Here is a 140,541-nt window from a genome sequence, read left to right on the forward strand (position 1 = left end):
TAAATAGGCCTTAGTACATTTTTTTCATTCATAGTCTCTACCCAAACCCACTACTACTTTTTAATTTTTTTCATTCATAGTCTCTATCTAAACCCGCTATTACTTTTTTAATTATTTATTTTCTTACATAAATTTCTATATTCCAACTACCCCATTTACCTTTTATTTTATTTAATTCAATCCAATTATCTAAAACTATGTGACGGTCAAAGTGTAATACTTACAAAAATACAGAGATAGTAGCATTGTCAGTGATGACAGTGAAGTTTGCTTATTGAGTAATGACTCAATATCTATAACATAGTAATAAAGGCAAAACTAAGGGCTTGTTTAGTTTACCTAATTTTTGCTTATATAATCTAGTTGAATATGGACTGATACAATTTAATTTGATTGTCTTATTTAATTCCTATTGTTGGTTTCAATTACAACTACTGATAGACCATTGTAAATTGCAAGCAATTTTTCCCAAGTTTATTTAATAAAGTTTTACTTGTTTTTCTCTTTAAATTTGTGTTACATTAATGAATTTGTTAATAGTGCAATAAAAAGGTTCATTGATCAAGCAAAGAACTAAGATTAAGAGTTGAATTATAGAAATTAAAATCTAATATTTTTAAAAGGGGAAATTGGAGAAAAAATCAAGACTATGAGAGAATTTAAATTTGGGATTTAAGTAGATGAAGATAATGGTGGATCAATAATTGAAAGAAGAGATTACGAAAATGGTTGAGGTTTTAGAGGACTAATTGTAGGAGTTTATAGGTACAAATGCGGAAAACATTAATAATATTCATATAGCACCTAATCCTAAGATCATGCATAACACATAAAGAAATAGAATTAATACCTTTGAAGCATGATTCCACGTGTGATCGAACAAGAACAAGGGAGACAAAGAACCTCAAACGTGATTCCTCTACTTGGTCCACAGGCACGGATTAAGACCTCCACAAATGCTAGTTAGTTGCAATTGAACCCTTTAATTGACCTTCTAAGGAAAAGAACGAGCAATGAACCAATCATGAAACCACCACGAACCACCACACGCGCCACTAAGGGTGGTTGGCCGTGAGTCCAATGGGGGAGGAGAGAGAGCCGTGGGATAGAGAGAGAGAGTGTGTGTGTGTGTGTGAGAGAGAGGTTTTTGGGATTTCTGGTTGCTTAATGCACAATCAACTGTTAATTGTGTTGTCTCATACAACCCTAGGCATGGATCTTATACATAGATCTCATATCCAAATAAGAGTCCATGACAAAGCCCAAAACCTAACTCTAATCTAACTATTTCATGATTAGTTACTTGTTCATGAGACCCATAAATGACCCTCTAACTTGCTTAACCCAATACCTTTGTGTGTGACCTCATAGGATCCATTCCAGTGGGCTTTGGACTATTTAACTAGCCCAAAGATCATTGATATAGTGTAGCAACAGATAATGCTGACCCAAAAGAACGAACTTATTATCTCCATAATAGTGATCCTTGATATATCTAGTTATTGCACTTATCGAAGACAAAACTCCTTCACTAATGTTCACATAAGTTGGGAAATTTGTAAAAGAATTTGAAGTGGGATTGCATGTTTCGAAATGAAAGCAAGAGAGCTACACATGTACACCATATATTGTAGAGGAAGAAGGGATAAGGGCATGATTATCTACACAAATTAATACAAACAAGTAATATAATATATGACATCGACCAATTAGAAATGTTATAACGGACTTAGTAAAGAACAAATACTAAATGTAAAATCAACAAGAAAAGCAACACAAATCTATGTGGTCCACAAACAAAGTGTTAGCTACGTTTATAAGCAGGCGAAAGCAATAGTTTTATTGATCTTGAGAAAACATAATACAAATCAAAACAGACCAGTCATAGAAAACAAATTGATTGTCTCTTAGATTTCAAATGTTATGTCTCTCGGAACTCACAAATGAGAAATGCATACAAAACTCTCATATTTCTGAAATAATTAGTTAGGACTATTATAAGGGGTATTTATAATAACCACAGACTAAGAAATATAGGCCTTAACTAAGTAAATAAAGTCTACGAACAAAGTAACCAAAATCAAGAAAAAATGTTGTGCAACACTACAAAATTCGAAATATGTTGAGGCATGTACTTGCCAGGTTTGGGCAGGACCGTGCCTCGTCGAATATTATTATTAAAGCCTCATTGAGGCACGAACGTGCCTTGCTGTTCTTCATCACTCCTTTGTCGCGGCACACCCATGCCTCCTCTAAGCATGAACGTGTATTGCTCCACTTCTTCATAGTTTCCCAACTCCTAGTTTTCGACGCAAGACACATTGCTTACATTACAAGAAGGCATAGTGAATGGTACACATATTTGAGCAAACAAATTTGAGCCCCACCACCCTAATTATCTCTTATTATCCCATAACTCTAAATACTTTTTATATTTTTCATACCTTTTATCTTTCATTCTTATTCCTCTAAACTATCAAGTTGTGAGGTAGCCTAATCTATTTCTTGATCAAAACTATAGACCACTGTGATGCATTTAGTTTCACAAATTTCGCAAATCGTTTATAAATAATAATAAAAAACAGTTATACCAAATTTCAAAACCACGCCACAATTTCAAATACAAGCCCTCCAATTTATTTTTTTCCCTTTCATTTACAATTTTAACCGTATTCAAAAGAACCTCAATCTTTTTAAAATTAATCCTTTTCTCTTAAGAAGCAATCTTAATTACGAAGTAAATTAAACACTACTCATTACTCCATAGTACGCCGTAATTAACATCTAACACCTCATAGAATTCTGTAGCAAAACCTTGTAACATTTTTCAATCTAATAATATTATACGTCTAAAAAAAAGGCTCCTTCTCTCTCTAAAAAGAGAGCCTCTCTCTCTAGAGTACTAGAGCCTTATCCCCAAAATCCCATCTTCTTCCACCGTCTTCCACCGTTTTCCACCTTTTCCCAGTCATCCATGGCACCACAAATCTCTAATTCTAATCACAAAAGCTAAGATTAGTTTATAGTTCACAATAACCACTTTAATTTTTCAATTCCTTGTTACTGTCGGTGATCCCACATCACTTTAAATTCCCCTTTTTGTATTCCCCTGTTTCGTAGAAGATGACAATCATGAAATTCGCACATATGAATCGGCAACGCTCACCCTCAAGCGGTAATCCTTGTTTCCTTAATCATCTTGTACTGGGCAAGTTCATAGATTACAAAAGTTTTTCCCAGACCCGAATCCAAAAGTGGGTTTCCAACGACTGGATTACATTTGGAGAAATTAAGGTCCAGAAATTCGATAGTGTTTTCTTGTTTCTTTGTGAGGACGTTCGTGATCGAGAAGCTATGCTACAACAAGGCTCCGCGGCGTACCAAGCGGCTCTCTTGGTCTTTACTCCTTAGACTCAGGGTAAGTCAATCATATATGTGATTTTTGACGAGGCTACTATTTGGGTTCATCTTGATGAGTTACCTTTGAACCTATGTGACATTAATGTCGTTAATCCAGTGCTTACTATGGTTGGAAAAATTATGTGTTGTGAATAACCTGTTCCAGGATCCATTAATTGCGTGGTTAGAGTAAAACTTCACATTCGTGTTTTGGAACCCTTATTATCAGGCTTTTACTTGGACCTTGGACAATCTGAGTTTAAATGGATTAATTTCAGATATGAGAATATGTTTGTTTTGTGCTAGAACTGCAATAGATTTGGACATAAGAAGAATGCTTGCCCTTTGAATCTCTATAGCTCTGCTCCTTTTGCTGTTGATAAGAATGGGTTGTGTAAGCCTGCTAGTTTACTTTACCGTAATCTATCAAATTTAAATATTGGTCTGAAACGAATTGAAAAATACAGAACGACCATCGTGAATCTCAAGAAATTTTCCAAAAACATTGTCCCACCCCAACCCCGGAGCAGTCACCCCCTCAAAAGACCCCGTGAGTTTACTACTACATCTTTCTCTCCCGTAAAAAAAAGGAGATCACAATCAGAGACAACACACATTAACCTTACTCCAAATAAATCAGGCCAAACACCGAACCAACCTACCCATTCAACCCACAAGCATCCCTTACACGATAAAAAAAAAATCACCTTGGTCGAGAGTCCTATCAACTATCATTCACCAATACTACTACCCAATCAGCTCATTCCCCTCGACCCTCGAGGTTCAAAACGAGATTATGCTCGCTTAAACGGCCAAATCTATTTAGTTCTTTGTCAGTTTCAATGAAAAAGCCAGCTCGATGCTCTTCGCTGTCATAAAGGGTTATATCAGTCTGTTTTAAGAAGACATCGGCTTCGAGGTCTGCTATGAATTTTCTATTCTATTATGAGAAAATAGGTTCGGAGATTGAGGGTACTAGTGGTTTTATCTTGGCTCCCGTTTAAGAAACGTAAAGGAATTGGTATTTCTTTTCCAGATCGGATGTCTTTTTCTGGTTCTTTTCCTGAGGGCTTGGTGGCCTCCCATTCAAGGCCACAAGGTGATAGATGAAGATTATGGCGTGGAACTGTAGGGGTTTGGGTCAGGCGGACTCCCCTAAAGTTCCTTACATCGCGTCCTTAGTCCGCTCTTGTGGTGTTGATATTATTTTTTGGCTGAAACTATGGTGTTTGTAGATTCTGTAATGCATAAGTTATCTTCTTTGTCATGTTCAGGTTTTGCTGGTGTGGATTCAGCGGGTCTCAGTGGTGGGCTTTGTGTGCTGTGGTTTGCCCCAATTCTGATTGACCCTCTCTTGGTTTCTTCGCATATAATATTGTGTCGAGTTGTGGAAAATTTGGTTATAAAACATGTTTTATTTCTGTATGGGGCGCCTCAGGTTTCTGATCGTATGATTGTGTGGTCGGAAATTGCTGATATTTTAGCTTCTTATCCGAATGTTGTGTTAGTTGGCGATTTTAACCAGGTTGAATATTTATCGGATAAGGTCGGAGGTAATCTTGATATTCCAGGTCGTCATGATTTTATACAGTGGAAATTGGACAATGGGTTACTTGATATTCCGTTTTCTGGACCTTCTTTCACCTGGACTAACGGGAGAACAGTTATGGACCCTACTTTTGAGAGATTAGATAAGGCATATGCTACTTCCCATTGGCTTCAGGATTGGCCGACTACTTCAGTTCATCACCAGCCCATTTTGTTTTCTGATCATGCGGCTATTATTTTATGTGACTCTTTGCCTTCCGGTAGATTCAAACGTCCTTATAGAATTGAAAATTGGTGCCTACACTCTATGGACGTCGCTGCTATGGTTCGAAATACTTTTGCTGAACATATTCCTGGGTCTCTTATGTTTTCTCTGTCTTCCTGGGTCTCTTATGTTTTCTCTGTCTAAGAGACTATGTGTTCTTCGTCATCATCTACTAGCTTGGTGTGTTTCTCATAAAAAGGTGTGAGGCATTGATTGGAAAACTTTGGTTGCGGATGTCACTAATGCTTCTGTTACTCTTGATTCACGGAGTAGTCGTTGTCTGTTTAGCACTTTTAGAATGGAAAAAGAAAGGAGGCTGAAGCGGCTTTTCTTTTTTGGAGACAACGAGCAAAAGTGAAGTGGGATGCTTTTGGTGATGAGCATTCTAGGTTGCTGTTTTTTGCAGTTCAGGCCCGACGTCGGAAGAACACTATTCTAGGGCTTAAGGACAATGAAGGTACCCGGCTTTCGGATGCAGGGGATATTCGTTCTTTGGTTCTTAATTTTTACAGATCCTTATACAGTAAGAATTTGGATCGACCTCCTGTTTCTCAATTCCCTTGGAATTCCCTTGACCTCCCTTCTTTGTCTGATAGACATCGTCAGCCCCTACTACTTCCCTTTTCGGCTGATGATATTAGGCAGGCGATGTTTAGTATTGATGATGATAAATCTCCAGGACCCGATGGTTTTACTTCAGCTTTTTTTTAAGACCTATTGGAGTGAGGTGGGGGATCAGGTGGTGAATGTTGTCCAGTTCTTTTTTGCTCATGGCTATTTACTTAAGGACTGGAATCGGACTTTCTTAGTTTTGCTTCCTAAATTTGATCATCCTGAACTTGTTTCTCAATTTAGACCGATAGGCCTCTGTAATGTTCTATATAAATGCATAGCTAAGTGTCTTGCTCGCCGTCTACGTTGGATACTACCTGACATTGTGTCGGATTTTCAGACTACCTTTGTTCCTGGTAGGTTGATGTCTGACAATTGCCTAATGGTGCATGAGATTCTTTCATTTATGAATGCTTCCAAAGCTAGGAAACGTTTTTATGCGGCACTGAAGCTAGACATGAATAAAGCATATGACAGAGTTGAGTGGGACTTTTTGTGTCGGGTTCTTCAGGTTTTTGGGTTTCCTCCTTATTGGATTCATCTGATTATGCAGTGTGTATCTACGGTTTCTTACCAGGTGTTGGTTAATGGGTCACCTACACAAGGTTTTCGTCCTCAACGTGGTCTACGTCAAGGAGATCCGCTATCTCCATATCTGTTTGTGTTATGCATGGAGGTTCTTTCGGCTATGCTGCGTAAGGCAGAATCAATAGGCCTTTTTCAGGGTATTAAAATTGCTAGGGGGGCTACTTCCATTTCACACTTGTTCTTTGCCGATGACTCCTTGCTATTTTTCCAAGTTTCTCCTCAGGCTTGTGAACAGGTGTTGCAGGTGCTCTCTAACTTTTGTGATATTTCAGGTCAAATGCTTAATTTGCAAAAGTCGTTTGTCAAGTTTAGTCCTAACACTCCTGAGGATTACCGAGCTTATCTGTCTGGTTGTTTGAAAATGCGCTCTGAAGTTAGATTGGGATCTTATTTAGGCCTTCCTGTTGATTTAGGTCGTAGTAAATGCTCTGAGTTTGGTTTTCTCTTGGACAAGGTGGCCAAACGTCTACAGGCCTTTGCAGCTCTTCGGCTTTCGCCGGCAGCTAAGCTTGTTATTATTAACTCAGTGCTCATTGCCTCTTTTAATCAAATCCTGTATGTTTTCAAAATTCCTGATTCTATATGTTCCAGAATGGATAATTTGCTAGCCAGGTTCTGGTGGAAATCTTCTTCTTCTAATCGAGGGTTAGCTCTTCGGTCTTCGTCGTTGCTCCATCTTCCGAAGGGTTTAGGAGGATTGGGAATTCGTAGTATTTCCCCTTTTAATTCTTCACTGTTGGCGAAGCAGAGTTGGCGAATTATTCAGTGCCCTCAGCTGTTGGTTTCTCGGCTTCTGTCGGCGAAGTATCCGGCTCTTCGTTCTACTGATTTGTTTTCGGCTTCTCGTCCCTCTTGGGGTTGTAGGGGTCTTATTTCAGGGATGTCCTTGCTGTCGAAGGGTTTGTGTTGGAAGGTTGGTTCGGGTTCTCGATTTCGTATTTTGGAGGATTCTTGGGTTCTGGGGGGACCAATTCATTTTAAGGATCTTTCGTCCGACTCTTGTGTCTTCTTTACTTGATCCGCGTTCTTGCGCGTGGGATGCTACTATTATACATGGGTTGTTTGATTCTAGATCTGCTGCTAGAATTCTGTCGTTGGATCGACCTGTGCGTTTAATGGATGATTTTGTTTACTGGAAGTTTGCCAGGGATGGTGTTTTTACAACGAAGTCTGCGTATGCCCTTCTTTGTGAGCCTGGGGTCAGGTTAGGTAATCCATCTCAAATCTCTCAAGCATGGTGAAGGAAGTTTTGGGCTTTACCAATTCTTCCTAGGTGGAAAATATTTGGATGGAAATTGTTATACGATGCGCTTCCTTTGGCGTCTATTCTCAATTCTCGAGGTCTCCCTGTTTATCCGATTTGTGCTTTTTGTCATATGGATGTGGAATCTGTGTCTCATACATTCAGAGATTGCCCTGCTATCTGTACTATTTGGCTGTCTGGAGCGTTGGACATCCAATGGGATCTTATGCAGTTTCCTCCATTTAGTATTTGGTTCTCGAGAACAATTTTTCTCTTTTTGTCTTCGAGAAATTGGAAGGGTATTGCTTCGTTTTTTGCTCTCCTTTGGGCGATTTGGATTTCTCGGAATCATTTGAGATTTAGGAAAGCCGTTTGGTCGCCTGGGTCAATTGTTGGCCTGGCGTCAGATTGGGTTCTTCGTAATATGCAGGCTCTAGATTGGAAGCGGCTTGTGAGGTCCTCTCGTTCGATTAGTTTGGAGGCCAAGCAGGATGTTAAGTGGTTGTGTTTGCGGGGGTTACCTTATATTTCTCCAACGACATGCTTGATCGTAGACGGGGCCTGGGATTGTTCTACTAACAGGGCGGGTGCAGGCTGGGTAGTCCGTGATCTTGATTCTTCTGAGGTCTTAGGAGGGGGTTGTCGGGCTTTTATGGCTAGTTCAGCGTTGCAATCTGAGCTTCAGGCTTGTATATGGGGTTTGGAGTTTGCGATTCGTAAAGGTTTTTTGAAAATCCGGATTTATACAGATTGTGCTGCCCTCCTTGCTCTTCTTCCTCCTTCTGGTTCAATGGAAATCTCTGCTTGGTGGCTCAATCAGGAGTTGCGGGCTTTGGTTCAGTCTTTTTTAGTTTGCCAGGTTCAAAAGGTTCTTCGTTTGTGGGTCAATCCTGCTCATTGGTTGGCTGGTTGTGCCCGATGTCGTCAGTTGTTGTAACTTCTGTTTTAGTTTTTTTGGTTTGACAGTTGTTTTTTGGTTGTTGTTCCTTTTATTTGATAGCTCTTTTGTCAAAAAAAAAAAAAAAAAACCATTTTTCAATCCATCTATAGAATTTTTATATTTTTTTAAAATAAAAACCTCCTTTATTATTAGGTTATTTATTTATTCATTCATCCACCCATAGAAAAACAAATTGAATTCACTCCACAATCGAGGAGTTTGATATCACATCACAACTCAATAAATACACCGCCTCATCTCCAAAAATCCCCCTCTTTCTCTCTCTAACCTGTTCCGGGATTACCCAAATCCCTACCTCCCCTTTCGTGAACCCATTTTCTCTCTCCTCTCCTCTAGGGTTTCTTCCTCCCTTCCTCAAACCCTAGCTACCATGATGCAGCAACCATCTTCCGGCGTCGTACCACCGTCGATGCAACAACCACCGGTCGATCCCAACCAGCAGCAACCGCCGGCTCAGTACGGTCAGCCGCAGCAACCGTGGATGATGATGGCGCCGCCTCCTCCTCAGCCGCAACAACCACCGTATGCGCCGCAGATGTGGCCTCCTCAGACTCCGCAACAGCCTGGTTTGGCTCCTCCTCAGCCTCAAGCTCAGCCTTATCCTTTGGCTGCTGCTGCTGCTGCTGCTGCTGCTCCTGCTCCTGCTCCGACGAGTCCTGATGAGATTCGATCGCTTTGGATCGGTGATTTGCAGTATTGGATGGATGAGAATTATATCTTCTCTTGTTTCGCTGCTTCTGGAGAGGTATACCTAAAATTTTCCCTATTTTTTTTTTCGTTTTTTCTGTGGTTTATGTTGATGTTAGTGATTTATGTTCTTGAAATTGTGTTCAAATAAGTTTTTCTTTGCAGTTTTCTTGATTATATGGAAATATGATTGTGATTTAGGGTTTTGTTTTGCAAATATGATTTCGGATTCTTTGTGGATTTGTGGCAAATTATGTCTGATGAATGAGTTGTACAATTATTATTTGAATAAATGTTAGGAGATTACAAGTTGATGTTAGGGTGAGTGATGTGATTTTAGTGGCTGGATATGTTGTGAAAGATTATCGGTTTTTGAGAAGTATAAGCTGTTTCAAGTATGGCAGTTTGATGACAAGTTTATGGTGGTGCTTTGTCCTTTTCAATAGTGTTTGTATAGTTTTTTGGGTAGTATTAGCAATGCTTTATTAAGCATGTTCTAACGTGGATTTAAATACATTCTAATTCTATATGCAACCGTTGAAAAGTTTGAAAGCCTAGCGACATTTTTTTTTAATCAATGACTCACCTTTGAGTAATTAATGGATCAAAGTTGATTGATGCTTTGGGTTAGATACAAACCTTTGTGTCTTAATAGATTACACGTTGCTGACTGATGTTGCAATGCTAAACGTAGGTTGATTGGGATAATCTGTCACAAGCTCACTCCGGTTTTTTGAGTGACAAACTTGTAGGCAATCATGATGCTATATGGTTGATGGTCTTCAGGCAATGCTTTTCTGTAGATAGGAGTGCCTTCTAAATGATTTAAGGCTTAATTGTTATAGTTTAATATACAATGGTAATATGTTGTGGTTTAATATACAATGGTAATATGTTATGGTTTAATATACAATGGTAATATGTTATGGTTTAATATACAGTGGTAATATGTTGTTTCTATATAGAAGCCATGATGAACCAGGGAAAAAGTTTTGGACTTTTGGATGTGGGCTACTGCTTAATGATGCTTGTGTATGAGTTATATGGAGTAAGATTTGTTTGATGTAACTGTGCTTAGATTGTTTAGAACCGAGTGAAGGTTTCTTCTTCCTGCCTGAGCTGATGAGAGATGCCTACTATTCTTAGTTGTGCTTCTATCTTGTTTGAACGTGGTTTATTTCCTCATTAAAGAGGTGTTTTACCTTTTGTTTTCAATTTCTTTGTTCTGCAGGTTGTATCTGTGAAGGTAATTCGCAATAAGCAAACCAATCTCTCAGAAGGTTATGGGTTTGTAGAATTTGTTAACCGTGCTGCAGCTGAAAGGACATTAGCTACATACAATGGGACAGTAATGCCACAAACTGAACAAGCTTTTAGACTGAATTGGGCCAGTCTTGGTGCTGGTCAGAGGAAGCAAGATGACTCAGCTGACTATACAGTTTTTGTTGGAGATCTAGCAGCCGAAGTTTCAGATGTTATGCTTCAGGATGCATTTCGTGTTCATTATTCTTCTGTTAAGGGAGCAAAGGTTATCACTGATCATATTACTGGGCGTTCTAAAGGGTACGGGTTTGTGAGGTTTGCGGATGAAGGTGAACAACAGCGTGCCATGACTGAAATGAATGGAGTTGTTCTATCAACTAGGCCCATGAGAACTGGACCAGCTGCCAATAAAAAACCAGCTGGTGTTCAGCAGAAAGGTATGCTTGTTATTGGGCTTGTGTAATGTTGCCTTGCTCTTGTTTAGATGTTGGAATTGCTTGAAGTTGTAATGATTAGTTAATGTTGATGCTTTTCTGCTATGTTCTACCCTGTTGTAAAGTTAATTTGTTAGCTTGTAGATGGATTCTTTTATGAACCCTTCGATACTTTTACGAGTCCTTTCATTCTAGTTTACCTATATAACTTGGGCAAGATAATTCTATGAAAAACCTGCGGAAAACGCTTATAAAAACTCATGTTGTCTCAAAGCAGGACACCAAGAGGCTCTCGTATTAGGGGCCTGGAACTGACTTCAGCTGAAATGATTCCACTTTAGTGCGTGGCCTCATTTTAGGTCAGTCATTTTTAATGCCAGAAATTCAATATTTTTCTTTCAGTTGTGGCATTTGTTATGCTACATTCGCAAGTTAGTTTTTCAGTTACTTTTTCTTAAAGCACATTTACTCTTTTAGTGAGGTTCAAAAGTTCTTGTTTCTTACAATCCCTTTGTTTAGTTCTTGTAGATTTAGAAGAATACTTGGTCCTTATACTAGTCTCGTCTTAAGCTTTCCATTTTTCTCTTCACTTATGGTTGCTTTTTTTATATTTTATTTGTTTTTTTTAAATACCTCTCTCTTTATTTGTTGGGGATGAATTGTTTATTTCCGAAGAGTTGCTTTCCTTTTAATCTCAGTTTTTTCGCTTTTGTTATCTTTTCTCTGTCAAAATTGAATTCTTTGGCAGTTGAGGTCCTTTGAGGCAAGTTGCTACTTACCTTTCAGGATATCCAAAGGACTTGTTCTTGGACCTATTATATATACTTTTTTTTTTAATGGAATTTACACTGCTTTACCCATTGAAGAAGGAAAATACATTGGATGAATATAGATGCATTGGTTATGTTATCTTGTCATCGAATTTTTATCACAGTATTGTTTAATTGGAATAAGTTTTTAATCCTTGTATTTGACTAAATTGAAAGGGGTTGGGTTGGAACCATCAGTACATCAAGAACCTGTCCCCAATTACTTCCTTTTTAAGTTTGTTTACTACCTGTTGTAGTGTTTGTGTATTCTTAATGTATATTGGTCAATGCTTTGAGTTATGTAGTTTTTGGCTTGATATATTTATGTTCCTTTCTGCTGAATTTGTCATGTCCCAACAGTGTGCATTGTGCAATGGCCCCCCTCCCCCCCTCTCTCTGTTGTGGGTGGGTGTTTGGGGGGGTGGGGTGGGGTTAGTTGGTGTTGGGAAGGATAGGGCGCTCTTAGCTATGTCAGTGTTGGATTTTTTTAGTCATGAAAAGCCTATACATGTTATCAGAGTTGGTTGCAAATTGCTGGAGTAGGCCATGATGTTTTCTCATTATCTCTGCCATATTTGCATGATGTGTTTTCTCTTTTCACTTATGTTATTAATATGTTATTATGTGAAAAAATATAGTTAATTTTAACTGATTAGAACCTAGATTGAATTTCAGTTTATGTTTTGTTACATTTTTTTTTTCTGTTTGCCGCTTGCAGCTTCTTATCAGACTACTCAGGGAAATCCAGGCGAAAATGATCCAAATAACACAACTGTGGGTAGTCTGTTGTTTAATGCGGTTGTAGTTATTCTCCATTGCATTCTAATCTGCTTCCCTGTTGCCTGCAGATATTTGTTGGCGGTCTGGATCCCAATGTTACAGATGACCAGCTTAGACAAGTGTTTAGCCCTTATGGGGAGTTGGTTCATGTGAAAATTCCCGTGGGCAAGGGCTGTGGTTTTGTGCAGTTTGGTAGCAGGTGAGCAATGTGCTTTTGTTTATCTTTTGCATTATATTGTGATTTTACTGCTCATAGGCTGATCATTTTTTTTTACTTCATTTATTATAGAGCTGCTGCTGAGCAAGCATTGGCAGCATTGAATGGAGCTCAGATTGGATCTCAGAGTGTTAGACTTTCATGGGGTCGTAGTCCATCAGCCAAACAGGTCTGCTTGTTTTTTCTGTTGTTGAAACAATCTAAAGCAATTTGTGTTGCATGTTTGATTTGACTTATTCACTAGCTTATCTTGAGTGCTGATTCTTCCAGGTACAACCTGGTCAGGCTCAGTGGAATGGAGCATATGGATATGGATATCCTCAAGGGGGCTATGATGCTTATGGATATGCTGCAGCAGCTCCTCAGGACCCTAACATGTATTATGCAAATTATGCAGGATATGGAAATTACCAGCAAACACAGCAGGTGAAATTTCCTTCTCTCTGTCTCACTCTAAGTAATGATCTGATGTCTCTTGCTGAATCTTGATGAAGTTCTGCGAGCTTTGCTATTTGTTTGTGGCTCTGTTAATCTGAAATAACAACCTTTTATGTCCATATTTTGCTGTGTTAAAATCTTGGGTTGTATAGCTTTTAATGGTTTGGTTAGTAATTAAATGGTTTATCTTGATTAATGGATATAGTTTTTTCCTTCCATATAATTTAATCATTTAATCATGTTATTGAAATAAGTCACCACTCCTCCTATTTGAATTTATTCTTGTATTGTGAATGTGAAGGACATCATGCTAAGACTTGTTCTGCATTCCATGTCCATCACCAATTTCTCTTGTCAGCGACTCAGTGTTATCATTGTTATTGTGATTAATTTATCTATATTTGCTTTGAACTATGTCATCATAATGTCGTGCCTATGCTTTGCAGTGATTTATTGATATGCTGGCTGTGAAGTCCTGGGAGATGGTGATTACGTTCTACTTCACTGAGAGATTTGGTAGATGAATTTTCCTGGGATCACATATGTATTTTATTAGCCCTCTTTCCTTTCCTAGGAGTCTCCCTCCCCCTCCCTTCCCCCTCTTTTTTTTTTCTTTTTTCTTGGTACTCTGAGAACAAACCTTCCTCCATGTTGGTGGATGTGAATTTCCAACTCTAGTGTTCTTCTGGATCGGTAAGGGTTAGTTACAACCCCCATCCTGTGACCCCCATCTTCTGGATATTTAAACTATTTTGCTTAATCTGAATGGCTGATGCATGCACAACATGATGCTTTTAAACTATATTCATCGAACACCAGCAATTGAATCTGCTAACTCTAATCCTGGACGAATAAAATTTTGCAGTATAGAGAAGGATTTTGTTTGACATCAAGTCAAGCCGTTAAGGGAATGCAAATGATATTTAACAGCTCTAACTATTTTCTTAGGATTTCAATTGATTCTGATGTTGTTTGTTTATTATTTTTTGGAAACATGACTAATAACTAATAAGGAACCAAAGTTCATACAAATATAACAAATATCGTTACTTGAACTTAATTTTATATTTTCTAGAATTAAATGAGGCATCCTAAAGATTTGCTGAATGCAATTGTTAAGAGTTTTAGCCCTGCTTAGGAGCTCATTCGCTGGTTGTTACTTGTTAGAGCTTCAGACATCTATATCCAAGCCACAAGATTTGTTGTGAATTTCGAGTTATGTTTATTCACCACCAATGTACTAGGCAACTATGTGTTAAGTCGTGAGCCTAGAAGTATATCATTAACAATAATATATGCCGTATGTTTTGGGAAGCTTAGATTGAATTTCTTGTTATAAGGAAGCAGAAAATAGCTTGGTATGGCAGCAATAGAACAACCGATAAGCTCTAGGGCTGTCAAAATTAGGTTCGTGAGTATCACCTATACACAGTATTCTGTCTCTCTGATTATCTAATACGGAGTACTAATTATGGAGCTTTCCCTTAATTATTTCTTCAGTAGTTATTTTCCTGTAAATTTCCTTACTTGTAATTGCTAGAATACAGAAGTTGGAAGGAAATCCAACTTTAAGCTTAGGCTTGTTAAACATCATTTTTTATTTTTAGTTTTCTATTTTTTTAAAAAACCAAAAACCGAAGACAAGAAACAAGAAAAAGGTGTTTCCACTTTTTTGTTGTCAGTTTTTAAAATTATCACGATTTTAATAAATTTAAATAATTTTTTATTCATTATGGGACATATATCATATACTTTTAAAAAACAAAAACCCACGAAAATGCCAAACGAGCCCTTACTTTCTGAAATTTATTTTGAGCTGAACTTGTTGCGTACCCTTAAAAGGATTGAGTCAGGTTGAAAGAGGGATGAAAAACGGTCACCTTTATGAGGCCTTTTTATTCTAATATCCTCTATCTCTCATAATCTCATTCCGAGTTTTGTAACTCTTTTTCTCCACTCAAATTATAAACCCTAAAAGAAATTTCGCCTCTAATTATATGTTAGTAAAATTATATAAAAAAAGATTGTTATAATAGTATACATTATAAAGACTCCAACAAAAAAATAACGTTTTCAACGAGCCCAATTTCTATTTTTAAGTTTGTTTTTTCAACCCATGATTCGAGCCCATTTTCTCTTTCCTCTCTTTCTCTCTCTTTTTGTGCTGTAGATCGTATATGAGTTTTTTTTTGGTAGGAACGTAGGGTCAATCACACTGTGCGGTGAGCTAACACATACCAAAACACCATCCGAGTAATCATTGACCGATTCAGTAAGCCCAGCCACACCGTGTGATCATATAAAAATTTGAGTTAATGTGACATTTTCAATTACTCAGCTTGGAAGGGGTTTTTTTTTTTACAAGCAAAGAATGGCCTTAGTGATGTAAGGCTGTCATAGTTTCTCATAATGCCTCCCTTCTTCAGCATTCAAGAGCTAATCCTTGCATTTTTTTCCTTATATCAAAGTAATCAAACCATGTCCTCTGTGTCATTCTGCTCTTTAAGTTTTGAGACTTATGACAGGAAACATGAACCCCGAGGACTTCTCTGAGTGACATTAAGCTCATGGAATTACAGTATCCCTTTGAGAAGTAGTTGCACCCTCATGGACTCATGGTTGTATGTTATATCAATAATAAGAACACTCCGAGTACTTCTTAGATGGATTAATTCATCAATCCTTTGGATATTGTGAAGCTCACCAGGCCAAACTGGTATTTCCATCAGATTTGAAGCATGTAAATCATCGGATTGCGCCCAAATGCAATACAAACATATCGAGTCTCCAATGTGTTGCTTCAGCACTTTCACACAACAATTATCAGCCCATAATTAAATTACTCCAATAAAAATGGTTCCACTACATTTTGCTCGTGAGTTTCCAATGTACATTGCAGGTGTATCTCCCAAAGAATGTCATGAATCGCTTTAGCCTCGGGATGTGAGAATGCTCCTGCAGCGAAACCATGAATGCAATTGTTTAGCTCAATAGAGCTTTCACCTGGCAACTTCTTTACACCAGAGCTTTTCATTGTTTTCCTCACCAACCTAGCTTCATTCCAATTTCCAACTGATGCATATGTATTGGAAAGAAGAGCATAGTTTCCACTATTATCAGGTTCCAAAGTTGCAAGGTGCTGCAAAGCTTTTGCAGCAAGGGACGAATCTCTATGCATCTTAGCAGCAGCTAGAAGCGATCCCCATATAGCAGCATTAGCATTGAAGGGCATCCTCCTGACTAGATCCTCTGCCTCCTCGAGACATCCAGCTCGGCCTAACAAATCCACCATACAGCCATAGTGTTGAATCTTGGGTGTGATCCCATACTTGGAGCTCATAGATTTGAAGTACGAGTTCCCCAATTCAACGAAACCAACGTGTGTACAAGCAGACAGGACTCCAATGAAAGTGACCTCATTCGGCCTACATCCCCCTCTTTCCATGCGAGAAAACATCTCCAATGCTTTCCTTCCATGGCCATGAAAGGCTAACCCCACTATCATTGTAGTCCAAGACACCACACTCTTGTGCTGCATACTCTCAAAAATTTGCAAAGCCTTATTTATATTTCCTGATTTCACATACATATCAACAAGAGCATTATATAGAGGGACCGTTCTACGCAATCCACGCTTCTCAAGGAAGTCATGTATCCACTCCCCTAACTCAAGTGCCCCTGAATCAGCACAAGCTGAAAGAGCAGCCAGTAGAGCAACCTCGTCAAGCTCCACACCCTCAACTCGCATCCTCCGAAAGATCTCAATCGCCTCTTCAGGTTGGTTCACATGAACATAACCCGCCATCAACGTAGTCCAAGAGATCACATTCCTCTCAGTCATACACTCAAACAATGCCCGCCCACTACACATATCACCAACACCAGCATATCCAGCAGACATCGCATTCCACAATGCAACATCATTTGAGCTAGACATTTTATCAAACACCTTACGTGCATCCTCCAAAGACCCACAAGATGAATACATCTGAACAATGGCAATCACAACATGAATATTCAGCTCAAACCCAGATTTTATACTCTGCCCATGAATCATTTTCCCAGCATTGCCATCACAAACCCGGCTCGCCGCCTTAAGAACAAACGGGAAAGAGTACGAATCGGGGAAAAGACCGAAAACCCGAATTCTGTTAAAGAGAAAGATGGCTTCTGAAGCAGAAGAATGGTGCAAAGACAAAGATTTGATCATGGTATTGTAAAGATAAATACAAGGTTGAGAATTTTGGTTGAAAACAGAGTACCCATAATCTGAAAGATTGAATCTTGAACAGGATTCAATAAATTTGGAAAGGAGGAAGTAGTCATGGTGAAGTCCTGTAGAAAGAAGGAATCCATGAATTTGGTGAATGTGTTTTGGTGAAGAGCACAGTTTGAGCTTGGAGATTAGGCTCCAAATTGCAAGCATTTAATTTGCATGTAATAAGAAAATATTCTATATCGTACTCTAGCATCATATATTTATGGGTACCTCCTTTGCACCAAAAAAAAAAAATCATAATGGTACTTTGATCAAAATTTTGCCTTTTCTTTTTCAGTTCAGTCTTGCAGAAAGTTTAATTTGTTACATCATTCTAATAAATTACTACACCTATCAACCTATTATAAACTAAACAAGTTATACGAGTATGAAATTACGTCCCCTTTAGCTAATGAACACCCTATTTTACTGTGACAATACTTGAAACAAACACAGGGTAGTTCTTGCAAATTGCAACAACCATCAAATTCTCATTCATTAATGTAAGTAAAATTGTAAAATTTAAATTCAAACTTCAGGAGTAAGATACAATATAACTGTTACAAAGGCGAGCAAAATTGCATGTACACTATAATCTACCAAAAATCTCATAGAAGAACTAATCAAATCAGGAACCCTTCAAAACTGTTGGAATTTCTTCAACTTCAAGTAATACACTATCCAAGCTTTCATATCTGTTTGAGCTAGGGTGTCAAGAAGTGCAGTGAGCAGTTGAGGAATATATGAGATGAATGAAGACCCCGTAGACATCCTTTGGGGGATTTTGGGTGCTTTGAAACGAATGTGTGACGTACATGTATAATTTTAGGAGTTCATTGAACCAAGCAACTTGAGAGCCAGATCCTCTTGCTCTGCCAAAGATATTTTATTAGTGTTGATATCCACCATTTTCTTGTCTTCTGTGTCCATGTCACTATCACTGTCAAAATATATTTTAGACTTTTTGTTGGGTCGTCCTGCAGTGGCTTCCTCTTCTGACTCAGAACCATCTTCTTCTTCATCTTCAGCCCTATCCCTCTTCAACTTCATCTTCTGCTTCAATCTTTTCTCTTTGCGAAGCTGACGAGCGTGGACCTTGTCCACTTTATCCTCTTGCTTTAACACTTCCCTCATCTTCTGATACCTTTCTTGCACTGCAATGTAAGTCGACAAAAGTATTAATAAATGTTGCAAGGATATTAATACACCCATTAACTAAAAAATGTTGCAATTATATGAATACACCAGTAGCTAAAACAGGTACAAAATCTATTCAAGTACACGGTGAAAAAAAGGGCACGAGACTGTAAAGGCTTCAAACAGATAAAACATAGTATGATAAAATTATCTAAACATTTTTAAACATATATTAGATACGTGTACACATTAGTAACATATAAAGGTATTTTGAATGCATTATAAACAATTTCAAAAGCAAATGAAAAGGGATAAAAATGCAACAGTATTATTGCCTTTATCAGTCATTAACCTACAAGGTAAAGCAAATTTACTCCGTATTTTTCACACTAAGTCACTGACAATCTAGTAGTGTGTCTCACATACCTTTATCAACATCAATTGCAGATGAATCATTTGTCCTATCTGCTAAAGTTGCAAGGGGTGGAAGAGTGTTCCCCTCTTCATCAAAGACAACCCTTGTGCCGACAGGTCTGTGGACATTAATTTTCAGCTTTTTTTTCTTCAAAACCCTGGTAGCCGGCCTACAAGAACAAAGAACTAAAAAAATGAGTGATTGCCCCTAGAATAAGAAAAAACGTTTCGGCAGAAGTGTACATCTTAAAAAAGAACTTGTATAACAAGTAAATGAACCATACACAACAGATTCAATTTCAGTTATTGCTGGCTTCACTTCAGATGAAATCTCGCTCCCTAAAAGATCATTATCTGATTCATCTTCATCAGATTCACTACTCTCTGCCTTGGCAGTTTCCAACAAATTTTCTGCAGCAGACTTGTCTATTTCCACAGTTTGACTTAATTTTGAAGAATTTTTGCCCGTGATTTTCTGGTTAAGGAAACGGATTTTTGGCGTCAATGGTAAACCTATTGATGCTGAGAAATCATCAATCCCAAGTTTCATCACATCAAAAACTTCTTTATCCTTTTCTTTACAAACAGCCTTAAGATATGTGATGAATGCTCTTCGAGCCAATTGCTGCATATCAGGATACTTCACTAATAAAGATGCTAGCAACGGAGAAACAGGCTGCAATTTCTCTTTGTTTATCTGCAAGTTGAGAGCATAAAATTGGTCACATTAGCTACTTAACTGGTGACAAGTCTCAAAAGAAAGCATCTGAGCCAACAGTATCCAAGTATGTCTACAAAGAGACTTGAACAAGAACTCTAGAGAAGATTACCGTTTTTGCAATTATTGGAATTTTTGCCTCTTTTAATTTTTCAAGCATTTTTACTTCTGATGGCTCCACAAATAAAACAGCTTTCCCGCCCGTAGTGTATCGAGCAGTGCGACCGACTCTGTGTATGTAAGTTGCAACATCTGATGGACAATCCATCTAAGGAATAGACAGAATGAGTTGAGCACCTAATCAAATGTACAACTGATTAACATGAAACCAAAGCTCACCTGAACAACCCAGTCAACTGACTTGTCAAAATCAAGACCTCTTGAACTGACATCAGTTGAGAATAAAACAATACGTTTTTCACTAAACTGGGAATATGTTCCCAACCTTCTCTCCTGATTCATCTTTCCATGTAAACACTTCAATGGAATACCTGGGCGCAGTTTCTTGAAGGCCTCAAAAACAAATTTCACCTATACGGAAGTTAAAGGACCATCAGGGAGTTCAACCAAAGTAATATAACATAAAAGAAATATCTAAAATCAAAAGTTGTGTTACAAATCTCTCAGCCCCACCGTCTCCAAAATAAGAGAGTAAAAGAGCTATACATATCTAAGCAAAATAAAGATCTGTAAAAATGCTGAATTATGATAATTACCTGCTTACGACTGGTAAGGAACACTAAAATCCTCGAATTCAAGTGAGACTTTATAAAACTCCACAAAAGGTCTAGCTTCTGATGTAGAGGGACAACAGTAGCAGTCTGCAGCAAGTGCTTGGGAGTAGCAGTAGTTGCTTCTGCATGAACACTAAGATATTCAGGGTCTCTCAAACTGAGCCTTGCTAGGTCCTGAACTGATTTTGTTTGTGTTGCAGAAAAGAGCAAGGTTTGTCTTTTCTTTGGAAGCTGTGATACGATTGCATTCACTTCTTTTTTGAACCCTATATCAAGAATTCTGTCTGCCTCATCAAGAACTAAAATCTGTTCCCTGGAAAGAAATTAAAACCCTCAAATACTCACCATATAGAGCCTAAGTTTAATAGAATACAGAGTTACACAATAAGCTACAGACCTACATAAGATAGATTGAAGCACTACTTAAAAGTCAGGGAATTTTATCATGAAGTTTAAGAACACCCATACTCAGATGCAAGAGGACTAGAGGAGCATGCATAAAAGTAAAGAGACTAAAGACTAAAAGACAGATCAAGATAACCAACTAGTAAAAAAATGCGGGCAAACCCTACTTCAGAAACGTTGTATAGCTCTTCCCCTCTCGATTTCACTGATTTGAAACCCACAATTTTGTTCAATGAATGGAATTCCTACTTTTATCAACAATAAGATTCAAATTAAAAGAAATGTCTTGTTGCAGAAGAGCAAAGGTAAATATTTAGATTCTAAAGTAATAAAAAGAAAATCTGTAAATGTCAATACTCACACTTACAGGCACTACACAATTTATGAAGTGTCTACAAATAACATGACAATTAGACTCCGTCTATACCCTTTGATAATCTTAGATGGCTACATAGGCTAAACATTATGAAAAGAGTAAAAAAAAAAAAAGAGTACATTATAACCATCATTGTTGTGTAACATTTGAATAGCTCCATAACCTAAAAGAGACATAAAATTGAAGAGTACCCCATCTAAGTTGCAGATAGCACAAATGCTAATTTAGGGTAAATGTCACTATTAGATGATCAATTAGACAGCATTATCTAGAAAGGGGATAAATAACACTCATCAGTTGCTATTACTAATCAGCATACATTAAAAAAATCAAATGGACTCTATACCTATGAATACCAGTTATTGCTTTTATAGCCTATTGCTTCTTTTATGATATTTATATAAATTTAAATGGTATGCTTCATAAAGAGAATGAATAAAGTCTTGTCAAGGATCCAAAAATGTAGAATTGAGACATTATATTGGGATTCAGGAAAGCAATAACAGAAAAGTTATGGCAAATCGCATATCACCTAAACTTGCGCCATAGAGGATCAAACAGTTAGAAGAGAAAATATTATGCCTAAAACAAAGTATTGCAGTAAGGATGTGAAGATCATGTGGACCTGAAGCTGAGAGCATTCAAAATTTGGTGTTTCATCCATGTGTTGAAGCAGCCTTCCAGGAGTACAGATCAAAATATTCAATTCATTAACACGTTCCTTTTCTTCATCAACACCTTTACGACCACCAATTAGCAGACCAGCACTGAAGCCATGGTGCTTTCCAACTGCCTTCAAAACACCAAAGATTTGACTAGCTAATTCCCTAGTAGGAGAGATGATGATGCAGCCCACACCATCCTCTGGGCCCCATCTTTCCTTGTATAGTTTCTCTATAACCTGTCAAGAACAGCAACAAACTTACAACCACAGTCCAGTTCATCACACAAACATTGGCAAAGAGCCATACTATTTTTTTTTACTAAGAATATTTGAATATATTGGAGTTATAAACTAAAGCACAGATCCAACACGGATAATGTAATACCCTAAATTTTTCTACTTTAAGTTTCGGGACGAAACTTCTTTTAAGGAGGGTATTTTGTAATACCCGAATATTTTATGAGTTTATATAATGTATTTTATAAATAAAATAGTTTATTTTATCTATTAAATAACTTTAATCTCATATTTTTTATTTTAAAGTTCGAAAAGGTTTAAAACCCTATTTTATTTTAAATAGGACTCTCTATTTTTAAGCATATATAAACTATTCTAACCATATTAAGTTTTTGGGATACAATAATATTATGCAGCCGTTTTGATACAAAATTCCTAGCTTTCTCTTCTTCCTCTTTACTCCATTATGTACGTTCGTGGGTTTATACCAACAGCCTGCTATTAATCTTTGGAATGTTTATCTTCTGATAATCATATGGCTAAACCAATTGCTTTTATTCCAAAGGTAATCATCCGCGTCTTTTTGCTGTTGTGTCATCATACCACAATCATGTTTGCAAATTTGTAATCTAATACTTTGAAATAAATAAGTTAATCATGTTTTTCTTTTTTTAAAAAAATTATATATGCAAGTGTATTTGATGATCAGTGAATTCGTGGAATTGGAGTTATGTTGATAAATATATGATTCTCACGGCAACATAGTTTATATGGATTTATTTGATGTAAACTTTTTGATTATCTTAGTTGTGTCGAGACAGTGTATTCGAATATAGAGTATCATTTTGAGGTTAAAGGGTAACTTGTATTACTTTTGAGTTGTGAATTAATTATTTTTGGGTTGAGATTTGATTAAATTTGGGTACTAGTTTGATTGTCCTATAAGAGTTGAGATATGTTATGGTTTAATCGAGTTTGAATTGTTGTATTATTTGGGAACACGTGCCACTGTTGAGATATTATTTAATATATTAATTTGTGAATGGTTATTTAATCAAGTATGAGATCAAAAGGTTGAGAATTATTATTTTGTTCTTGGTTTGAGGTTCGGCGTTGTATAACTTAGTCCTTGGCTTGTTGGTAAGAGGGTAATAATCATGAGTTAAGAATGAGGTACAATCTTTATTATCTATTTTTCTATGGTCTCCTACAGTGGGAATTGGCCCGTATGTGGTCTGGTTCAAGGTATTTTCTAGTTATTGGGAGTATTCAAGTTTTTATACTTGTTGGTTTTATTCGAATTACCCATGTCCAAGGCTAGGTATAGAACAACGAGCATGGCACACTTATTGGTTATGAGTTGAGTAAAGGTTCGTACTATTATTCGAGGTTGAGTTTGACAAAGGTTATTTTCAGAGTACAATGTGTAATATAGTTTCGAACTACATTGTTTAATTGATCTAATAATGTTAATTATTATATTATACTCTATATTCTGATATGTGGTGATTACTACATTGTTTAATTGATCTAATAATGTTAATTTTTGCTGACGTGTGTGTTGTTTTATTGTGCTATTTGTATTTGCGGCCATGTCTTTTTCTTATGGTGGCCCTGCGACGATCTATTTTGGAATTTGTCCTTAATGGTGAACAATCAAGATTTTCTAAGCAGGTTGATCTAGTGGTCGTAGCTAAAGGAGTTCAAGTGTTTCGATTAGTGTGATGTCATGAGTTTATAAAGTTGTATAAATAGCTCACCTAGTTTATTGGGTTGTAATTATTGGGATTTGGTAAGCCTTAACACTCGACAGGTTGTTGAGTGTGGCGGTAATACCTCCGATTTAAGTGTATGCTTCCGCAATTTTATTTAAAGGTTGTTTATTTTTCCTTTAATTCTTATTTATTTTGGTTAGTAAATCGGGGGTGTTACAGATAAGAAAGCTATATTTGGTTTCTTATACTTGAAGGAACAAACCTAAGCATTGTCATACACTTGAGGTGTCATATACACGGTGCACACAAGTATATTAGGGTAATCAGCGAGTTGAAGTAACAGACATGGTAGCTACTAGCTACAAGTCTATTACCATATGACCTAGCATAGACATCAATGGATGTAATCTGAGCTGATGACCTCATTCTAAGTTCATAAAACTGGATATTAGACTATTACATAAAAAACTATTTCGCATCAAATAAGTTGACATCATTAGTATTACTCCCACAACTTTTTTGCTCCAATAAAAAAGAAGAACTGCTAAAAAAAACAGGAACAGAGAGGAGGGGGAGATTCATAAGCACATATTCTTGTCCCTGTAATGGTCAAGGAAAGACAGTCTCATGGACCTGATACTTTCAGCCATATTTTTATAATTGGTCAAATAAAATCATTAGCCTTTTAAAGTTAATCCAAACTATGAGCTCTACTACAGACCCATGTAACCACAAGAAAACACAACTAAAGTACGCAAATTCAATAAAAAAAAAAACCCGCAGCTAAACTCCTTTAAAATACAGTGAGTAACATAGTGTTCTTAACAAAAAAAAGTACAGAAGGAAATCTACAGCTCCCAACACAAGAATATGAGCTTTTTGGCGCTTCTTTGAACAAGGCTATATAGAGAAGAAACAAAACAATCCACCACTGGCTCTAAAGAAAAAGTTGCCACTTAAAGAGATCAAGGCAGAAAGATAACCACTTTGAGAGATTTATCAAGGCACTTTGCTTTAAATACCAGCTAAACGATTTAACACTGTGAAGCACTCAGTGTAAGAGAACACTCACTTTATTCACAACCATATATTGCTATCAATTAAATTAGCTATTATAAAGACGAAAACTCTCTATATACCTAAGTTTTGACTTTTCGTACTCGATAATTTCAAATAATTCATCCTAATAAAAGACAAGTAAACCAAATTTATAAACAAATGTGTTACACCATGCCCCCTTCATTCCAAATCACAATTTATACTTGCAAGTTCACTGAACGCATTCTCTCAACCATTATGTCACCTCTAACATTATAACAAAGATGCTGAGTAGTCTATTTTCGGATCCTCAAACAAGAAACAGAGCGAGTATAAGAAGATGGAGGGATCAAGTTCCTCCCAAACCAAATTCTTCTAATGTTCGAAATATTAAGGAAGGAATATGCTAGCTCACTCCTGCTCTCCTCCCTTCCATAGTTCCATCCTATCCCTTCCCTTTCCCTCTTCTCTACTTCCTTATACCATTGTTATTGAAACACTGTGATTAAATCCCGGGTTAATTTCGCTTCCGAAGAAAATTATCTCACCTCTCCAATAGAGAAAAACTCTCTCCAATTCGGACCCAATGGCAGCTAATCCTCCCCACCCACCCCCTCTAACCCAATCAATCACCCAACCCAAATTCGAATCAAAGTAAATGCACTTCCACACCTTCAATTATTGCTAAATTCACAAATCCAAACTATAAAACATCTATATCATCAAACCCAAAACCTCAAAAATACAAAATTAATCAAAACAACAAAACCAAAAAAATGAAAAAAACTTACAGGAATAACAAAAGCCAAAGTTTTTCCAGACCCAGTTTGAGCAGCTCCAAGAAGATCACGACCCGAAAGAGAATGAGGCAAAGAAGCTCTCTGAACATCAGTCATCTGAGTAAAGTTGGAAGCTCGCAACCCATCTTTAGTTTTATTCGACAATGGCATTTGCTTGAACAATTCACACCCACAATACCTTGAGAAGGTATCATCGTTTAGTTTACCCACTGGAGAATCGCGGGGCAATGGAGGAAGCGATAATGGGTTCGAACCCGAATCGGGTTTACCGAATTCAAGCCATTTTTGGAGGAATTCGATTTCTTCGGCTTCTTGTTGGCGCCTTTGCTTGCCCAATTGACGGCGTTGGGGCTTGGGTTTTGCCATGGTTGTTGATTTGAGAAGAAAGTTGGAAGCTTTTTGGTGGGAGAGAGAAAAAGAGGGGTTTTAGGGAGGTTTTGGGAGAAAGGGAGTGAAGAAGGGTGGTGGTGAGGGGTAATTAGGGTTTCATAAATTTGGGGAGGAGAGGGGTAACCAAGGGAAAACCACCAAAAACAATACTAATATACTAGTATACTACTAGTCTACTACATATTTTTGAAAACATTGTTGACAAATGTGATAAAGAAAACATGTCAATTAAAAAAGCGAAGAAATTATCTAATTATTTAATGTTTTTAGGCTTTATCTACCGTTAAGTGTACAATGGTATATAGTACGTGAGATAGGAGGTTAAAACAGTTGGTTAGTTATCTGACATTTAGGCATGGGGTCAAGGGTCGAATACCACTAGTCTCATTCTAAAAGAAATCTTACTAGACAAATCACTTGGAATGGAACAAGCTTAACAACACAAGGATTTACGTGGAGAAATTATACCAGGAAACTTTCTTATATAGCTCAACAACTAGCTTAACATTGCCTCAAGGCTCTACATGGTCGAGCTATAGCTCACTTGCCTAGATCCCATAGACCATAGTTAAATATCCTTCATGCCATGATGATGCGTGGCCGCTGGCTGACCCTTCCCTTTGCTTTCAATCTGTCTTGTGCCACTCCACGGGATGTGCGAAGATCGCCCATGTGGTGCATGAATTCCAAAGACTTGATGCAAACTTTCCCCATATGCGCAACAAGTTAATAAATAGAGGAAACAACACGCAATGACACTAACCTGCGCCACCAATACATGTTTTAGTAAAGGCACACAAGCATAGGAAGGTTGCCTCATATAGGACTTGTTGTGCCAGGCATCGGGGAAACTGTTAGCACGTGGCATATAGCTAGCTTCCTCATCGCAATTTCCTTGCTTATGCACAACTCCGAGCTACCTAGTGAGCTATCACTCGTTACTCCAAAACACTAATGTAGTGATTGTCAATTGATACTCCCTTTTAAATTACCCCTTGAAACTTCTAATATCGTCTTAAAATTATTTTACTATTTTAATAGCTATTTGTGTCGAACACTTTCAACAAACACCTAATTCTAGCATTTATTAAGACCATTACTGACATCTACACTTTCAGCTATTTGACATATAATAAAACACTTAGGGGGCGTTTGGTTTCCTAAAAAAAAAATAGGGGGCGTTTGGTTTCCTAAAAAAAAAATAGGGGGCGTTTGGTTCGCGGAGTATGAGTTTAGAATAACTAAAATCCATACCATATGTTTGGTTGTCAAAAATATGAATTTTAAACCCATATCCCAAACCCATGAGTTATGAGATTTAGAAACCTTGAAGGAGGTGGGTCTGGCTAATTCCATTTCCTTAAGTATTAAATACATGGTATTAAGGGGATGATATTCCATTCCAAAATTGAACTAAATACATTGAATTAAGTATCAAGTTTCCACCCAATATCACCTTAACTTCATATTTGATTTTAAACTCATACCCCTTTGGGAACCAAACGCCCCTTTACAAAAACTAATTTTTCCAAACATGTCTAAAGTTTAGCCAACGACTCTAATAATCACAAAATAACCAAAATGCCCTTAACATAAGCTTACTAGTCCAAACCGAACAAAAAGCATATTTTTTTTTTTTTTTAAAAAATCCTGGTGCATACGAGTAATTTTTATAGGACGAGGGAGTAGACAATTTATAAAATTGTACATCAAACAAGAAATAAGGCTTCACATTTGAACATTTTGGCAGACCTCGAAGCGCCACCCAGAAAACAGCGAGAGGTCCCCCGATCTTTGCTGTAATCGTAACTTCCCCTCTTTTCCCTCTTCTCCTCACTCACCAAAACAGAGCGAAAACAGAGAAAGAGATCACCATTTTTCAGAAAAATGGGGAGAATCAGAGAATTCACCACAGAAGATGAATCAACAACAACAACAGCTTCACTTAGCGAAGCTCTTCTGTTCACCACCATGTGCATCATTGGTCTTCCTGTTGAAGTTCACATCAAAGACGGTTCTATCTTCTCTGGAATCTTCCATACTGCTTCTGTTGATAAGGGTTATGGTTTGTTTCTTGCTCCCTTGTTTGATCTTCTGTAATTTTGTCAATTGATTTTTGAAATTTTTAGCATGAGAAATGATGTTTATTTTCTGGGTTTTGTTTGTTGTTATGTATTGCATTTGGGTTTTGATATTTGCGAGGAATTGTTGTTAGTTGTGTAAGTTGTTTATTTCAATTGGATCATGTGTGTTTGGATCTAGGTTTGTTAATTTCTGTGTTTTGATTGCTTTTACATGTTGCTTATAGGTTTTTGATGTCAGGTAGAATTTATGGTATGATGTGAGTTATTTATGTGGGGGTTTTGTGTTAGTTATGATCTAGGTCTATTTACTATTGCTGGATTTGGGAAGGTATTGAATGTGGGATGTAATTTGATTTGCTGTGGAATTGGATATTCATTTCGAATTCCGACTTTGTTCAATGTTTAGGTATTGTTTTGAAGAAAGCAAGGATGATAAGGAAGGGCACACAGAGTTCCAGTGTGTCAAATGGTGGCCTAATAGATACTCTAGTTGTTCAACCTGGAGATCTTGTTCAAGTTGTTGCCAAGGTGTTACGAGTCTCTTAACTTGGGATATTGTGTAAGGTTTTCAACTGGTGTTAAATCATCGAATTAAGTGGTTTTATTCCTTCTCTGTATAGGGTGTTATGCTTCCAGCTGACTATGCTTCTAGTTGTGCTAATTGTGGTGATGAGGAGACTGTTTCTGGAACAATTGAATCTTCTCAAATTTCTGAAAATGGAGCTGTTTTGACTAATGGATGGAGGAATCCGGAGAGGTAACTATTTTGGTTAAGTATGGCTTACAGCATTTGCAAATTATTTCCTTTTGCCATTCTAGGACGGTTTTTTGTCACTCTTCATGACTTCATCCATTACATGATAAATTTACTTTGCTTCTTATGACCTGTAAAGAATGGGAGAGAAAATTGCTGTAGCAACTTCAGCCCTGAAAAATTTCTAGGTGTGAGGAAGCTTAGGATGAATGTTTAGTAGCAGATTACTGGATTTAGTTTTATTGCTAATATGAGAGGACAAGTGCTCAAACTGTGGAGGTGTTGCTATAGTTGTGAAAGCATTTGATCACATTTTATTGACTGTCGAGATGTTGCTAAGGGAGAGGGAGGATAGATCTTGACTCCTGAGACAGTTTGAGTGTACATGTATATTAGGTTGGGTTAAGATTAGTGCTTAGCTCAAAAAACTAGCTGGGTATATTTTGAGGGGTAAATAAGGTAGATTTTCTTAAAAATTAAGTTTGTGGTCTCAGCTTCATGATTTTTTCCTTCTTTTGGATGGACAGACAAGTTGGTGTAATCATGTCTCATGAGGAAGAAGATGGTTACCTCCATCAATCTAAGGCCTTGAAGGAAGTAAGTATTTATTTTGACATATATAATTTTTCCATTTTAGGTTATATTTACTTTCTTATTGCTGTTTATAACTATGTTACCATTCTCTTATGCAGGTTGCCAAAGTTAATGGTTCAAGTAAAAGCTGTAAGTGCATCATATATTTCTATCTTTCCTCAGTATAAGCTTCTCTCTTTTATTCTCCAATGAACTTAGTATGATATTAGAGATTATTGTGAAAAAAACCCTTTAGATTGCAGACCTTTTTTCATTGAACAAAGCAGAAATTTTATCCTGGAACACTGGATACTGATGCTTGGATTATTACATTAGGGAGGGGAATACTTGGCTTGGAACCATTACTTGATTCCATATGAATACAGAAATAAGGTGATGGGGGTGGTTTCTTCCAATTTACTATTATATTTTTTTCTAGTACTATTCTTGCAGTAAAGTTTTGTTTACATCATTCTTAAAAATAACTTTTAGGTTGCGTTAGGAAATTTTAAATCCCAGAATTTGATTCTGGGAATTGAGATTCTGATATTCATTTTCAAATATGATGTTTCGCAATTATTAGGAATTCTTTGGCATTTCAAATTCATCTGATAAATGAGTGGAGTTTTGATGATGATTTTTTTTTTTTTAACTTTTAATTTTTTCTGTACTAATCCATTTTTGATTATTAATTCCATTTTTTTTTACAATTTTTAATTTTTGATAGTAATTCCATTATTTTTACAATTTGGAAAATCAGGTAGATAATTGCATAGAACTCAAGATTCTGGAATTAGTCAGATAATAGAAAAAAAATAGACTATGATTCATATTCAAGGCTGCCTCACGCAAGCACGGAGTGAATAATACATGATTTAATAGTTTACGAATGATGGCTGAGACTTCTTTTGGAGGCATTGGTTGTGATGGTTAAGGGACGAGGAGTGGAGAGAGTGAGTTTAAGGGTTGAGAGGTGATGAAAGTTGTGAGGTGCACATGTACTATAGCAATGCTAAATGGAATCATGAGGGAAAGATCACAATAAGTGAATTTGAAATGAGCATTTAATGTTTCATTTGAAATTACACCAATGTGGCCTATATGGGCCTTTGAAAATGTTGTAAGTATTGGCTCAATTCCAGAATATAAATTCTTTGAGTTATAAATTTACTTTCAGAATCTCTAATGAAATTGTTTAAACACACCATTATAGAATCTAGCATTTAGGAAAAAAATTCTGAGTTATCTATGATTGTTTCACAGTTTCACTGACCGAACACTATTACATTTGACCTTTGGTGAAAAATGTTCTTGCTCTTTATTCAGCTGCTGGATTTTATTCCTCCCCCCCCCTCCCCCTTGTTATTGTGTTTCTCTCCTACGTTTTGCTGTATGTCTCAACTTTTGGTCGTTATTGGTTGTTGACTGAGTGTCTGAGTTATTATAGCATTTGGTATAGTTTTATCTTTTCAGTGCATATTATTGGTAAATTATGGTAATGTTTCAATACAATCCTGTTTTTGGCACCTTCTCTTTTTCCTTTTGTGATAACTAATTTCATCTGTTATGATCTACTACCAGTGAATAAAGCCCCCAACAAACTGAATGCTCACAAGGAGATTCAAGAGAGAATTGTAGTCAACCAATTAGCCAATGGATCACTGTCTGCCATTGATGCATCTTTGGATGTCAATCATGTAAATCAGCTCCCTGCTAACGAAATGACATGTGAAGATTCTGTTGCTTCAGAGGTTTCTGATTCTTCCAAAACAGATTTGGATGCATCTCGTACTCCTCTGGCAGTTCCAGTGGAAAGGGCTCTTCAAAATCCACTTCCTAGTAGGACTGCTAAGGTAAAAGATAATGATTCATTTTAACTTATTACAGCGGAAGTCAGTATTTTGTTTCACTTTGCCTTTTTCATTGCCCCAAGAGCAGTTTAATAAATTTGTTTGTGTGCCTGTTACTTATGGTTTTCCGTTTACTGCTATCCTGTTTGAAATAGGGGTTTCAAAAAATGTTACTGCTTCCCTTTTTCACAAAAGTGTTGTATGTGTCGACAAGGTCCTTTTCATTGTTGACTTGTGCTCTTGGGGTATAAATAATTAAATACATATGATGTATGTAATTCATGGGTCTTATTTTCTTTGAGTACCTCTAATATTATCCGTCTTCTGATTTACTAATGTTACATGTATACTTCACAATATGATATATCCTATTTCATGCTATATTTCAGGAATCCAAGCTCAATCCAAGTGCGAAAGATTTCTCACCGTCTCTTCCTCATTTCAGATCAACACCACCTTTGGTGCCAACAGTTCCAAGTGTTCCTTATGTACCCAACCACATTCCTGCAATACAGGTAGCTGGTGCACAGCCAGAAGTTGGAAACAGATCCATTTTACCACGTTCATCTTGGCCTGTTAAGTTTGTTCCTTATGCTACTTCAACAGCAATGAATGCTGATAATGGTCTTCAATATAATCAACCTGTATGTACTATCTGGTCTTCTTGATTCACTATGAGTCCCTGTTCTTTTATCCTAAAAAAAATACAGTAATAATCAGCTTTAATCGATTAAAAAAAAAGAGTTTAAAAAAGGTAAAAATCAACTTTAATCAGTGAAGCTGTTCAGAAAAAATCAGTAACTCCAAAGAACAAATATAAAGGAAATCATTAAACAGCTATCTTAATCTGTAAAAATCAGTTTTGATCAGTAGGAAAAAAAATTACTCTGTTATTTCAGTTAAATAATTTAAGCTCAACAATAATGAGGTGAAGAGAATAAAGCCTAAGGAAAGGAGTCACCTTTACTTTTCTTGGGAGTGTAAGAACTAAGAATTGCATTTGATATTGCTTGAATTTCATTAACCTTGTTTATCCTTATTCTGCAAGCAGATTGCTGGTCATATTGTAACAAGAGCACAGCCTATTAGACAGGGTGGACAGTACCAACCAATTCAAGCCATGCCTTCATATGTACATCCTAATTCTCAAAATGTATGGAATATTTGAATTATATCTCAGTTACTCACAAATTTTGAACTATTTTTGCACTGCTGCTGGTTCAGCTTTGTGCAGCAACATCAGCGAAAGCCTTTTGCTTTCTTATAGAGATTTGCTCACTTGATCACCTAATGAATGTGTCAACTCCTGCAGGGCATATTTGGAAGGCCTGGACAGGTCGTCTATATTCATCCAGTTTCTCATGTGAGTTTTAATATCATGTTTGTTATTTACTTCTCCTTTCATTTCTGCTGGGGCTCTTTGATCACTTTCATCCATTTTTAAATGTTTGCTTTTGCTACTTACTAAATTGGCTACCTTTTGATTTGAAGGACGTGATTCAGGCTCCTGGATCTCTCTCATCACAAGCTCCACACCCCTTGTTGGCTTCACATCCAATCCATGTTGGTTTTGCCAAGAATGAAGGTATGATAATAATGTGTAATTTGAGATATTTGGTGCAATACTGCACTGGTGAGTGGTGACGAATGTTAACATGTTTGTACAGAATTATGTCTGTCGATTTTAAGTTCTCATCTCCCAATGCCTGCACTAGTTAAAGTGTCTATATCATTAGAGTTTGGTGTGCCTGATGTTGCACAATTTAAGACAAGAAATTGTATTCAATGTGGCTCATATTGCTTCTCTGAAGTTTAATGCTGATTTCTTTTTTATTTTTATTCCCAATTACTAATTCGTGTCCCTTGATTGGAATCTAATCGATATTTGGCATGTCAGTCCCCTCTATTATACTTCTGTTGGGGGCATAAGTGTCCTAAGTCAATTAACTTATCAAAAAAGGAACAAAAAGTTTCCTTTCTATTCAGAAGTAGAGATGTGTTTATTATTGTAAAATTCTTGTAATTGAAACTGTCATACTGATAATCATTGCTTGCTGTAAATTGACACTTCATATAATGCTTTGGTTTTCATTTGCAGGTGTTCTAACTGGTCCGGCATTGCCAATTTCCATGACTTCACCTTTAATGACAAATGGACCGCAGTCATTTACAATGCCAAGTCACATTCATCGCCTGTCATCTCCTCATTTTCCTTCCATGCATCCTATTCCAATCTTAGGTCCTAATAATCCTTATAACGCCAAGTTTCCATAAACAAATATCCTTAATAGAAAATTTTCTTTGCTTTTCTTTGGAGCTGGTCCAAATTTTTAATCCACAGAAGTTTTGGCACAGAGTATATTTTTTTCTTGAGACTAGGTTTTGGGTATGTCAAGAGTGCAGTTTGAAGGAAACATTTCTCCACCCATGTTTTAGAAGAGGGAGGGGTGATGCGTCGATCTAGAGAATTCTTTGTTGTCAGCATATGGTATCAAAATTTCCATTGGGTTTTACAGTTGCTCAAGATCTATTGACGGGTATTTTCTTTAACATCAATCATTTAATTGGTTTATCCCTGAACACTCATGTAAGAATTTGATCATTTGACAGAGAATATAGGAGCTTATATTCACCTGTTCTTCATTCATGTTTTGTTTAAATCCTTAAATGTTAGTAATTTCATTTATTGCTCATGTAATTTCTGATTTTACCCAAGGATTGCAAATTTGCAAATGTGCATGTAAGCTGGTTAATTGTGAACTAACAAATGTGAACTTGGTTGACAAAAGCAAATGAATAGGAAATGTATTCCCTGCCTCTGTCTTGGGTTGTTGACTAACTTTATAAATTTGAACAAGGTGTTTAACCCATTTGACCTGGTTTGGCTGTCCGTACGTATTATGAGCCTCTTAATCCCCATACTCTGCTATCTCAATACCCACCTATCAGTTGTCTCTGCTCGGAAGCAGTATATACGGATATTCCAAACTTTGATGAGAAGGTAACCTTGAACGGGCCACCGTGGTTGTTAACAAGTCCGCTGCCACCACTCACCAGCCAAACCAGGACAATCTCTTATCAGACGAGTTGGACAGCTAGTTCAAATTCATCTCATTAGTAAACTACACAAAGCCAACCTCGTTGGAGGCAAGAGAATCCATTTCCCGTTCCTTTAGTTTTATCAAACAAGGTTGCCTACGAGTTCACAAAACATGAAAATAATCAACTTACATACAAACTACGCAATTGAACTAGATAGATAATCAGGTAAATCACGCCAAATCTAAAATTATTTAAGCAATGTCTTGTATTTTAGGCTTGATTTCAATAAGCAGCAGATTGAGGGGCTATCGTACCTCATCAGGTCATTCCTCTACCCAAGATATCTGCTGTTTCATTTATGTGCCCCAGAGCTCGCCTACTTATGAGTTCTTATTGACTTCTTAGTAAAGGCATTCTAGGAATGTTTTCTCTAAAGTCATCATTGAAATCATTGATGTTAACTTCCATCACTTAAGCTAAGTACACCCACAAGTGCTCTTGTATGGATTTTAGTATTTACACTCAGCTCTCAGCCTGGTATCTAGTCTAGGGTTTAATGTAAACTCGATTCAAGCCTGACTTGTTTGATTTTGGTGTTATAATCACTTGTTGCATGAGGATACAATATCACTGTGGCTGATAAACGATCGTTAACTAGATTCAGAGTTATAAGTAAAGAGAATAAGGGAACAACTCAGTTAAGTCTCAGGTTCTCAGCATGTTTTAATTTTAGAACGGGGGCAGAACCAGACATTAACACTTAACAGAATGAAATATGACAATCAAGGTTGCGAATGAAAAAGCTGCACAAAAAATTACAGTAGGAAAACCTTTCTTATGAATAGTTTGTCAATGAATGCTATGTATACATAGATACAATACAAGTACACAATAGTTTTGCTTCCTATTGCACCTGTCAATTCCTACACAATCTCCGAAGAAGGGACTACTTGATTTTAAGAATCCAACTTGGAACCCCATTGAATATATCTTTCAGCCTCCTGAAGCTGACCGGAACGAGTAAGAAGTCCAGCCATGACAGCGTATTGCTCTTTAGATGGCCTGATTCTATATTTTCGAGTCATGAGTTGGAAGATTTTACCTGCATCATCTGCGAATCCAGCTTGATCACAAATAGCTAAAACCACATCTAAGGTGTCCGTATTAGGAGGCTTACCTTCAATCAACATTTCGTTAAAAAGAGCAAGCGCTTCTCTAAAACAGTTGTTATATCCATAAGCCAACATCATGGCAGTTGGTGCTACTACACCATCGCAAGGGTAGAGATCAAACAACAACTTTGCTTTCTCAATCATTCCACATTTTCCATACAACTTTACAAGTCGTGCTAAAACCCAAGGAACGTACTCAATGCCCTTCTTCAATACTTGTCCGTGGAGTTCTTTCCCAAGTTTCAACAGTCTGAGTTCGTGGCAAAGTTCTAATATTCTAGCCATTGTAACAGAATCCGCCCTGTGCTTGGATTGCTGCATTGACCTGAATACATCAAGGGCTTCGACTGGATGCTCGTTTTCAATACAAGAAACCATATAAGCTGTCCAGGCAATCACATTTCTTGCCTCCATACCATTAAACAACCTACGACTAATCTCCAAGACACCACATTTCGAGTACATCACAATCAATGATGTTATCAATGATACATTAGGCAGAAATCCATTCTTCAACAAAAACCCATGTATCTCCTTTCCTTGCCTCAACGCCTTCAACTTAGCACAAACCGGAAGAATTGTTGCCAACGAAACGACATCAGGCTTAAACCCTTCTTGCTGCATCCATATAATTGACCTTATAGCCTGATCAAGCTTACCATTTGATATATAACCAGATATCAAAGCAGTCCATGAAACAGTCGTCCTATCACCGGAATTATAGAACACTCTCCTCCCATAAGTCATATCACCACACTTACAATACATATCAATCAAAGCCGATTTCAAAAACGGCTGCTCCATATAATTTCTTCTCTTGATCACAAAGGCATGAACTTCTTTACCCATCTTCCAAGCCCCAAGTTCCCCTAGAATGGGAAGCATTGAAGTTAACACAACCGAATTCGGCAATACACCTTCCTTTATCATCCACCTAGCATACCTAATCACTTCTCTAGGCAACTTATTATGAGCAAACCCTGCAATCATTGCACCCCAAAGAACAACATCTCTCTCAGACATTTCATCAAACAGGTGATAAGCAAGCTTAACTCTACCACATTTAAAGTACATATCAATCAAACTTGTCTTCAACATCTCACTACCAATAAAACCATTCTTAATCAACAATCCATGTATCTTTAATCCTTGCCTGAAAGCCGCCGCGCCGCCGAAACTCTTGATCAAACAAGAAAAGCTATACACATTGAATTCAACCCCAGTTTCTCTCATTCTAGCAAAAGTATACAATAAATCCTTGTATTTTTTTCCACCTACAACAACATTACCTCTAAGCAATGCATTCCATGAATAAACACTGTTAGATTCTTCATTTTCATCATCACCAAATACCCTTTTGGCATCATCCGCTAATCCACAAGAAACATACATTTGAACAATCTTGGGTTTAAGGAATTCATTGTTTTCAACCCCATTAATCCTGATATGGGCATGAATCTGTTTCGCTTCGGTTTTCGATTTGGAACGAATACAAGCAGCAATCACAGCAGAGAAAGTTGAGGCATTTACAGGAATACCCTGTTGCTCTAAATAATCTAGAATTGTGAGAGCTTCTTTGAGCTGGTTTCTTCTTGCAAATCTCTGAATATCTTTGTAAATTGAATGTGGGTTTTTCTTTTGCAGTGGAAATGACCAAGGGTATGTTGATTTATCTCGTTTTGGAGCTGTTTTTCGGGGATTTTTGGGGGAAATTTTGGGGGATTTTGGGGATTTCTGAAGTGATGGATTCTGGGTTTTAATGGAGGTTGAAAATGGAGGGATTTTGTTAGGATTGTTTCTGTGTTTGGAGTTGGCGGGAATGGGGGAAAATGGTGGAGGTGATGATGCAGAAATTGATGTTGTCATTACAGCCATTACTCTGTTGCTCTGTTGTGTTCTGAAGTCTGAATTAAACTCATCATCTTCTACGGTTTTACCTTCTTGGGCTTTTTTGGGCTCCCAATTTTTATGTAGAGATAGCCACAAATGACAATTGATGTACGAGTTTACAATTTCAGTTTTGGACCTGATATTTTAGCAAAGCTTAATTTTTTTAATCCTGTGTTATTTGTATAAAGTTTTTTTTTTTAAAACATTTTGTATAATGAATTTAGAGCATCTATTTTTAAACTGATACTCCCTCCTTCCCTAAATTACATTCCTCCTTTTTATTTTTGGTATTTTAAAATTACATTCCTCCTTTCTATTTTTGATAAGTTTTTTTTAAGTAAATCAACTCCCTTTTTCTGTTTTATATTTAATGTTTTCTCATTCAACCTTACCTAATCTCACTCATAATCCTTGTGCCAAATTACAATGAATATGATTGGTTAAAAATTTTCAATTAGGAGTATGTGATAGGTCCCTTTTTTTTTAACAAATATTTAATAAAACCCGGTGTACAGTATTTTACTGAATGGCGGCGGAAAGAAAAGGAAGGTTTTAGTCACCCACCTAAGTTAAACATATTTCTCGCTCCTTCATTCTCATTTCCCATAGAACTTCTCTCTCCTCCTTTTTTTTTCTCTCTCCTCTTCATCTACTCAGACTTTCTCTTCTATTCTTTTTGGGTGATTCAAGTTTTTTCTGCCTTCCATTTATTATATCCCTTCGATTTTCAAGTTTATTGTCTTAATTACTTTATGGTTTTTTTTCTCAGCTTCTAATTATAATGGTAAGTGTTTTTTTAACAAAAAAGAAAAAGATAATTGCTCCTTGTACTTTTCAAACAAAGGAATCGATGTTATATGAAGTACCAATATAATTTCTGAAGTTGTGATCTAACTTTTTTTTTTTTTCTCTTTTTTGTTATTTTTTTTTTATCTTTTTTTTTGTTTATTTTGTTGATTTTTCATTTTTTTTTGTCAACTTTTGGTAGATTATGGGTAACTTTTTCTAGATTATGGGTAACTTCTGCAAATATAAGAGTAATGTTTTATGAGTGAAGATATAATGGGTAACTTTTTTTTATTTTAAAAGGGTAACTTTTATTAGAATAAAGGGTAACTTTAGTGGATCATATACGCTTTATGTGTTCAAAAGGGTTACTTTTATTGAAAAAAATGTCACTTTTGTGAAATAAAAAAGGGTCACTTTTGTGAAAAAAAAAAGGGTTACTTTTGTTGAAAAAAATGTCACTTTTGTAAAAAAAAGTCACTTTTGTGAATAAAAAAGGGTCACTTTTGTGAATAAAAGGGGTCACTTTTGTGAATAAAATGGGTCACATTTGTGAAAAAAGTCACTTTTGTGAAAAAAAAGTCACTTTTGTGAAAAAAAAGGGTCACTTTTGTGAATAAAAGGGGTGAATTTTGTGAAACAAAAGGGTCACTTTTGTGAAATAAATGGTTACTTTTGTAGAAGAAAAAGGGTCACTTTTATACGAAAAGGGGTCACTTTTCGCAAAATGTTCGATGTGCAATAAAATTATTGTAAACCGGGGGCATGCAAAAGGGATTGTTTTTTTTTTTTTTTGCAAAGGATTGATGACATGTCATGAGTAATAACTAATCTATCTTTGTACTTCCCATTGCATTATCTAATTATTGTTATTTGTCTCATTTTTTCCTCTTTAATTCCCGTATAAATTTCTAAAGAGAAATGTAATTTAAGGACGGAGGAAGTATTTTTTTTGAGGGAATTTTTGAACTAATATTCACTTAACTTCATACAATATCGAGTTTGAGACATTTTTCCAAATACTTTCTTCATTTTTTTAAGTGCAAAATATAGGTATGAAATTATATTTTATTTCTCTGTACTAATGTATGTTATTGTACTCTCGGTCTCTAGGACATATCCGATTGGAAAAAATGCAATATGTATCTAATCCGGATGACATTATTGGATATTTGGGTTTGACCATGGAATTTTGAATCGAATCACATAATTTTCAAAAATAATGCAATCTATCAGACTTGAAAATCATCTTTTTTTTTTTCTTTTCTTTTTTTTTTTCTGGATCACATAATTTACGTAGTACGAGTATTAATTTTGCAGCATATTTGAAATGTTGGATCAGGTAACTGAAATTTTAAGGCAGTCAAACAAATTGCCATTGTTCAGTGTCTCACTGCCTTTGACTGCCATCAACCACCAGCCATAACCACCATTGCCTCACCAAAGCCATCACCAAATACTAAGCCACATCAACCACCATATGGCTAATACTACGTATTATTCACCATCGCAAACCTTTAAATTCACCGAATCAACATCAGTATTACAGGAGAGAGAACCTGAAGCCTGGCAGATCATTATGGAGTAAATTTAGCAAGCAAGTACTAATAAGTTAGCCTAGAAACGAAAGACTTTTTGAAGATTTAAGCCTTTAAAATGAATACAAAAGCCCATTGAGCTTCACCCATAATTTAAAATGCACTAATTACTTTTAAAGTGTTGGGGCCTCCCCATCTGCCTGTCTGGAATTGGATCTTACTTGAAGTCTAAAAAGATCCCATCCATAATCGACGAGTCCAACATACCACACTAAACAATTCATGTGTAACTTGAAACTAACCACAACAGTATTACGATGGAGCTTTTCATAAACATATTCATACAGTTCTTTCAAAAAACATACAATGATTGAAAAACTCGAACCCCATGCAAGCTAAGCACAACCACCTTGCCCTTTGCCTTGAACAGAATACTGCAGCTTGAGCAGCTTGGAAAAATGCCCAGTCTAGATGAAATTTCTTTCATAGCTGCTCTATGACATACTGTCTTAACCAATCAGAAGGTAGTTAGAGATTCAATTGGTCTTCCTGTACAAGATACCCAAACATGGAGACTTCGGGAAGATATGATCTTTGAGCAAAATTTTCATCCATTCTGAAGAATGATTTTCCAAGTTCTTTCGTTTGCTCAGTTCAGTTTCCCGGGCTCTTGAAGTCTTGATGTTGACCATCAGAAATTTGCCTCTCCATCAAGTTTTCTTGCTGTACAGCCTTTGCAAAGCAGCAGAGCAGTTATGTTCAGTTAGCGATTTGTATAAAATGAAATTAATACTTTCAGTAACATAGTAAGAAGTATTTCAAAGGTCAAACCTAAAACAATCATCCAGCTAGTAAGCCCAGTAAAACTCTAAGAAATCCTTTTTAAAGGTAGTATATAAAAATTAAAAGTTAAAAAAAAAAAAAAAAAGAAAAAAGAAAAGAAAACTTATATAAAGGTTGCATAAAAATTGAAAATTGACATAAAAAAAACTCTTACACGATGAGAATTAAAGTTTTTGACTTTCACTCACCATTAGCAGTTCTGTCATCTTGCCTGCTCTTCTCTCAGGAAAAGTGGGGGGTATAGATGCAGATTGATCTGGGGGCTCTGAGCGAATGGCTTGTAGGGGCTTAACCAACAGGGGCTTACTCAAGTCCTGGACTTGTTCTGGGGTAAGCCCCGGAGTATCTGGCAACACTTTGTTTGACTGTCCACTATTGTTTTGAGTTTCTGCAGACTCAGGTGACCCTTGTACTCTCTTAGCAGCATCGACATGGTCATCAATTGGTTGCGAAGCAGAACCACTATCTGTCTGAGATCCTTTGGGTGTTGCCTCCTGGGTCAAAGGAGGCAACCTGCTTTTCAAGGCTGCCAAATGAGCAGGTTGAGAAGCAATGGGAGGTGCTTCAACCACAGGAGTTGCACCATTTGACAAGCTCACTGGTTGCAGAATCACTGGTACCACAGTGCCTCTTTCTCCCACTGGGTGGGTAGGTTGCGCTGCCACAATAGACATTTGTGTAGCTCGAACCCTAGCCAATTGATTAGAAGTAGGTGAACCATTTGATGGATATGCAGCATGGTGGTTACTTCTCTCTCTCCCCCGACGCTTGTGACCTTGGTTCCTTGATGGAAAAGGAACCTCATTCCTTCTGATCATTTGCAAACTAGGGGCCACATCATTTTCAGCTGAAACAGGAACATAATGTCCTGGCTTGAATACAATACCTCTCAGACTTGTGTCAGAATCACCAACACGAACTGACAACAAATATCCAGCATCAAATACTGCCTCAATCACACCTGTAACTATTTGGCCAATCACTGAATCTTCTTTATTGCTCCTAACTGTATCAGCTGACGGTGGTTTTCGATTCCCATCTACTTCTTCAAATCCTGGGGGCACAGGGGCACCTTCACCATGATTTTGGTTTTGATCCCTTTTACGCGGTAGATGGGTTTTTCCAGGATTTTCACTTCTTTCTTTTCGAGGACGACCTCGCTTTCTCTTCACAGAAGCATCTGACAGCGGGACAGAGCCGCTCATCTGCTGTGGTTGATTAACTTGATTTATCTCCATATATAACAGCCAAAAACAATGAAATTTCACCTGCAATACATCTGAAATCATGTCAAGCTAAAGGCAGCTTAAGACAAACATGTGTTATGCCCTTATTAAATTATCTGAAAATAAGTAATGCTGTTTTCTCCACTTCAGGAACTCTTTTGAAATATAACTGCATCCTAACATAACATTGAAAGTACTTTAACACGAGGATTAATACATGAAAAACTAGATGCTCATAACTCTTCATGGTAAAGGTCAAACACTCAAACGTATTCATCCTATGGTACATTCTAATAATATAGATAAAGGAACCTTAAGACTCCCTAATACAGTCTGCGTTTGGCATAAACTTCTCAAATACTCCCTCTATTTTTCTTAGCATTCACCTTCTTCCACATCTGGTTTTTAGAGTAACTTTTGGCAAGGCATTTTTTAGAGTTATACCTACCTTTTGTTTTATTCCTTATTTGATCACTATTATTCCTCATCAACCCTTTAATACCCTAAACATGGGACCCAACCCACCCAGGTTACCTTTTCCTCTAGAAAAGTACCCAAAAAGGTTCATTTTTCAAATTATGCTTGGTTTTGATTCCACCGCATCAACATGGGAAACCAAGAGGATAACAATTCGCATTATCATTCAATCAAAAGTCTACCATAAGTACCAAACTACGGTAGCAATTCAAGTTTATTTTTTGTTTTGGTGTAGAGAAAGTCGCAAAGGGCAAATGCAATACAGTCTGTGATCCCAGAAATTGGGTATCACCCCCAAACTAACTACAATAACCAGCATCAAATTAGTTCGACTTAAAATAACTTTTCTCAATAGCAATTCGAGTTCATATAGCTAGGTAGTGTAAGCTGTGTAACATATTGAAACATGTCAACTTCCACAATACACTAATTATTCTACAACCAAAACTAGTTGAATTGATCACTTATTTTAAAAAACCAACTACCTTAATAGCTAATCTCTAACAACTAACATTAACCCATTATTCACTATTAGAATAGCAATAGCTAATTTTGCCGAATACGCCCATAAACCCGTAATCGAAATCGGGTAATATAGAAAATTCAAATCTTGCCAAAACAAGAAAGAATATTTTTATAAAAAACAGGAAACAGTTATTTGAACTGTCTTTAAGCAAGGGCAAGAGGGGAACATAGAAGGGTGATATACAAAAGCCAGCAACACAATAGCAATAAAATTGGACTTATTTATCAAATTAAGCATCAATAATCACACATAATTCTTCTTGCTTAAAAATATCAACAAAATTGCAAGTTCTAATTTTTCATAACTTCAGTTAATTATGAGAAATAGTTCAATAATTCATCTCAGAAGAACCCTAATTTGAATATACTGACAATTAGATTAACATAAACCCTAGATTATGAAATTAATTGAAATTCAACGAAATTAAATAATAATAATAATAAAAAAAAGATAAAATCTTTACCTCAGAAGTTGAATTTCAATGGAGGAGAGGAAGCCTGATACATGCTTCAATGGAGAAGTGGGAAGAATACGCTTCAATGGAGGAGAGAGAGTGAGGTGCAGTGTAATAAAAGTGAAAAGCTTAAAAGTACTAAACAAAAATTGAAAACATAGAAACAAGATTAGTGGCACGTATACATTTTCAATAGTCAAATTTCGATAATATCAACGGTTAAAATTCATTCTCAATTAACTTTTGTTTAATTCTATTACTCCATTTTTTTTTTCCTTTTAATTAATAATCCATTTCATAATACCACTCGGTTCCTAAATTACATACACTAGAAGTAGGAATATAATTTAAAATGGAGGGAGTATTTTTTTTTTTTTTTGGGAAAGGAAGCCGTTTCTTAATACTTGCAATATAATATTTCTTGTTTTTTTTATGAGGACTTTAATATTTTAAGAAGGAAAATGCTATAGGGCTATATATACTACGTATAAGAAGTTAAAATAAAAAAAAATACTCGTTAAAAATAAATAAATGAAAATACATTATTAATTATATTGATTTGCGTGTGATTTTGTCATACATGTCTAAATTAAAAAAAATGTTTTTTTGAACGGAAATTAAGAAAAATTTTATGCAAAGCCCTAAGGGCTAGATATAAACATTAAAAATACTCTAGAAAATTGTTTAAATTTCGGAAATCATGACAAAAACACACTAATTACACTGATTTGCATGTGTTTTTGTCATGAATTCCTAATTTTATACCTTTTTTTTCAAGAATATATATATTTAATGCTTATATGTAACCCTAAGAATTATATATAGCATTACCCCTAAATTAGTACTCCCTCCGTCCCTTAATACAATGCCTCTTTTGAGCATTTATTCCTCACATAATAAAGAGAAAGAGGCATTGTATTAAGGGACGAAGGGAGTACCAAGTTAGGAAAGATCTTAAATGCTTATTCATAAGCTCATAGCCCTAAAAGCTACATATAGCATTAATTTTTTAAGAAAAACATATTCCATTCAAAAAAGTTGTACATATAACTCTTAACTTTTACATTGGTTAATGTATATTTGTCATTTATATATTACTATATCTTTTGGAAAACATTTATTACAAAATTTAATACTCCCTCCGTTTCCGAAATAACGACCCTTTTAGGCTGATTTCACGGGTATAAAGAAAGTTAAATATAAAGAATTAAAAATATATTAGAAAGATAAAATTTACATAGGGTTTGTAAAAAACTAGAGAGATTTAGTAATAAAAGTACATGAAAAAAAATTATATAGTGAAGCTAATTTTGCACAAATATTGTTGCAAATTGATGGGTATTATAATGCAAATGGGATGATCATTTTGAGGCTAAAATTTGGCTATTAAGGTCAAACTTTTGGGGACGGAGAGAGTATTTAGACTAGAGTTTATGATAAATTATAATACGAAGTAATTAGTATATATATATTTATATAATTATTTAATTTTTATTTAATTTTTTATTTATTACTCCCTCTGTCCCCAATTGTTTGCCCCAAATTATAAATCTACTTTATTAAGGCTTTGGGCAAAAAATGGTGCACATGGGTTGACACAAATATCAATGAGGAGAGAGATAGAGAGAGTGCAAGTGGGAAAACATGCCAAAAGTAGTATGGGACAATCTTTTGGGGACACCTTAAAAAGGAAAGTGGAGCAAACAATTATGGACAAAGGGAGTAGTGTATACTTTTTTTTTTTTTTTTGATAAGATTGATTAATTATTACCTTTTTTAAACTCGATTAAATAATCTTGATAGTATTTAAATTTGTGTTTGTGTATGGTGCAAATAACTAAATATGGAGGATTGTATATTTGTATGTTGAGCCCATGAGAAAACCCACGTGTGAGTGGTGTGTTGTCTTACATTGAAGAGTGTAGAAAGTGTTGGGAAGTGTATCCTACATTGAAAAAATAAGAAAGTTATGTTCACTTTATAAGGCTAAGGGGCTATTCCACTTAATGCCATATGGTTTTAGGTGGAACTTCCTTGGTCGTATAAAGTGGGCAGTTGTGTCGGGTGTGACCCAGGTCCGTTTATCATGGTATCATAACTAAGTTGAGTTGTGTTATGATTTGGGCCAATATTATGGACAACTCACATGTGAGGGGGAGTGTTGAGCCCATAAGAAAACTCATTTGTGAGTGACTGAGTGGTGTATTGTCCCACATTAAAGAGTGTAGAAAGTGTTGGGAAGTGTATCCCACATTAAAGAAATAAGAAAGTTGTGTCCACTATATTATTGTCATATGGTTTTGAGATGCTCGAACCAGACAATAGATATTTTAGATTTAATATCCGTCTATGAGAAAGCTATGAGTCTTATGACATGTAAAATACATCTCCTCTTTGAACACGTTATGTTCAAACAACATTATTAGTACTCATAACAATTCAAACAACACTAGCATTTTGGCCCGTTCAATGCACGGGTTATAATATAGGTTATTTTTATATAAATGTATGCTTTTCAATAGTTGAAACTACGAAGCTATTGTTACATGACTTTTGAGGTAAATGCTTGTGAAAACTTTTTTTTTTTTTTTTTTTTTTTAAAAGTGAGTGGAATTGTGAAAGAATAATTAATTTAGTTAAGTATATATACATGAATATTGTAGAATATGAAATGAACATATTAGTTTAAGCTATATTTTAAGTTTAAGAGATAAAAAGACTATTTTTATTATAATTCATATGTTTATGTAATAGTTAATTCAACTTTATTCTATCATGGTAGAAATTAAACACTTCATTTTCTTACTTAAATGTACAAGTTACGGAATGCACAAAGGCTTTAACATTATGTAATATTTTTAATTTAATTTTTTTAATATTGAAAAGGTAAGGGAAGTAATATTTGCATATGAGTGAGTTGTGAGGACATGTGGCATACGAATAAGTTGTGAGGACATGTGGCATATGAATTATTGTGGTTTGAGTTTTTAAATACTAAGTATAGATTATTAATACATCTCCTCTTTCAATACACATTATTAATACTCATAACAATTCAAGCAACATTATTAGCGTAGCTTTTAATTGAGGATAGTTGTCTGATTTGAATATAACACTTCCATCTAGATAAATCACAAATGATAGTAAGAAAACATCGAAGTGATAATAAATCATTAATCGAATGAACCAAATGGCTACAAAAAAAAAGTATACAATTTCAAAAAATTATTGTACCTCACTTCTGCTAATTAAAGGGTTATAAGAAATTTTTGTGAGGTAAATAATCAAATGTATAAGTTTGGCGCATTGGTAATGGAGTGACTATTACTCTGTTAGAGCAGTGAGGCTCCTCTTAGGCTCCTTTTTTTTTGTTTTCCACCTTACATTCAGAAATTAAAAAACAAAACATCGACATTGTATTTTGATTTCATTAAATAATTTTTTTACGCAAACTTTATTTAAACTTTATTAAATCAATAACCACTAATCTAATTTAATTTCTCTTATTCTATACACCAACATACTTTATCAATGGTGTTAGTAGCCCAAAAATAAATAAAGAGAGGTTAAACTTCCATCAAAGCCCAATCCACTTAATTTTGGAAATCAATCCCTAATTCACATCAATTTCCTCTCCTTGCTTTCCTCCTCTCCTTGCTATTCACAAACCAGAAGAGAAAAAATAAAAATAAAAAATAAATTCGAACCTGCTGCCGCTGCTCAGCCGCCACTACCACCGGCGTCCCTGCTGCCGCACCTCCCTCCACCACCACCGTACAACACCAGTCCGCCCCTTCTCTCTCTCCTTTCATTTTCTCTTTTGTTATTTAGATCAAGTTTCAATCTTTGTCAAATTTTGTTATTAAATTGTTATTATTATGGTTTGATTATGTATATGAATTATAAAAGATTATAACTTTATAAGTTTTATTATGTTTAAAATATGAAATAAAATTTCAGATTTATTTAGCTAAGAAGATTAGGGCTTAAAACCTTGATTTTTCATGATTTTAGGGTTTGAATCGTGTTGATTAAGTTACCTAATCATACTATGTCTAAATTATGTTTATGCATAATTATTTTGATTATAAATAAAGTTTCATATTTATTAAAGTTTCAATTTTATGTTTTGTATTAATTTCATGTTTTTATGTTTCTAATCTCATAAAACAATGATTGTGCGTATTTTATGATTATAAAGCCTTGAATTTTAAATTCTAATCTCAAGAATAAATTTTCAGATTATTGTTCACATTTTTGAAGCCTCTAATAGTCTAATTACATTTAATTGGTGTATTTTTGGGTTTAAAGTTTACTAACTTAATCTATAATGTAGATAATTTCAAAGATTACTATAATTCCAAGATTTTATGCAAAGTTAATTTACAGATTTTTATAAAGGTCTAAACTTGCTGTAATTTCATGTATAAACGTGTATTTTAAGGTTTTTATGAAGAAAACTTAATGAACTATATACAAGCTTTTGATTTTTATTAAAGGGAAGGTTTTAAATTGTTGTTTAATTGGATTTTGAAGGTTTTAAAGTAAGTTATTATATATTGCTGTAAATTTGATTGCTTGGGTATTGATTGAGATCTTATTGTTTGGTATAGGGAGGACTTTATGGAAGGTGATTTCTAGTTAGTAAAGTGGCATACCAATTCGATTACTAAAGGTACGTACAAGGATACAAAAACCTTTAATTTAGGAGCATGTTTAAGGATTTGGAAAACTTAGAATCATGTTAGAAACTTGTGGATTGGTTGAAATTGTATGGTATTAATTGTGATTAATGCCTGATTTGATGGATGGTTTTGATTCAAGTATGAGGATGTGTATTAATTTATCTTGTTAGTATTATTCATGTGTTAATTTGCAAGATGAGTTTAGAGGCAAAGGTATATGTGGAATGAATTATTTTATTACTCGTCATGATTATTGAGATAGAATGAGTAAATGAAGAATTAAAGTCTTACAAGACGAGGTTAAGGATTTGGGGTGTCTTATGCACTTAAGGTGTTTATACACCGAGGCACTTAAGGATTTGGTGAATAAATATTGCTTGTCATTAATAAATCAAGAATTGAATTGAAAACTTGGATTGCTTGATATTTGATTTATTATAATGTTTTTCATACGAGTCATCACCAAGTCTAAGCTTGTAAATCACATAAAGTGCAAGATGAATAAGCAATAAATCTCTGGATTGGTGCACATCTTGAGAATATCAATTGTTTTTTTTCGACATGGATTTTTTTGTTGTGGTTGTTGTTGTGATTTTAATGGATGTTTTTTGAGAAAATAGGAGTTGGGTACATGGAGTAATTGGAGTTTGTAGGTGATTTTTTTTGCAATATATTATGAGTTGGGTTTATAAGGTTTGCAATAATATATGAATTGGTTAATGTGGATATGCCGTTCTTCTTACTGCATTCATACAGTACGTACCTGATCATAACTCATGCTTCTTGACTTATTCCATTAACTTCTAATCTAACATCATCTCATAGTTTTGGTTAAAAATAAACCAACTGTTTATTCTACATTGTAGTGGACAATCCTTTGTACTGCAAGTCCCCCCATCCTAGTGACGACGTTTTTTAGGTAGTGAATTTGAGGTATTTAGCAAACCTTGTGTAGCTGAAAATGGGTGATTAAGCCTACTTTATCTGTTTACCAAGTTTGAATATGTTATTTATGTATGCAAGTAAAGTCATTCAATCTTTCAATATATTATACATACATGCAATAAGTTGATAATTGAAGTTTTGAACATTATGAGATTTGACTGCTCCTATATTAGGACTAATGTTAGTTCTGCCCATAACCTTCAATGTTACATAATCTTTGTCTCCTTTTCTTTTTCTTATCTGTTGAAGAAAGAAAAGTAAAACTATTATACAGGATTATTGGTGGATAATTTAGAGTTGGGATAATTTAGTTAGGATGTTTCTTATAATTTTTTTCTAAAAATTGTTGTTTCAATAATACTACCTTGACCTACTTCTTTAATTTTGTAGTTATAATAAGTGAATATTTACATAATTGTTATTATTAATTGTTATATCAATATTCTTTGCTTATTTCTGGCTATGAATTGAATATTTTTACATTAATAAGCTCTTCCTATCCAAATATTTGGTACTATTATTAACTCGATGGTTGATCTTTTTGTTAGAGAATTGATAATGGGGCGGCGAGCCAATTCTAAAAAAGAACAGAGAAAGAGAAGGCAAAAGCAAAAGCAAAAGCAAAAGGATGATCCGTTTTATGAGATTAGGAAATTGATTGGAACAGTTTCCGATGATGACGCGTTGTGTTACCATTGTGACGTTCCCAGTGACGAGTCCATGGATGAGATTCCATTCCCAAACGTTGAGGTGGTTGCTCCTGAACACGAATGGCTAACGAATAACTTGATAGCTGGGGTTGATGAATGGGGAATGGCGTGGTATAGGGTGCTACGAGAAGATGGTTTAGTTGACCCTTCTAACAATGATTATGACAAGTATTATTCAAGGTTTTCAGAGCAAGAGAAGCAAACTTATAGGGAGAGAATGGTAGATATTGTTAGGAGAGAAAGACGAAGTAAGATGTATTGTAAGTGGATGATTGCAAAAAAGAGATTGGAGTGGGAGAAGGTGTGCAAAGGGAAGAAGAAAGTTGGCAGGGAGGAGGATAAGGGGGGACCTAAGGCAATGTCGTCGTTAGAATGGAACACATCCTGGGGTGATTGGGATGATGATGATGTGATGTGATGATGTCCGGGGGCGGCGAGGGCCATGGAGATATGGGCAGTGAAGAGGAGGAACTTTTAGGCTGATCCAGGAGATGCTGAGAAGGAACTCGAATAACCTAATTGAAATGAAGCTGCATTAGTGTGAGCTTGATCTGAGAATAACTTCTTAGAGATAATTTGTATTGAGAATATATATATAATTTCTTTTGAAGCAATTGTATTGAGTAGAGGTGGTTATTAGACAGGGTACCCCAATGATAATAGGGTCAGGGCCAAGCTTATAGGGCTTTTAATGGACAGGTTCCTTATTAGATAGGGTCAATATAGGGCCAACATGTTTTTCCAATTTAGTTGATAAAGAAAATACATAATGTAAAAATAATTATATAGATTAATTTGTATTCATATGTATTTAATAATGACTTTGTCCAATATTTATTTTAATTGATATTTTATAGGCCCCCTCATTATTGACCTGCGACCCTCATTGGCCCGACCCTATATTGACCCTATAAAATGTGACCCTCTTTGACCCTGACCCGTAATCGACCCGCACCGATCTTGACCCGACCCGCCTAATAACCAGGTTTAGTATTGAGAATACATAGAATATGTTGAAAGCTTAATATTTAAGAGTCTTAAAAGCTAACATATCACTGAGACATTCACACTAAATTCACAGGATAATAGTATATGATACCATATTAATTAAGTTAATAACCAAGATACCGAGAGATATATTTGGTCAAATGAGAAGTTCATTAGAATGAGAAGATTTTTTGTGTATAATGCTGAATGTGCATATATTTTAAACTAAATGTACAAAAAAAATTTGACTCAAATTTGATGTGCATAATTTTTTAACAAATGTGCAAAATTTTTGTTTTTCTAGAAAAAAAAAAATGTTTATCCTATGATATTTTCTTAAATAAGTGAGTCCATAGTGTCGATGATTGGATAAAATTGTTGATATATTTACCAAAATGTTCATGTGATATCTTAGAGATTAATTTAGGATTCTTCACTTTTTTTTGTAGAGTATGATATACACCGTATGTGAATAACAATAAACATACAAAAAATGTCTAATTACTATAGCATTTTGTGATGTATCATTATATCAACAATTGTGGGCCTATATTTAAATAAAAAATATTGATTTATACAAGTGAGCGTGAAGATTTTGCATTGTCCTAACTCCTTGGGATAGGGCCGAGTTCACCAATAATAACAAAGAGCTAACCACCATAAGATTGATAACAATCAACGAGACAGTGATGTATATGATTGAGCTTTGAGTGGTAGAGTCATCAAATTTGAAAGATTATCAAACAAGACAAGCCAAAAATACTTGGTGACAATTTTAATCAGATAAAGAGATTAGCAATCTAAAAGAGCACACACCTTTTCTAGAAAATTGCTAGTCCACAAAACACATTTATTTGTTCATCCGTTATTTTTCGTTTGTCCCATTTGGAACATCAATCCGAGGAGAGTGAGACCACTTTACTACCAATATTAGTCTATAAATGATTGTTTTAAGCAAATTTTCAAATACAAAAAATACCAATCTATTAATTAATGCATAGACTTCTATAAAGAAAGAAAATGGAAGCAAAGGCAAATAGTAATGGAAGTAACAAACGATGGTCACTTCAAGGGATGAATGTTCTTGTCACCGGTGGTACCAAAGGCATTGGGTATACTATACCATTTGCAACTCTTTTGTGCCTTTTATTTTATTTTATTTATTTATTGATTACAAATTAGGTCATCACAATTTAATTCTTCAAATACTTTATTAACTAATCTAGATTAGCATATATTAGTATGTTCTTGTCACGAACATCTGTTAAAATTGTGTCCTTAAAATCATTGTATAATTGAACTTTCACAGTTTTTTTTTTTTTTTTTTTTTTTTTTTTTTTATTTTTTTTATTTTTTCATTTATAATGGTTTCTTAGTTTTAGGATATATATATTATGTGTTTTTTCATGAAATTTTGTTCAATGGGAATTTTTTATTCTTTTGTCTAGTATTGTGAATTTATGATACATATATTATTGACTATTGAGTTATAAACAGGCATGCAATTGTAGAGGAACTTGCGGAACTAGGAGCATGTGTTTATACATGCGCTCGCAATGAAGAAGAGCTCGATGCTTGTTTGGTTGATTGGAAGACTAAAGGTCTTCAAGTGAGTGGCTCAATCTGTGATGTTTCTTCTCAACCTCAAAGAGAGAAGCTTATGGAGACTATCAATACCATCTTTGGTGGAAAATTGGACATACTTGTAAGTTTGAGTTCAGAAATTTTCCCTCCATCTCCCCCAGGAGTGACCTGAGTTCGATCCTTTGATAACTATAGAAGAGTCGCCTTTGTCAATTTAATCATTTGTATACCATAAAAATAACAGATCAAGAATCAATTAATATAACTTTACTCTTGGGAATTAAGCTACATTAGTTGTTGAATTTCAGGTAAACAATGTTGGTGGTTGCAGAATGAAAGAAACAATTGATTACACAAGTGAGGATTTCTCATATGTAATGGCCCTTAACTTTGATTCAGCATATCATCTTTCTCAACTTGCTTATCCTATGTTAAAGGCCTCAGGGGGAGGCAACATTATATTCCTTTCATCAATTGCTAGTTTCTTTGGCATCAATGTTGGCTCCGCTTATGGAGCTGCAAAAGGTACACTCTAACGGAACAATATCTTATGTATTGTCCTGCTTTTTGAGTTTTAATACTTCGTATTTATATCATTATATGAATTATTTATTCTTTTTACAAAAAAAAAATGTTTATAGCATATAATGAGACTAAAGAAAATTTTAGAATAATGAATTATTATGATTTTTGTAAAAGAAATTTGTTTAATTATTTTGTAGGGGCATTAAACCAACTAGCCAAAAATTTGGCATGTGAATGGGCCAAAGACAATATTAGGGTGAATTCTGTTGCTCCTGGGTACATTAGGACACCTTTGGCAGATGTGGTAATATTCTTTACTCACTTAATTATCTATTTAATTGGTCATATACTTTACAAATCACCCCTTTACAATGAATTATTCCCTACATCCCTAATTATATAATTAGCCATATGTATGCTTGTAAATTTGTAATCCATTTTTTCAAAATACTTGTGTAGTCAACATACATAGAATCGTGCTATAAGTTCTTAAAAATTCTACGCTGAATTAACGTTACATATCATCTATTAAAATGTAAATAGTTCAAAATTTAACACATTATATACATGTAAGCATAAAACTAATAAACTTTTGATCCGTCTAAATAAATTAGGTCTCTTTACCATTTTTCCTAATGTTCCAAAACAATGTACTTTGCTATGTTACTTCGACACCTTATTGTACATCAGGTATTCAGGTGTGGCATGTCGGATATATCTTCCCACACTTCGACACCACACGAGACCTATCATCGTGTCGGATAAGACAGCCAAATTCGAGTCCTGCGTTCTACTAATTTGATCCTACTCTTTATATTGACAGTTACTCAGTAAAAAGGAGAATTTGGAGGATATCAAGTCACGAACAGCTCTTGGACGTGAAGGAGAGCCTCAGGAAGTGTCAGGATTAGTAGCTTTCCTTTGCATGCCAGCATCTTCCTACATTACTGGCCAAACTATATTTGTTGATGGTGGAATTACTGTCAATGGTTTTCTACCAATTGTAAACTAGGATAATTAATACTCGTGTTATATTATTCCCTCCGTTCCTTTTTATTTGTTACATTTTTTGTTTTTTATGTGTAATGATTGAAATTTATACTCAGTTTATATCATGAATATTGGACACATTTATCCTTTCTATAATTTTTGATGTTCTAATTTTATCCCTATTAATTAGTGCGCACTAATAATTATATGCATAAAAGAGAGTGAGGAATAACTCAAGTGGTTAGAGTTTTTTTTCCCAATTTCATTAGATGTCAGGATCGATTCTCAACACCACCACCCTTGTGACTCTCTAAACAACAAAAAAAAATAAGCATAAAAATAATCTATAGTACTATATAAAGAGAAACACTTCTTCGTCGATAAATTTTGCTTTTTCTAAAATGCCCTTCTATTTTTTAAAAATTACATTATTTACCCACAATTAAAAAATATTTTTTTATTAAAAAAAAATTATCCTATCTTAACTACCCATAAACATAAACCATTATTCAAATAAATAAATAAGTAAAAGGCAAATGTTAAACATAGCCCTAAGGGCTATGTATAACCATTAATACATGTCTAGATTCTCTTATATTTTCAATAAAAATAATAGTGTACATGTTTAATATTTATGGGGAATAATAAAAAAAAAAAAAAACAAATCAATAAATAGCACATACCCACACAAATATGTTAATTCCCCATGAAACTAATGCTTGGCGCCTAAATTGACTTGCTGATATTGTCTACTAACTTCTTGAAATATATTTTACTATTTTAATTGTAAAATTTCTTAAATCATGTAGTTAATCTTTTTACTTTTGAAAATTTTAGATTGATAATGTTGTACAAGAAATTGTTCAAGGACGAATTTGTAATATTATGATTGTCATACTTAGACCAATTCCAATGAAATCAAAGTCGTTTAAATAATCGTGTGCTCTTTTTTTTTATTTTTCCCTTTATAAAAAAAAATTGCTTTCAAGATGATTTACAGAATTACAGTACAATGAACTTATTTTATTTCCTAAAATAATGTGTATAACTAATAAGTGGGTAGGAAATAATATTTTAATAAATACAATTTAATGAGAATTGAATGATGGTCTAATTATTAATATTAAGTTTGTCATAGATTCCATTGGAATAAGATATATACCATTAATTGGAGGAATTTGCTAGTTTTTAGCCCTTAGGGCTATGAATAACAAAACCGAAAAATAAATAAAATGTATAGCGTGTACCTCTTAACTTGTAATAATAATAAAAAAATCAAAAGTCGGAGAGATAGGTATGAGTGGGGTCGGCACGATTGTTCAATCTCACCATATGGTCCATAATTCCATGTCAACTGAAAAACCAACCATGTAGCAATTTACTGGATAGACCCTTTATTTTGTAGATAGTAATTAAAAAAAAATTATTTGATAAGTTTAAATTACTGTATAATATTGAATGAAGGCTAGTTTAGATTATAATAATATTGAAAGAAGGCTACGGAGTATATAAACTTTGTTTACCTTTCCTATTTCTTTACAAAAAAAACAATGATTAAAAAAAAAAAAAACACAAATGGACTTATCAATGGTAGATATTGTCCCGTCAAAAAAAAAAAAAATGGTAGATATTGTGAATTAAAAAAAAAAAAAAAAAACTCCAAATCGAATTAACGGTCACATTTTCTTTTTGTAGTGTATCTTAAATTGGTTACAACATTTTCACTGTTTTTGAGAATGTTATTGTCGTCTCTACTTCTACTTCTCCTACAGTTGCATGATTGGCAATTTGGCATCGAGGGAGCTCCGGTTCAACTTCATGATGAACAAAAAAACGTTTATCTAGTAGTAATTTCGTAAATAAATCAATATAAAATCTCAGTCATCATGGCGTTTCTGTAAATAAATTAACATTATTAGGGTCTACATTTGACAAAAGTTTTTTTATTTATTTACAAAAATGCCACTAGATATGTAGAGCTAACACCATTAGTATAAAATTGTTATGTCCACAAGATTCGATAAAGAAGCAAGTACTACATATATACACTCTTAATTATAATTAGTCAGTAAGTGGGTGAAATTAAATTATGTTTAAGGATAGGAGCCGGGACACATAAATTCACCTGTAATTGTCTACCTATACATGGTGGAATAGTAGAAGCAAAATACAGTAAAAGGGGTGTGTTTATGGTGGTCAACGCCATGAAAGAGTGGTTTTGTTGCTGGGGCTTAGGAGGGAGGTGGTTTCGTGGGTGAGGGTGGGAGAGAGGTGGTTTCGTGGGTAGATTGGGGTAGTCAATGCCGGAAAATGGGGTCAAACCTCATTTTTCGACATAAAGGTATTGATTTGCAAAAAAAAAAAAATTGATTAAGATGTGTCATTGCAAAAAAAAATTTATAAGGTGGTTTCTTGCAAAAAATTGCTTATAAAAGGTGATTTTTTGCAAAATTTCCGTCCATCTTTTTGAGTTTTGTTTAAACAAAATACTTTGTATATCACTATTTACAAAGTAATGTACTAGTATAATAAAAATTTTCAGCACAAAAGTGTGACTGAAGATTTAAAAATATCTTAATTTTTATACCTTGTTTACAAAAATTTTATTTGTAGGGGCAATGAATCAATTAGCCAAAAATTTGGCATGTGAATGGGCCAAAGACAACATTAGGGCTAATTCTGTTGCTCCTGGGTACATCAACACACCTTTGACACAAGGGGTAATGTCCGTCATTAAATCTTTTTAATTTACCATTGTTAATTTGTTATACTCCCTCGGTCCCTATATAAATGATGCATATATTATACTTCCTCCGTTAATAGTTAATTGCAATAAAGGAATATTTTATATCTCACAAATAATACCTCTTTGTTGCAATTAACCATTAACGGAGAAAGTATAATAATGGCTCGAAATTTTAGAGACTGATAAGTTATAATAACTTTGTATGATTGAATTATATTTGACAGATTCTTAGTAATAAGGAGTGTGTGGAGGTTATCAATTTCCGAACAGCTATGGGACGTGTAGGAGAGCCCCAGGAAGTGTCGGGTCTGGTGGCATTCCTATGCATGTCAGCATCTTCTTACATCACTGGCCAAACTATATTTGTTGATGGTGGAGCCACTGTCAATGGTTTTCTACCAATTACCTATATTTAGTACGGAGTTATTGAAATAAGTTATTGAACAATAACTTATTTTTGGGATTTAGATATAAGGTTTTGAACATTTTGTATGTGTGTGATTGGAAATTCAATACAAGTATAATAATATTTTAGACATGTCACTTAATGGTATTTTGAAAAAAAAAAAAGAGATAATTTTGTAGAAATTTGATATAAAGGTGTTCAAAATTTTGATATAATTATTAAAACTAGATAATACGCGAGCAAATTCGGATTTTAAAGTTATTTGTAAATAAAGAAATTTTAAGATATCAATATCAGAATTGTTAATAATAGTAATTTGATATTTAGGGTCTGTTCACATTTACTGAACTGAGCTGAACTGAACTGAACTAATTGGAACTGAACTGAACTGAAATGAGCTAAAATGAATATTTTATGAGAGAGGGAAATTAAGAGCTGAACTGAATTGATTAGAGCTGAACTGAACTGAACTGATTGGAGCTGAACTGAACTGAACTGAACTGAAATTAAGTAAATGTGAACAGACCCTTAATGTAGGCACTACCTTGTGATCTTAGCTGAAAATTGAAAGCTAGGTAATTATACAGTGTAATGCTAAACTTTTATGACTAGATTGTCCTACCTCTATTTCATATGATTTGCAACGATTAGACATATATATTCTACTTACACTTTATGTCAAATTGTTGCAAATTATATAAAACGGGGGTAATTAATATTACAAATTAAAGTGTTTGACTAGTTCCTTGATTGTATTAGCTATTTAATTTTAAAATGTTTATTAAACATCTATTAGCCGATAGATATTTAAGTAGTAAAATGACATAAGAGGGACATCTTACAAAAGTTATATGTACTTTTATGTAATCTTACTTACTCTGTAATATTTATTTATTCATTTTTGTTTTTTTAAGTAGTGTTGATAGTTAAAATTTAATTTGGATGGTGAATTATGAGACATAAAATATATTAACATAGAGTAATAAAAACAACAATTGCAAAAATTCAAATTAGCCAATCTTTATAATATAGTGTTTGTAGATTTAAAAAGATGATGAGGTGAAAAATTATAAATTTTATTTTATGTATTACTTATTTATTTTATTCTTTTTGTTTTTGAATAATTGACACAGTTTCACTTAACACATATGTTAATGTATAAGTTTGACAATTTTACATGTGAAGATTTACCTCATTAAAATTTTTAAAAAGTTGATATTAGGATGATATACATTAATACTAATTTAACAACATTTACATTTTACATGATAACATTTGAGTTTGTAATCATATTAATACAAATATACATGTATATGATCAAAGATAAATAGGTAATAGATGAATATTGCAAAAACTTAAATTGAGTTATTGTATAGTTGTCCTAAACTCATTTAAGAATAAACACTCCATATAAGAGAATGAATACAATAAACTTGTTAGTTGTTACAACTTACAACAACTAAACATTATTTATGAATTTTATTGTGATACAACTTAACGTTATTCCTTCTATTCTCTCTCTCTCTCTCTTCTTCTTCTTCTTCTTTTTTTTTTTTTGGCCCCATTATAAATAAATAAAAAAAACTTTAACCATATATTCTCAATAATCAACTAGAAATAATTTATTCTTAAAAAAAAAAAAAAAAAACTAGAAATAATATAGTTATGTGAGCTCTTATTAAATTTGTGTTATTATGAAGTATTATATTTTATTTTAATTAAAAGCAAATTATTACTCCGTATTAATTTTAATTCGTCTCTTAAACTTTGACCATGAATAGTTTGTTTACTCCTCTGATTTGGTAGCTTTGTAATTGTAATGCAACATTAATGACTTATTAATAAATTAATTGCTGCTAATTAATTTGGTTTCTCTCACCTACACAAAACCAACTCAGTTCCCACCTCATAGAGAGGTTAAATGTATAAATGACATGTGGTAGAGGAAGACCGTTGGTAGCCTTGTCGATCTACTCTTGATTAGCTCTATAGCCTCTATTATGGACCATATCTAAATGTCCAAAATAACTAAGCAAGTTTGGTGGAATTGATGGGAATCGACCTTAGCTTGTGACTTTGAGCTAAAGAGCTTTCACTCTCTTCAACTACAATTACTTAGAAATAGGGAGATTTTCTTATTTTTTCTACTCTCAAGCATTGACTTGCGAAATTACGCTGACTTAATCTGTGTGAGATTGTGAGGCACTGATTCACAAGTGGTCTTCTTCTAACCTTACAAAAATAAAAACATGTAATTGTCCAAAAATACAACATTACGTTACGTCCATGCAAAGCCGTGGCCATTCATGTCAAATTTTCATTGCGTATGGTACTATGGTACTCACTACCTTTGTGGTTTTGTGTTTGGATGTAAAATTGACACGTGGTTGTTCCCATAAAAAATAAAAAACTGTTAGGCATTCGGTCTCCTACCCTATAAGTCCAATATAACCCAAAAATAAAGCTTACTTTCAAATGATCATTTTTTTTTTGGAAAGCACTTTCAAAAATCAACTTCCTTAATTGTAGTTTTGTGTGTGTGAGTGTGTGTTTTTTTTAATAATCATTTTCTATAATCAAGTTGAAGAATTAAAAAATGGAGGTAATTAGTGCAAATACTAATGGCAATAACAAGCGATGGTCACTCCAAGGAAAGACCGCTCTTGTCACGGGTGGTACTAGAGGCATCGGGTATGTACCAAGTAAATAATTGTATATAAACTACTCGTGCTATATTTTATGTAATTTTTCATAGTATTTCATTATCGTCGAATAATAATAATATGCTGATTATATTTTACATATATTAACGGGTGCTGATTTGGTACAATTAATCTTGTATTGACCCGGTTTACAATAATAGAAAACTGAGTAATGAAATACGGAGTATCAATTTTCTTAAGTAATTCAAGTTTATATTTATGTATATGCACTATGCAGGCATGCTATTGTAGAGGAGCTTGTAGGACTAGGAGCAATTGTACATACATGTGCTAGGAATGAAGCTGATCTTGATGCTTGCTTGTTAGCTTGGAAGGCAAAGGGTTTTCCGGTAACCGGCTCAGTTTGTGATGTTTCTTCTCGACCCGAAAGAGTGAAGCTAATGGAGACTGTAAACTCCAATTTTAATGGAAAATTGGACATTCTCGTAAGCAATATAATCACATTAAGCATGTGTACAACAAATAACTTATTTGTTATTCGATAAAGTCTTAGGAGTGGTACTCGAGATTTATATATGAGTTTTGGGTTCAGGTGAATAATGCTGGTGGTTGTAAGAGAATTGAAACTGTGGATACAACGCCAGAGTATTACACGAATACAATGGCAACGAATTTCGAGTCAGCTTACCATTTATCTCAACTTGCATATCCACACTTTAAGGCCTCAGGACAAGGCAACATTGTGTTCATTTCGTCAATGGCTAGTACCATGGCATTTGATATTGGATCTGTTTATGGGGCAGCAAAAGGTACAAAGCTTTTCAGCTTTGTTACTCGACTTTTCAAGGATTATTATATTGTTCATTTATATAGCAATTTCAGTTACATTTGTTCATCATTTTACAGGAGCAATTAACCAACTAGCAAAGAATTTGGCATGTGAATGGGCAAAAGACAATATCAGGGTTAATTCTGTTGCACCTGGAGTGATTTGGTCTGCTTTGACTGAGGTACTAATTTCATTTCCGAAGTAACACAAAATTTAGGAAACGTGACAACTTTTTCTGTACATACCTACGCATTATGTTAAGATATGTTGCACATTATTAACATATTTAGTTGTGGTAATTGGCAGGAACTTAGAAACCATAAGGAGTATTTGAAGGCAGTCAAGTCTCGAATTGCTCTAGGACGTGTGGGTGAACCAGAGGAAATTTCACCAGTAGTCGCGTTTCTTTGTCTGCCTGCAGCCTCTTATATAACTGGACAAACTATAACGGCTGATGGTGGTTTTACTGTTAATGCCTTCATACCAATTCCGCTGACAGAAAATTAAAAAGTTAGAATTTCTGTTTTTATGGTTGGAAGGTTGTTTCCTTTGTCCTCGAGAACTAATTTGCCACAGCAGCAATGTTACTGTGAATAGACGAAATTCTATGCTTGAGTTGAACTTTTCACTGTAATAATGTACTTGTAGTCTGATAATTGTCATAAGCATTTGTATCTATTTGTAATAATTATACTACATCTTGAAATACTTGATCAAATACAATTGTACTTAACTCGTTTGATCACAAACATTGTGATACTAGCCTGCAACAAAGTTGCTAATCTTCGGATTAGTTTTTTTGCAGGCTAGCTAGTATCACAAACATTGTGATATACTAGCCTGCGAAAAAATCGCCTTTTTCCTCAATGGAAGTGTTCGATCTTAAGCCATGTAAATCTGCTAGAGTGCTAATTACAATATGATTTAGAGCACTTTAGTGTTTAATAGGAGTAATATGGTGCTTATCGATATAAATTCAGGTTATGCAAGATAAAACTTAGAGCCAAAAATAATTCAATGGTTCTTAGTGAGTTCAAAACTACACCAGTTTTCTATTCATTTACTCTTCACAAATTTTGTTTACGAGAAATTAGGTATGGCTTCTCTCAGAATCACAAATTTGTAATGTAACCCACCACATATCTATCTTAATTACCTTGTAAAATATGAAGCTAATATATTTTCGAAAATACAACTAATGATTATAAAAACATCAAAATCCTTTGTAGAAAATAAATAATTATAAACATAATATAAAATTTATAAAATATCAATAAAAGTACATAAAATTAATAAGCATAACGCAGCTAGCTAAACCCAGCAACACATCAACGGTTGGTTCGTACCATACAAATCCGTCCTAGAATCCCCACTCCCTAGAATGTGATACATCTTAGTGTCTAGAGAGTAGAACACAATATTTTTCCCTTCTATCTTCGAAAGGTAGATCCTGTTTCTCATCGTAGGATCACTTGGTACTATTGAACAACACGATGTCTTGCTAATAAAGAAAATATAATTTCCTATATCATCAATTACAACCCAACTCTTGAGAGAATGGAACTAGGGTGCTGGAGCATATAACATCATTTCGACACGGGTCCATCAACTTACACAATCCAACTTCATTCTTAAAGAACAAGAATAAGGGAAACTCATTGTTGGTTCGCCATAGAGGTTCAGGGAGTGCTGCATGAAACATCTTACAACTAGCGCGAAATTTCCAATACTCAAACAAATGCATATAGTTTGGAAGCGATTGTATCATATCTAATGGCAGCTTATCAAACCAACAACTAATGTCCTCCTCTTGTGCTTCTTCATTAATATTGTCATCTTCGTGTTCGATTTGAATTTGTTGTTGGTTCGGATTTGGAATGTTCTTGAGTTGTAACCTTGGCATGACGACCCAAACAGGATTATCATAGTACTCATCAGGGCTTACCAAGTTTGGGGAGGGAGAAACAACGGTCCAAGTTTGATCAACTAGGTTGACTGAAACTATAATATTTGGGTCATCTTCTAATGAACTTGAAAAGGAAAGCAAAGGCAATTCTCATGAATACCACCAACTTTAGCATTATTACCCCAACACCAAGTACTACCACGAGGATTCAATAAAAAATCTCTGCCATTCAAACTCTTCAACTCCATCCAATTGTTTTCCTCTAAATTCAGCTCCCATGCCCTGATAGCGACAATGTTGTTTATTTCATGATATTTATTAATAAAACGATAAAGTATCTTTGCATAGTAAATACAGCCACAAGATTCGAGCAAATAGGTATGATAAAATTCATTTACCGTCTCTGATTCTATTTTCGGTTCACCAATTTGCAAGGGTCGTATGGTCAGCTTGTTCAATTCATCGACTATATAGAATATATCATTGCTCACGGGATCTTCTACATATGAACGACCATATATAACCCCATTAAGAGTAACCAGGTTTGATACCCATCTTCAAGCTCAACACTTTGTACGACCCAATCACACGTATCAGCCCATGGCCGGCAGAAAAACAACAGGCTATCACTATCAAAGGATAATAAAAACATACAATAATTATCATCAGCAGGGGATGATGTTAGTAAGCACTCAGACAACCCTCCAGCAGGTACATCATCAGTTGGTAATCGCGGAAGACTTGTGGTCTGTAAAGTGGTAATGTTGAATAAAGAATAGATGCATCTGTCCTCCTGATCGCATAGAATTAACCAGCCATGAAAAAAAGCAATTGCGTCCTTGTGGCACAATTCAGGGATACTTTTCATGTACGATTTTGAGTCACCGGGCGAGTAAAAAACCTGGAGTTGTTCACTCACTAGAGTCACTATCATCATCATGGTCATGGGTAGGACTGTTTATCGGTCCAAGACCAGACCAACCCGGATAAGACCGAAGACCGAAAATTAAAATTTTAAGAACCGAAGACCGGACCGATTAAGTTAGGACCGAACCCAGACCAGATCGAAAGAATCGGTCCAAAATCCGAACCGGACCGTTTTGGACCGATTTAAGAATTTTTTTAAAAAGAATATTAATTTTTAATAAAGTCAAGGAAAACACAAAAAAAAAATTGGAAAAAACGATATTGTAACGTCATTTTTGCGTTTTTTTTTTTATGTTTAGTGCAAAAAAACTTATAAAGTTAAAGTATTCTAAGCTTATTAAGGATAATTTTAAACGTTATTTAAGGTTTCACACATATTTTTTTATAAAAAAATCGGTTCGGTCCAAAACCGATTTACCGATTTTTATAGGGTTTTGGACCGGATCGAACCGAAGACCGAAAAAATGAATATCAAGACCCGAAGACCGGACCGATTAATTCGGTCTGGTCCGGTCCGGGTTCGGTCCGGGGTGGTCCGGTCCATTTTTTCGGTCCGGACCGATTTATGAACACCCCTAGTCATGGCCTCATGGGTATACAGAAGCCAAGGTGTTTGTGTTTCCTCAAGAGAGAGAGGCCATGATTCGTCAAACTCTTTTTGATTCATTGCTGATTAACAACCTAATAGAGCACACAAACTTGGGAATTTACGATTACTATCTGTAATTTGTAATTTTGTTATGGCTTCTTCATAAAACAAATTGCAAATTTATACAACTTTTTAGTTGTTCACATATCATACTTAAACTACGAAACAAATTTAATCAAACGTAAGAGGGCAACATTATTTTAGGATATTAATTAATTAGCTAACATAAACATATCCTTAAATTAGGAAACAAAATCACGTAGAGATAATCTTCTTGATTTTATAATCAAAAGATTATTTTTTTTTTTTAAAGAAAATTTCAAAAGGTCTGTCAAAAAAACATCTACATCGTTTCCAAAAAAAAAAAAAAAAAAAAAAAATCTTGATATTATCTTTTACTCGTATAAATCATACTAGACGGCAAAATAAATTTACCTTCCCACCATAATTTCAACAACCTTACACAGAACTGATTTTAAAAATGAATACCTGTGTTATTTTATGTATGCAGGTGTTACTTCTGCTTCGTGCCGGAGCACCGTGTAAGCTACATTGCCACTGCCTTCTCGGCCTGAGATAAACCTCAACAAATTAGGTCCACCAGACCACCACTCAAAACGTTGCGGAGATGATGATTCGTAATCCTAATTAAAGATAATTATCGATGATTTAAGAAACGATAATTTCAAAAAAATATATTGCAATGTATGACAAGTTTAAAGAGTAATCGGTAAAGTTCGAGCACCAATGTCAACTGTATGTCTCGCATATTTGAACTAACAGTTTGCTGCACCAGTCACCAGGGATATTCTATAACAAAGAGCTTCCTTAGTTACATCTCTTTGTCGATTTATTGAAAAAAATGTTCAATGATTTAACAGTGCAATGAATGTATCTTTCTAAAATGGGTCTGTAGTTTTATCCAGGTATTATCTAATTATATTCTTGGAAGTTGGCATGACCCGTTGCTTGTGCATGCTCCACAGCCTCCTGCAGTGACAGTACAAAATTCGAGCATCATCATAATTTGCATTCGGAGACGACACCAAATATTATATGAGTATGCCACTAAACAAACGATGTAAGGGATCCTACCTTCTGTCCTTTAACTCCGATTTGGCAGACTCCACAACGCAATGTGAAGTTGGCAGTGTCAGTAAACTTTCTCAGCCTGAAGTGCAACAAAGTGAAATTAGACAGAGTAGCACCATCAGTCTCAACTGAATAACATTCTCAAAAGTTGGCATCATCATCTACAGAATTGATAATGAGCCTAATAGGCTTACATTCACATACTACTTGAACTTGGGTCGGTCAAAGCTGAATTCAGATCGAGAGTAGGTTCGAATATAAATCAAAGAGAACATATGAGTTATGGTTTATGATTGATAATACATTTGTACGAGAAAATGTGAATATCACAGCTTTTAAGAATATTTGATTAAATTAAATTGAGCTTGTGATCCAAGCTCAAGCTATTACCCAGCTAAGTCATACATTACTAGGATCAGGAAGCTTGGCTCAAGTTTTAATTGGTGTAGCGGAGACTCAGTAAGTCATTGTCAGTTGTCTATCATCTTAAACTGCAGTATTTTGACATGCAAAAAATTAAAGCAATAACTAGCTCCAAGAAAATTATGCAAGGGATCAAATACCTATGCTGCTCCTTCACAAAATTCTGAGCAAGGCTCTCAACAGGCCCTATGGTTCTGTCATTGCTTACAGCAAATATTGTTAGATCGAACTCTTCTGGAGCACCTTCAGCGGGAGATATCTGTTAACACAACCACAAATAATGTAAAATTTCTAAATAACATCCAATGGATTCATCAAGGTGCAGGACTGAAAGAGAAATGCAATGTTAAACGAACACCCACACCCCCCCCCCCCCCCACCTCTTCCCCTCTCAACAAAAGCATTTAAAAGGTTAAGGAGCTTACAGCCAAAGCATCATAGTGAAGCCCATCATAAAGAAGCATAGCCCTTTCACTGAAGTTACGATCCTGGTTTAATACCCAAACAAACAAGAATAAACAAACAGAGGGCTTTTGTATCAAGAATTGGATATTGTTTAGTGAATACAGAATAAAAGGCATACTGACCTGACCATACAAATCACATCGAGTTGTCTGAATGTCATAAGCTGCTATTTCGCGCCCATAAAAATCAGCTAATATTGAAATTTCTATAGCCCCTATTAAATAAAATACAATACAAGCTGTCAAGAACCACAAACAACTCTAGATTTTGGGAGAAGATTATATTCTAATGCTTAAGAAGAAGGAAAAAAAAAAAACCCAACAACAGCTTAAGAAGATTATATTCTAATGCTTAAGAAGGAAAAAAAAAAACCCACAACTGCACTAACAAAACATAAAAGATAATGTAGTGCAAAAAATATACAAAAATCCTGGGAGTTGAGGACTACAGGGGACTGTTTTAATACATTGGAATATATTATAAACCATTGTTTTTTTGTTTTTTAAATCATGACCTCTTTACAAGCAATTATGAAGCCAATTATAGCATAATCATACAGGACATCCATGATTAGAGGCAATATACTCATTAAATTTTCCTAGACATGCTCACGCAATCCAAGTTAAGACCCCTCACACAGCATATATCCACCTCATACTTCGCTTGCTCATGATTTTCTAAAAATGTTCAAACTATAATTCAAAGCCTGGGTTGAATGTAGAGAAGGGCAAAAAAAAGGGTAAACGTAACTATGTTATAGTAAACAATGAGGTTAACAATTTCATAAAAGTAATCCTTCTCTTTGGCCAGCATAAAAAATAAAGGAATTTTAAATCAATCACAAATAGGTTAGGAAAAACAAGATAGCCAGTTTATGGAAAAGCCCCATAATAGATATAGAGCACTGAAAATAATCCACCGTTAGATTATGGTAGATCATATTCCATTTATAGAAGAACTTAATACACGATAATATGAAGTTTTTGTATTTGAAATTTACAGAGTAACAGACCATTATATGCAACAAGAGCTACAATTTATCGATTGAGAAAGTTACTGAGTGACTTTCCATCATTTCTACTCTAATGCAAAAGAAATAAACAGTAACTTTTAATTAGAAAGACAAATTACATGAAATGCCAAGGTAAGCTCACTCGTTTGAGTCTATAAAGGCACAGTTCCAGATTCAATCTCAGGTGAAATTATACTAGGTTAATGTTGGAGTAATCTCCCCACTAACCAAAGAAACCTTTCATAACATATTAGTTACTCATCCCAGATTCATAAGTTAATCTGAAGAAAAAGGCCACTCCTCGTGAAAAATATTTCCTTCATAATCATTAATTTATGTATCAACAGTTTAATCATGATCATTACAAGACTTCCCTTGGCACACAAATTGAAAAAGAAAAAATACTCATTAATTACATGCCTTAAATTTTTTGACATATACTTACTCATAAACTGCTTTCAAGATTTTCTCAACTATAGCACATAAATTCACTAATCTTATAGAACATAAGAGAGAGATGTAACCTGAGAAATCTGATCAGGACCTAAAGCTCTAAACTGCAACATAGACGAAAGTTTAGAAAGCATAAATTCTTTGAGAAATATTAGATTATAAGCAGTGATATTTACAAACCAAAAGAATAGCATGAGGTTGTACCATAATCTGTCAAGGCTAGAGTTCAACCAAGTTGTCATCAGCAGATTAACTTATAGGTAATTAAATAATTGACTGATAGTTATCATAGTATCGGGTAGTAGTATCACTGTTCTTTTCTTTTTGCTAGAGCAACAGAACTAGATTAGTGCCAGAATTAGCGACAGTTAAAATTGGCAAGTAATCAATGCCCAGATGGTTGACAAATAACTGAGCAATAGAAGCATTTATTTCAAAAGAAACTTGTGCATCTAGCAGTGTTTAAGCAAATAACACACACTTAAACAAGCCAGCTGATCTTTTGAAAGGTATCAGCTAAAAATTAATTGCAAAAATGGAAAACATGAGCCATGGTGCAATATTGGTGCAAAAATGGAGCCAAATGATGTTCGTTACAATGATTGGTTTAAATAATCAACATATTACATATAATCATCTTTGGTTCATAAATTTTGCAAAGCAACAGCAAAGAGATAACTATGGAATAAAGAATAACATGGCAACTTAAGAGACTGTCATGTGGAGAGAACTACATATGATTCAGATCATTTAATATTGATGTTGAAGTTTCTAATCTTTCCAAAGGAATCCACTTTTCGAAAAAGGTAACACCACCAAAAGATTACTTGGAAAGAATAAATACATCCATACAGCCATGATAGATAAAAGTAAGTGTGTACTGTGACACAAAAGAAAAAAGGAAGTCAAGAGGTATTCAGCTGACAACAGAAACCCCTCTTATTTTATTTGTTTTTTTTTTTTAAGGATAAACCCTTATAATTCAGGAAAAAAAAGAGAGAGAGTACTTCATGGAGCCTGAATTGCAGTCACGGAGTCAGATAGCTCCACCACTGTAGACCCTATACGTAGAATTATATATTAATATTAAAATCTAAAGACCCACAGCTACATTCGCAACTAGAACTCCTTCATGCACATTGAGTCATTGCTAATTTGCTAGTAATAGCCTGATAAAATTTATTTCTTCTTCCAACAGCAGGGAGTCCACAAGCCTATACTTCAATTTAGCTCCAAAAGGTCTTTCCTTAAGTTATATGATCTAGTGCCTACTTAACAATCAGCAGATGGGCTGTACTTTCAATTCTTTTCGAACATTGGTGAAAAAGTTGGATTAAGAAGCCGGAATATGATAGAGAAGAATTGGTATATAAGGGACATGTTAGCCTACTTCAATTTTAGCACAGTGAGTTAAAAATAATTCAGTTTTGCCATGGCTATATGCTTTAGATTAATTAGTTCAATAAGGCTCAAATACAGCTAGTATGTTACCCATCATGCTTTTACTGGACACATTGAACTTAATTGACCTAAAAAAGAGAGCTTCATAATTGTATTCCAGTATTGAGTATATTGAATTACATCACTTGTTCATGGTCAGGTCAAGCCACCATGCCTAATATAACAAAAGAAGGATATAAAGAGTTCACTTTCTTATATCTATTAGAGTATTAGGTAAACAATTTGGAAACACATGCATGTGACTACATACAGCAACTTCAGCAGATAAAGGATGAGAGCCACCAGGCTTACTTCAAAGAATCACAATTATAAACATAAAAGCTCCACCAGCTAATAATCACTCTTTCGAATTTTAAAGACGAAAAAAAAAAAAAAGTCATAACAAACCTCCCCATTTCTCTGAATCAAGAATCCATGCGCAATATTCTTCATTAGTTTTCCCAAGAAAAGCTTCAGAGTATTTTACAGGATCGCTAGACACAGTAGCAGCTATAACCTTCCAAAAATAACAATAGATATTATTTTTCCTGTTTAGTAAAGAGGAAATAAAAGAAAGAAACAGACTATCTATACAAGAAGCCAATATTCAACAGAACAAAATCCTATAAACATCCAAGTGCCCAATCATAAATAGTTATTTCACATCCTCTGTTTGATGGGAAGTTATACTTGACAGAAATCAAAATCAAAACTAACATATAGATTCTTTAGCAAGAACATATTGTCCCAAATGCAGCTATTACATTGTGCAAATAACAAAGGAGTACATAAGGAAAAAAAAGCCAGATATTCCCACAATTCGATTGTAATCATTTTAACAAGGCAGCCAAATCTTTTATACTGTGTATAATATAATTTATTTGTTAGAAGTCCACTAACAATTTAGCCTCAACTCCATATTTTCCTCCCTCATAATGAATGTGACATACTACCACATACAACTTCATTTATTAATCGATACAGAAAGGCTAGATGATAAAACGAAGAAGAATCATATAAATGCAGATACACACCATATTATATATTTCACCATTCTAATCAATCTAACAACTTAGCCCTGAAAATTTTTACTGGTATTAAAACAGATCAGGAGTCTCACCTGTCTTAATTCAGGAGCCTTCTTACTATCATGATCCATGACATATCTGCAAAAATATGAACAATGTGAAATCTGTAAACACCTCGCGCAGTATGCCAAGAAAATTTAGCTATCCTTGGATCGAAACTTACCCAACAGCATTGAACAGACAGCTGTTATCAGACGGGATTACACGCCTAACAATAATACCTTCCATATTACAGAACCAATATTACACCTGTAAGTAAACAAAATTACAATCCGCATATCAGAATTCATACTGAAGGCATTGGATAAACAAGAACAAAGGATTAAAAAGCGATGTTGAAGAATTCGGAACGAATTGTGCTTCAAGAAAAATGAACATTGCATAGCATAATGTAATTCAATGTCAGGCATGTAAACTAAAGAAACCAACACAGTATCAATTTCAAATTTGGGGAACAAAACAAAAATAATTCAGCAATGATAATGACACAAAGGGGAGTTTAGCTTCTAGAATCCAGCAACAAAGTAACAAAGAATAACAAATCAAATTGAGTAATTCTTCCTATTACCCTGAACAAAGAAGCAAAGAAGCAACGAATTTCAATATTTTTTCTTTAAAAATAATAAAATTATAGATGGGATTTATAAGAAAATCATGAACAATAAACTGATAAAATACCCATTATCAGCAGCACCAAAACCATCCAAGATTTGCAAAATAACCCAGAAATCTTCTTGAAGCATCATAAACTATGCATACCAAAAATGTAAATCCACCATCGAAAACAACCAGAAAAATTTTGCAGCAGAAAAATGAAAGAAATCAAAATTGCAACAAAAATATTTATTGAAAGACTCACAATTTTTGGAATCTGTTCTTGTTCTGGAAACTTAGAGCTGGAAAAACGAAATTCTCTCTACAAATTTTGCACCGATTTGTTGGGAAACGTTTCGTATAGAAGAAAGTTATCTGGAAAGTAATCTGGGTTTCTAATTTTAATTTGAGAAATCTGCCATTTTTAAGTTGTAGGCTGTCTGATTGGGTCCCACTATCCTACTATTTGAAGAAAGGTTGATGAAGGAAGAAAAGAATATTTTCTTTTACTTAAATTTTCATATCCAAATGTACACAAATTATTTTGCAAGAAAGTTGGTGTCCTAATCCAACAAAAATAAAAAAGAAATCTCAAAAAAAAAAAAAAAAAAAAAAAAAAAAAAAAAACTTTTGGTCATTTAATTTATTTATTTTTAGCTTTAAATTTTTATTTATTTATTTTTTTTAAAAAAAAAAAAAAAAAAACTAGCTCCCAACTATCACGAGATTACGATTAATGCAAGGGGACATACAAACAAAAGACATAAACTGGGGTTTGGGATACAACATTCATGATCAGCTAGACAATACAAATAAGGTGATTGACAAATTCCATTACAAAAACTAGTCATATATTTAACCTTGTTTCAGTGTTTCTTTACGCTTCTTGGACTTGCTCAAAGCTTCAAAATGATATTTGTACTACGTAATATATTTAACCTTTCTTGTTCTTCACCCTTGACGTATACAACCTTCTATGTTTCATTGCCTTGGCTTTTGAACATGAAGGTAGGGGGTGGGGGAAAAGATTGCACTTGGTCGGGTTTAAAAGCCATGAAGTCATCTTCATTAGATCCCACGAATTTCACTTTTTAGCAATATTAGTGGAGGATATTCTCACGTAAGAAAAAACTTCACTCCCTCCTCAATGCTTGAACCTTCATCATTGTTATTAGTTAGACAAAGAGAAATAGGTTCATCTTTCTTCTCAACAGTAGGTAGTATTGGGCTTACCAAACCCAACAATATAGTTTGGGTCGGGTTATTCAAGACTATTTATGGAAGGATTATTCAAAGTTAAATAATAGTTGTGATTATTATGAGAAAAATCTGATAGTTCAGATTATTTTTTTCTAATTTTTTAAATAATAAAGTTATAACTCAATTTGTACCTATGAACTACTTACTACTACACATTAGTATTCTATCAATACAAATTCTTAAATGGACCTGGTTCACACTAATTTATTGTGGACCACGAACATTAGAGAAAGTATGGTTGTTTTATTAATAAAAAAAAAGTTCACTATAATTAAAAAAAGGTCACTATATTGAAATAAAAATCATTTTGGTAATATATAGGCCTAAATGGTTATTTTTGTAATGAAATATTTTATATACTGATCAATATGAATAATAAAGGCCACTGTGTTAAAATTAGGGTAATAGCGTCGTATTTCAAGTTCACAATATTATTAAACGTTGTAGTAGTTTTAATAAAGGTTACTAGGTTAAAAATAAGGTTACTATGTTAAAAATAATGGTCACTATGTTCAATATAAAGTCAGTTGCGTGTGTATAGACCTCGGATCCACAATAATATTATTGTGGACCAGGTCCACGCAAGTCTTTTTGTTCTATCAAAGATAAAAAGTCTAAACCTCAATTAAATCCTAAAAATTTTACTCCAAATTTTATTCAAAATAAAGCTCTAAACTTTTTTTTTTTTTGGATCCTACAAAATCTATCTAACTTTTAATCTTTTATTTTACAAAAATCTATTCAAATAAAATCTTAAGTGTAACCGCTAAGTGTCTTTGTCTTGCATTCAGGCTAAAAATAAAACTTTATACATCTATACTTCTATACTATATATAAAAAGACGTTTCCAATTAAGTTCACATGATACGTGACACTTTCTCGGCATTTCAAACTCTTGATATCAAGGTTAACTAATAAGAACATAACCATTGAACTATATCTTAATATGTGTCTTTAATAGCAAAAAGAAATTATAAGTACTAGAATTTTGTTTTTGATAGAGATTATAATAAAATATTTGATCATGAATACATTCACAATTATTACTCGTGTAAATTTGTAATACGAGTACATGTTAACCTGCGGCATCCCCCTATCCAAAAAAAAATGATACGAAGTATGATTTAATAAGTTGTTTACTTATATCATTTACTAGTTTAATCATGATATTGTTACAAACTCATAATATTTTCTATTTCGAACCAAAAAATCTCAAAGGAAAATAGTTTTTCATTTCATTGGCAAATCAAAACAACACAACTAGGCAAATTCAAGGTCATTCCTTTTCTTTTTCTTTGTTTCCCTTTAATCTCATTCCGTTTACCCCACTAATTTCTTAACCCATTCCCCCCAACATTTATAAACCCTTCTTCTTCGCAAAAAAAAAAAAAAAAAAAAAAAAAACCCAAAATAATAACCACTGCCACATTCTCCACCGCCGGCCACCACCCCACCCTCCGGTGTAGGAGTGTGTGAACGGGAACAAGATATTTGGCAGTGAAGTTCGCACCTTTTATTGCTTTTTATTTTTATATTTATTTTTAAATAATTAATAGGATGTTATTGATCTTATTGCATTTTAATTTCAGGGTCTTTGATTTTTTGAGTGTTAACGAATTGGGGAAAATCGCCTGAATTACATTTGGATGGCTTGGAGGAGGGTCTGTGGCCGAAAGGTTACTTCTTTTTCCTTCAATTTTATTGATTTTGTGTTGTTGTTTTTGAGCTTAGTATGGGTGAATTCTATGAACTTGATTCCATAGCTTTGTAATGTTCTTAATTTAACTCGGATCTTTGGTTTTCTAAACCCTGAGGATAGAGGGGTTTGGGCCTTTGGGGTATTATAAGTTATGCAATTGACAATGTTGAACTTGTTGGAAACTATTCACTCAATTAGACAACTGAATTTCAATGAATTTTTCAAAAATATGTTTTTGTTTCGGAACTAGTGAAGCTTTTAGAGGGGATTTTCACTTCTTAAAGTGGGTGATTAGAGATGGATCAGGGTCAGGGTCAGATGTCTTTCCTTTGTTTGACAACTAAATTGGCATTGGGAACCTTATACTTTTGCTTGATTGATATAGACTTAATGACCAAGAAGGAATTCGAGCTTAGGATTTGTGATGTCGTTGTGAATGAAAATGACGTCCTTATATTTCAAAACCATGATCTAGATTCATGGTTACAATGTCAATATGTAAAAAAAAAAAAGTGGTTCATTCCTTTTGATGTCAGTTCTCTTTATGGCCTTGAGCTAAATAGTAAGTTTGACGGTAATACTCTTATTTTCCTGTTTATAAGAGTGATCATTAAGATGATGATGATTTAGTTTTGATTTTTTAATTCTTGGTTTGGCATATTCTTCAGAGATATTGCTACCAAATTAACTCCTGCACTCAGAAATATTTTTAGTCATTTATGCACCTGTTGTCCCAATATGACAATCCGGAGACTTGACACCCTATCCGATACCTTTTCTTTTTCCTCCTGGGGAGTGGTTCCTGAAAGTCCTGCTATATAAAACTCCTTGGAAATAACTTGCCATAGATATCCTGTTTGTTTGCATGGTGAGGGTACTGACCTGAAATGTCGGAGATGCCTTCTATTGGAAGATTTAAGTAGTTGGAAAAAACTTATTTCCTAGTATGACTCTACCCTAGTTGCCTCTTTTCTAAATATGATAATGAATATAATCTTTAATCAAGTGAGATATGAACTGACCTGCTTTAGTACTGGATGGGTCACAGTGACAATGAAATTGTTGGTGGTTTGCCAGGAATTTAGAAAAAAAAAAAAGCAAGAACATTAAAATTTGGTCTCTGAAAGAAAAGCTTTTCAAAAGCGTGGTTAATGTTGAAAATTTTGATTTCAAGTTGGCCCTGTTCATTTGCAGTTTTGCTCAGTAATAGGGCTGAGATTGATTAACGTTCTTGATCCTATACAATGATATTAAGCTGGACACTATTAAATTGATAATGCAAGGGAGGTGTAGCCCATAACCTTCTTGCTTACTTAATTGTGGACTGCTGAGTTATCACGGAGATTATGAACCTGGTCAAGTTTGAGTTCTACTTTCATGAAACCAACCTATAGTTCTATGAATGGTCCACCCACCACCTTTGTTATGACATATCCTAGTTTTCTGGATTTAGGCTTGTCTGACTCCATCCCAGGCCCTGATTGAGTTGGACCGTCCATGCCAGATATTGGTTCCAGTATATAAACTTCAGAACATTCTCTGTCACGAACAAAGAGCTCTAGAGTATCGTGATACCTTTTTTTTCCCCCTTCTTCCCTCATCTTTGACTGTGGGCATCATTGTTCTGGTTCTGTTTGATTGCATAAAAGAATACCCTGGAATATTATATATTGTGTTTATTTATTAATTATGTACATTTTTCTCATAAGTTGAGGAAATTTATGTCAACATTGTGTTTTTACCTTCCTGCTTATTGTAGGTAACTTATATTGCAAGTCTAGCAAACTCTTTGGCTATTCCAGCTCCTGGAGGTGCATTGGTGTCAAGATCTTACTCCAAGCATGCTATTAGGTCAATCTTAGAATCAGAGCTATGGATGCCAGGTAAAGTCAAAACGTGCTTTTCCTATCTGCTAGTCCTGTTCTCCTGTATCGGTTTAATTGTGACTGGCCTTTGATAGGGTTCATTTATCAATGGGTAAATACAAGTTAATCTCTGAGATACACAAAATTTGTTAATCACATGGCATTTTTGTAAATAAATCAACAACTTTTTCAATAAAAGTGGGTCCCACAGTGATGATGACTAGATAAAGTTGATTTATTTACCAAAATGCCATGTGATAAACAAATTTTGTTTATCCTAGAGATTAATTGGGGCTTCGCTTTATCGTTTATCCTAGAGATTAATTGGGGCTTCGCTTTATCAATTACAGTATTATTTTATGGAAAGATGATTCTTCTAAGTTTCTAATGACTAGTACCTTTTCCTTTCAATTTTTTCTTCTTCTTCTTCTTTTGTGTGTGTGTGTGTGTGGCCTTTGATATGGTTCGCTCTTGTGAAGGTTTTTTAAAAACAAGCTAGACAGATCTTAATTTTTGACTCAAATATCGATATTATTATTTGACCTTTGCTTTTGTTATTTTTTGCTGTGACAGGGTCATTAAACAAGCTACAATTTCTTGGTGGTCTCAATCACAAAGCTTTGACTAGGCGGCCTTTAGTGCGGTGAGTTGATTCTTTTTTAAGAAAAAAATCATATGCTTACACATCTTGCCTATTGAATAATCAGGAAAAATTGACAATTGTCTCAAGACTCTCAACTATGCCAATCCTTAAATAGGGCCCATCTGAAATTTTGTTTAATTAGGTTCTGTTCTATAACCAGGAACAGTCCCATGATTGTGGGATGCCTTCCCCAATTGGTCCTTGGTGACCTATGCCTTGAACAATTTGTAATCTGAAAGTTACTATGCCATGTGGAGTGATTTTATTGGTTCCCTTGATCGTTTTTCCCTTAAATGAAAGAATTAAATAAAATTCCCTATCCTTTCTCTCTCTTGTGGCCCATGGCTTGTCCATCTTTAGGTCATCTCCAACAACCCCTGACCACACATAGGATTCACCGGCAACCCAAACCCTCACAGGAGTTTAGTTGATAATATTTTTTTAGTAGCATTCAGGCAGCTAGGAGAGAAATAGATCCGCCTCAGTCAAGATGAAATTGCAGTCTCAAGGCAGTTGGTGTCATTGTGTTGCAGTTTAATTCCTTTTGCTTGTGTGTTGACATATTAGACTTTACGTTGGATCATATTTCAATTGATTGAATCATATTATTAATATATGTGAGACCCTTATTAGTTATTACTCACAAAATCACCAATTCAAACCCACCTGCCATATTTTAATTAAAATAAAATAAATAAACAATTTGAGTCTCCTTTCAGTATGTTCAGTGACCATTGGTGGACAGGTGATTTTGGGTGGTGGTTGGGCAGGTGAGGGTTTTTATGGGTGGTGGAGAAGGTGAGGGTACTGCTTGGAAAAGGATAAGGAGAGATGTGTGTTGGGTCTTGGTGGTTGTTGGAGTTGGTAAGGAGTAGCAGAGGATAGTTGATGAGGTGAGGGACTAAAGGTGGAGGTTATTGATTACCTGATTCTTTTATGGTGGTTATGAAACTCAAATGACCAAAAATGGAGATGATTGTTAAGAAGGTCATGTAAGTATCATGTGCCATATGTTATGATAAAGTTTGCTTAGGAACATAAAAGATTATATAGTGGGGTCTATTCCTAGTTATTCAAACTATGTCACGAGGACTCTTTATTTCACCTCAAGTACCCGTGTCGAATCCTTAACACCGCACATGTGTAAGACACTGTGATTCTTAATATTATAAAACAGCCAAGTTGGACATTTGGATATGTACCCTTGTCGGACATGGGTACCCTAGTCTGAGTAACATATAAATGAGTAACATATAAAATGTATGGATTGTTTATAGGATAGATATAGTTGGGAGCCCTTGGGACCATATTGTCAATTGTACCTTACATATGGAATCTTCTTTTGTGGATGTGGTGGGACTTTGAAGTCTTATCTTAATCAAACCACTGGATGGATGTTGGAATAATGACAATTGGAAGTGCGGCCAAGACCCAACAATAAATAGTACGTAGTATATGAGAATATAAGGGTACATGAGACTAGGCCTACATCCTTTATGCCAATTATACTCCTGTCAATCTCACAATTTCATTTTAAGTGTGTTCAATTATTTGAGATCCATTGCTCTTAAATACCTTGAATGTTCCTTTCCATTTAGTATAAAGGGGAAATCAATGGTTACTTTGGTAGAAATATTTCAGAAAAAATGTGTCATAACAATCATAACATCTAAAGCTGTTTGAATGTGGCTTGAAAATTTGCCAGGTGTATCCATGCAAGCCTCCATTTAGTGGCTAAAAAAAACAATGAGTCATTTGGTTTGAAGACTACCAGGAGAGAAAAATATTATGTGAAGAAGGACGGCAGGACACAACCTCCTGTTGAAGCCCCATATGTGCCTCAATCAGTAAAAAAAAATATCAAACTTATGCCAGATAAGACAATTGACATTTTTGAAGGCATGACAATTGCTGAGCTTTCCAAGCGCACCGGGAAAAAAATACATTATCTTCAGGATATCCTGATAAATGTTGGGGAGAAGGCTTGCTCAGAGTTTGACTCCCTTAGCATTGATGTTGCTGAACTGGTTGCTATGGTACGTGTTTTACCTGTTACTGAATTAATCTGTGGAACCTGCTTCACACTAGGTGTTTTGAAACAAAATTGAGCTATGTTCATTCTAGAAACATTAGGTTCAATATGATGGTGTATGTTGTTGCAACCTTGCCATCTTTTGATCATACTGCTTTTGCAGATCTTTTCAGTTGTATCTGTTATATGCACTGAAGAAAGTAATGGTGTGATTATTTTTCATTTCCAGGAAGTTGGTGTTCACGTGAGGAGACTACACTCAAATGAAGGTTCAGAAATCTTGCCAAGGCCCCCTGTTGTGACAGTAATGGGTCATGTTGATCATGGTAAAACTTCCCTTTTGGATGCATTACGCCAAACATCCCTGGCAGCCAAAGAAGCTGGTGGTATAACTCAACATGTCGGTGCCTTTGTTGTGAGCATGCAGTCAGGGGCTTTCATAACATTTCTCGATACACCAGGCCATGCTGCTTTCAGTGCTATGCGAGCTAGAGGTGCTGCAGTCACTGATATAGTTGTCTTGGTGGTAGCTGCTGATGACGGAGTGATGCCACAAACACTAGAAGCCATGTCACATGCTAAAGCTGCCAAAGTTCCAATTGTAGTTGCTATAAATAAATGTGACAAGCCTGGTGCTAACCCAGAAAGAGTTAAAGTACAGCTTGCCTCGGAGGGTTTGGCTTTAGAAGAGATGGGTGGGGATATTCAGGTGATTGAAGTATCTGCAACAACAAAAACTGGGCTGGACACTTTAGAGGAGGCTTTGCTTCTCCAGGCTGAGATGATGGAACTGAAAGCACGTGTGGATGGACCCGCTCAAGCCTATGTGGTGGAAGCAAGGCTTGATAAAGGCCGTGGTCCACTGGCCACTGCTATAATCAAGGCAGGAACATTAGTTTGTGGTCATTATGTAGTGGTGGGTGTAGAATGGGGTCGTATAAGAGCTATCAGGGATATGCTAGGGAAGTTAACAGAGAAAGCAAACCCTGCTATGCCCGTCGAGATTGAGGGACTGAAAGGTCTGCCAATGGCTGGTGATGATATTGTTGTTGTAGAGTCTGAGGAGAGAGCAAAGATGCTTAGTGCTGGAAGGAAGAAACAGCTAGAGAGAGACCGGCTTCTGAAGATTGAACAGGAGAGGTTGAAAATTGCTTTGCCCTCTGAAGAGGAACCCGAAACAGTTGAAAAAGTTGAATTGCCTATCATAGTAAAAGCAGATGTCCAGGGAACTGTTCAAGCTGTTACAGATTCGTTGAGAAGTTTGACTAGCCCTCAGGTGAGATGATGTGTCTGATATCATTTGGTGTCCTTTTGCTCCCCTATTCAGTCGTTTCCAATTCAGCATTCCTCTAGTCCTTGTTCCTTTATTCTATGTACTTGAGAACCCTAAACCCCCTTCCCAAATAATCCTGGATAAATTTATTATGAAAATGAATGGTGCCTACTGACTCTTTTTATATGTACTTTTTTTAGATGACTCTTTTTCATAACTGCAATATTTCCTCGCCTGTCTTGAAGTCTGATTCCTATTAATATTGTTTATATTTGAACCCTCAAGAATACTGAAGGTGAAAAATTAATAGTAAAAAGAGTTATACATTCTCAAGCGGGCCTTCTTATTTCATACTTCGTATATGCCTTCTTCTGCATGTATTCTGAAAACCTTTCTTGTCAGGTCTTTGTGAATGTGGTTCATGTTGGAGTCGGCCCAATATCACAATCTGATCTGGACTTAGCTAAAGCTTGTGGAGCTTGTATTATTGGGTTCAATATTCGTAGTCCACCTAATTCCATCAATCAAGAAGCCGAAAGAGCCAAGATAAAGGTACACAGTTCTGTTGTGTTTATAACTAGATCTTGAGGTGCTGTAATTTGCAAATATACTTTTTCTGCTGTACTGACTGGTTTCGTTATTATTTGTTTTGAATTCCTTTTCTACTTCAGATAGTACTGCATCGCGTGATCTACCACCTCCTGAACGACATTGGTGCTTTGATAGTAGAGAAAGCCCCAGGAACACCTGAGATACAGGTGGCTGGGGAAGCACAAGTGCTTGATATTTTTGAGATCACTGGTAGAAGCAAGGCCAAAGGGGCTGATGTTAAGATCGCGGGCTGTAAGGTGGTAACAGGTCACATAGCTAAGTCTTCGACTATGAGGCTTTTAAGAAGTGGAGAAGTTGTTTTTGAGGGATCTTGTGCATCCCTCAAGCACGAAAAGCAAGATGTGGACATGGTTATCAAGGGAAAAGAATGTGGTGTTGTGATTCAAGATTGTTTTGATTTTCAGATTGGCGATGTTGTCCAATGCTTGGAGGAAATCAGACGGAAGCCCAAGTTCATATCATCAGATAATGGGGTTGTTCGAATTGAGTGCTGATTATAAGATAGCTAAATGGAGAACAAAGACACAAACAGAAGCCCGATTTTCTATACCTAGAATAAATTAGATTGTTACCTGGGGAATTTTTTGCCCACTTATAGTTTCTGTTTGTTTATTGGGCATTCATACATCAAAGTTTGATGTAATAGGGGTGATTAGGAATTTTGACATCAATAGTTTGGAAAATGTTATTTAAATCAACTGTATATAGGAGAACACCCTATGTCTTGTAAGTTGTAGCTCTTCCAATATTGGATTTTTGGCCACGAATTAATTAGTTTATGTTATCAAGCGCATCAGTGCCTGATTGTTATCAGAGTTTGGAGGAAGACTGAATACAGATTTGTTGTAGTCAGATAATCGACGATTTGTTATTATGTCGTGTTCAAGTCTTAAGTGCCTTTAAAATTAACAACTGTTAGCATCAATACTTGAACCTATGACCTATTTTCATTATAATTGAATATTTAATTGTGTTCATAAAACTAAAATCTAGTAAATGATTTAAACATGTAATCGTGTAATTTTAAAACAATCTATGATGACAAAGCTCAATATTTTTTTAAAAAAATTTCATTTGTTATACCACTAGCTTATCAAAATATGTAACCAAGACTGTATTGCAATTTTTAAGTTGATGTTTTTTCTTGCTACAAAACATGTTGATTTTATAAGAATTCTTTTTGTAACTAAAGAGCTACGAGTATAAATTTAGTGTTTGATAAATTAAGTAAATCAATAAAATAGGTAGGTTCCTAAAAATATTGGATAATAAGTTTTGATGCTCAATAATATTTGCAAAAATAAATACTAGTACTTTTTTTTTTTTTTCTGTTTTGAAAAACATCGGTTTCAAATAAATATAACTAAGCTATATCTATACTTCACTTAATTTTATTTTAAATGATTCGGGGCATTGCCCATGCCAAAAACAAATTTTTGCATAGTCATCTAAATATTATAGTGTTTAGTTTAATGTTTGAAAGATTTATATTAGTTTTCTATTGATGTAAAAAATCATCTACTAGTCAAAAATATAAGTAAAACAGTTTGATTTAAACAAATTATTTTAGTTTTATATTGATGCAATTCATTTTTCAAAAACGTTTAATGGTCTAAAATTGATTGGAGACTTATGGGAAAAGTGCTAATGCTGAGAATAAGGTATGGTATTGGTAGCAAAGAGTCAAGTTTATTGAGAGTTTCACTTCAGAATTTTACACAGCAACTCAAATGAGGATAGCAGTGAAATAGAATCAGTCCAGACTCGAGATGTTTTTAGCTTTCAGAATTGAATGAACACATGTACCAACAAAAAATGGCTCTAATTATACAAACCTGCAACATATGAGTAATGTTTTTTATCTTATTCACAGGCATACTGACTAAAATGACAGTAATTAGTACATCAAAAACTCAAGAGCATGACTATCTTTTTTCGAAAAGAGGAAAGATCACAGAGAAGACTAATTCTAGTATTCTACATAGCTATCTCAGCAGCTTGAAACTCACTTTTTCTTCGTAGCACCCTTCTTTTTAGTCTTCTTAAAACTTCTTCCACTCTCCTGTCAAGAACAAAATCAAGCATTGGTCATCTTCCCTAAAGTGCAACTAGAAATAAATGACAATATTGTGGTGTTTCATTCACTCTCACTGAATTCTAGCAGGAAGTAAATAAGGGAGAAGTTTCATGGTACTAAGGTATATAATCGCAGAGCGGAAAATGTTTAGTAACATGAGCAGAGTGACATATCAGAACAATTTGGTCATAGGTACCTTTCTGTATTGTCTGTAGGCAATTTGACCTGTCAGTTCTTGTCCATTTTTATTGATATACACCTGAAAAAGTGTAATGCAGCAGAATAAAGAGGTGATCACAATGATATTAATCATAATCAGAATATTTGGAGCTAATGCTACAAATCCATATTAACCAAATTGCCATTAATATACACAAGTATACAACACACAGAAGCTAGTAACACAGATGAAATAATGAAGAAAAAAAATACATCACCACCATTAGGAAATAGGAGGGTCTTTTAGTACTAACAAATAACTGCTGTTGGTAATTCTATTCCTGAATTGTCAATATTATGAACCTGAAGTAGCACAAAAGTTGGAACTTGAAAGTGATCAAGTACACTAGGATGGTCCACATGAACAAGATGGAGTGTTAAGCAGGTTTTCTTTCAGCTACACATAATAGCTTAGCTATATTCAAAAAAATCAGTGTAAGAAATCTATTTTTTCTCCCCTATCAAAATATATCTACGTCCAGTTAACACATATTAATTCATACAGTAAGAAAGCTTATCAACAAGTTAATAGCAGTCAAACTGAAATCAGCAAGAAAATGCTAATTGCTTGATCAAACAGTCAGCTGTGATTAAGCAAGCACACTTCTGGTCCATCACATCCTTACCTTCCTTCCATTTTCTGCTACAAGCCACCGACCAGCAGATTGGCCATCAGCATGAACCCTTCTCCTGCCAGCATCTTTTGGAGTGCTAGCTGTCTGTTTAGGGTTAATCCAGTCTCCAGAACCAAGTGATGTTCCTTCTATACCCGAATTCTTAGATTTCTTTCTTCCCCTTTTGGAGCTTTTCTCTAAAGTGACTTGTCTGCTAGTTTGCCGTTTACCACCATCCTGACCAAATTGACTCCTGAATCCAAACAGCAAAGAATCATTAGACTCCAGATCATAAAAAATCTTTAGCGTTTTGAAGCACACAAATTAACAAAGAAAAGCACAGTACATGTAATCTATAGATGACACATTATGCGATTTCGACCCTGCATCAGTAGCAGTCAATGGGATAAAGTAAGGTAAACGACTACGGACTAATCTCTGGATCCTCAAATCATTATGGTAAAAGTAATGGTGAGATGGAGGAACAGCAGATCCTGAATTTTGGTTTTGGAATATATTATTGGCGTTGTTCATGCTTATTTCCTGTTCACTTGAGCACAGCTTGTGAGAACCTGGGGCTGGTTTTGTTGATTTTACAGATTGAAAATATTCAGTAAAGAATTCATCAAAAGCCGGAGTCCGTACACTAGACTTATCACCAGTACAAAAATCTTTCCACAAATCCTGCTGCTGTGAAATGTGAGGCTGCAAATCTACATTTTTGCCAAGAGATATTCTGACTTCCATGGCTGGACTCTTCTGTTTATTGTTTTTGGAAAAATCAGCCCCACTAGATTCCCTGTCAATGTGTTCACCATCTGATTGATCATCAGAGTCTGATTCAGAATCAAGTAGCTTGAATCTTTCTTGAATATTGTATTCTTCTGATTTATTGTTTTTTGAAAAGTTGACTGTTCTAGCGTCTCTGTCATTGTGAGCATCTGATGGATTATCAGAATCTGATTCGGAATCAAGTAGCTTGAATCCTGCTTGAATATTGTATTCATTTTGTTTATTGCTATTTGGAAGGCCAACACCGCTAGCTTTCCTCTCAGTGCGTACATCTGATGGATTATCAGGATCTGATTCAGAATCAATTAGCTGAAACCTTCTTAGGGGGCTTGCAGTTAAGTCTGAAAACAAATTTTTTCCCTTGCTTGAACCTAAACTTGTAGAAGGACAACTCGAATCCTGTTTCCCTTTTCTATTATGTTTAGCATTTTCCTGTTGTCTCATCAAGATCCCACATCCAGATAAGGGTAACTTTGAACTGCTACATGAAGAATGGTGTTGAGGTGCCACAAAATCATCTGATCATCAGAGCAAAATAAATTGATGAGACATACACAATACATATTAAGAGTTCTCAAAGTATACACCATGATATATCTGAACAAAACCACCACAAATGCATAGGACTGTTGCAAGAGAATTCTTTCAATCAAAAGTACAATATTCTACATGAGTAACACAATCAACTTATTCTAACAGTATGTTTGGACAGGAAGATGGGGGAACGGAGGGATGTAGAAATGAGAGATTTAATTTTTCCTCGTTTTGATATGACATAGGGGAAAGGAATTGAAGGGATCCATCTTCCTTCCTATTTATTAAAACAAAGCAACTTCAATATGGGAAAGTTTTTGAAGAAAATCGAGTCTCACTCTTTCCACTTCCTTTTCTCACTCCTCATTTTCTCTCCTATCTGCTTCCCTTCTCAAATGCTAACCAAACACATTGTAAGTGTTAGTGTGTTACCATTACTCTTCCCAAGTGGTTTGAAAAATAAACCCATCTAAAAGCTAGTAAGCCACACCAACAATGACATATTATGAAGCATCCATTTTCTAGTAATTTTCAATCATAGATATATAAAGCAACTTCTTACACTGCCAATTTGTTAGATACAGCAATACAAGGTCGCGAATTAAATAAGCATTGTTTCTTTCACCTCCTTTCAAGAGTTACATCCACTACTCTAGGTGAGTAGGCGGTAAGTGGTAGTAAAAATGAAATGAAGAAATATGTGTGCCTGTAACAAAGGTGCCTGTAAGATAAACCTTGTAAACTTACACAAACTTAACAGCAATCCCCCAATTTTAGACCTTTATCCTCATACTAGAGAAACTATACACTCACTTATAACTTTATAGTGTCTTTACGACTTTACAAAATCAAGTATTCAAGTGAAACTACAAACTGCCTATCAATCAGGATCAGGAGGTAATCAATCAAACTGAAATTATCAAACCCAAATGATATGATTCTAGAAGAAACTACACTTTAATCAAATAAATCAAGGCATTCGAGCTGGCTTTGACACGAAATTCAGACTTTCTTTTCAATGCCTAGCACAATGCCAGTGCCACAATGTACAAGATATGCACTAATGCCAAACAATTTGGTGAGTCAAACTTACATTCAGCTACAATTGCATAACAAATATCACCTTACCCCAATAATTCTCATAACTTTTGAAGCAAAATTCAGCCAAATACAACCCTAATTTCCAGTTCCACAAATTCATCAAACTAATAAATTGGGTCTAATTACTTAATTCACTAATAAAACCTAAATTCAAACCCAGCTAATCCCCACGAAAATAAACAATCAAACATCCAAATTAAAACAACCCAGAAATCATTTCACTAATAAAAATCAAACTCAGCAACACAAAACTTAAAGTGTAGCCAAAAAACTTACTTGTTTGAGCAATTTCCTCATCAGAAAAGTCCTCAATATCATCATCATCAATAGAGTCCGAAATGGGGGTAGAAATGGGTTTGTAAGAGGAGGGCACACCACGACGGAGACGCCGGAATCGATGCCGGGGAGTATTTTCCGGCGATTCGGGTTCGGAATCGGAAACTCGCAACTCAAATTCGACGTCTTCCAATTCGTTAACCTTTTGTTTACCTTTTTCTTGGGGATCGATTGCGCCGGAATTTTTGTGGGTCGGAGGTTTTCCCGGCGGAGGGTTGCGAGAGGGTTCGAAGTCGAAGTCTAAGTCAAGGCCTAAGGAGAATGATGGAGGTTCAATGTCCGCCATTAGAGAGAAAGAGAGAGAAAGTGATTCAGTGAGTTTTTGGGGGGAAAGAGAATTGAGTAAAGTTTTTGAGATGGTGATGAAATTTTTTGAGTTTTGCGCCAAAGTTGAATTTTTCAGTGGGATTAATTTGCTAATCTTAATAGTGGCCTACCATTTATGGTTCAATTAGAGGTGATAAAAAAAAAGTCATGTCCGAATTTGTGAATTGTAAGTAGTCCGGCCTGTTTGTTCCGAAATACTCGTATTTTGTATTTAATTATTTGGGTGTACCGTACATCTAAAGATATAATTGTCATTTTACGCGTCATTGGTTACACGCGCCTGCCTCCTTCCTTACATAAAATTCCGCGGCTTATTTTCTCCTAAATGTATAATATTGGCATGTAAGTATGCATATGAGGTCGTGTGCTTTTTTTTTTTTTTTTCTTTTTTCTCATTTTGTGTTTTTTTGCTCATACGAAGTATATATCTGAACATGTTAAGTTACCTTTTGTGTTTTAGCTAGCTCTTTAGTCTTGCTCTCTGTAGGCTGACCTTTAATCTGCATGTACTGCGGCAATTGGATTATCATCAGTAATTTAGTATAATGTTGTCTAAAAAGCCTCGTGAAACAGATATCTCAATCAGTTTCTTACAAACTGCAAGTGTCTGAATTTTTTCACTCTGGTTGGGAGAATTAGGATATGACCCTTGGGCCTTGGCCATGGCATTCACCATAAATTCCAAACCATAGTAAATTTCATTAAACCACCAAGGAGATGAATATATTATAAACTATCTTTGACTTTGTTAGAATCACTTTATGCTTTTTTTTGTGTTATTAATTGCTCATTTTTGTCAGTTTTTGTGTATTTCTGTTTTATGTTTGATCATTTTACATTTGTTTGTTCACTTTATGCTTATTTCTATTTGCTTATTTGCATTGCAGTAAAGCTCCTGATATTAATGATTTTGCGCAACAAGTTCAGCCAGATGGTCAAATTATTAAAGTAGAATACAAGATGAAGAGGTTTAAAACATTAGCTATCAGGGATAAAGGGCAAAAGATTTTGAAAAAAAAAAGTAGAGAAACAGAAGGCTATTGGTAAAGGTAAACAGAAGTAAAGCTAAATAGACAGTGAAATCTGAAAAGCTTGATTCTGAAAATTTTTCAACGAACATCAAAGTTGAAAGTTTTTTTGGTTATAATTCTTTGAAAAATAGAATGTCTCTTTATTTTATTTTAAGTTTTGTAGGGAATTGTTCAGTCGCTCAGAAGAAATCTATTAGGGCAATTGGTTTCGGGTCGTTAGAGGATTTAAAGGTGACCAAATTGCCTCTTCACTTGGGTTTGTGGCTGGTACAAACATTTTGACGCCAAAACTTGTAGTTTATGCATACCATACTGCGAGCCATTGCGTATTACTAAGCAAGATGTGCACGAAGTGTTTGGTTTTCCTATTGGAGGTGAAGATATAAATGACGCAACAACATATCCAATTGTGGTTAGGCGATGGAAAAAACAGTTCATGAGGAACTTAGTTTTGTTTCACTAGGTGAACTTACCTCATATATGAAAAAACACAAGTCTAGCGGTCCTATGTTCATGAGAAACTTTGTTATTCTATGCGTTTCCACGTTAATCTAAGGTTAATGAACTAAAATTAGTTAATTTTAGTTTTGAGTTAATTTTAGTTAATTGGGGTTGCAATCAATTCTGCCATTATTGCTATGAATTTTCTGTAAATTTCGACACTCAAATTCATGAAATTGAGTTTCAAAACATACGAAAAACGGAGAAAAAAGGAGCTTCAGGTATCACACGTAAGGCATGCTTTTTTTTATTGCAAAATTACCAAAATCCCCCTATGTGTACCTAGAGAAAGCTACACCCGGGTGTACGTAATAGGCGTTGATACATTAAATATAAATTGATATTTAACAACTTTCTAGATATTAGGGTTTATTATTCTCCAAGCAAACCCTATCAATTGTACAATATATCTATACCTCCATTATATGAAAGACAAATAGAATACACATTTTATTCTCTCTAGCTCAATCTCTAACGTTGCACCATTATTTACAACATGTTATCAGCACCATTCTCTAACCAATCCGGAAACATCTCGAAAAATCATCTCTTGCTGATCGAGAAAACCAAGAATTTCATCATCGGGATTAGATTTCAATTATCATTGAGGTTAGTATATATTAAATAAAATTCAATTAATAAGTATGATAATTCATCGCAAAACATCACAATCGTCTTCGTACCATGTGGCTGAATTATATATATTTTAGATATGAGTATTTTTTCCATTAATGGAGAGTAAAAAAATATAGGGGTATAGGGTCTGTTCGGCAAAGGTAGCTGTAGCTGCTGACTGTTAGCTTTTGAGCAGTTGTTAGCTGTAGAGGTAGTTGTGAGTTGTCAATGGGTAGTTGTGAGCTGTCAGCTGTCAAGGTAGCTGTTGATAATATAGCAGTGTAACCATTTAATACTTTGTTTGTTGATGGGCCTATTTGACGTCGACAAACCATGACGGATTTCATGATTATTATCTGATCTTGTACAAGTACATATGATTGATTAAATAACTCTTTTTTAACATATAATTTCATGATTATTATGCTTGAATATTTCCACTATATTATATTAATGCTTAATTGATAATTATCATTCTTACTACGTAGAATTTTTTTTTTTACTTTAATAATAAATCATTACATAAGCTTTATTAAATGCTAATTGATATTTTGTTCAAGGGTTTAATGTCTCAGTATTTTTTGTTTTCTTTGAAAGCGTAAGTTGGGTGTTTATTTATTATTTCCACTATATTTTTTGTCTCAGTATTTTTTACTTTAATAATAAATCATTACATAAGCTTTACGTAAGTTGGGTGTTTATTTGTTTTCTTTGTTTTCTCAGTATTAAAATTATAGATAGAATATTATTTATTATTATTCATAATAATAATAATAGTTGATATAATAATAATAATTAATTTTGCACAAATTTTGTTGCAAATTGGTGGGTGTTTAAATGTAAATGGGTCATTCTTTTTGGGACAAAGTTTTGGCCAAATGGGTTTTGGGCCGGAGGGAGTATTATTCATAATAATAATAATAGTTAATATAATAATAATAATTAAATAAAAAGGCTTCTTTTTTCTCTCTCTATATTTTTTTGTCTTAAAAATTAGGGTTCCTAGATGAACTTGAGTGACATTTGTAAGGAAAATCTGCATAATGGGGGGAAAAAGGCATCTGTGAAGAATGCTGGGAGTAAGAAAATCTCCGGAAAGTGCGCAACTTGTGGGGATGAATTTCAGGATGATAATCTCTTTATTCCGCATGTGAATCGTTGTATCAAAATTCACCCTGATGCCAAAGACAAGGTATAAGCTTTTTTTATACTATACTACTACGTTTTTGATTTTTAGCTATTTTGATCATGAATCCATTCATCATATCATCTTTCAAACAAAAAATTTTCCCTTTAGATATTTTGATTTTAGCAGAAAGGTGAAAGAATATAGTGTTATAATCAACATATTTCCTCCAATCCATCAATGCTTTTTGAGCCCAAGAGATTCATTCATTATTGTAAGTCACTGTCAAGTCACTGATTCAACGATCTTTTTGCTTCTAATGTATAAGCTGTCCTGCTGTTGGGGTTATTTTTAATCTTATTCGGCATACGGCAGGAACCTAGACTAATAGCAGCATCTTGGTGAGTAAAATGCATTTTAGGGACTCACCTTTTATACTTTTCATTGTTTGGGGACTCACCTTTCACTTTTCATCGTTTGGGGATTGCCGGTCACCGAAATTCAATTCAATCCGATCACTTAATAAAAAATTCTCCTAAATTTGTTAATTACAACTGTCAAAAGATAAATTTTAGACTTTGACTCTACAAAAAAAATACATTGTAGAAGAAAACTCCAAAATGTTAAGAGTATGTAGAGCCCAAAATGCGAAAATTGTAACTAGATAATCTCAAAATGTTAAACATTTCTGCAAAAAAAATTTAAAATGTGTATATGAGTAATGAGAATTATTTTTAATAGCAATAATATTATGATTAAAAAAAAAAAAACCCAATAGCATATACGAAAGTATTGTACAGAGCCAATGGGTTTACCTCAAGTTTGATTTATTATGTAACTTCTCACATCATTGATTTAGATTATGGTTGTAAGGTCCACTTTTTTTGTTAGCCATATCCTTGCATAAGAGAACAAATTATCAATTAGCATATAGTCTATTTATTTTACTTGAACTTCATACTGAATTGACATGAGTGGAGCAAAAAATAAAAAATAAAAAAATAATACATGTAGTGCTTGAGTTGTTATGTAATTTCTGCCATTCAGAGAAATGAAACTACGGTTTGATGATGAAATGCTACCTTGAGTCGATTGTGATTGCTGGGTATTGTTATGTATTACTGTAGTTGACTGCAAAGTTTGCTCTCCACCAAAATCAGTATAGTAAGCAGCTTGCCTCCTTGGTTCATTGATCTGGGAAGGAAGACATTAATACAAGAACCATCAACATATTGTACATATGCTTATAATTGAGTGGATTTTTGAAGAAAACAAGCATATGAACTTACTGAGATTAACACACACACACACACACACACACACACACAAAAGAACACACTGAGGATCCAGTAGCAGTTTGTAGGGGTGTTTGTTTCTTTCCTTTCTGTTGAAGTTGCGTGAGTGGTTGAGTTGAACTTGGTAATTCGTCTCTGAAGCTACAACTTCTTTTGTTATGCCCTTGCTCTCCACATACACTACATTTCATAATCATGCCAGTCTTCCTCATTTTACCATTGCTAGTTGCTTCTCCAACCTGTTTTTTCCTTGCCTTTTGCGGTCTACCTCTAACCTTTTTTAATGGAGGGGCTGAAATTGATTCAGCTTGTGAAATTGGCCATTCATTAGGTCCATTCAAAGGCTCCATAGGAAACTCATAAGCCTTCAAATATTCAGATTTGGTAAAAGAGCTTGCAACATACTGTTCAAGATGTTCCACGGACTTCCAAATGGCAGCAATTGCATGTTTACATGGTATCCCACTTAGTTGCCATGTATTGCAACGACAAGTTCTATCTCTTAGATCAACGACATATTTCGTTTGAGTTATCCCATCTCTCACACCAAACTTAAACCTTCCATCCCAAAATGCAGACCACCCCCTTGACTTTAACTTATTATCTTCCAATTTTTGTTGAATTCTTGGACAAATAAAACACTCTTTCTTTTCAATAAAATCTCTTTTCTTAAATAATCTCTCCATTAAACTCTCACTTATGTCCTCCAACATAGTAATTATTGGTTTATGCCTAGACTTAAGTATATATGCATTGAAAACCTCACTCATATTATTGTCGATGCTATCACAACAAGATTGTGGTGTGTAAAATGCTTTACACCATTTCTTGTAGTTTCTATTCAATAAATCATTTGCAGCAGCCTCTGAAACTTTTCGAAATGCTTCAATGTTTGCTTGGAAGACATTTTCAGTTGTGCTTTTGGCAATTCTCCAGAACCATTTCCTAAGTTCCTGCCCCCCACCAAACACATCCCTAAAATTACAATAAACGTGTCTAGCACAACACCTAACTTCTGCTTGATTCCATATCTCACTAACAGCTTGAATCAAACCTTTTTGTTGATCTAACCTTTTTGTTAATCTGACATTATTGTATACCCTGCGCCACTAGTTGTACCTAAGTCTTGAGATAATAATTCCAAAAACCAACCCCAACTATCACCACTTTCGACCTCCACAACAGCCCATGCAATTGGAAACATTTGGTTGTTTCCATCCCTCCCCACAGCCACTAAAAGCTGTCCACCAAATGGACCTTTCAAAAAACAACCATCTAGTGAAATAAATGGTCTACATCCATTAAGAAATCCCTTTCTCAGTGCTTCAAAACAAAAGTACACGCGTTGAAATTCTTGGTTTTTCAATTTCAAAATAACCGTGTTGTTAGAGTTTGCTCGTAAAATCTCTAGTGCATATCTATGTAATAACCCATATTGCTCTCTATACTCACCAAGAATTAAAGCATGACCCTTTTTTCTAGCTCTTACTGCTAGCCACAATGAAATTTTTATTCCCCAATCACACCATACGTGCTCTACAATTTCTCGCAATCTCATGTAAGGGTTAATCTTAAACTTACTTGCATAAGTTGAAGCAACCCATGAAGAGGAAATCAATGTCACCTTGTTCTTTCTACCGCAAATGTGCTCATCTTGATGTGTCTTTATCTGAAATGTTCTTTTACCAGCAGCCCAAGACGCCCAAAGTCTCCATTTGCAGCCCTGTGATTTACATTCAGCCCCAATCTTATCTTTTTTATTTGTACTGAAATGCACATCTCTCCCATGGAAAATACAGTAGTCTGTAATTGCTTTTTTCAGATGTTGAGCATTATCAAATTCTTGTCCGACGTAAAACTTAGTATCCTAAGGTGTTGTCCCTTTTTTGTACTTCTTGAAAGTAGAAGATTTTTTTATTTTAGTCGGAACAGGTATTATATACCCACAATCTTCCTCATCAGATGCATCATCAGGACTATCCAAGTCAGTAGAATTCTCATATTCACTATCTATTTCTTCAGGCTGCTTTCGGTTGTTCTCTGCCACTCTTTTAAGTTGTCTAAGTTCTTCTTCATAATCCTTATCAATCTTCTTAGCTTCTCCTATTTTTTCTATAGCAGCAACAACCTCTTCATCATCCATATCACTTCCATTCTCATCATAATCAATTGCATCATCTATTGTAGGCCTGACAGGACTCTTAAAAGCATCCTCATAATCAATTGAAAATAGAAAGTCCAAGTTTTCCCCTATATTGAACATTATAATTATTGATCTATATGTGTACTGGGTTAAATACTATTAATCTAACACTTAATTGAATTTGCACAGGAGGTCGTCTCTGGTCGTCCTTCGGGGTTCCAGTTCAGGTTCCCGACCCACTGGTCGTGGCGGTTGTGGTCGCAGGTACCGTCAGGTATGCTCTTTAATTCAATTTGTTGTCTTAATTTTGCTTCTATTAATTAATTTGTAGTTTAGAAATTTGGATTGAATTCTTTAGTAAAAACTATCATTGAGAATTTCCCTTTAAATTTTAACGATGAGTTTTATCTTTTTATACAAGTGTGTTTTGTGTATTTGAAAGTAAAATATGATTTAAACATAATTTTAATGTGTTATTGATTAATTTTGCAGTGATGGCATGGCAGCTAAAATTGGACAGTGATAGCAGCTGGAGAACTTACTCTAACGGGACTTTTTCAACAAAACAATGAATAATTGTAATAAGTTTTGGAGATTTTATGGTTTGTAGCAAGTTTGTTGCAACTTTTGCCAAAAACATCCGCTACACATTTACTGCAACTTCCCAAATTTTCCATTTTTAGTAAGTTTTTTTAAGAAAATTACACATATACCCTTACTTACAATTTAATAACCACAATTAGATCTTAAACACTACACTTAATTAATTACCAATCTGACCAGTAATTTATCTAACCATTACCACCAAATTAAATTCACTACCCCAATTCCCAACTAACTCATAAAATTCATCCAGCTTTCAAATGATTTTTCCAGAAATTAAACCCCAATTCATCTTGTTCTTCATCTTCCTTGTTTTCTCTCTCTTCAAACAACTAGATCTCCATTCTTGCATCCCTCAGTCTCTCTTTCTCTCTCCTACTTCTCACTCGGTTCATCCTCTCCCTCTCTCAATCTTTTTCTCTCTCCTTGTTTCTTTGTTTCTCAGACTCACAAAATTTCCAGATCTAGCCAACAAATTAGTCCGTTGCAATTAATTTCCAGATCAAATTCATTCCTTACGATAAAAAATTCAGTTTGCGATGTAAGGTGGTAGTTTAAACCGCCATTTACGAACGATCTTAGGGTGAGATGGGTCAGTGGATCTTTCGATGAGGTGGTCGTTGGGTAATTAGTTTTAGAGGGTGTGGTTAGTGGGTTGGGTTCGATTTGTGTGGGGTTTTACGGAGTGCTTGTGTGGTGGTTGTGGGGGTAGCTTTAGGTTTTGGGTTATGGGTGTATGGTGGGTACGAGCTTAGCGTGGTGGTTGGGGGGTGCTTGTAAGGCTAGTGTTACTGTGTTATTGTCTTTGTACTAGGGTGGTGCTGCGAAGGTGGTGGCTTGTGTGGCGGGTGTTATGAAGGGTGGTTGTGGCCTGTGTGGTTGACAAGAGGATAAGGCCCGTGATTGTTAATTTATTCCCACTTTCTCTCTCGTTCCTTCCTTAATCACATGCCTCTCCTTTCTTAATCTCCATTTCTCATTTTTTGCCTAGGAGTCCATGTCAACTCCAAAGTTGCAAAAAACTTGAAACGGGGATAGTATTTCGTTAGTAAAAGCTTGTTTAAAGATTAATGGTTTTATATTATCAACAAACATGGAAACCATATTTTCCTAAAATACTAGAGAATAATATATTAATATCAGAATATATATTCAATTAACAATCAATTTAGGGTAACAAACATGCAATTTTTGAATTTCCGCAAAATTAAAAAAGGAATCTTTGCCTTTGTAGATGATATCTAGTACTATAAAGAAAAGGAGAACACAAAAAATAGACTATCAATACAGATCAAAATTATTGTCGTTAAAGTGTGTGACTCATCATGGAGGAGAGAAAAACAATCAATCAAGAACTGATATGCCAAGACACTCTAGCTGATATGTCAAGAATCACATTTGAGAGAACATTTTGGCCATAGAATTCCCTTGAAAGAAAGTACAAGGGTGGAGGATGTGTGTAGATTACACGGCTTTGAACAAGGCACTATCAATAATAAGTTCCTTATCCTTTTTAAGAAACTTCCCCATTTTTCTCAAATTTTCAACCCAAAGAAAGCCACATGTCAAAGTTATCCAAACCAAGCTTCTTTATCTACTAGAAAATTTATCTTTATCTTCATCTTCATTTCCCCTCTTCAATTCAACCTTTAATCAAAATTAATTGTCCATTTTGCCATCAATATTAGTCCCTCAATCTTCCCCCTTCATTAGTAGCCTCATAGCCCTCATTTCGAATTAAATACTCCATAAATTAATTCTTTAATCATCTTTTTGATTACACACTTAAACCTATAATTATTTATTGGTATTTCCTCACTCATCTCTTAAAGCAATTCTAACTCTATTTAACAAAGTGCCGCCATCAATTTCATATGTATATTCACATTTAGTGAGTAATTGTCATATTGTGATTTTTTTTTAAAGATTATATTTAAATATAGCTATAATCATAATTTATGGTCTTGTATGTCAATCCCAAATAGTTTGCGAGAAACACTTGTACAAGTAGACAAACATAGGTGTGTTATTGTATTGTGCTCATAGAAGATTGATTGGGTTGCAATTGAAGTTTTAGAACCTATTTTTGGATGGATTGTTACTTGAAACTTCCAATTTTTAATTTGTGTTGTACTAAATTGGAGAAATTTATGCATCCTGACGAGAGAGAGGTTGATGTGAAGGTGCTTAGCTTGCTAGAGATATAGCTTTATAGATTAAAGTGTGTTATACATCATGCGGCGAAGAAAAACAATCAATCAAAACCAAAAATATAATAAAGAGAAAAGTACTAGAAATTACCATCATTCATTAGGGGTGACAAACACACGAATTTCATTTTATGCAGAATTAAATGTCAAACAATTCTTACCAAACACTCCAAATTATAATCAACAAACATCAAAGGAAAGTGACAAGGTAATTAGTATAACATGTGGCTAAAGAGCTTCATAAAGCATCTATTACATACCTTAAGCTTGAAAGTTTTGCAAATTTTCCTTTTTTCCTCGACATTCGGATTCATCTTCCCCGTATTAGTCATCCTCTTCCTGATTATCCCTCTTAAGAACCACCTTCATGCCATCTTCTCATATTCATATTAGTGATCCTACTTAAAAACAATAAATCAAGGATGAAACACACAATAAAATTCAGGGATTAGAAAATAGCAGGGCACCTCAATGTCCTCAACACGCCATAGATTCCATTCGTTTTCTTTTGAATCTCCTCCTATACCATGACAAACAGATAAATATAATTAAATAAACGCACTCCAATTTGACATGAACAAGAAAGCTGAGGTATAATTAATTTATAAAAAACAAATCAACTTGAACTATCCATGCCATACTTTCCGTCCATTTTCTTCTGGACAAACAACTTTAGAATAATACAAATAACATAAATTCAAGGAATAGATCAAATTAAATTAAAAAGAACAGATCTAATCAAGGGGATAAATAAATTCGATTTGAAATCAAATTAAAAAAAACTCAGATTCAACCCCATCCAATTAACAAGAACAACAAAGTAAAGGTACATAAATTAAATCAAAATTAAATCCAAAAACAGAGAAAATTGAGATCGATGAATACTCGAGATCAGAGGACAGAGGCCGGCGGACGGTAACCGGCAGATGGCGGCCGGTGATAAAGAGAGAGTCTTTACCAACCAACCAAGTCTACCAAATTAACAACAACCAAGAAAAGTGGAGAATTTTGGGGTTTTATTTTTTATTTTACTTTTTTGTTTCAGTTTTAATAGTTTTACTTTTAGTTCAGACTTTCTGAACTGTACTTTGTCTGCCAAATTAGATTTTTTAATTTTTAATTTAAACCTAAGCCATACCACCTTAATGGGCGATTTAATCCACCCACCACTAGGGCTCTTCATGGCCCGCCCTGACCCATAAAAAGTTTTGGAGGTTTAATATGTAAATGGGCGGGTTTTCAAAGGGTCACCACCCAAATACCTAACTCACATCTGAAATTACCCTTTCTGTCCACCAAAAGGGAGTACTTTGTGTGCTTAGTGCCATTTGAAATTATACTGTACACTAGGTTAGGTCCCGTGCCATGCACGGTTATTTTTATCACTCCATATTTTCTTTATATAAATTAATTTATGCCTTTATGGCATACAAAATAAAAAGTTAATATATTTGTAGAATAAATTATATTCCATCATAATTACACTTCTGTACAGAGATTATTTATTTCCTTATTAATCCGTACTTAATTGGGTAATAACATAAGAAAGGTAAATATTATTATTTCTTTATTTGGTTGACAAAAAAAAATTTCTTTTAAATAACTTCTTTAAATAAAATTTTCTAAATTATAAAAAAAAAATACAAAATACTTAGAACACACCAGAGCATGACACGTGTCATTGCTGGTGTGTCTTTTAGTATATAGTTATTGATTGATTGATGATTATTGATAGATATGTTACAACTTACAAGTCTTACAACAAATTATTAGCCGATTGATTTATACGTTGAAAAGATAATATCAAGATTTTTTATTTTTTTTTTTTTGGAAACGATCAAGATTTTTTTTGACAGATCTTTTGAAATTTTCGTAAAAAAATAAAAAATCTCTTGATAATAAAATCAAGAATATCTCGTCAAAAAAAAGAAACAAAAAATTCAAAAAGATTATCTCTACGTGATTTTGTTTCCTAATTTTGGGATACGTTTATGTTAGTTTAGGAAGCTAATAATAATTAATTTTAATATCCTAAAATAATGTTGCCGTGATTAAATTTGTTTCCTAGTCTAAGTATGATTCCTAAGTATGATGTGAAAAACTAAAAAGTGGTATAAATATAAGAAGGAGCCACAACAGAATTAGAAATTAAAGATAGAAATCGTAAATTCCCAAGTTTGTGTGCTCTATTAAGTTTAATCAGCAATGAATCAAAAAGAGTTTGACGAATCATGGCCTCTCTCTCTTGAGGAAACACAAACACCTTGGCTTCTGTATACCCATGACCATGATGATGATAGTGACTCTAGTGAGTGTGAACAACTCCAGGTTTTTTACTCCCCCGGTGACTCGAAATCGTACATGAAAAGTATCCCTGAATTGTGCCACAAGGAAACAATTGCTTTTTTTCATGGCTGGTTAATTCTACACGATCAGGAGGACAGTTGCATCTATTCTTTATTCAACATTACCACTCTACAGACCACAAGTCTTCCGCGATTACCAACTGATGATGTACCTGTTGGAGGGTTGCCTGTGTGCTTACTAACATCATCCCCATCCCCATCCCCATCCCCATCCCCATCCCTTGCTGATGATAATTGTATGTTTTTATTATCCATTGTTAGTGATATCTGTGATAGCCTGTTGTTTTTCTGCCGGCCATGGGCTGATACGTGTGATTGGGTCGTACAAAGTGTTGAGCTTGAAGATGGGTATCAAACCTGGTTACTCTTAATGGGGTTATATATGGTCGTTCATATGTAGAAGATCCCGTGAGCAATGATATATTCTATATAGTCGATGAATTGAACAAGCTGACCATACGACCCTTGCAAATTGGTGAACCGAAAATAGAATCAGAGACGGTAAATGAATTTTATCATACCTATTTGCTCGAATCTTGTGGCTGTATTTACTATGCAAAGATACTTTATCGTTTTATTAATAAATATCATGAAATAAACAACATTGTCGCTATCAGGGCATGGGAGCTGAATTTAGAGGAAAACAATTGGATGGAGTTGAAGAGTTTGAATGGCAGAGATTTTTTATTGAATCCTCGTGGTAGTACTTGGTGTTGGGGTAATAATGCTAAAGTTGGTGGTATTCATGAGAATTGCCTTTGCTTTCCTTTTCAAGTTCATTAGAAGATGACCCAAATATTATAGTTTCAGTCAACCTAGTTGATCAAACTTGGACCGTTGTTTCTCCCTCCCCAAACTTGGTAAGCCCTGATGAGTACTATGATAATCCTGTTTGGGTCGTCATGCCAAGGTTACAACTCAAGAACATTCCAAATCCGAACCAACAACAAATTCAAATCGAACACGAAGATGACAATATTAATGAAGAAGCACAAGAGGAGGACATTAGTTGTTGGTTTGATAAGCTGCCATTAGATATGATACAATCGCTTCCAAACTATATGCATTTGTTTGAGTATTGGAAATTTCGCGCTAGTTGTAAGATGTTTCATGCAGCACTCCCTGAACCTCTATGGCGAACCAACAATGAGTTTCCCTTATTCTTGTTCTTTAAGAATGAAGTTGGATTGTGTAAGTTGATGGACCCGTGTCGAAATGATGTTATATGCTCCAGCACCCTAGTTCCATTCTCTCAAGAGTTGGGTTGTAATTGATGATATAGGAAATTATATTTTCTTTATTAGCAAGACATCGTGTTGTTCAATAGTACCAAGTGATCCTACGATGAGAAACAGGATCTACCTTTCGAAGATAGAAGGGAAAAATATTGTGTTCTACTCTCTAGACACTAAGATGTATCACATTCTAGGGAGTGGGGATTCTAGGACGGATTTGTATGGTACGAACCAACCGTTGATGTGTTGCTGGGTTTAGCTAGCTGCGTTATGCTTATTAATTTTATGTACTTTTATTGATATTTTATAAATTTTATATTATGTTTATAATTATTTATTTTCTACAAAGGATTTTGATGTTTTTATAATCATTAGTTGTATTTTCGAAAATATATTAGCTTCATATTTTACAAGGTAATTAAGATAGATATGTGGTGGGTTACATTACAAATTTGTGATTCTGAGAGAAGCCATACCTAATTTCTCGTAAACAAAATTTGTGAAGAGTAAATGAATAGAAAACTGGTGTAGTTTTGAACTCACTAAGAACCATTGAATTATTTTTGGCTCTAAGTTTTATCTTGCATAACCTGAATTTATATCGATAAGCACCATATTACTCCTATTAAACACTAAAGTGCTCTAAATCATATTGTAATTAGCACTCTAGCAGATTTACATGGCTTAAGATCGAACACTTCCATTGAGGAAAAAGGCGATTTTTTCGCAGGCTAGTATATCACAATGTTTGTGATACTAGCTAGCCTGCAAAAAAACTAATCCGAAGATTAGCAACTTTGTTGCAGGCTAGTATCACAATGTTTGTGATCAAACGAGTTAAGTACAATTGTATTTGATCAAGTATTTCAAGATGTAGTATAATTATTACAAATAGATACAAATGCTTATGACAATTATCAGACTACAAGTACATTATTACAGTGAAAAGTTCAACTCAAGCATAGAATTTCGTCTATTCACAGTAACATTGCTGCTGTGGCAAATTAGTTCTCGAGGACAAAGGAAACAACCTTCCAACCATAAAAACAGAAATTCTAACTTTTTAATTTTCTGTCAGCGGAATTGGTATGAAGGCATTAACAGTAAAACCACCATCAGCCGTTATAGTTTGTCCAGTTATATAAGAGGCTGCAGGCAGACAAAGAAACGCGACTACTGGTGAAATTTCCTCTGGTTCACCCACACGTCCTAGAGCAATTCGAGACTTGACTGCCTTCAAATACTCCTTATGGTTTCTAAGTTCCTGCCAATTACCACAACTAAATATGTTAATAATGTGCAACATATCTTAACATAATGCGTAGGTATGTACAGAAAAAGTTGTCACGTTTCCTAAATTTTGTGTTACTTCGGAAATGAAATTAGTACCTCAGTCAAAGCAGACCAAATCACTCCAGGTGCAACAGAATTAACCCTGATATTGTCTTTTGCCCATTCACATGCCAAATTCTTTGCTAGTTGGTTAATTGCTCCTGTAAAATGATGAACAAATGTAACTGAAATTGCTATATAAATGAACAATATAATAATCCTTGAAAAGTCGAGTAACAAAGCTGAAAAGCTTTGTACCTTTTGCTGCCCCATAAACAGATCCAATATCAAATGCCATGGTACTAGCCATTGACGAAATGAACACAATGTTGCCTTGTCCTGAGGCCTTAAAGTGTGGATATGCAAGTTGAGATAAATGGTAAGCTGACTCGAAATTCGTTGCCATTGTATTCGTGTAATACTCTGGCGTTGTATCCACAGTTTCAATTCTCTTACAACCACCAGCATTATTCACCTGAACCCAAAACTCATATATAAATCTCGAGTACCACTCCTAAGACTTTATCGAATAACAAATAAGTTATTTGTTGTACACATGCTTAATGTGATTATATTGCTTACGAGAATGTCCAATTTTCCATTAAAATTGGAGTTTACAGTCTCCATTAGCTTCACTCTTTCGGGTCGAGAAGAAACATCACAAACTGAGCCGGTTACCGGAAAACCCTTTGCCTTCCAAGCTAACAAGCAAGCATCAAGATCAGCTTCATTCCTAGCACATGTATGTACAATTGCTCCTAGTCCTACAAGCTCCTCTACAATAGCATGCCTGCATAGTGCATATACATAAATATAAACTTGAATTACTTAAGAAAATTGATACTCCGTATTTCATTACTCAGTTTTCTATTATTGTAAACCGGGTCAATACAAGATTAATTGTACCAAATCAGCACCCGTTAATATATGTAAAATATAATCAGCATATTATTATTATTCGACGATAATGAAATACTATGAAAAATTACATAAAATATAGCACGAGTAGTTTATATACAATTATTTACTTGGTACATACCCGATGCCTCTAGTACCACCCGTGACAAGAGCGGTCTTTCCTTGGAGTGACCATCGCTTGTTATTGCCATTAGTATTTGCACTAATTACCTCCATTTTTTAATTCTTCAACTTGATTATAGAAAATGATTATTAAAAAAAACACACACTCACACACACAAAACTACAATTAAGGAAGTTGATTTTTGAAAGTGCTTTCCAAAAAAAAAATGATCATTTGAAAGTAAGCTTTATTTTTGGGTTATATTGGACTTATAGGGTAGGAGACCGAATGCCTAACAGTTTTTTATTTTTTATGGGAACAACCACGTGTCAATTTTACATCCAAACACAAAACCACAAAGGTAGTGAGTACCATAGTACCATACGCAATGAAAATTTGACATGAATGGCCACGGCTTTGCATGGACGTAACGTAATGTTGTATTTTTGGACAATTACATGTTTTTATTTTTGTAAGGTTAGAAGAAGACCACTTGTGAATCAGTGCCTCACAATCTCACACAGATTAAGTCAGCGTAATTTCGCAAGTCAATGCTTGAGAGTAGAAAAAATAAGAAAATCTCCCTATTTCTAAGTAATTGTAGTTGAAGAGAGTGAAAGCTCTTTAGCTCAAAGTCACAAGCTAAGGTCGATTCCCATCAATTCCACCAAACTTGCTTAGTTATTTTGGACATTTAGATATGGTCCATAATAGAGGCTATAGAGCTAATCAAGAGTAGATCGACAAGGCTACCAACGGTCTTCCTCTACCACATGTCATTTATACATTTAACCTCTCTATGAGGTGGGAACTGAGTTGGTTTTGTGTAGGTGAGAGAAACCAAATTAATTAGCAGCAATTAATTTATTAATAAGTCATTAATGTTGCATTACAATTACAAAGCTACCAAATCAGAGGAGTAAACAAACTATTCATGGTCAAAGTTTAAGAGACGAATTAAAATTAATACGGAGTAATAATTTGCTTTTAATTAAAATAAAATATAATACTTTATAATAACACAAATTTAATAAGAGCTCACATAACTATATTATTTCTAGTTTTTTTTTTTTTTTTTTTAAGAATAAATTATTTCTAGTTGATTATTGAGAATATATGGTTAAAGTTTTTTTTATTTATTTATAATGGGGCCAAAAAAAAAAAAGAAGAAGAAGAAGAAGAGAGAGAGAGAGAGAATAGAAGGAATAACGTTAAGTTGTATCACAATAAAATTCATAAATAATGTTTAGTTGTTGTAAGTTGTAACAACTAACAAGTTTATTGTATTCATTCTCTTATATGGAGTGTTTATTCTTAAATGAGTTTAGGACAACTATACAATAACTCAATTTAAGTTTTTGCAATATTCATCTATTACCTATTTATCTTTGATCATATACATGTATATTTGTATTAATATGATTACAAACTCAAATGTTATCATGTAAAATGTAAATGTTGTTAAATTAGTATTAATGTATATCATCCTAATATCAACTTTTTAAAAATTTTAATGAGGTAAATCTTCACATGTAAAATTGTCAAACTTATACATTAACATATGTGTTAAGTGAAACTGTGTCAATTATTCAAAAACAAAAAGAATAAAATAAATAAGTAATACATAAAATAAAATTTATAATTTTTCACCTCATCATCTTTTTAAATCTACAAACACTATATTATAAAGATTGGCTAATTTGAATTTTTGCAATTGTTGTTTTTATTACTCTATGTTAATATATTTTATGTCTCATAATTCACCATCCAAATTAAATTTTAACTATCAACACTACTTAAAAAAACAAAAATGAATAAATAAATATTACAGAGTAAGTAAGATTACATAAAAGTACATATAACTTTTGTAAGATGTCCCTCTTATGTCATTTTACTACTTAAATATCTATCGGCTAATAGATGTTTAATAAACATTTTAAAATTAAATAGCTAATACAATCAAGGAACTAGTCAAACACTTTAATTTGTAATATTAATTACCCCCGTTTTATATAATTTGCAACAATTTGACATAAAGTGTAAGTAGAATATATATGTCTAATCGTTGCAAATCATATGAAATAGAGGTAGGACAATCTAGTCATAAAAGTTTAGCATTACACTGTATAATTACCTAGCTTTCAATTTTCAGCTAAGATCACAAGGTAGTGCCTACATTAAGGGTCTGTTCACATTTACTTAATTTCAGTTCAGTTCAGTTCAGTTCAGCTCCAATCAGTTCAGTTCAGTCCAGCTCTAATCAATTCAGTTCAGCTCTTAATTTCCCTCTCTCATAAAATATTCATTTTAGCTCATTTCAGTTCAGTTCAGTTCCAATTAGTTCAGTTCAGTTCAACTCAGTTCAGTAAATGTGAACAGACCCTAAATATCAAATTACTATTATTAACAATTCTGATATTGATATCTTAAAATTTCTTTATTTACAAATAACTTTAAAATCCGAATTTGCTCGCGTATTATCTAGTTTTAATAATTATATCAAAATTTTGAACACCTTTATATCAAATTTCTACAAAATTATCTCTTTTTTTTTTTCAAAATACCATTAAGTGACATGTCTAAAATATTATTATACTTGTATTGAATTTCCAATCACACACATACAAAATGTTCAAAACCTTATATCTAAATCCCAAAAATAAGTTATTGTTCAATAACTTATTTCAATAACTCCGTACTAAATATAGGTAATTGGTAGAAAACCATTGACAGTGGCTCCACCATCAACAAATATAGTTTGGCCAGTGATGTAAGAAGATGCTGACATGCATAGGAATGCCACCAGACCCGACACTTCCTGGGGCTCTCCTACACGTCCCATAGCTATTCGGAAATTGATAACCTCCACACTAGGGATGTCAGTGGGGCGGGTCAAGTAGGAGACCCGCCCCATCCCCACCCCAGTGGGGCGGGGATGGGTCTCGGTTTGGCGGGTGGTGGGGCGGGGATGGGGATGAAAACGATACCCGCCATGGGTGATGGGGCGGGGGTGGATTTTAAGTTGTACCCGCCCCATCCCCGCCCCGCCCCACCCGCCCCACTTCGTACCCGCCCCATCTCCACCTCATACCCACATCTATATACTTTTATATTATTTTATAAAATAATTACGTGAAGTAAATATTAATTATAATATTTGTACTACACTTATATTATAAACAAAAATGTATGTAATATTAAGAATTTTTTTTAATATTATAATCCGTATTAATTATGTAGGATTGTGTATTTGAGACACGGAAATTTGGTGGGTCTTGGGTGGGGATTAGGCGGGTATTTGGTGGGGATTAGGCGGGGATGGATATCCAAGTGGGGGGGTGGGGCGGGGATGGTTTTGGAGTTGTACCCGCCGGGGCGGGGATGGGGATGAATATTAGACCCGCCGCGGGGATGGGGATGGGGATGGGGATGAAAATGTTAGGTGGGGATGGGGATGGGAAGGTCAACATCCGCCCCGCCCCGCCCCATTGACATCCCTACTCCACACACTCCTTATTACTAAGAATCTGTCAAATATAATTCAATCATACAAAGTTATTATAACTTATCAGTCTCTAAAATTTCGAGCCATTATTATACTTTCTCCGTTAATGGTTAATTGCAACAAAGAGGTATTATTTGTGAGATATAAAATATTCCTTTATTGCAATTAACTATTAACGGAGGAAGTATAATATATGCATCATTTATATAGGGACCGAGGGAGTATAACAAATTAACAATGGTAAATTAAAAAGATTTAATGACGGACATTACCCCTTGTGTCAAAGGTGTGTTGATGTACCCAGGAGCAACAGAATTAGCCCTAATGTTGTCTTTGGCCCATTCACATGCCAAATTTTTGGCTAATTGATTCATTGCCCCTACAAATAAAATTTTTGTAAACAAGGTATAAAAATTAAGATATTTTTAAATCTTCAGTCACACTTTTGTGCTGAAAATTTTTATTATACTAGTACATTACTTTGTAAATAGTGATATACAAAGTATTTTGTTTAAACAAAACTCAAAAAGATGGACGGAAATTTTGCAAAAAAATCACCTTTTATAAGCAATTTTTTGCAAGAAACCACCTTATAAATTTTTTTTTGCAATGACACATCTTAATCAATTTTTTTTTTTTTTGCAAATCAATACCTTTATGTCGAAAAATGAGGTTTGACCCCATTTTCCGGCATTGACTACCCCAATCTACCCACGAAACCACCTCTCTCCCCACCCTCACCCACGAAACCACCTCCCTCCTAAGCCCCAGCAACAAAACCACTCTTTCATGGCGTTGACCACCATAAACACACCCCTTTTACTGTATTTTGCTTCTACTATTCCACCATGTATAGGTAGACAATTACAGGTGAATTTATGTGTCCCGGCTCCTATCCTTAAACATAATTTAATTTCACCCACTTACTGACTAATTATAATTAAGAGTGTATATATGTAGTACTTGCTTCTTTATCGAATCTTGTGGACATAACAATTTTATACTAATGGTGTTAGCTCTACATATCTAGTGGCATTTTTGTAAATAAATAAAAAAACTTTTGTCAAATGTAGACCCTAATAATGTTAATTTATTTACAGAAACGCCATGATGACTGAGATTTTATATTGATTTATTTACGAAATTACTACTAGATAAACGTTTTTTTGTTCATCATGAAGTTGAACCGGAGCTCCCTCGATGCCAAATTGCCAATCATGCAACTGTAGGAGAAGTAGAAGTAGAGACGACAATAACATTCTCAAAAACAGTGAAAATGTTGTAACCAATTTAAGATACACTACAAAAAGAAAATGTGACCGTTAATTCGATTTGGAGTTTTTTTTTTTTTTTTAATTCACAATATCTACCATTTTTTTTTTTTGACGGGACAATATCTACCATTGATAAGTCCATTTGTGTTTTTTTTTTTTTTTAATCATTGTTTTTTTTGTAAAGAAATAGGAAAGGTAAACAAAGTTTATATACTCCGTAGCCTTCTTTCAATATTATTATAATCTAAACTAGCCTTCATTCAATATTATACAGTAATTTAAACTTATCAAATAATTTTTTTTTAATTACTATCTACAAAATAAAGGGTCTATCCAGTAAATTGCTACATGGTTGGTTTTTCAGTTGACATGGAATTATGGACCATATGGTGAGATTGAACAATCGTGCCGACCCCACTCATACCTATCTCTCCGACTTTTGATTTTTTTATTATTATTACAAGTTAAGAGGTACACGCTATACATTTTATTTATTTTTCGGTTTTGTTATTCATAGCCCTAAGGGCTAAAAACTAGCAAATTCCTCCAATTAATGGTATATATATTATTCCAATGGAATCTATGACAAACTTAATATTAATAATTAGACCATCATTCAATTCTCATTAAATTGTATTTATTAAAATATTATTTCCTACCCACTTATTAGTTATACACATTATTTTAGGAAATAAAATAAGTTCATTGTACTGTAATTCTGTAAATCATCTTGAAAGCAATTTTTTTTTATAAAGGGAAAAATAAAAAAAAAAGAGCACACGATTATTTAAACGACTTTGATTTCATTGGAATTGGTCTAAGTATGACAATCATAATATTACAAATTCGTCCTTGAACAATTTCTTGTACAACATTATCAATCTAAAATTTTCAAAAGTAAAAAGATTAACTACATGATTTAAGAAATTTTACAATTAAAATAGTAAAATATATTTCAAGAAGTTAGTAGACCTGTCCTTGAGACCTCTGAAAAAGTCAGTATAGGCTACCTCATCCGGTAACCCTTGAATCTGTATTCTCATCAAGTTAAACCGCCTGATGTAAGAACGAAGCCCCTCCTTCTCGCCCTGCTGAATTGTTCCTAAATCAAGGGTCGTCTTCTTCGCAGGGATGTTCATGGCGAAGTTGGAGGTGAATAAGTAAGCAAGCGTCCTGAAGCTATTTACACAACCAGTCGGCAGGTTGCCGAACCATTGTTGTGCGATTCCTTTGAGAGTCGCTGGGAAACACTTGCACCAAGTGGGATCATCCAACCCTTGAAGGTACATCAGGTTGGTGAAGGCCATAAGATGGTCTTCTGGGTTAGTAGCGCCGTCATAGGCGCCTACTAATACATTTTTCACTTTGGCCGGCTGAGCGGCTTCAGTAATTTCCTTGGAGAAGGCCGACGGCTGTTCACCAAGTTTAAGTAACCGAAGCTTCCAGTCCATAGGTTGGACATTTTTTGCTGCATGACCACCAAACGGAGGTGGCTGCAAAAAATACTGTTGTTGCGGTACAAACGGTAAGTTTGGTACCGCCTGGTCGCTATGAAAGCCGGACTGACGGGAGGTGCCGCCTGACTGACTCTCACGATACGATTAAGTATGCCTCATTGAGGTATTTCGCAGACTGTCTTGGAAGTTTGAAGTAGAGGCCGACTCTGACAATCGGTCACTCTTCTTCTGCTCTAGCAGTAGCCGAGCGTCTGTGTATGATTTCCTCGACCTGTCCGCCTGAATATGACGAACAGGTTTCCTATTTCCTGGAGTAGGAAAACGGTATTTTGTGAAATCAAGGGCAGGTGGCTCCCGCTTCCTAGATTTAGGATGAGGAGTCGCCTCTCGTCCTTGAACTGGTTTCCTCTTCAGTGAAGTGGAGGGTTTTTTAGCCGACTGCTCCTTGTCCAGAGCAGGCAGCTTCTTGTTGATCAACTCTTGAATTTCTCCCTTGAAGTCCCTCATGAAGGTCATGAGTTCGTTTCTTGTGATGGGAGCAGATCCATCAGTCGGTTGCTGCCGAACAGGCGGTGCGCCTGCTGGCTCGCTTCCTGTATGAAGATGTTCCCGTTCCCTCCTTTCGGTATGACGGGTACGTCGGGCCCTTAGGGTCCCGTCTGAAGCTGTGTGAGCTTCAACTTCAAATTCACTCTCAGTATCGTGGTCCGACTGAACTTGAGGGTCGTCTAGGGGACGCCTCTTTTCAGGAGTCGGTACAGACTTGGATGCCATCTCAGAAGTACTCTCCCCACAGACGGCGCTAAATGTTTCGGGGTTTTCTGATGTCCTGCGGGAGAGTTACAATTCCGAGACTGGAACCGGACGCCTGTACCTGCAAAACAACGGAGACTCCTGGTGGTGGGAGCTCCGCCTCCAACGATCAAGTTAGTACTTGTTTAAGGAGTAATTAATGCGGAAATTAAAGTGATTGGGTCTCTCTAGGTGAGAGTGTTTAATGTGAGTTTTTTGCGTAATCAGCCTGTCCTCCCCCTTAATGAGGATTAAGGGAGGTATTTATAACCTTGGGAAACGTGCCAATCCTAGGTTTAGGTTAACCTAGGGCTGATTGGGCTTCCCTCGGAAGTTGGGCCTGGGTGGCCGGTTTCTCCATTAGGCATGGAGTATGCCACGTGTCATGACATAATAGGTCCAAGGTGGACAAATAAGCGGGTGCCACGTGGCAAGCCCTGACAGTTCCAACTGAGGGACACTTGGCAGGACCTGATTGGCCCACGTGGCGCATTCCGATTGGTGGGAGCAAAATCCCCTAATCACATAGTATACGTCGACCGGATTGAAAATTGTCGGGTTCAAGTCTTTAGATTTGACATCTCTAACAAGAGTTGGGTTGTAATTGATAATATAGGAAATTATATTTTCTTTATTAGCAAGACATCGTGTTATTCAATAGTATCAAGTGATCCTACGATGAGAAACAAGATATACCTTCCGAAGATAGAAGGGAATAACATTGTTTTCTACTCTCTAGACACCAAGATGTATCACATTTTAGGGAGTGGGGATTCAAAAGAGAATTTCAATAGTATCAAGTGAACCTACGATGAGAAACAAGATCTACCTTCCGAAGATAGAAGGGAATAACATTGTGTTCTACTCTCTAGACACCAAGATGTATCACATTTTAGGGAGTGGGGATTCAAAAGAGAATTTCAATAGTATCAAGTGAACCTACGATGAGAAACAAGATCTACCTTCCGAAGATAGAAGGGAATAACATTGTGTTCTACTCTCTAGACACCAAGATGTATCACATTTTAGGGAGTGGGGGTTCAAAAGAGAATTTGTATGGAACCAACCAACCGTTAATCGGAGAAGGCCTTATAAAATTGAAAACTGGTGCCTAGGTGTTACGGAAGTTTCAAGAATTATAGGGTCTGAGTGGCTGAAACCCCAATCTGGTTCGTTTATGTACTCTATTTCCAGGGAATTAGATGAGGTGAAACACCATATGCTCTCTTGGTGTGTTTCAAATAAACGGAAATAGGGTATTGACTGGCAGGATTTGCAGTATTCAGGGGCTTCTGGGTCTACAGGATACTCAGAACATGTCTGATTTCTGGTTTTGCGGAATGAAAAACTCTCACGGGCTCAGTTGGACTTCATGTATTGGAAACAGAGGTGTAAGATTCATTGGGATGCTTTAGGGGAATCTCATTCAAGTCTTCTTTTTAGGTCGGTTCAAGCTCGTCGCCGGCGTAACAAGATTATGAGCTTGAAAGATGAAAATGATGTCTGGACTTCTGATCAGGCTCAAATTTCCTGTCTTTTGGAAAACCACTTTTCTAAGCTTTATAACTGTCAGGGTTTCACTTCTTCCCCTACTTCCTGTCAATGGGATGAGTTAGATATTCCCGCTCTTTCTGATTTGGATTACCAGTTTCTCATGAGTCCTTTTTCCGCTGCTGAAATTAAGGATGCAATGTTCCACATTGGTCGTGATAAATCTCTTGGTCCTGATGATTTTACTTCGGAATTTGCATTGGGCGATAGTGGGTCCCCAGATTATTGAAGCAATCCAATTTTTCTTTGTGCATGGGTATTTATTAAAGGAATGGAATCGTACCTTTTTTGTTCTTCTTCCAAAGGTAGATCACCCTAAAACTCCCTCTTAGTTTCGGCCGATTGGTTTATGTAATGTGCTCTATAAATGCATTGCTAAATGCTTGACTAATCGTCTTCGCCGAGTGTTACCATATTTAATTTCTGATACTCAGAATGCTTTTGTTCCGGGTCGTTTAATGGCGGATAATGGTTTGTTGGCTCATGAACTACTGCATTATATGTCTAATTCTTCTTCTGAAGTTTGTTCAGCAGCCCTGAAGCTTGATATGAACAAAGCCTATGACAGGGTTAATTGGGATTTTCTCTGGGAAGTTCTTAGAAGGTTTGGTTTTCCTCCATATTGGGTTCATATTCTACAGCAATGCGTTACTACGGTTTCATATCAAATCCTGACAGGGTTAAAGGAGAGGAGGCGGGCCCCTCCGGGAGAGGGGAGGAGTCGTCCTCTTCGGACTCGTCAGAGGACGATTCCGAGTCTAGCTCTTCTGGCCGTGCTTCTTTGGACACAGAAGAGAAAAACAGTCGCCTGCAAGAGGCGAGGCTTTCTCACGCAGTTGAGAAGGGGGACGATTGGGCGGAGCCATCCGCCTCTTACCGAGAGCAAAATACCCCCTACTACTGCACGGTACCTCGGGGCCGGATCACGGCCATGCAAGAGAAGGTGGAGAGCTTTATCGCAAACCACACAATGGGCCCCGACTTTTTAGTGTTTGTGCCGGATCCAGAAGACACAGTCGTCTGGCCGGCTGGTACCAGTTATGATAGCGCCTGCTTTGGCTGCTACGAGGCGGCCATCAAGGCTGGGCTGCGCTTCCCACTACATCCGGGTGTTCAGCGGATCTTGGATGGGTATGAGTTGGGGTTATGGCAGTTAGCCCCGAACTCCTGGGTCAACGTACTCGGCTATGTGGCCGGGTGCGAACTGCACGGGGTGGAGCCGAACTTCGAGGCTTTCGCCCACATGAACTACCTCAGCCGGACCCCTAAGGCAGGCGGTACCGGTTGTTATCAATTGACGAGCCATAGGGGTTACCTCATGACGAGAGGTAAAGCAAACAAATGGAAGGACTGGCGGAGCATCTTCCTCATCATTGAGAGTTTAGACACAGAGCTGAACAAGCGCTTCAACAGTTGGAACAGGAATCCGCCCCTTCTTGCAGGCGGCCGCAGCATGCCGCCTGTTCCCCCCAAGGCTAAGAAAGAGATCCTAGATAAAGGACTCTTCAAAGTAGAGTCGAAGGTGAACTCTACTTCAGGGGTACGAGAGCAAGTACCCCTGCACTGCGTCCCGAGCTTCAAATGGCTCTACGACGAGTACTTTTTGGCCGCCTGTGGCCTCAGCAGTCGGTGCTCAAGAGGTAGCCGGCCTGTCGAATACTCTGTTGTTCCATTCATTTCTTGTTATGACTTATTAACTTTGCTATTTGTTTTTGCAGCGGACGCCATGAGCAAAATTACCGCCTCCAAGACTGCGGCGGCCATGTTGCGGGCCTCCATCATGCAACAAGCTTCAACCGAATCCCCCAACAAGGGGGCACCCTTGGTGGGCTTCGAACCTTTCACCCACCTTTTGGAGTTGTTTATGCATATACTGACTTCTTCTTTTTTAGACGGGCGCTCCAAGAGCTTCTTCTTCCCAACAGCCGGACCCCAAGGCCCGGAGGACGACTGTTGCGAGCTCTCCTGGTTCTTCCAGGAAACATGCGGCGGCTGAGAAACAGCCGGCCACTTCTTCAAAAACTCCAGCTGGGCCGCCTAGAAGTATGAAGTTGTCCTTGTAAATTTTAGACTTGCTCCCTTTTTTACTAGGTCTAATCCGTTTGTTTATGCTTGATGCAGCCGGCCCTCAGGAGCCTGACTTGGTCGAGGTGGCCAAGTCTATGATCAAGGTCGTTCCTCCAGCTGAAAGGGAGGCGGTCAGGGGTGTCGGCACCCTTGACCTAGACGGGATTGCAGGGGTCCTTGCTGAGGTATACTTAGCATATTTTTGAGTATTTGAATTCCAGGACGCCTGTTTTCTTTTTTGTTTGGAAACTGACGCCTGTTCCCCTTTTTACTTAGGCCCTGCTCCGAGTGAACGGCCTTCGCAAGCCGCTTGACTGGAAGAACAAAGAGGTAAAGGCTGCAAAAGCTATGGCCGCCTCTGACTGTGATAAGGCAATGTTTCAAATTGCTCAAAATGAAGTTCTGACCATTGATATTCTTTATTATCAGGCGCAGGCTATCGCCGCTATCCGGGCTCAGTTAGAGGCGGCCCAGAAGAGGAATGGCGAGCTGGAGGCGACCATCAACAATCTCAAGGCCGAGCTGAGACCTCTTCGCCTAAAGATGTACTCATACGAAGCCTTAGAGAAATCCTTGGCCAACGTAAAGGAACGCCTGGTGACCCAGGAGAAAAGTCTTACTCAGGAGCTCTCGGAAAAGGCCGAGCAAGAAAAGAAAGAGCTGGTCCGGGAGATGATGGAAGACTCTGCTCAAATCCAGCGCATGACTTGGGGCCGCCTCTTCCCCAATGCCGACTTTGCCTCATGGGAAAAAACGTACCGCCAGTGTTCTGATACATATAATCAAGAGATCCTGGCGGCTGCTGAGGAAGAGGCGTTGGAGGAAGCGTTGGAGGAGGAGGAGCCGGTAGTGGCGCTTGTGCCGCTTGGGGGTAATGCATCAAAAAAGGATGCAGCTGAAGCCGAGTCCAGCAAGAAGAGTGCTGACCAGGCGGCAGCTGCTAATACTGAACTGCCCCCTTCTTAAGCTTTATGTATCTTTTCCACGGCCTGCGTGCCGTTTTCTTTGTATTTACCCGGCCAGGGGGCCGGGGCTTTGAATATTTTGCTGGTCTTTAATGACCGGCTTATTTTTAATGAATTTTTGTTTTTGCTTCAAATTTGTCTAAGTATTCCATATCTAATATCCAATTGTTTACTAGACCGACTGTTTTACATGGCCGAACGTTGCAGACAGGTACGGATAGTTAGTCACGCCGCCTATGCCCCTGGACGACTGGTTGTCTGTTTCCAGGCTAGACGATCAGTCGGCCATTTATCCAATCGGTATTCGAACCATTTTAAAGACTGGATCCCCTTTAGGCAGGAGGTCTTGTCATTTGTAAAATTAACCAAGTAGGAAAGTGGTTTGACCAAGTAAACATGATTGTTACCTAGTCGCCATGTAACTGAGTAGTAGAGGTATCAAGCGGTGGGTACCGGTTGTTCCCCTTTATTCGCCAATGTTTGTTGGCTTTTAACTCATAGGTTGTCCTAGCAGGAGTAGTGGTTGAGAACCCCTGTTTGCTAAAAACAGGCGGACGACTCATACCTTTTAGGCTCCATACTAAGTTTGAGAGAGTGACTATGAGTTAACTTTGGTGTTACTCAGTCGCCGTCACTCCTGCTTGAGTAGTAAAGGTACCAGGCGGCGGAGTCTGGCTGAACCTTTTGATTCGCCAATGTTTGTTGGCTATTAACTCAAGAGGTTGTTAACCTAGCAGGAGTAGTGGTTGAGAGCCCCTGTTTGCTAAAAACAGGCGGACGACTCATACCTTTTAGGCTCCATACTAAGTTTGAGAGAGTGACTATGAGTTAACTTTGGTGTTACTCAGTCGCCGTCACTCCTGCTTGAGTAGTAAAGGTACCAGGCGGCGGAGACCGGCTGATCCTTTTGATTCGCCAATGTTTGTTGGCTATTAACTCAAGAGGTTGTTAACCTAGCAGGAGTAGTGGTTGAGAGCCCCTGTTTGCTAAAAACAGGCGGACGACTCATACCTTTTAGGCTCCATACTAAGTTTGAGAGAGTGACTATGAGTTAACTTTGGTGTTACTCAGTCGCCGTCACTCCTGCTTGAGTAGTAAAGGTACCAGGCGGCGGAGGCCGGCTGATCCTTTTGATTCGCCAATGTTTGTTGGATATTAACTCAAGAGGTACCCCCTGCATTTATCCCAAGTAATACAGGCGGTCATCTGACTCAGCTGTCAACTGCTACCACTGGTTTGGTTAGTGATAGAGTTATCCTTGTCTCAAAAAGGGCTACGTGGTTGCCCTTGGGGACAGTCGTATAAGCGCCGTGTAATTAGTTTATAGAGCAATGTTCCACCCAAAAGGGAGCTGCTCTCTGCGACGAATTTCATCCGGAGGGATGCCGCCGGACGCCTGCTATGATGTTGGGACAGGTCGTATTAGTTTTGAAGATTGGATCAGTTGGCTTGGCGCCTGGTCTGATTATTCAGCTTGTGTCCTTGGTTAGTTCTTGGTGAACGTAGGTGCTAAGTAAGAGGAGGGTAGCCGCCTGTTTAGGCACAGGGTCGGCCAGGCCCTAATCTTTTTTAGCTAAGTATAAGGGGGGTGGCTGTGTGTTTGGAACCAGTCGGCCCTCTTCTATGGAGAGTAGCCGACTATATGTCCAGACAGCATGCCCCTCTAGTGATAGAGTAAAATACTCAATGGAGAGTAGCCGACTGTAAAGGTACAGACGGCATGCCCCTCTGATGATAGTGAAATACTCAATAGAGAGTGGCCGACTGTAAAGGTACAGACGGCATGCCCCTCTGATGATAGTGAAATACTCAATGGAGAGTAGCCGACTGTAAAGGTACAGACGGCATGCCCCTCTGAAGATAGAGTAAAATACTCAATGGAGAGTAGCCGACTTTAAAGGTACAGACGGCATGCCCCTCTGAAGATAGAGTAAAATACTCAATGGAGAGTAGCCGACTGTAAATGTATAGGCGGCCTGCCCCTCTTAAGTAAGAATAAAAACTATGGAGAGTAGCCGACTGTTTGTTAGTAGGCGTGCCCCTCTTAGTACAAAATTGAATATTAAGTATGCAAACTTTTATTAAGTAGACCTTTACTATTTACATCATTCAAAAGAAATATTTCTTAAGATTATCTACATTCCAAGTTCGAGGCAACGGTTGTCCGTCTGGTGTTTCCAGCCGGTAGGTACCGTCCTTGACCTCTTCACATATTCGGTAGGGTCCTTCCCAGTTGGGAGTTAGTTTGCCAGACTCATTAGCCCTACCAACTGCTTCCATTTTTCTAAGTTTAAAGTCCCCAACTTTGAGTGGACGCCTGTGCACTTTTTTGTTGTATGATCTAGTCATTCTCAGGCGGTAAATTTCATGGCGCAAGACAGCATTGCCCTCCTTTCAGGAAGTGAGTCTAATGCCAGGCGCATGGCTTCCCAGTTTGCCTCTTCGTCATAAAGCATTACTCGAAGAGTCGGCTCGTAGTGTTCTATTGGAAGAACAGCTTCCGCACCATAAGTTAGGAGGAATGGAGTTTCTCCAGTCGCCCCTTTTTCAGTCGTCCTAATGGCCCAGAGAACATGTGGTAGTTCATCCGCCCATAGGCCGCCTGCTCGTTCAATCTTTTTCTTGAGATCGTCTGAGATGATTTTATTAAAGGCTTCTACCTGGCCGTTTGCTTGTGGACGGCCGACAGATGCAAAGTAGTGTGCAATTCCTTGGTCACCCAACCAGCTTTTGAGAACAGGCGTCTCAAATTGGGGACCATTATCAAAAACCATAGACATGGGAACCCCGAACCGAGTGATGACATTTTTCCAAATGAATGAAATTACATCCTTCGTCTTGATCCCCTTTACAGCCTCCGCCTCTACCCATTTAGTGAAGTAGTCGACGACAACAAGTATGTACCTCCTTCCGCCTGTAGCAGGCGTGTATGGACCCAGAATATCCATGCCCCACTTAGCAAACGGTAGTGGGCTATGAATGGTAGTGAGGTCAGTAGCCGGACGGTGAATTAGCTTGCCAAACCTTTGGCACTTGTCACATTTTTTCACCATCTCCATTGCATCTGCTTCTAAAGTAGGCCAAAAGTAGCCCTGCCACCTTGCCCGTTGAGCAAGTGTCCTACCGCCTATATGGGAAGCACAGTAACCAGAGTGAAGATCGTCTAGTATCTCTCGTCCCTTTTCTGGAGTAACACACTTTAAGAAGGGTTGAAGGTACCCCCTTTTGTGAAGTTCTCCCTTTATTATTTCAAAACTGGTTACTCGCTTTTTCAGTGCTGCCGCCCTGTTGATGATCATCCGGCAGGGTACCGTTTGTCAGATATGCCTGATTGGATCCATCCAGGTTGAGCTTCTGTCTAGGATTGCAATAGGTTCTTCCTCAATGCTTCTCCTAACCATTACTTCCCAAAAAACAGTTTGAGGAGTATCACATGAGGCGGATGATGCTAATTTCGAAAGTGCATCCGCCTGGTTGTTTTCTGATCTCGGCACTTGGATCAGATGGAAATCCTCAAAGGAGCCGACTGCTTGTCGGACCGCCTGTAAATACTTGATCATGGCCGGATGGGTTGCTTCGTATTCGCCATGGTACTGACTCACTATCAATTGTGAATCGGAACAGGCGTCTATTTTTCTTGCCCCTGCCGCCTTGCACATGCGGATTCCGGCTAGTAAAGCTTCATATTCTGCCTCATTGTTTGAGGCCTGAAAACTGAAGCGTAACGCATACTCGTACCTGTCGCCCTCTGGCGACTGACATATGACGCCTGCTCCACAACCATTTGAAGTAGAGCTTCCGTCCACATATACCTTCCAGACTTGGTCTGTAACTTGAGAGTCAGGAGGACGAGTCATCTCAACAATAAAGTCAGCAAAGGCTTGCCCCTTCAATGCTTTTCTAGGCTCGAAAGTAACTTCGAGGCTCTGTATTACTATGGCCCATTTGATCATTCGGCCTGACGACTCCATGATGGTCAGTGGCCGCTTGATAGGTTGGTCTGTATACACGACGACTGCATGTGCCAAAAAGTAGGGCTTCAATTTTTTAACAGCCATGAAGAGTGCAAGACCAAATTTCTCCACTAAGGGATACCTCAACTCGGCATTTTTCAGTACGTGACTGACAAAGTAGACCGGGAGCTGACAACCGTCTCTTTCAGCAAGGAGAACAGCGCTTAACGCATGATTAGAGACGGCCAGGTACATGTAGAGTACTTCTTTGGGCAGAGGGCTGACCAGCCTCGGCAAGGAATGCAAGTGAACTTTCAATTTCTGGAAGGCGGCCTCAGCATCCGGCCCCCATTCAAACCTTGCCTTTTTCTTAATTGCCTGGAAAAAGTATAAGCATTTGTCGCCTAATCGGCTTAGAAATCTTCCCAAGGCCGCCAGACAACCTGTTAACTTCTGAACTTCTCGGATGGTACGAGGCGACTGCATGTCAATGACCGCCTGCACCTTCTCAGGGTTCGCCTCTATTCCTCTCTGATTGATATGGAATCCGAGAAATTTCCCAGACTCAACTCCAAAGACACATTTCTTGGGTTTGAGCATGACATGGTGCCGCCTGAGTGTGGCGAAAGTTTCTCGGAGGTCCGACAGATGATCTTTCTGAAGTTTAGTCTTGACAATCATATCATCAATGTATGCCTCGACGTTTCTCCTAATCTGATCAAGGAACACAGTGTTTATCATTCGCTGGAAGGTAGCCGGGGCATTCTTAAGACCAAACGGCATGACCGTGTAACAGTATAACCCCTGATCAGTGACGAAGGCCGTCTTCTCCTGATCTTGCTTCCATAAAGGAATTTGATGGAAACCAGAGTAGGCTTCCATAAAGCTCATCAAAGCATGGCCGGCTGTTGAGTCGACCAGGTTATCAATTTTAGGCAGAGGGTAACTGTCTTTGGGGCACGCCTTGTTTAAGTCTGTGTAGTCTACACACATTCGCCAGGTGCCATTCGGCTTTTTAACAAGCACCACATTTGCAACCCAGTCTGGGAAGTAACATTGCCGAATGAACCCTGCATCAAGTAATTTTTTAACTTCGGCGGCTGCCGCCTGACTTCTTTCTTCGACATGGTTCCGCTTCTTCTGCCGTACCGGCTTCTTTTCCGGATCCACAGCCAGTTTATGTACCGCCAGATCAGGACTAATGCCTGGCATTTCATGGACTTCGAATGCAAAGATGTCCTTGTATTCTCTCAATAGTTTGTGAAAGTCGTCACCTAGGACTCTCAGAGCAGTCGTCCCAACTTTGACTGTTCGGTCAGGACGTGAGTCGTCTAGGATCAGGTCCGTATGCTCACCAGCCGGCTGAGGGCGGAATTCATCCGACCGCTCCTCTGCCAATGATTGCTATTTTCTGTCTTTTCTTGCGGCCCCCGTCTGGGATGCCTTTCTCTTCTTGCCGCCTGCTTCTTGAACAGGCGCACTCTCCTTGACATTGTCAAGGTCTGTTTTTCCACCAGTCGACCCAGTGGCCATAACAGTGGGCTTGACATCCGAGAGATAGCACTCTCGGGCCATCCTCTGATCTCCCCTTAGGGAGCCGACTGTTCCATTATCCCTCTCAAACTTGAGCAACATAAGAGATGGGATTATAACAGCCTTGGAATTATTCAGGGTTGGTCATCCCAAAATCATGTTGTAGGCCGAGAGTTCTTCTACTACCAGGAACCGGACTACCATGTGTCGTCCTTCCCCTTTTTCGCCCAGGCGGATGGGTAAATCCACTCGTCCCAGTGGGTGGACGACTCCTCCTCCAAACCCTACTAAAGGGTGGGATGCCGGATGTATGCAATTAGTCTGATATTTTAGTTTCGACAGACATTTGCTACTGATGAGATCTGAGGAGCTTCCGGTATCTATGAGGATTCGGCCAACTCTCTGGTTGGCCACTTTACATTCAATAACGATAGGGTCGTCATGCGGCCCTCTTACCCCTCCTAGATCTTCTTCAGTGATGACAATCTCAGGAAATGAATATTTGGAGGGTCGTTCTTGGTGAACGGAATTTACATCTAACCGTCTGATGTTGTCTTTGTTGCCCCTAATAGTGGGGCCGCCTCCTGAGAAGCCGCCTGCAATGGTGTAGACGACTGCATCATCTGTATCGGAGCTGTCGGCCTGTTGATTCTTTTTGGCCGACTTCTTTTTTGAGGAAGTGTTCCCTGTAGATTTCTTGACATAAGTGTCAAGATCACCTTGCTCAGCCAGGCGGTCCAGATACCGCATGAGACTGATGCAGTCATTGGTGTGATGACCAACATCTTCATGATAAGCACAGAATTTATCTTGGTTCCGGTTGTTTGCAGAACCCTTCATGGGGACCGGCTTCTCAATTGAGATCCGTCCCTTGATTTCTTTTAGGATAAACTGGCTATCCTTGTTAAACGCATACTTTGGGGAGTATGGTTTGTATTCTTTTTTCTTTTTCTGGGCCGGCTGTTTAGAGGAATCAGCCGCCCAGACCTCTTTTCTCTTCTCGTCTTTGCTTGACGACTGTTTCTGTCGTCCTTCTCTTTTGTCGAACCTTTTTCCGTCCGACTGTTTTACCGTGCTACAAAGATCAGTCGCCTGTATATAGGCTTCCGCTTCAATCAAGGCCTCTTGAAGAGTCGCCACCCTCTTTCGGGCCAAATCAAAAAATTTGAAGGTCGACCTGTCCTTGAGACCTCTGAAAAAGTCAGTATAGGCTACCTCATCCGGTAACCCTTGAATCTGTATTCTCATCAAGTTAAACCGCCTGATGTAAGAACGAAGCCCCTCCTTCTCGCCCTGCTGAATTGTTCCTAAATCAAGGGTCGTCTTCTTCGCAGGGATGTTCATGGCGAAGTTGGAGGTGAATAAGTAAGCAAGCGTCCTGAAGCTATTTACACAACCAGTCGGCAGGTTGCCGAACCATTGTTGTGCGATTCCTTTGAGAGTCGCTGGGAAACACTTGCACCAAGTGGGATCATCCAACCCTTGAAGGTACATCAGGTTGGTGAAGGCCATAAGATGGTCTTCTGGGTTAGTAGCGCCGTCATAGGCGCCTACTAATACATTTTTCACTTTGGCCGGCTGAGCGGCTTCAGTAATTTCCTTGGAGAAGGCCGACGGCTGTTCACCAAGTTTAAGTAACCGAAGCTTCCAGTCCATAGGTTGGACATTTTTTGCTGCATGACCACCAAACGGAGGTGGCTGCAAAAAATACTGTTGTTGCGGTACAAACGGTAAGTTTGGTACCGCCTGGTCGCTATGAAAGCCGGACTGACGGGAGGTGCCGCCTGACTGACTCTCACGATACGATTAAGTATGCCTCATTGAGGTATTTCGCAGACTGTCTTGGAAGTTTGAAGTAGAGGCCGACTCTGACAATCGGTCACTCTTCTTCTGCTCTAGCAGTAGCCGAGCGTCTGTGTATGATTTCCTCGACCTGTCCGCCTGAATATGACGAACAGGTTTCCTATTTCCTGGAGTAAGAAAACGGTATTTTGTGAAATCAAGGGCAGGTGGCTCCCGCTTCCTAGATTTAGGATGAGGAGTCGCCTCTCGTCCTTGAACTGGTTTCCTCTTCAGTGAAGTGGAGGGTTTTTTAGCCGACTGCTCCTTGTCCAGAGCAGGCAGCTTCTTGTTGATCAACTCTTGAATTTCTCCCTTGAAGTCCCTCATGAAGGTCATGAGTTCGTTTCTTGTGATGGGAGCAGATCCATCAGTCGGTTGCTGCCGAACAGGCGGTGCGCCTGCTGGCTCGCTTCCTGTATGAAGATGTTCCCGTTCCCTCCTTTCGGTATGACGGGTACGTCGGGCCCTTAGGGTCCCGTCTGAAGCTGTGTGAGCTTCAACTTCAAATTCACTCTCAGTATCGTGGTCCGACTGAACTTGAGGGTCGTCTAGGGGACGCCTCTTTTCAGGAGTCGGTACAGACTTGGATGCCATCTCAGAAGTACTCTCCCCACAGACGGCGCTAAATGTTTCGGGGTTTTCTGATGTCCTGCGGGAGAGTTACAATTCCGAGACTGGAACCGGACGCCTGTACCTGCAAAACAACGGAGACTCCTGGTGGTGGGAGCTCCGCCTCCAACGATCAAGTTAGTACTTGTTTAAGGAGTAATTAATGCGGAAATTAAAGTGATTGGGTCTCTCTAGGTGAGAGTGTTTAATGTGAGTTTTTTGCGTAATCAGCCTGTCCTCCCCCTTAATGAGGATTAAGGGAGGTATTTATAACCTTGGGAAACGTGCCAATCCTAGGTTTAGGTTAACCTAGGGCTGATTGGGCTTCCCTCGGAAGTTGGGCCTGGGTGGCCGGTTTCTCCATTAGGCATGGAGTATGCCACGTGTCATGACATAATAGGTCCAAGGTGGACAAATAAGCGGGTGCCACGTGGCAAGCCCTGACAGTTCCAACTGAGGGACACTTGGCAGGACCTGATTGGCCCACGTGGCGCATTCCGATTGGTGGGAGCAAAATCCCCTAATCACATAGTATACGTCGGCCGGATTGAAAATTGTCGGGTTCAAGTCTTTAGATTTGACATCTCTAACAAGAGTTGGGTTGTAATTGATAATATAGGAAATTATATTTTCTTTATTAGCAAGACATCGTGTTATTCAATAGTATCAAGTGATCCTACGATGAGAAACAAGATATACCTTCCGAAGATAGAAGGGAATAACATTGTTTTCTACTCTCTAGACACCAAGATGTATCACATTTTAGGGAGTGGGGATTCAAAAGAGAATTTCAATAGTATCAAGTGAACCTACGATGAGAAACAAGATCTACCTTCCGAAGATAGAAGGGAATAACATTGTGTTCTACTCTCTAGACACCAAGATGTATCACATTTTAGGGAGTGGGGATTCAAAAGAGAATTTCAATAGTATCAAGTGAACCTACGATGAGAAACAAGATCTACCTTCCGAAGATAGAAGGGAATAACATTGTGTTCTACTCTCTAGACACCAAGATGTATCACATTTTAGGGAGTGGGGGTTCAAAAGAGAATTTGTATGGAACCAACCAACCGTTAATCGGAGAAGGCCTTATAAAATTGAAAACTGGTGCCTAGGTGTTACGGAAGTTTCAAGAATTATAGGGTCTGAGTGGCTGAAACCCCAATCTGGTTCGTTTATGTACTCTATTTCCAGGGAATTAGATGAGGTGAAACACCATATGCTCTCTTGGTGTGTTTCAAATAAACGGAAATAGGGTATTGACTGGCAGGATTTGCAGTATTCAGGGGCTTCTGGGTCTACAGGATACTCAGAACATGTCTGATTTCTGGTTTTGCGGAATGAAAAACTCTCACGGGCTCAGTTGGACTTCATGTATTGGAAACAGAGGTGTAAGATTCATTGGGATGCTTTAGGGGAATCTCATTCAAGTCTTCTTTTTAGGTCGGTTCAAGCTCGTCGCCGGCGTAACAAGATTATGAGCTTGAAAGATGAAAATGATGTCTGGACTTCTGATCAGGCTCAAATTTCCTGTCTTTTGGAAAACCACTTTTCTAAGCTTTATAACTGTCAGGGTTTCACTTCTTCCCCTACTTCCTGTCAATGGGATGAGTTAGATATTCCCGCTCTTTCTGATTTGGATTACCAGTTTCTCATGAGTCCTTTTTCCGCTGCTGAAATTAAGGATGCAATGTTCCACATTGGTCGTGATAAATCTCTTGGTCCTGATGATTTTACTTCGGAATTTGCATTGGGCGATAGTGGGTCCCCAGATTATTGAAGCAATCCAATTTTTCTTTGTGCATGGGTATTTATTAAAGGAATGGAATCGTACCTTTTTTGTTCTTCTTCCAAAGGTAGATCACCCTAAAACTCCCTCTTAGTTTCGGCCGATTGGTTTATGTAATGTGCTCTATAAATGCATTGCTAAATGCTTGACTAATCGTCTTCGCCGAGTGTTACCATATTTAATTTCTGATACTCAGAATGCTTTTGTTCCGGGTCGTTTAATGGCGGATAATGGTTTGTTGGCTCATGAACTACTGCATTATATGTCTAATTCTTCTTCTGAAGTTTGTTCAGCAGCCCTGAAGCTTGATATGAACAAAGCCTATGACAGGGTTAATTGGGATTTTCTCTGAGAAGTTCTTAGAAGGTTTGGTTTTCCTCCATATTGGGTTCATATTCTACAGCAATGCGTTACTACGGTTTCATATCAAATCCTGATTAACGGTTCTCCGTCTCAACCTTTTCTGCCTAGATGTGGTCTTCGTCAGGGGGATCCTTTGTCCCCTTATCTTTTTGTCTTGTGTATGGAAGTGTTTTCCTTGATGCTGCGGCGTGATGAGAAGCGCGGATTATTTCAAGGTCTTCGCATATCTCGTCGAGCGCCTTCTATTTCTCATCTGTTTTTTGCAGATGATGCGCTGCTATTTTTTAAGGTTTCACCGTCAGCCTGTGATCACATCCTTGCGGTGATTGATGAATTCTGTTCGGTTTCGGGTCAGATGATTAATCTGCAGAAATCCTTTGTTCGTTTCAGTTCAAGCACTCCGGATGACTTTCGTGACTATTTATCGAATAGTCTCAGAATATCCTCTCGTTCTTCTATTCGGGACTACTTGGGGCTCCCTGTAGATTTGGGTCGAAGTAAATGTAAAGCCTTTCAGGTTCTGACTGATAACATAGTTCGTCGTCTCTCTGCTTTCTCTTCACTTCGGCTTTCTCCTGCTGCAAAATTGATAATTATAAATTCGGTTTTGATTGCTTCCTTTAATCATATCCTCTCCGTCTTTAAGTTGCCTTCTACAGTCTGTGATAGAGTCAATTCTCTGCTTTTACGATTTTGGTGGAAGTCTGGGAAAGATGCCAAAGGTTTGGCCTTGTCCCCGGTAGCTAATATTTACCTCCCAAAAGGACTTGGGGGTCTAGGAATTCGTCATCTTCAGTCTTTTAATGTCGCTCTGCTCGCTAAGCAAGCTTGGCGGTTGAGGCGACATCCTCAACTTTTGGCTTCCCGTGTTTTGAAAGCTAGGTATCCTACTCTGCTTCAACACAGGTCATCTATTTCTAGTAATCGGCCTTCTTGGGGTAGTCGGGGCCTTTTAGCAGGTAGTTCTGTTCTTGCTATGGATCCTGCTTGGAAAGTTGGCTCAGGGAAGAATATTAGTATCTTAGATGACAGCTGGCTTCCCAATACTCGGGTGGAGTTTAAGGAGTCTATTCCTGTTGATGTTCGGCCTACTTATGTGTCTGAGTTGTTCCTTTCCAATTCCCCTGTTTGGAATTTTTCTTTGGTCAGGTCCCTTTTTCCTCAGCCTGTGGCTATGACCATTTTGGGTCTGGAACGTCCTCTGAAGGAAGTGGATGATTTTGTTTATTGTAAATACACTCGGGATGGCTTATTTTCTACTAAATCAGCCTATTCGGGTGGCTATGACCATTCTGGGTCTCTTACTTGACCCGCCCCACTGACATCCCTTACTTGTAAGTTATTTTGGGTAATGTTTAACCTGATGTGATTTTGAAGTTAATAAACAATGGAATAATGAGTTTTATAAGGGTGATGTAGTTACTTTAATTCACTTATATTTTGTTTTTAATAATTTTAATCAACATGACTCTGATTAATTTTGGGTAACTTTTGATCTATTATTTTAGGCCGACTATTCAACTAATATATTTAGTGTTGTACACCTGTTTTTTATTTTAAAAAGTCTATGTCTATGTTATGGGACAATAGAGTATGTTTTATTATATTGATTAAAACAAAAATGCACATGAAAAGTATGTACTTCCTCCGTTCTGTTAATATTGCAACAAGGAGGAAATTACGCATCCCGAAACACCTTTTATATGCTAAATATCTATAATTGTGTAAGAGTAAAAATTATAAAAAGTTGATATTGTGAAAGTATTTTATGAGACGAATCCAACAAGATCCCACTTGACTATATTTTGCTTAACATATAACTCATATTATATGGTCAAACAAGAGTGATGAATAGTGCAAAAAGTCCATTGTTGCAATATTAATAGAACGAAGGAAGTATAAGATATATTATTGTCCATGACTAGATATAAATAGGTAAAACATGACCAAGACATTTACGAAGTATAAAGGTTATAAATCTTTACGATAGATGATTAGATGGGTACATGTAATTCGTTATTGTGGCTAAAATTATTATACACTAAAAGCTATCAATATAACAAGTAATAGGTTAAAATTTGTGAGATTTAATTTTTGAACTTTTTTGCACGGGTAAGATACCAGTTGTTATTAAAAATGAGCTAATATTGTAACTCAAATTTTAACCAAAATTAAATTAACTTGAACCAAGGTCTTAATTGAATTCAAAATGACCGAAACTCTACCTCGGTACCAGGCTTAACACGTCTAATACGGAGTATTAAATATTAATAGAGCCTTGTGTATGCCACTTTACCTAGCTGATATCTCAAAAGAAAAAAAATCTGATCAAGGAAAATAAGCTAGGGTTTAAGAAAATACATCAAGAATGGGAAAGGGTAAGGAAGAGAAGATTGGTGTTATTTTTTCAATAACTTAAATATTTTGTACTTCTTTGTTTTACCAAGGCAGCCGACGAGCGCGTTGCGCGCAAATTGGCAAGCCATTACGATTAAGTTATCTTAGCTTGTGTTTAAATATCATAGATGTATGCAGAAATTTAAATTCGTGCATTAGTGATTATGAATTACTTACACAACCTAAAGTTGGTGCATAATAAATGACTTTTCATAAGTGATACATCCAACAATACTTATCAAAAAACATAAATTAAAAATCCAACAATTTTAAGTTCTAACCAAGTACTCTGAAGTCTGAATAGCAGTTGTGTTTTTGTAATCAAAGTTTTTCTAATTGAAGCCTTTTGAAGATTGAAGTTAGGCCATAATTATTATATATGTGTAATGCAAAAACAATAATATTTAGAGGTTTGAAATTTTTTAACATAACCATGAAACTATTGCATCTATCCAAAAGGTTTGGGTGGTTAAGTAGTACCAAAAAAGAGTTCAAAGATGATTTGCGTTTTTTAAAAAGCAAAAATTACAACCAATGACCCATCAATGTAGTTTAATCTTGCTGGTACAAATTACATTGGTATCAAAAGCTAACCAAAATGTGTTGTCTATGCCAATGCTCTTTGTAAGAAGCCACTTCATGCTGCTACTATAGTTGCGTTCAAGCAAAGAAAATGGCTTTCCTCTGCCATTTTAGAACCCAAATTTCTGATCAGGGACGTTGGAGCAAGTACAATAGTAAATGGGCTTAGTCGCCAAGCCGGTAGTTATTGCTTCAAATTCTGGCTAATCACCCTGTCCAGTAATGCTAAAAACATTTTTTTAGGGAAAAGACATAGGAGTTTATCTAACAAGCTACTATTACACAATGTTAATTCGGCAAGTTATCAAGCTTGAGAGTTGATAAACGAGTACAAATAACTAAGAGTGTTCATGCCTTGTTTTTTTTTATTAAGCTTAATAATCACCCGCGTGTGACTGAAGTAATATTATTCTTTTTCATTTGCTGCCACCAATTAATAGCAATATTCCAAACTAACAAAGCAGCAAAGCATGACAGGACATCAGAGGTGAATAGAGGTTCTTGTTTAGCATCAGTGGGGGCAGACGGTTAATATAAATAGGAAAGTTTCAATCTAATAAAAAAGAAAATTCTCTTAGGACAAAAATTGGAGTTAAGAGTGGTAAGAATTGCAGTTAGAGTAGATTGAACATTGAAATAGTAATTAGGTATGGGCAAAATATACTACCCTTCCACGTCTTTGTTTGAGTTTGAGTGTTATTACTTGTCTGATTTATCTTATCAATTGTTAGGTTGATCAGTTGAAAACAAGAGGAATACAATGTATGGAGAAATTGCATACCCAATCAACTAACTTGTCATCCATGTAAGCTATGCCCTTAAGATCCTCATGCAAATATGCTTATCCTTTTCAATATTTAACCAAAGAAACACGATTTGTGATGGATTTGCCTGACAATTCCAGCTTATGCCTGAAATTTCCACCCTCTCTGTCCACTGCCAGCTGTAAGAGACTAATGAGCAATTTCCTTACCATTAGAAAGGACACAATTGTGGACATTAATTAGTCTAACATTTTTAGCTTCTAGCAAGTGTTTAATAAAGATCATCCTTGTATTGTCTGAGGAACTAGAAATGGAGGAAAATTATGCATTTACTAATGCATAACATTGATTAAAATATTATAAAAACACATGGTAGAGAGAGAAAAGAGGAGAGAGATAGTAAGAGAGAGGCATGTAGGTGGACCACACCTATTTTTTTGTCGGATTGTATCACGTGATGAGGGACCACATGCTGATTGTTCCACTGAAAGTTTATATAGTACCATTGAATCCTCAGTGGTATTATTTACGCATAAATTTAGTACAACTGAATGCATATATAATACCATTATGTGCACATATAATATCACCGTATATTCAATGGTACCATTTGATCATCCAATGATATCAGAATATTTATTCGTTTGTACATGTGCATAATTACATGAATTCCCTTTGTTATGCATTTCTAAATGCCTAACATTCCTCCCTTTAAAATTCCTCTGTATTGTCCACCTTCCTTTGGTGAATGTCCTCTCTAATAAAAAATACTCTACTTAATCATCAAACTATTCACCTCTCGTCCTCTCTAATTAAATAAAATAATCAACAAAACTTACCAAGAAGATATTAACCGGACAGAAACAAACAGAGGAGAAAGAAAGGAGAGGTCAAAAGATAAACTTAATAAATAATCAAATTTGATGGCACCGAGATGTGAGCCTTGCAACATTTTTGATGAGTGTGGGAGAAAGGCAGAAGAGGGATGATGGGCCGCTACCCAGTACAGGCTACCCCGCCCAATACCAAGTGACGTCAGATTTTTATTTTTTTTTATTTTTTTTAAGGTATCTTTTATTTAGGATAAATAACAGTACTTAATGACTTAATAACAACACTTGATAAATTAATAACAGTACCTAAATTTAAAATAACAGTTTTTAATAATACACTGATTTTTACTATAATTCGATCTGATAATTACTTTAAATGACTTTTAACGATACTAGTAATCACAACTCTACTACTTATACATCAAAATAAATTATTTTAACAGTTTAAAAGCCCACCATGCTTCACAATAATAGTTATTTAACTAGAGAGTTTTGACCAATACCTGAACTTAGTCGATAACGGAACTTCCGGCGTTCTGAGCTTCCGGCTTTATCAAGGTAGCTAACCCCAACCCTGTCTTCCTTAGATCAGGCTCAGCACAGATCTAATTCGTTTCCTACCTTAGACCGTAATCTCTAATTAGACAATCCTTATTGTGTTTATGATGGAACTAAATAGACAGATAACTTATTTGATATATAAGGTTCAAGGGGATAACGTTCCCTTCTTGAACGAAACTTTTATTTAATTTGAAAATATTACAACACTCATATATTACAACAGACACACAAACTGAAAGCTTAAACAGACATAAGCTGAAATAGAGTTTTTCTCTACTTTAAGAGAGATGGAGAATCAATTTGTCTCTTAAGGTGAGTATTTTTCTCTAGAGGACTCTCTAATGCTTTCAGAGCAATTCTCTAGCTAACTCTTCCAACTCTGCCTTCACTTCTTGACCTAAGTCCCTTTATATAGGGAAGCAAACTTACATGGGATCCTTATCCTGACTCAGCAAGCAATTCTACACCATTGCTTTTTTACAAAGATACTTTAAGACAAAAACAATTAATAAAACGTGGCTACAGTAAAGATGCCTTGAATTATTGCTGGTGTGGGCTCATGCATTCATAATTTCATCCATCATCATTTCTTGTAGGCCTCCCTCACTATCTTTACTGTCTTCGTAAATAGGATTCTCTCTGCAAAGGTCTGCGACACACTTGGCTGCATACTCTTCATCCCAACTCATGAATGCTTCAAACAGATACTCATAGCCTTCAAATGACAGAAACTTTCCTCTTTCGATATCTTCTAAATATTTGTAGATTGACTCGGTATTGTTTATGCCATCTACTAGATATTCTTTCATCTCATTAGGTGCCACAATTGTTGTGTTACCAACCCGAAATATGAAAAGAGGAATTTCTTTCCTTTTTATAAAATCGTTAAGATATTGTGAAATGTAGAAAAATCCCAATGCTCTTGCTTCAGTTGGATTTCTAACCGTCTTCTGACGAATTAGTGTGGGATCTTTGCAATACCTCACTCCCCCAAATACTATTAAGTAATGCGGTGGACTAACTTTTCCTTCTTTAACTTCGATATTAGCACATTGTACCTTTACGCTTAACCGAAATTCGTCTTTTTTGTCTTCACAATATTTTCGAACCTTGTTGAATGCGTACTGCTGGAACTTGATAAGTCTTGGAAAGAAAGAGTCATTAGGAGTAGGGAATTCATAAAAATCATGTACCATTCCATAATCCCAAGCCTTGTAATGTATACTAATGAATGGAGCATTTTTATTAAGAGGATATGGGTAGATTCACAATGATGCAACTTTAGAGTTTTTGGGAAACTCTACTCTTTCTCCCCATAGATCTCGAAGATCAAAGAATTTACTGGACCTTGTAGCCACCAACTCGTACCATGTCCTAAAATCATTATCTCTTATTTTGTTTAATATTATATCTCGTACATCAGGAATGAGCTGAAATAACATAATTGTTATCTCGAACATTAATATCCTTTGGACTGCCCGATGGCAACCCTTAATTAAACCATCTCGCGAACGTTGTTTTGTTGATATGATCAAGCCTTGCATTAAGGCCCAACTGGATGGTGAAACCCGCTCCATTTCCTTCTCGGTCTCATCAATGAGAGCTTTCCTCTCTACATCCATCTTTTGAAGTTGGTATGCAGGAGGTTTTTGTGTAGTCTTGAGCTTCTTGGACGACATTAGCTAATTCTCTAGTCAATCCGTCTGCCAAAGAATTCTTTGTTCCCTGTATATGTTCAACAGTAAAAGAGAATTGGTTAAGCCATAATTGCCAACGCAGGAGTCTCCCTTGCGCTTGCATATTAGACAAATTATTTTTAACAAAACCGAGTATGCCTTTGCAATCTGTTCTTATTAAGAACTGTTTAGGGGCTAAGAAGATTAAAAACTTCTCGATCCCTCTAATAACTGCAAGGATTTCCTTTTGCATTGTAGGATAGTTTAACTCAGCTTTGTTAAAACTTCCACTGCTATATTTGCAAAGTCTTTCTCCTTCTTTTATTTTTAACACAGCACTCCAGTGCTCATTACTAGAATTTGTTTCAAGGATTAAATCATCTTCACTAGTAGGTAGTGTTAGTACAGGAAGGTCTTTACACATAGCTTTTAAATCTTGAACAATTTTGGAATCACTTTCCTTCCAGTTCCAAGTTATTTCTTTCTTGAGTTTTTTCTGTAATGGCTTCCTTAATAAAGCAAGATTTTCTATAAAATCAGAAGCATAGGTTAAACATCCTAGAAACCTTTCTAGTTGCTTTCTATCTTCAATTTTATCAGGAAATTTTTCAATCTTTTCTAAAATATGTTTTTGCAATATTATTTGTCCTGCGTTAATTTCTAATCCAAGAAACTCAATTTCTTGTTTAGCATAAACACATTTATCCTTTCCAAGGATTATACCATGCTCTGCACATTTTTGAGTTACTGCTTTAAGATCATTCTTATGTTGTTCTAAATCTTTTGAGAATATTAGAATATCATCTATATAGACCAAACAACAATGATTAAGTTCTCTAAAAATATTATCCATTCTTCTCTGAAATATTTGTGGAGCATTTTTTAATCCAAAAGGCATTACTAGCCATTCATAATGCCCTTGAGGGGCACTAAATGCAGTTAAAGGAATGCTTTCTACTTCCATTTTAATTTGCCAGTAGCCACTCTTACAATCCATTTTAGAAAACCATGTGGCTCCTTGTATTCTATTAAATAACACAGTTTTATTAGGAATATAATAGCCATCAAAAACAGTATTATCATTTAGTTGTTTATAATTAATAACCATTCTAGCTTTACCTCTTTTTTCTTCTGCATGATTTCTTACCATGAATGCTGGACTATTATGAGGACTTTTGCTATTCCTAATTAGCTTTTTATTAAGCAACTCTTTTATTTGTTCATCAAACTCCTGAATATCTTGGTAGGTATAAACCATTTGTCTCACTCTAATAATCTTATTGGGATTTTTTAGAGTTATCTTAGCAAATGCTTTATCCTTTTCCCAATGTTCTAAAGGATTTGTTGAATATAATTTTTCGCATAGCTTTTCTTGTTGCTTATTTATCTAATATATTAATGATGAATCACACTCAGAAATTCTAAGTGCAATCTCTCGTTGTGTAGGAGTAACCCTATCACCACGCTGGCTGCGCGTAAATTCCATTGTCTGATGAGTATATGCCTTTGTTATTTTCTGTATGGGAACAGAATGACCATTAATATTAAAGATTATTTGATCAATAGTTTGAGTGCATGGGGAGTATAATCTTTGAAAATTATTTCCTATTATCATATCATGACTAGGTTGATTAATTGCCCATAAAATGGGAATAACACATTGAACTCCTCCAATTTCTATTTTTAAATCTTCAATTATCTTTGTATGCATCATGACACTATTATTAGCAATTCTAACTTGCATAGGATTTTTAGCCTTTTTCCACAAGAATTCTGGAAATAATGATTTCTTTCCAAAACATGTAGAACAACCACTATCAATATATGCACATAGTCTATATTTATTATAATCCTCAATGCATATATCAATTGGAATATAAATGCTATTAGGATTAGTACTGGATATTTCATTACAAGCTTCCATTTGCATATTAACTTCATCCTCATATACTGGTTCACTTACAGTTTTGGTTTTATATCCAATTACCTTCCTTTTATCAATAGGATTATTTGGATCTTCATTTAACTCGAAATTAGAACATGATCCCATATCAATGCTATGCCTTGCCGGTTGTTTTAAGGCTTTTTTGCTTTCATATTTTTCATTTAGTTTCTTTAGTAGAACTAATATTTCTTCTTCATCCTCTTCTGGCTTTTCATCACCTTGTTTTTTCATTTTTATTATTGTTGAATTTTGTCTACTTAGACTTGGTGTTCTAAAACTCAGATTTCTTTGTAATTTAGGCTTTGTATTCATTCCAATATGAAGTAGTCTTGATCATCAATTAACATATTACTTGATCAATTACTAACTGCAGGGTTCATAAAGAATTCTTCCCAAGTTTTTTCAATTTCAATTTCATTAGGATTTACCTTTATAGGTGTAATTTTCTTCTTAGGACCTCCTCCTTGCTCATATTTTTTAGCATCGACTATTTGTTTCTTAAAAGATGAGTCTATAGTGTTTACCAACTTATAAACCACCTTCCATCTTAATTGTATGGGTCGTGTTCCTTTATGCATTTTCACTCCTTCTGTTAATAGCTTGATAGCTAAGAACTTTGACGCAAAGGAATCCTCTAAGCTCACATAATATCTAGGTTCACATATATAGCTTACCGTTCCTTGACTTAAGTTACATGTGATACCACTAATTATTTGATCATAAAACTCTTTATGTCTAATATCACAAATAAAACTCAAGCATTTAACATCCTTGCCAAAATCTTGCAAAGGAGTTATGTATACTTGTACTGCACCAATACAAATATAGCTATAATTTCCCTTTTCTTTATGTTTTTTAATACTTTTCCAGTTTATGATATTAATTTCGGCTGCTTTTTGTTCACAATCTTCGATTACTATACTTACTTCCATTTCTTCACATACATATTTAGTTCTAGTTTTGAAGAAAGAAGTTTTAAATATTTTATCTTTAGTAATTTGGGGAAAATTCTAGCTTTCTTTGTTTACTTGATCTAGGTCATTATCTTCAAATGAATACTCATCTCTTTTTAGTTGACCTATTTTCATTTTGCTTTTATCTTCCTCATTGTCATCTGATTCTGAATTTTCTAATTCCTTTCCTTCCATCATGTTATTTATTTCTTCATAATTTTCATCTTCAAACTCATCATTAACTTCAGGTTCTTCATTATACTCATTTTCCTCTTCTACGATCTCTACTATTCCTTTATTGTTATTTAAAGCCAATTCTAAAGCCTCGTCTTCAGGTATTTCTATGTAATCCCAACTTCCTAAGGCTTCCATTAGTTTATGATTAGCTTTCTTACATTCATTAGCATAATGTCCTAGTTCTCCACAAGACCAACACTTGCATGTTTTCTTTTTCTCAAGACAATATGTTGCCTTTCTGAAAAACCTACTTGGCTTTCTATATTTATGTTTATAATACTTCTTCTTATAGGTTTCTCCTCTTGATCGGTCAAATTTATTTTTCTTATAGCTCTTTCTTTTATTATAGTTTTTTCTTTCGCATCCATAGTTATTTGGGAAATCCCAACAAGTGAGAAATTGTCTCTTCATTTGTTGAGTTCCTGCAACCTCTCTACACTTCTTTTCAATCCGCTTTCTAAGGAAAGCAATTCTATTACCTAGGGCATCCCTAGCTAAAAATTTCTCTCTCCATTCTTGATATTTTTCAACTAATCTCTTCATTAAGAGGACTAAGTAATTTATCGTAGAACATTCCAAGATTTGTTTCATTTTCACCAATTTTATAATAATAAGTACTGCTGAAAAGATCAAAATAACACCTCAAAAACAATATTAAAGAAACATATAACGGTATTAAATTTTATTTTAACAGGCTAGAACATAAAATAACAGTATTAAAATAGGAAATAACTTTTTTCCAACACTTAGCGAAAAAAAAAATTTCAACGGTGGTATGGACTTTCTTAGTCCCTACCTAGTAGTGGGCAATACTTTCTCAAGGCAGAAAGCTCAAAACTCATTTATGAATAGAGATAAGAAGGTAAATAAACATTTTAAAGGATAAAAAGGTCTGTGCACTGTTCATAAGAACAATCTCCTACTTTTTATAAGATAGGGAAATTAGTTTTAAATTCATTTCACTGTATACTTAATTAAAATGCAATTTAAGGTTTAGGGCTCAAGAACGGTTTACCTTAATATGTATTCTCTAACAACATATGGTTAATTAAGTACTTTGTGTTTGGGAAAATGGTTACCGGGTCACAAAAATTGTAACAAACTTGAAAAAATTTCACTTCGAAGCCTGAACAAAATCAGTTTCCCAAAATAATATTTCAACCCTAATTAAACACACGGATATCACGAAATTACTAGGAGATACAACGAAGACAACCATAAAGTGTGTAGTATATTTGTGGTTAAAATCTTAAACAAAATTTTTGAAATCAATTCGGTTTTGAGAAAGAAAATAAAGGGAACAAGTTTTTCCTTTCTCAAAAGTTCCTGGCAACTATGTTCCCCCAAGAACATATTTATACTAAAGCAAATGGTATCAACGGACATAAGGAAACTTCCATATATTTTGGAATGTAACCGTCACAAAATTACCAGCCCACTCACACGAATAATTGCCATATTCACGAAGGAAAACCGTCATATGGAATTGCCCATATATAGAAGGAAAAACCGTCATATGGAGTTAAAATAACTGCCATATTCACGAGATATGGGTTTCTCGTTGCCGAGAACTCTTAAACTTCCTTCAACGTATTATTTGCTTTAATAATCTTTTATTAATTAATTTACAACACCTTTGCCTAAGTAAACTAATTAATTAAAATGAATTTTGTCTAAATTCTCAAAATTATTCAACACTTGAAATTCTACAACCTCTTCACAGTGATCACGAGAGTTTTCCCATGGTTTTTCGATTAAGCCTTGCTCTATTTTCATCAAGATCCAGTGGTTGTGTGGTGCTGTGTTTTCAAATACGCAAGTTAAAGGAGCTGTAATGATTATTTTTTTTGTCTACTCCAAGATCTGTAAACTTTGGAACCCGATCTTTGCTGCCAGAGACGCTACCCCATCTGAAAAAATCTCTTTGGTTCTTCCCATTCCCCTTCTTCAGAGGGTGCATGTGTGAATGCCTAAGCTCCTGTTCTCTCCGAAGCCTCAATTGCCCTGCATCAATCTATCGTTCTTTATGCCAAGGTGTGGGGAGATTTTGTTCCTTCTTATGCTATCACCTCTAGATTGCTTAGGGATTGGAGTTTTATTCATGGTGAGGTGTCCATTAGTTACCTAGTTAATGGGTGGTTTATAATCCGTTTCTCTAACCCCCATTGATAAAGCTGCTGTTTGGGAGGGTAGACCTTGGTTTGTTCTCTCATTCTAACCATGCTGATATGCTTCCTCTGGCCAAAACTTTCTCTGCTCTTGGTGATCTCCGAGTTCTTTCTGGTGAAGGTATTACCCTTCATCCCCCTGCTGGCCCTTCTGAGATGTTTATGCCTCTTCATGAAGATGATCTAGAATTCTAGATGACAACTTTATCAATGTTTTAGGGGTGATCCACCATAATCCTGACATCTCTCTGAATGCGGAAATGTCTATTTCTTCTCCTTCTGAAGAAACTTCCATATCTGATGGTTCTAAGAGGAGAAAGAGGGAGGAGGGTGATGCATACTCTTCTCATCCCATCATGGCGTATGACTAATCTGATTTTTAATGCGCTGCTACAATTTAGTTTACTTTCTATGTATAAAAGGGCTACCTTTTGTCTTCTTTTTGTGCTTTAACTCCTATGTATGTTGAACCTTATCCATGTAGCAGTTGCTTTCTTATCTTAACTTTACTAATGCAATATATTATTTCGTCTTATGTTCCTGGTGTGTCTTTTGTTGATTTTTTGCTTTGGCTCTTTTTAATGCTTCACGATTTTTACAATTCTAGTGGATTCTTCTCTACACTTATTTTTCCTGTTTTGTTATCTTTATTGGTTAACACTCCCAGTAATGCAGACTACTCTTTTTGCAATAATGTTGCTGGCTGCATGATATTTTTATTTTTAAAAAATATTGGGCCATGGCCTTATTATCTCTTTGTCCTAGCTTTTCCTCATGTTCTTGTTCCTTTTATTACTACTGGTGGTCTCTTAATTGTTGTTGTTTTCCTATCTCAACTGCTTCATCCAGGGGCTTTGTTCCTTTGCTATGTAATTTCCTGGTGTTTTTCTATGCTTTGGATTAATATTAATGTAGGTCTGTGGCTCCACCTTTTTGGTGGTCGTTTGCTTTCATCTCTTCTCTGCTAATTATGGTTTTGTTCCAGGGTTAATTGCTGCCAAATGCTTGTGTTGTTGCCCTGCTAGCAGCTTTCGGCTACTCATGACTACTTGGATTGACCACAATTTCTCTGTTCTTGCACATTCTTTTTGCTTGGGATTAAGTTGTCGCTGTGGCCTTTTCTTTGTCCATATAAAATTTAGTTTGCTTTCATGTCTGATTTATTTCCTTATCTCTGCCTACACATTTATCTTGTATAATTGTAATGTCTCAATATTTGGATATGGGGTGCATGCACCTACGTACCAGGAACCGAGTGCTTGACGCTCGCTTTGACATTTTTGTGACTTTGTCACATTTCCCAACAACATTTAATTTGTTTAAATGAAAGTCTTATGTTGGAATATTCAAGGGGGGAAAAGCCCGAGGCTCTTGCCGAATTGATTCATTTAAAGAATAAACATAATTAGAGGTGTCCACCGTGCGAGTCGTGTGAGCTGGGTTAGGGTTAGGTGGGTCGCGGGTTGGGGTTTCATGACACACGGCACGACACACGTAGGGTAGGGTGGGCCGGGTCGTGGGTTGGGTCGGAGAAGTTGGACACACCAGGGTTAGGTTCGTGGGTTAGACAAGTCATGGGTGGGTCGAGCTGGGTTTGTGGGTTAGACGGATCGTGGGTGGGTCGAGCTGGGTTTGTGGGTTAGACGGGTCATGGGTGGGTCGAGCTAGGTTCGTGGGTTAGACGGGTCAAGGTGGGTTAGTGAGTTAGGGTGGGTTAGGGTCGGGTGGGTTAGTGGGTTAGGGTCGGGTGGGTTTGTGGGTTAGGTGGGTTAGGGTCGGGTGGGTTAGTGGGTTAGGGTCGGGTGGGTTTGTGGGTTAGGTGGGTTAGGGTCGGGTGGGTTTGTGGGTTAGGGTCGGGTGGGTTCGTGGGTTAGGGTCGGGTGGGTTGTGTGGTGTTTTAATTTTTACAAAATTAACAATTTGATGGCTTGCTCTTAATTAAGATGCCTACGTATCCTTATATTATAAAATAAGGAATCAAAGCCAGCGTAGTTCATATATTGTACTTCTTTTGAAATTTGGGGGGGGGCTTGGACCTATCTTTAGAAAACTAAAATTTAATTTTGCAATTAAATTGTAATTTTCGAAAAATAAGTTGCCTACGTATCCCGAAAGAATCAAAGCCCACGTAGTTCTTAGCGTACCTGATTTAGACTTTTCTAGCCACCCATGTTTGTTGCATCATCATCCCCGGAAGCTGCATCATCCGTTGACGACTCCAATATCATCACAGGATCATCTTCATCGTCTTCGTCTTCCTTTAAACCTTGAGTTCTTCTTTCAGCTTGATCCCAATCTTTCTTACAAACACAAATTTGAATGCTTTCCGGAGTTAAGCGAGATCTTTTTTCATCTAACACTCTTCTACCTGCACTAAAAGCAGACTCGGAAGCAACAGATGAAGCGGGAACTGCAAGTATATCTTTTGCAATTCTCGCCAATATAGGAAAACTTTTTTTATGTTCTTGCCACCATTTTATAATTTGAAAGTTGTTGTTGGTCTCATGTTGATATGACAAATAATCATTAATAGCAAGTGTTGAAGAAGATGATGATGAGAATGATGTAGATGCTTTGTTTTTTTTTTTTCATAACTTTATCAAGAAAACCAAATCTAGAATCGGAAGTGCTAGTAGTAGTTGGTGTTGCCAAATCAAAACCATAAATAGATGCATAATGATCATAAAGGTCTCCCAAAACAGATTTGCATTTGTTAATATATTCACTAACATCATAATCGATACTTAAACTTGTATAATAAAATTCTAAAAGATTTTCCAAACCTTCAGCTTTGACACCGGGGTCAAGAATAGCAGCAATTCCATAAATGATTGGAAATTCACTAAAATAAGTATGCCACTTACGTTTCATGCTATCAAGAACGGGACGAAGTCCATCAATCTTCATATGCTCTTCGATGGTGTGAACAACTTTAACACACTCAATTATGACTAAATGAACGTTAGGCTCATAAATATAAGAGAAAATATGAGTTGCACTATCAAAAGCATTTAAAACATCACGAACAAAAGAAGCATTAGTCCAATGACTTTCGGTTATTAACTCAGTAGGATCAACACGAGTCTCATTGTAAAGTTGGGTCAAAATATCACGATACTTTATAGCATCACTCAACAACTTGAAAGTAGAATTCCAACGGGTAGGGGTATCAATAGACCATTGTCTTTTCTTAAGACCTCTCTCTTTACACATAGCTATGTACTTTCTTCTAACTGACTGAGTAATCCTAATCCATTTTATAACTGTTCTAATTGGGTTTAGCAATGGTTGCAACTCAGCGAGACCCTCTTGAACAGACAAATTCAAAATATGAGCACAACATCTAACATGCAAGAGACTACCACCCAACAACAAATTCAACTCGGAGTCATTTTTCAAATAGTCAATACACTTTGTGTTTGCAGTTGCATTATCAAGAGACAAAGAAAAAACTTTATTATTCAAGTGAAATTCTTTTAAACAATCCAAAATACGAACTTTGATGTTAAAACCGGTATGCCTTTCTTCCATAGCTTGAAAACATAGTATACGTTTTTGAATAAACCAATCATCATCCACCCAATGAGCAGTAATGCAAAGAAAAGGTTCGCCAAAACTAGAAGTCCATGTATCACTTGTAAAACTAACACGACCATCAAAAGTACGAAATAATTCAATCAAACCACTCCTATACTTATAATAAGAAGTTTGTGTATAACGTCTTAGGGTATTTCGGGGGACACGAGTAAATGCAGGTTGTAATGCAACTTTATTAAAATGCTCAACGTTTGCATTTTCACCGTAACTAAAAGGGTATTCATTAGCAATAACTAAAGTACTCATTTCATCAATCATTCTATCTTTATTATAAATGAAAGGTGTACCTCCGCCGGGTTGGTTCATGTATCCACCCAATTGTGTTTGGACGCCACCCCCCGAAGGACGGGGGCCATTTTCGAACAAGTCGTGTTTATTTTGCAAATGCCGACTCAAGGTTCCGGTTCCATCTCCCGTTTTCCAATTATATAACTTGACATTTGCACCTAGCGCCTTGCAAACTAGGCATGTACACGTGAACCTCTTTGGTTGACCAGGTTGCCATCCCGGGGGTGTGACCTCAACTCGTTCAAAATGTTTCCACACCCAAGAAAAATGTGCTCGACCTCTACTTTCACCGCCACCACCTTTCATAAATCAAATTATTAAAATTAATTTTTAAATGCTATTCATGAAAATAAGCTTTTAAATTTTAAATATTTTAATTATACTTATTTAAACGCATTTTTCATGGTAATTAACTAATTGTAAATCATAGAAAATTGGAAACTAAACTAACTTTATAATCATTAATAATAGTTTTTTTAAATATTCATAACAATAAAAATTTAATTAGAAATTACCTTGAGATGAAGGTTGAGATGTTGGTTGCGATGGAGGTGGCATAGTTGAACTTGATGATTGGTGGGACTCGTGGGAGAAATGTTGTGGTGGAGACGTTTGAATATTTTGCCTATCTCCTAAACCATAATCTCCATATTCATTGACAAATTGGTTTAAATTTTCCGTATTAATTTCATACGAAAAATTTGCACCACCACTCCTTTGGCTACCACTTCGACCACCACTTTGACTCCTTCCCATTCCTCCTCTTGAGCTCATTTTTTTTTTGTATGATTACTAATTATAATATGGAGAAGAACTTTTTTTTTTTAGAATCTTAAGAATACTAATAATAATATTAAGGAGATTTTTTTTAACAAAAATATAACTCTATATAACACTTGAGAATTTGAGAACAATAAGAATTTTTAAGTAAGAGAGAAAGAAAGCTTGAATTTGTGTGGAAATTTGAGTGAAATGGAATTGGTATTTATAGGAAAAATAGAATGGATGATCATACACTTAAAAAACTAGCCGTTAGATACAAAAAACTAGCCGTTAGATACAAAAAACTAGCCGTTTTTTTTTTAAAATGGATGTTAGGCCGTGCGGGCCGTGCGGGTCGTGCGAATTGTGCGGGCTGTGCGGGTTGTGCGGGCCGTGCGGGTTGGGTGGGTCATGCGTGCGGGTTGGGTGGGTCATGCGTGCGGGTTAGGTGGGTTGGCTCGTGCGGGTTGGGTGGGTCATTCGTGCGGGTGGGCCGTGCGGGCTGGGTTGTGCCAGGTGGGTCGGGTTAGGTGGGTTCACGGGCTAGGTGTGTCGAATTAAATGAGTCAAAACGGGTTGTGCGATTTGGGTCGAATCAAACGGGTTAAACTGAGCTGGGTTGAAATGGGTTGTGTCGAAAATTTTGGACCCACGACACAACCCGGATTAAATCCGAGCTGTGCCGGGCTGTGCCGGATTGAAACCGGGTCGGACCCACGTGACCCACCAGCCGTGCGAGTTAGGGTGGG

At 36.1% G+C, this 140,541-nt stretch overlaps 14 protein-coding genes and 1 long non-coding RNA gene across 20 annotated transcripts; 7 read left to right on the forward strand and 8 right to left on the reverse strand.

Annotated features, from left to right (window-relative positions):
• The first annotated feature begins 8,800 nt into the window (after positions 1–8,800).
• LOC110723823 (polyadenylate-binding protein RBP45-like) lies at positions 8,801–14,046 on the forward strand. Its single transcript, XM_021903209.1, has 7 exons — positions 8,801–9,361; positions 10,535–11,003; positions 12,528–12,583; positions 12,658–12,788; positions 12,879–12,975; positions 13,077–13,232; positions 13,691–14,046. The coding sequence occupies exons 1-7, from the start codon at positions 8,987–8,989 to the stop codon at positions 13,691–13,693; spliced, it is 1,287 nt and encodes a 428-aa protein (XP_021758901.1). The 5' UTR covers positions 8,801–8,986; the 3' UTR covers positions 13,694–14,046.
• Positions 14,047–15,168: 1,122 nt separating this feature from the next.
• Positions 15,169–17,895, reverse strand: LOC110723825 (pentatricopeptide repeat-containing protein At5g56310-like). Its single transcript, XM_021903211.1, has one exon. It carries the CDS (start codon positions 17,668–17,670, stop codon positions 16,084–16,086), a length of 1,587 nt encoding a protein of 528 aa, XP_021758903.1. The 5' UTR covers positions 17,671–17,895; the 3' UTR covers positions 15,169–16,083.
• Positions 17,896–17,963: 68 nt separating this feature from the next.
• LOC110723824 (DEAD-box ATP-dependent RNA helicase 32-like) lies at positions 17,964–26,281 on the reverse strand. The gene is made up of 8 exons (XM_021903210.1): positions 25,732–26,281; positions 21,912–22,187; positions 20,488–20,811; positions 20,111–20,302; positions 19,884–20,039; positions 19,338–19,750; positions 19,066–19,223; positions 17,964–18,656 (listed from the first exon to the last, which is right to left on the reverse strand). The coding sequence occupies exons 1-8, from the start codon at positions 26,104–26,106 to the stop codon at positions 18,328–18,330; spliced, it is 2,223 nt and encodes a 740-aa protein (XP_021758902.1). The 5' UTR covers positions 26,107–26,281; the 3' UTR covers positions 17,964–18,327.
• Positions 26,282–27,801: 1,520 nt separating this feature from the next.
• LOC110723826 lies at positions 27,802–34,208 on the forward strand. Its single transcript, XM_021903212.1, has 11 exons — positions 27,802–28,195; positions 28,621–28,742; positions 28,835–28,971; positions 29,496–29,565; positions 29,661–29,691; positions 31,123–31,394; positions 31,781–32,035; positions 32,443–32,544; positions 32,704–32,754; positions 32,883–32,976; positions 33,490–34,208. Exons 1-11 carry the CDS (start codon positions 28,018–28,020, stop codon positions 33,663–33,665), a joined length of 1,488 nt encoding a protein of 495 aa, XP_021758904.1. The 5' UTR covers positions 27,802–28,017; the 3' UTR covers positions 33,666–34,208.
• Positions 34,209–35,140: 932 nt separating this feature from the next.
• On the reverse strand, positions 35,141–38,675 carry LOC110723827 (pentatricopeptide repeat-containing protein At1g71460, chloroplastic-like). Its single transcript, XM_021903213.1, has one exon. The coding sequence runs from the start codon at positions 37,478–37,480 to the stop codon at positions 35,390–35,392; it is 2,091 nt and encodes a 696-aa protein (XP_021758905.1). The 5' UTR covers positions 37,481–38,675; the 3' UTR covers positions 35,141–35,389.
• Positions 38,676–39,896: 1,221 nt separating this feature from the next.
• Positions 39,897–43,579, reverse strand: LOC110723828. 2 transcript variants are annotated; one of them, XM_021903216.1, is made up of 3 exons: positions 43,355–43,579; positions 40,851–41,941; positions 39,897–40,551 (listed from the first exon to the last, which is right to left on the reverse strand). In XM_021903216.1, exons 2-3 carry the CDS (start codon positions 41,898–41,900, stop codon positions 40,474–40,476), a joined length of 1,128 nt encoding a protein of 375 aa, XP_021758908.1. In that variant the 5' UTR covers positions 41,901–41,941; positions 43,355–43,579; the 3' UTR covers positions 39,897–40,473. The 2 variants fall into 2 exon arrangements, with proteins under 2 accessions (XP_021758908.1, XP_021758906.1); XM_021903214.1 differs by having other exon boundaries at positions 40,851–41,930; positions 43,355–43,578.
• A 3,050-nt stretch (positions 43,580–46,629) lies between these two features.
• LOC110723576 lies at positions 46,630–50,634 on the forward strand. Its single transcript, XM_021902924.1, has 3 exons — positions 46,630–47,130; positions 47,959–48,020; positions 49,524–50,634. The coding sequence occupies exon 3, from the start codon at positions 49,534–49,536 to the stop codon at positions 50,101–50,103; it is 570 nt and encodes a 189-aa protein (XP_021758616.1). The 5' UTR covers positions 46,630–47,130; positions 47,959–48,020; positions 49,524–49,533; the 3' UTR covers positions 50,104–50,634.
• Positions 50,635–51,479: 845 nt separating this feature from the next.
• Positions 51,480–53,927, forward strand: LOC110723830 (tropinone reductase homolog At5g06060-like). Its single transcript, XM_021903218.1, has 5 exons — positions 51,480–51,784; positions 52,170–52,377; positions 52,565–52,781; positions 52,979–53,085; positions 53,605–53,927. The coding sequence occupies exons 1-5, from the start codon at positions 51,693–51,695 to the stop codon at positions 53,791–53,793; spliced, it is 813 nt and encodes a 270-aa protein (XP_021758910.1). The 5' UTR covers positions 51,480–51,692; the 3' UTR covers positions 53,794–53,927.
• Positions 53,928–59,327: 5,400 nt separating this feature from the next.
• LOC110723829 (tropinone reductase homolog At1g07440-like) lies at positions 59,328–61,148 on the forward strand. Its single transcript, XM_021903217.1, has 5 exons — positions 59,328–59,614; positions 59,864–60,071; positions 60,179–60,395; positions 60,493–60,596; positions 60,722–61,148. The coding sequence occupies exons 1-5, from the start codon at positions 59,520–59,522 to the stop codon at positions 60,920–60,922; spliced, it is 825 nt and encodes a 274-aa protein (XP_021758909.1). The 5' UTR covers positions 59,328–59,519; the 3' UTR covers positions 60,923–61,148.
• A 3,445-nt stretch (positions 61,149–64,593) lies between these two features.
• LOC110723831 (ubiquitin thioesterase OTU1-like) lies at positions 64,594–70,994 on the reverse strand. Of its 2 annotated transcripts, XM_021903220.1 has the most exons (10): positions 70,794–70,994; positions 70,730–70,759; positions 70,034–70,119; positions 69,903–69,948; positions 69,191–69,299; positions 66,000–66,091; positions 65,838–65,900; positions 65,553–65,671; positions 64,993–65,068; positions 64,594–64,887 (listed from the first exon to the last, which is right to left on the reverse strand). In XM_021903220.1, exons 3-10 carry the CDS (start codon positions 70,096–70,098, stop codon positions 64,831–64,833), a joined length of 627 nt encoding a protein of 208 aa, XP_021758912.1. In that variant the 5' UTR covers positions 70,099–70,119; positions 70,730–70,759; positions 70,794–70,994; the 3' UTR covers positions 64,594–64,830. The 2 variants fall into 2 exon arrangements, with proteins under 2 accessions (XP_021758912.1, XP_021758911.1); XM_021903219.1 differs by having other exon boundaries at positions 70,730–70,993.
• Positions 70,995–72,747: 1,753 nt separating this feature from the next.
• Positions 72,748–80,719, forward strand: LOC110723832 (translation initiation factor IF-2-like). 2 transcript variants are annotated; one of them, XM_021903222.1, is made up of 8 exons: positions 72,748–73,221; positions 73,314–73,400; positions 75,183–75,306; positions 75,862–75,931; positions 77,637–77,967; positions 78,193–79,239; positions 79,639–79,788; positions 79,908–80,719. In XM_021903222.1, exons 2-8 carry the CDS (start codon positions 73,371–73,373, stop codon positions 80,340–80,342), a joined length of 2,187 nt encoding a protein of 728 aa, XP_021758914.1. In that variant the 5' UTR covers positions 72,748–73,221; positions 73,314–73,370; the 3' UTR covers positions 80,343–80,719. The 2 variants fall into 2 exon arrangements, with proteins under 2 accessions (XP_021758914.1, XP_021758913.1); XM_021903221.1 differs by having other exon boundaries at positions 72,749–73,226.
• Positions 80,720–81,501: 782 nt separating this feature from the next.
• LOC110723833 lies at positions 81,502–87,204 on the reverse strand. Its single transcript, XM_021903223.1, has 5 exons — positions 85,462–87,204; positions 83,105–84,068; positions 82,771–83,011; positions 82,122–82,184; positions 81,502–81,910 (listed from the first exon to the last, which is right to left on the reverse strand). The coding sequence occupies exons 1-5, from the start codon at positions 85,805–85,807 to the stop codon at positions 81,854–81,856; spliced, it is 1,671 nt and encodes a 556-aa protein (XP_021758915.1). The 5' UTR covers positions 85,808–87,204; the 3' UTR covers positions 81,502–81,853.
• A 1,621-nt stretch (positions 87,205–88,825) lies between these two features.
• Positions 88,826–93,235, forward strand: LOC110723835. The gene is made up of 3 exons (XM_021903224.1): positions 88,826–89,187; positions 92,749–92,833; positions 93,052–93,235. The coding sequence occupies exons 1-3, from the start codon at positions 89,002–89,004 to the stop codon at positions 93,129–93,131; spliced, it is 351 nt and encodes a 116-aa protein (XP_021758916.1). The 5' UTR covers positions 88,826–89,001; the 3' UTR covers positions 93,132–93,235.
• Positions 89,641–96,502, reverse strand: LOC110723836. 3 transcript variants are annotated; one of them, XR_002511775.1, is made up of 6 exons: positions 96,258–96,502; positions 95,840–95,892; positions 95,633–95,770; positions 90,204–90,315; positions 89,937–90,019; positions 89,641–89,809 (listed from the first exon to the last, which is right to left on the reverse strand). It is a non-coding gene; the product is annotated as an uncharacterized LOC110723836 (long non-coding RNA). The 3 variants fall into 3 exon arrangements; XR_002511773.1 differs by having other exon boundaries at positions 95,633–95,746; positions 96,258–96,498; XR_002511774.1 differs by having other exon boundaries at positions 95,633–95,735; positions 96,258–96,497.
• Positions 96,503–99,810: 3,308 nt separating this feature from the next.
• Positions 99,811–101,632, reverse strand: LOC110723837 (tropinone reductase homolog At1g07440-like). Its single transcript, XM_021903225.1, has 5 exons — positions 101,345–101,632; positions 100,888–101,095; positions 100,564–100,780; positions 100,363–100,466; positions 99,811–100,237 (listed from the first exon to the last, which is right to left on the reverse strand). The coding sequence occupies exons 1-5, from the start codon at positions 101,437–101,439 to the stop codon at positions 100,037–100,039; spliced, it is 825 nt and encodes a 274-aa protein (XP_021758917.1). The 5' UTR covers positions 101,440–101,632; the 3' UTR covers positions 99,811–100,036.
• Positions 101,633–140,541: the final 38,909 nt, after the last annotated feature.

Source organism: Chenopodium quinoa, unplaced genomic scaffold, assembly GCF_001683475.1.
Source record: "Chenopodium quinoa cultivar QQ74 unplaced genomic scaffold, ASM168347v1, whole genome shotgun sequence".
In the NCBI taxonomy this organism is placed as follows: domain Eukaryota; kingdom Viridiplantae; phylum Streptophyta; class Magnoliopsida; order Caryophyllales; family Amaranthaceae; genus Chenopodium; species Chenopodium quinoa.

What these genes read in the sequence shown, in the direction of transcription:
- LOC110723828 (XM_021903216.1), bottom strand. Translation starts at nt 41,900, where the DNA reads ATGGAGATAAATCAAGTTAATCAACCACAGCAGATGAGCGGCTCTGTC. An exon ending in AGATGACAGAACTGCTAATG is followed by an intron (nt 40,552 to 40,850) that starts GTGAGTGAAAGT and finishes TGCTTTGCAAAG; the next exon opens with GCTGTACAGCAAGAAAACTT.
- LOC110723824 (XM_021903210.1), bottom strand. Translation starts at nt 26,106, where the DNA reads ATGGCAAAACCCAAGCCCCAACGCCGTCAATTGGGCAAGCAAAGGCGC. An exon ending in TTGAATGCTCTCAGCTTCAG is followed by an intron (nt 20,812 to 21,911) that starts GTCCACATGATC and finishes TCCAGGGAACAG; the next exon opens with ATTTTAGTTCTTGATGAGGC. An exon ending in TCCTTACCAGTCGTAAGCAG is followed by an intron (nt 20,303 to 20,487) that starts GTAATTATCATA and finishes ACTTCCGTATAG; the next exon opens with GTGAAATTTGTTTTTGAGGC.
- LOC110723826 (XM_021903212.1), top strand. Translation starts at nt 28,018, where the DNA reads ATGGGGAGAATCAGAGAATTCACCACAGAAGATGAATCAACAACAACA. An exon ending in TTCCTAGTAGGACTGCTAAG is followed by an intron (nt 31,395 to 31,780) that starts GTAAAAGATAAT and finishes GCTATATTTCAG; the next exon opens with GAATCCAAGCTCAATCCAAG. An exon ending in GTCTTCAATATAATCAACCT is followed by an intron (nt 32,036 to 32,442) that starts GTATGTACTATC and finishes TTCTGCAAGCAG; the next exon opens with ATTGCTGGTCATATTGTAAC.
- LOC110723829 (XM_021903217.1), top strand. Translation starts at nt 59,520, where the DNA reads ATGGAGGTAATTAGTGCAAATACTAATGGCAATAACAAGCGATGGTCA. An exon ending in GGTGGTACTAGAGGCATCGG is followed by an intron (nt 59,615 to 59,863) that starts GTATGTACCAAG and finishes TGCACTATGCAG; the next exon opens with GCATGCTATTGTAGAGGAGC. An exon ending in TTTGGTCTGCTTTGACTGAG is followed by an intron (nt 60,597 to 60,721) that starts GTACTAATTTCA and finishes GGTAATTGGCAG; the next exon opens with GAACTTAGAAACCATAAGGA.
- LOC110723576 (XM_021902924.1), top strand. Translation starts at nt 49,534, where the DNA reads ATGGGGCGGCGAGCCAATTCTAAAAAAGAACAGAGAAAGAGAAGGCAA.
- LOC110723837 (XM_021903225.1), bottom strand. Translation starts at nt 101,439, where the DNA reads ATGGAGGTAATTAGTGCAAATACTAATGGCAATAACAAGCGATGGTCA. An exon ending in GGTGGTACTAGAGGCATCGG is followed by an intron (nt 101,096 to 101,344) that starts GTATGTACCAAG and finishes TGCACTATGCAG; the next exon opens with GCATGCTATTGTAGAGGAGC. An exon ending in TGTTTATGGGGCAGCAAAAG is followed by an intron (nt 100,467 to 100,563) that starts GTACAAAGCTTT and finishes ATCATTTTACAG; the next exon opens with GAGCAATTAACCAACTAGCA.
- LOC110723831 (XM_021903220.1), bottom strand. Translation starts at nt 70,098, where the DNA reads ATGGAAGGTATTATTGTTAGGCGTGTAATCCCGTCTGATAACAGCTGT. An exon ending in GATGTGATTTGTATGGTCAG is followed by an intron (nt 65,901 to 65,999) that starts GTCAGTATGCCT and finishes GTATTAAACCAG; the next exon opens with GATCGTAACTTCAGTGAAAG. An exon ending in TTTGTGAAGGAGCAGCATAG is followed by an intron (nt 65,069 to 65,552) that starts GTATTTGATCCC and finishes GTTGCACTTCAG; the next exon opens with GCTGAGAAAGTTTACTGACA.
- LOC110723827 (XM_021903213.1), bottom strand. Translation starts at nt 37,480, where the DNA reads ATGGCTGTAATGACAACATCAATTTCTGCATCATCACCTCCACCATTT.
- LOC110723833 (XM_021903223.1), bottom strand. Translation starts at nt 85,807, where the DNA reads ATGGCGGACATTGAACCTCCATCATTCTCCTTAGGCCTTGACTTAGAC. An exon ending in TAGCAGAAAATGGAAGGAAG is followed by an intron (nt 82,185 to 82,770) that starts GTAAGGATGTGA and finishes ACACTTTTTCAG; the next exon opens with GTGTATATCAATAAAAATGG. An exon ending in CCTACAGACAATACAGAAAG is followed by an intron (nt 81,911 to 82,121) that starts GTACCTATGACC and finishes TGTTCTTGACAG; the next exon opens with GAGAGTGGAAGAAGTTTTAA.
- LOC110723832 (XM_021903222.1), top strand. Translation starts at nt 73,371, where the DNA reads ATGGCTTGGAGGAGGGTCTGTGGCCGAAAG. An exon ending in ATCAGAGCTATGGATGCCAG is followed by an intron (nt 75,307 to 75,861) that starts GTAAAGTCAAAA and finishes TTGCTGTGACAG; the next exon opens with GGTCATTAAACAAGCTACAA. An exon ending in CCGAAAGAGCCAAGATAAAG is followed by an intron (nt 79,789 to 79,907) that starts GTACACAGTTCT and finishes TTTCTACTTCAG; the next exon opens with ATAGTACTGCATCGCGTGAT.
- LOC110723825 (XM_021903211.1), bottom strand. Translation starts at nt 17,670, where the DNA reads ATGCTTGCAATTTGGAGCCTAATCTCCAAGCTCAAACTGTGCTCTTCA.
- LOC110723830 (XM_021903218.1), top strand. Translation starts at nt 51,693, where the DNA reads ATGGAAGCAAAGGCAAATAGTAATGGAAGTAACAAACGATGGTCACTT. An exon ending in CGCTTATGGAGCTGCAAAAG is followed by an intron (nt 52,782 to 52,978) that starts GTACACTCTAAC and finishes ATTATTTTGTAG; the next exon opens with GGGCATTAAACCAACTAGCC. An exon ending in GGACACCTTTGGCAGATGTG is followed by an intron (nt 53,086 to 53,604) that starts GTAATATTCTTT and finishes TTATATTGACAG; the next exon opens with TTACTCAGTAAAAAGGAGAA.
- LOC110723835 (XM_021903224.1), top strand. Translation starts at nt 89,002, where the DNA reads ATGAACTTGAGTGACATTTGTAAGGAAAATCTGCATAATGGGGGGAAA. An exon ending in ACCCTGATGCCAAAGACAAG is followed by an intron (nt 89,188 to 92,748) that starts GTATAAGCTTTT and finishes GAATTTGCACAG; the next exon opens with GAGGTCGTCTCTGGTCGTCC. An exon ending in GTGGTCGCAGGTACCGTCAG is followed by an intron (nt 92,834 to 93,051) that starts GTATGCTCTTTA and finishes TTAATTTTGCAG; the next exon opens with TGATGGCATGGCAGCTAAAA.
- LOC110723823 (XM_021903209.1), top strand. Translation starts at nt 8,987, where the DNA reads ATGATGCAGCAACCATCTTCCGGCGTCGTACCACCGTCGATGCAACAA. An exon ending in AGCTGGTGTTCAGCAGAAAG is followed by an intron (nt 11,004 to 12,527) that starts GTATGCTTGTTA and finishes TGCCGCTTGCAG; the next exon opens with CTTCTTATCAGACTACTCAG. An exon ending in TTTGTGCAGTTTGGTAGCAG is followed by an intron (nt 12,789 to 12,878) that starts GTGAGCAATGTG and finishes CATTTATTATAG; the next exon opens with AGCTGCTGCTGAGCAAGCAT.